Source organism: Lethenteron reissneri, chromosome 17, assembly GCF_015708825.2.
Source record: "Lethenteron reissneri isolate LAM-NWPU_2019-01 chromosome 17, ASM1570882v1, whole genome shotgun sequence".
Lineage (NCBI taxonomy): Eukaryota > Metazoa > Chordata > Hyperoartia > Petromyzontiformes > Petromyzontidae > Lethenteron > Lethenteron reissneri.
The window spans coordinates 5,871,540-6,015,718 of record NC_083795.1 but is presented as its reverse complement, the minus strand read 5'-3'; the positions used below and the strand labels follow the sequence as shown (position 1 = coordinate 6,015,718).

The 144,179-nt window shown below is 47.9% G+C and overlaps 5 protein-coding genes across 6 annotated transcripts; 2 read left to right on the top strand and 3 right to left on the bottom strand.

Moving 5' to 3' along the window:
* The first annotated feature begins 23,400 nt into the window (after window positions 1-23,400).
* On the top strand, window positions 23,401-56,024 carry LOC133343388 (T-cell leukemia homeobox protein 1-like). Its single transcript, XM_061552969.1, has 3 exons — window positions 23,401-24,575; window positions 29,033-29,270; window positions 54,585-56,024. Exons 1-3 carry the CDS (start codon window positions 23,927-23,929, stop codon window positions 54,805-54,807), a joined length of 1,110 nt encoding a protein of 369 aa, XP_061408953.1. The 5' UTR covers window positions 23,401-23,926; the 3' UTR covers window positions 54,808-56,024.
* Window positions 56,025-92,705: 36,681 nt separating this feature from the next.
* Window positions 92,706-96,198, top strand: PAIP2B (poly(A) binding protein interacting protein 2B). Its single transcript, XM_061552983.1, has 3 exons — window positions 92,706-93,059; window positions 93,667-93,855; window positions 94,585-96,198. The coding sequence occupies exons 1-3, from the start codon at window positions 92,706-92,708 to the stop codon at window positions 94,639-94,641; spliced, it is 600 nt and encodes a 199-aa protein (XP_061408967.1). The 3' UTR covers window positions 94,642-96,198.
* A 196-nt stretch (window positions 96,199-96,394) lies between these two features.
* NAGK (N-acetylglucosamine kinase) lies at window positions 96,395-111,789 on the bottom strand. 2 transcript variants are annotated; one of them, XM_061552970.1, is made up of 10 exons: window positions 111,684-111,789; window positions 108,058-108,142; window positions 106,270-106,368; window positions 105,246-105,387; window positions 104,624-104,734; window positions 103,689-103,801; window positions 102,676-102,763; window positions 100,222-100,319; window positions 99,045-99,123; window positions 96,395-96,898 (listed from the first exon to the last, which is right to left on the bottom strand). In XM_061552970.1, exons 1-10 carry the CDS (start codon window positions 111,713-111,715, stop codon window positions 96,687-96,689), a joined length of 1,059 nt encoding a protein of 352 aa, XP_061408954.1. In that variant the 5' UTR covers window positions 111,716-111,789; the 3' UTR covers window positions 96,395-96,686. The 2 variants fall into 2 exon arrangements, with proteins under 2 accessions (XP_061408954.1, XP_061408955.1); XM_061552971.1 differs by lacking the exon at window positions 111,684-111,789 and adding an exon at window positions 108,937-109,006.
* Window positions 111,790-119,551: 7,762 nt separating this feature from the next.
* On the bottom strand, window positions 119,552-132,811 carry LOC133343377 (phosphatidylinositol 4-kinase type 2-alpha-like). Its single transcript, XM_061552951.1, has 9 exons — window positions 131,625-132,811; window positions 126,000-126,200; window positions 125,582-125,713; window positions 124,823-124,976; window positions 123,951-124,006; window positions 123,345-123,444; window positions 122,766-122,899; window positions 121,747-121,806; window positions 119,552-121,150 (listed from the first exon to the last, which is right to left on the bottom strand). Exons 1-9 carry the CDS (start codon window positions 132,381-132,383, stop codon window positions 121,001-121,003), a joined length of 1,746 nt encoding a protein of 581 aa, XP_061408935.1. The 5' UTR covers window positions 132,384-132,811; the 3' UTR covers window positions 119,552-121,000.
* A 3,942-nt stretch (window positions 132,812-136,753) lies between these two features.
* LOC133343396 (zona pellucida sperm-binding protein 4-like) lies at window positions 136,754-142,410 on the bottom strand. Its single transcript, XM_061552981.1, has 6 exons — window positions 142,357-142,410; window positions 140,872-141,055; window positions 140,314-140,461; window positions 139,705-139,783; window positions 138,200-138,301; window positions 136,754-137,773 (listed from the first exon to the last, which is right to left on the bottom strand). The coding sequence occupies exons 1-6, from the start codon at window positions 142,385-142,387 to the stop codon at window positions 137,574-137,576; spliced, it is 744 nt and encodes a 247-aa protein (XP_061408965.1). The 5' UTR covers window positions 142,388-142,410; the 3' UTR covers window positions 136,754-137,573.
* Window positions 142,411-144,179: the final 1,769 nt, after the last annotated feature.

The following is a 144,179-nucleotide window of genomic DNA, read 5'->3' as shown; positions in this document are numbered from 1 at the left end:
TAGGCTGGCCTGCCTACGATCCATCCTGGGTTTAACCAGGCTGGATTGTGTGAGGAGCTCACAAATCCTTGAAAGATCTGGGCAAAGTCCCATCAGTGAGCTCCTCCGGCAGGCAAGGCTGCGTTGGCTGGGTCATGTAGCCCGCATGCCCAGCCACCGCATGCCTAAACAGCTTTTGTTCGGCCGGATCGAGGGGGCTAGACGGGCGCGGCACGGGCTGGAGAAGAGATGGAGTGATGTGGTACAGGAGGACGTGGAGCTGAGTGGACTTGCCGATGACTGGTACCAGCGGTGTCAAGATCGGCCTCAGTGGAGGAGGCTCGTGAAGGACGCTACTGGGCAGTTGGAGGCAGTCGCCCTCCAACAACAACGGAGGGCGGAGGAGCGACGCTCACAACAACGAGCGGAGCGCCGGGTGGCTAAAGCACAGCAAGTTGGCACAGTAGGGGGCACAGGTGGTGCATCAGCCAGTCATCTCGGTCATCTCGGTCAGTCGACCAGTGGCACCTGGGTCTGCCCCGTGACCTCCTGCCAGCGGGCTTTCGACACTTCACGTGGCCTCAAGGTGCACTTGGCCTGGCACAAGCATCGTGGTGACGTCACCGCCACTTAGTGGCGAATGGCGGTTGTTGTTGTTGTGTACACTGTGTGTACACTGTGTGTACACTGTGTGTGCCTGTGTGTGCCTGTGTGTGCCTGTGTGTGTGCGTGCTGCTGTCTAGCAGCACTTGCCCGAGCAGCCTGTGTAGGCTATACGGCGAGGGTGGATCTTTGCGAAAGTGTGTTTGTGTTTATTCCGAGCAGTGCGCTCCGGGCTATGTGGATGGGGCTCGGGGCGACAGTGCAGAGAGAGAGCGAGCCCAGATGGGAGCGAGAGAGAGAGAGCGAGAGAGCCTCGCTTTTATGAACGCGGCCCCAAATCACCGTCTACTGTGATATATTATTGAGGAGGTACAATAAGGACAATACCAATATAAATATGTGCGCGGGGGGCATGTGTACGTCTAATGATACGTCGCGCGACATCATACGAGCATCTGCGTGTGGCGAGCGGGTGCACAGGGGAAACGGACTCGTAGTGGTTGGTGAATGCACTAAGCTCTCAGCCTCGCCACCTGAGTTCGACGTCCGTCCGCGGTTTAAAATGAGTGGCGAATGATAACTGACTCGATCCTCTTTGGTTCTTTCGGTAAAGTCACGTATAAAGATAAAATATTAAATAGCATAATAGGATGATGTTATTTAATTTATTATTTTATCTTTATACGTGACTTTACCGAAAGAACCAAAGAGTAATTCCTGCAGTCACAAAAGCTCCAAATTAAGATTGACTCGATCCTGACCACCGACCTACTCATACCCCCGTCACGCAACCTGCACCCATCGGCGTGGTGAAGTATGGTCAAACAGCCCAACCCCGCCCCCCCCCCAAGATCGACACGGCGCATGTGTGCTTTCATTCAGCAGTGTGTTGACAAAGGGTTGTAAACTATTATTATGACTATTATGAAGGCCTATTAAAAACATGTTTTAAGGCTTTTGTTCCGTGTCAATCAAACTTGATTGGGGCTGTACGTATCACTGCCTCTTCATCAAGCTTTGTTTGGGAGTAATAGCCTTAATCCTAGATTTTAAAATAAATACGTTATTTGGTTCTCACTTTTGTTTTATTTGACAATGATGACAGCGACACTTCATTGTTGTGAACACGGTTCCACCGCAAAGTTTTACGTCGCTATTCCAGCTATTGCGACAACTTAAATTCACGTGGAGCTTTCGTTGAATAGCCACAGTAGATAGCAGTGTACAACTGCAAACGTTGCGTTTTGTAAAAAAACAACGTCAATTTTCAAATGCTGTTGTTGGCTAAAATATGTTTGTTAAAACGTGTTTCAATATATATCTTTTAGCAAATGAAAAAAAAAACACGGATAAATTGGCCGAACATCTCAGGCAGGACCCTCTTGAAACAAGACTCATCATGCTCCATGAGTGGTCTCTTGAGTGAAGCGGTCGAATTATTTAACAACTTTGAAATCTAGTAATTTAATATCACACGCTAAAGAGTCCAGTTCCTGATTTCACCGTTTCGAACTCCTCCACGTACATTTTACTCGACTCGGTCCGTTAGTTTGACAAAGGAATTTAGTCGCTTTGTCGGTCGTCGTCACTGACTGCAAATCTCCAAGCGACTGCTCTCATCCCGCACCTCCGATTAGCGCACGGTTGGTTACGTACGGCGCGAAAGAAGTGTCAGCGTACATCAACATTTCTCACCGCGACGCCGACGTTACCCACAATCATCTTTCCGTCCCAGAATGCACTTGTCACCTACTGCTGCGTACAACTTACCCCATTATAATGTTGCAATGTGCTTTAGCCTTATTGTGGTTTCCTACATATCTCTATCTGTGTGTGGGCCGACGCTGTTTCATCACTCGTGGTTTTGCTGCTGTTGTTGGAACACACATTTATTATTTGAACGAGCTTGAACTTGTCGTGTTTGGAGAGCCTCGGAGCGCATTGATTGGGGTTGATGATTGTCATGCTAATCATGGTGACTGTGATAATGGTGACTAAGTGTCTCTTCGACTAGAGTGGACAGACGCTTTCAGATCATAGGCGAGTCTCTTTTTAAAAAAAACTTCGTATGAATTGAGACGTGTGTTTGCGTTGAGGATGATTGCTTACGAGTTGCTGTGTCACAGAACGATACAAGCCCCTTTATGTCAATCCACTGCTGGATGAGGGCCTCGCCATGCCGTGTGGGACTTCGCGGGAGGTGGGGTAATTTTACCATACTTCACCACGCCGAGTCGATTTGCAGGATAATTTCACAGAAAGTGACACCACCTCCGCCCGCTTCCTACCCAGATCCCGCATGGAAGTCTCAAACACGCTCAACCCACGTGACTCTCAGGCAGCGGCCAGTTGAAGTTTTCAAAACACAGCGGGTCCCGACAAAAAAAAATATATAACAAAACAACGTCTTTAGAGACCACGACGACAAAAGCATCTCACGTATCGCTTGGGTACGGCATAGGGTTTGTCCCATGCAAGCTGAGTGACTCGTCACTGGTACCACATCATCATCATCACGATCATCAGTGGACCGCAATACCTTGCTGATCTCATCAGGGAGCATAAACCATCACGCAAACTCCGCTGATACTCGCAGCGAAATTTTTGGCTGGCCATCGGACAAAGACGGTCACAGATGCGCTTCTGCGGCCGTCTGGAACGCTCTTCCCACCGATAATAGGAAGCCACTGGAGTTATGCACTTTGAAATCTAGGTTTGAAAACTAATTTAGTTAGAATTCCTTTTTGTGTTTAGTTTGCTGTCCTTCCCCCGCACCTCCGATTAGCACGGTTGACTATATACGGTGCAAAAGAAGTTCAATAAAGACAAAGATTCCCCCTGTAGCCTTAACAGACTGTTGTGGAAAGTGTTGTTAGCGAGCACCGATGAAGGCCGGCACAGCACACGAGTGGCTGGGTGGCCAACACCACGCCAGGCCGCCTTTGTCTCCCTCGTGGCGATGTTTACACATGGCACAGGGTAATCATTTGAGGCCGGGTCGACCTAGGAGGGGGGTGGGCCAAGACCGGTTCAGACAATCTTCACCTGTGTTGTGACCGTGAGTGGGAATCGAACTCGGGTCGCCGGGTATCGTAGCGCAGCGTAGCGCTAACCGCTGCGCCACCGCTCCCCTCAATTAGGGTCACTCACAGCAGCAGCAGCAACAAACAGCCGCTCCCCTACTGCCAAAAATAACTTGGCAGGACTCTTATGAACGTGAGTCTTGAGACTCGGTGAGCCTTTCCCAGGATACACTAAACGTGATCAATAAAAATCGTACTAATCACCATGATGATGTCATCGCAATCATCAACTAAAATTACTAAATTTCGATTTAAAGCTTTCGTGACTGCAGGGATTCATCTTCTTGGTTCTTTCGGTAAAGTCACGTAGAAGGGAAGTAATAAAATAGTAAAAATAAAACATAATAAAATATTTTTCACGACGTTTCGGCCGTCCTCACCTGAGGACGGCTGCTTGCGTTGTGGCCGAAACGTCGTGAGAATTATTTTATTATGTTTTATTTTTATTATTGTATTACTTCCCTTCTACGTGATTTTACCGATAGAACCAAGAAGATAAAATTACTAATTTGTTGATATTGCTCGTTTTACCACTATTTAATTTTGAGGTTAGTGTGTTCTCAGTTGCTTAAATAAAAAGACGCACACGCATTTAATGATCATTGTTAACATTCTCTAACATGCTATATTATAGTATAAGAGTGTAGGTCTATGTGTGTAGGTTAACATATTATATCATACGTGATTTTGTTTTCATCAGCAAACTATGAAGCAGAAAACATTATTTATATATTATGCAGGCCTTAACGTGCTGTTTTTATGTATAAATAAATAATAGTTTCCGATGTTTTAATAGTCTGCGTAAAACTATAAAATAGTATTTATTTACCAAACATTGCACAATCCAGTACATGTGTTGATATATTTGCATGTTCGCACTGCGCAAGCAATCCAAGATCACCAGGCCGACCTTAAACAGATTTGTTTTTCTCAAACAAATGAGCGTGGAGTCCGCTACCATCTCCCGTTTACAACTCGTTAAAGCCAGCAAGAGAAATTCCACATTCTTATAGCGGGTGCTCGTTGTTTTCATAAGGCAAACGACTGTGTAATTATTTTAATAATTTGGTACTGTACTTATTTTTGACCACACAAACAGGGATGCAGGATTGAGTGCACCCCCGATCCGATGATAAACAAAAATCCAGCAGCACATAGACAAAAACAATAATTATGGTTATGATCTTTCCACCGCTGGGTGAAGGGCCTCTTCCATGCCGTGGCCATCTCTCACAAGCCAGACGACTCGACACGCTGTCCAGCTGCTGTGCATTCAATGATTCCGTCGCTCCATCTCCACGGTGGGCGTTCGTTCTCGTTCGGCTGCCACTCGGTCGTGAGTCTCGACCACCGGGGCGTCATCATCTCCTCCTCTCGTGACGCGTCCTGCCCAATCGCACTTACCCTCCTCAACAGTCGATATGATGCCTCTATCTTGCGTTTGCTCTCTAATCCATATAGATGTCAACGGAAATCGTCTGCAGTACAAGGCGCCCCGTGGCTGTGGAAAATGCGGTAAGTGCTCGTGTGAATGGCTCAGTGGGGGGGGGGGGAGTTCCCATGTTCAAGCTTCAGACTTTAACCAAGCCCGCCCCCCTCCCTCGCCTCCCAGGCACCCAGCACTCCCTTCCCCCCTCCTCTGCCCCTCTGATTCCACAGCGTGATCGACGCGTGATGCTCTTTGTGAGAGCTGACAATGATATTGCATACGCCCCCTGTGTCAGATATATCCCCGTAGTCGTGCGGGCCTACAGGCAGTGCGTACAATCGGTGTATGGAACATTACAGGCGGTAAAACAGTCGACAGAATATCGAAGCTCAAACGATTCAAAACTGTTCTATTTTATTTTACCAGGTAAGCCCCACTGAGTTATACAGCTGTTTTTTTAGAAGCGACCGGGCCACAAATGACAGCTCAACGAAGTTTGTTTACCGTCACGTGGAAATGTTATAGCAGCCACATACTCTAAACGCGTGTTTCTAAATGTGGAGGGGGGAAAAACCGGAGGACCCGGAGACAAATCCACGCGACCACGGGGAGAACACGCAAACTCCAATTATGCAGCAGGCGGCAGGCGTACTGGATCGAACCCACGACCTCCTGTATACCTGGCGAGGTAGTTAGCATCTCGCCACCGTAATACAGACAGGGAAGGTGGCGTTGGGGTAACACGTGTGCCTCGCAGCACAGAGGGCCCGTGTTGAATTCCCATCTCGGGTGCCTTTCCGTGTGGAGTTTGTATGTTCGCCTCGGTCCTGCACGGATTTCCTCCGGGTTCTCCGCTTTCCTCCCATCGCTGAAGAAAAAATAACAAACAATAACTGGCATTACTACGAATTACTCAAGTTGAATTACACAATAGCAGCAGTAGCAGCGCCCTCTACTCATGTCAGAACTTGGCAGGACCCTCCTGAAAGATTCGTGAGACTCAGTGAGGCTGTCGTGGGTAAACAAGCATTGTGTAAGAATAGGTCGTACGTAAGGTTCTACACTCAGATAATAAAGGCAGCGAACGAAAGCCTACAGGCAGCACATACAGAGAGTACATCAACTCAGTACATAACATATCCAAGGAAGTACATATAGTCTCTACGTAAATTACTACACGCAGTACAAAAAGGTAGTGACATACAGGACACCAGACAGCACATAAATGCAGTCTATAAAATGCGGCGTTTTTTTATTCTATTCTATTTAAGATTTATATAGTGCCCTTACCAGGGCATTATACGGATGAAATGCGCCTTGCAAATGTAAATAATCATTATTATAAATTCGGAACACTGCGGCCTATGGACAGTACATATTCAGCAGGCGTAAAATGAAGACCTACGGGCAATACATGAAGGCCGGTACATAACTAATAACGCGCAGACATAACACCCGTCGCTCACGCACGCGGCGGCAATTGACGGGTGCAGGTAAGTGTGAAACGGATACTGTTTGTTGGAGGCGTTATGGTATTTTAAGACATTTACACGCATCGAATACGACACGCATTTTTTTTTCAATTACACCACGAACATTTCACAACACGAACGGTACATATATTTACAATGTATAGGGTTTTTTTTAGTCAGTAGGTAAAATGTGTGTCGCAAGTCCTCCTCCACCCGACACAGCTCATTAATAAAGTCGGCCACGTGCTCAAGCGTGCCGATGTATTACCGCTTCAGCAGCACCACCGCTCTGACACAATTGCTACATCGGTCACTTAATTGGCTGTGTCGGGTGGATGAGGGTTGACGACACAGATTTCACTTCAGCGATCTCACCCAAAAATCAATCACGAATCGCGAATTCCAACGTGTTAAACGTGCATGGAGACATGTACACGCATGACTCACGTTGCCTACATGACAGACGTGTTTCATAACAGGCACTACTTACCTGTGTATTTCATGCACACATTACACGTGAATCATTACGTTCAACGCATACATTGTATGACCGTACACACGTGTGCGTACAGAATACGCACATACGCATGCGATGGTGTCGTAAGATAGCAGTGTGAGCTCATGTATGTAATTTGAACTTCGTATGTTAAACTTCTTTCGCACCGTACGTAGCCAACCACGATAATCGGAGGCGCTATGTATGTATGTTTTTAAAACAAAACTGTATTTTGCACTGGAACTAATAATTAGTGCGTACATTTCTACACTAAAAAAAATCATGGCAGTGCATGGAGGCCTACAGGCGCATATACCGACAGCACATGAACTCATTCCAGCAAGGTCTACAGGCTATATACTTTCGGTAAAGTCACGTAGGTAAAAAATGAAATTTAAATTAATAAAAAATAAAAAAAATAAAATCACGACGTTTCGGAGGAAACACAAGCTTCCGTCTTCAGGTGAAACTGTCACAGCAAAAAATCTGTATCATTGATACAGTTTCACCTGAAGACGGAAGCTTGTGTCGCCTCCGAAACGTCGTGATTTTATTGTTTTTATTTTGTATTCATTTTAATTTCATTTTTTACCTACGTGACTTTACCGAAAGAACTAACAGTATGAATCATTGCAGTCACGAAAGCTTCAAATCTAGAATCTACAGGCTTTGATGTGATCCTGAAAGACCTGGCACGTTTTACAAAATAACAATTACCGAATCAACAGACGTTGGTCAGTTTCACCGAGTCAAAATAAAATAAACATGATTTGGTACATCGTTGGACTATGGGAGCCTCTGAACCAATGTTTAGCCTCCTATCACAGGGTGCAGAGGCTGTGATGCATTATGTATTTTACTTTTTTTTCCATTTAAAGCTTTCGTGACTGCAGGGATTCATCTTCTTGGTTCTTTCGGTAAAGTCACGTAGAAGGGAAATAATAAAATGATAAAAATAAAACATAATAAAATACAATTCTCACGACGTTTCGGCCACAACGCAAGCAGCCGTCCTCAGGTGAAGAACAGGTCTGTCGGAAAGACAGCGTCTTTGCTTTTTTTACGTAGTGAGACGGACCATGGCTTATTCTGTTTTATTGCACAAATGAACCACGACTAGCATGGATCATAATACATTTATAACACACACATATATATGTGTGTGTCTTATGTATATATGCGCGTTACAAAAAACGCGCACAACCGATGGACGTATTTGTCGGCTTCCTTTACACCTCCCCACCGCTTCAGCAACAACGCATTGACCAGCGCGGCCAAGTATGACCACGACTGCCCCACGATCGACGCGGCGTGGAGGGAAGTCCATCCAAGCAGTGGATTTACAAAGGGCAGCACGTTTATTATCATAATAACGATTTTTTTCGTGTTGTTGCTAGGCACGTTTGAGAACTTTATTGCATGGTAGGAATAATAAAAAAAATACGTGAAGCCGATATCATTCACAAACAAACAAAAAACTAATAATGTGTTTCCTCTTAATTTGGAGCTTTCGTGACTGCAGAAATTACTCTTTGGTTCTTTCGGTAAAGTCACGTATAAAGATAAAATAATAGTATGCTATTATTTAATTTATTATTTTATCTTTATACGTGACTTTACCGAAAGAACCAAAGATTAATGTGTTTCTTGTTCTCCCCTTCACCAACTCGCAATGACCAGCGCAGTGAAGTATGGTCAAACAATCCCGTCGAGTGACACAGAGGACTGTGTTTCTAGGATTATTGCGCCTGGCACGAGGTCTCCCGAACTCAAGCATCGCTTAAACGCTACTATGCTGGCTTGGAGTAGAGTGTAACGGCGTAAGGCACTACCACTAGAGTGCAATGTACGCGTATCTATAATAATCCGGTATTCCTATGAACTGCAATATTATAAACAGACGCACATACGCATAATGAGGACAAAATAAGTCGAGATCGATGTAGCTTCGCCAAAATAATTCCCGCAATAGCATTCTGGACCATCCCAGGTATAACAATGTATCATGATCATATTCTTAGGTTTTTTTCGGTAAAGTCACGTAGGTAAAATTTTTTTTCAATTAATAAAAGTAAAATGAAAAAAAACTTGATGCAGCAATCATGCTGTGACGGTTCCACCTGAAGATGGAAGCTTGTGTTGCCTCCGAAACGTCGTGATTTTTATTTTATTTTTATTTAACTTTTATTAATTTAAATTTTTTACCTACGTGACTTTACCGAAAAAACCTAAGAATATGAATCATTGCAGTCACGAAAGCTTCAAATCTGTATCATTATCACCAAACGTGACCGTTTCTAAATTAAATGGTAATCTGCACGTTGGAGAAAATAAAGACTCAAGCAACGGGAAATTGCTGTTCTTTGCCTCTGGGTTTACACGGTCACAACCTCGGGTTGTCCGTAGCCACCGCGGAGAGCGAGCGCTCACCTCTATAAATAAACCAACGGGAAGCCGAGGGCACGTCTCATAAACACACACAACAAAGACAAAGATCCCCCGTATCGCCATTAACAGACTGTTGGGACAAGTGCTGATCGCGAGTGCCTATGAAGTCCGGCACGGCACACTGACGGGTGGCCGTGGTCAGCTTCACGCCCGATGTTCACTCATCGCAGCAGGTACTGTCCTCGTTCGAGGCTGAGTTGACCCAGGGGAGGCCCATGACTGGCTCAGATCATCTTCACTGGTATTGATAGCCGTGAGCGGGAATCGAACACGGGTCGCCGGGTTCGTAGCGCTCCCCACATAAACACACACACACATTTACAATATATATAGGCCATGACATTTCAATGGCGGTTGTCCTATGGGCAGACTGCGCCCGTCTAAGGAATGTGGAATTTCTTCTACCACCTGCTTAGTAGGTGGAGGTTCATGGGAAATGCATTCTCAGCGTCGGCTTGGAGGTGTCTTCATCCAGCAGTGGAAGATTCGTGGCTGATGATCATGATGATGGCAACCCTGTACACTTGCAGGCATCCACACACCCTGTCACACAGAACGTCAATTTACTGTACTCGGAATTTTTGCCGAATAGTTGAGGGTTTATTTGTCGCTAACGTTGCAAAACGAACTTGCATGCCCATGGCCGTACAGACACGGCAAAGTAATAATTTACAACTGACACATATTTACACAATACTGACAATGTGAGTATATTTTATATCATCTGTATCTTTTTTTTTACAAACATCACATTAAAGATGTAATTTACAAAATATACACGCGTTTTGTTTTATATATAGGTGACCATACTTCACCACGGTGGTGCTCAATCCAGCTGTAGGATTCACACGAAGGGATTTACAATCGCGCGCTAGTTGTACATTGTCATATCTCTCACACAAATACCATTGAATTCTGCAGCGAGGTGAAAGCAAAATGACGAATTATAATTAATTTGCTGCGCTGCGTAGAGAGAGAGAGAGACGCTGTGCGAGTGCGCGCGATGCGAGGTGGCGATAATTCTGTTGTATTTATGCTGTAGCGGATGAGCTGTCATTGCCATGGGCTTGTTCTGCAGGTATCGAGCCGTGTTGAGAGGGCCTCAGAATACCCATTACGTCGGGGTACACGCGGGCCACGCATCGCGCTTAATAATTCGAGTCGCGTTCGCATTTACGCATCCCTCTTCCTCTGTCTCGTCTCTCCCGTCTCTCCGGTCTCTCTCTCTCTCTCCCTCTCTCGTGTCTCGCTCCTTATCTCTCTCAGCCTCGTGCGTTCGTCTGTTCGTCCCTTCCCTCGCGTTTTTATTTAAAATTTTTTTTTACAAATCGCAATTAGGAAGGAGCCCTCTGGGCCGGCTGATGGAGCCGGCGCCAGCGCTGTTCCCCGAAGGTTGATAAGTCAAGGGCTGGGCAGGTAAAGTCAGCAACTTAATCCGCCCTGTACGTGTGTGGGAGGGTAGGGGCGGGGTGGCGGGCAGAGAGGGGGAGGGGGAGGGATGGGGATGGGGGCGATCGAGGAGCGGATGGGGAGGGGTGCGGAGCGCATTGGGTAGGGGTGGTGGGAGGGGATGCGCAGGATGGGATGGGATTGTAAGGAAGCCCTGCGAGGGATGTGCTGCTGCTGCTGCTGGACGGGGGTTTGCTCTGCCGGTTGCTGGAGGATGGAGGGAGTCGGGGTTTGGGGTAAAGAGGAACGGGGCGGTGGATTGTGAAGGTGGTGAGGCTATTGGGGAGGCGCAGTGAGCATGGTTGGTGAGAGGCAGGGAAGAGGGGGGTGTTCCTGAAAGGAGGGAGGGGTATCTGCTGCGTCTCCCCCAAGGATGTCCCCTATACACCACTGGCAGCCAGACCCGCGGCCCGCGTGTACATGGCCGAACTATTATTCGGCTATTCACCAATCCGTGTCACCGCTGACACTGATCTCAAAGGGTACACCGCGGAAGCGCCTATCGACAGAGAGACGCATTTACAGCTCGGCATTTGAGAGAGCTTGCGCGCTGTCGTTATTTCGCAGCGTGTACTGGTACAGATTATTTGTCAATCCACTGCTGGATGAGGGCCTCCTCCACACACGCCGCGCAGCTGGTGACGGCTATTTGGCCACACGTCCCCACGCCGGTTGGTGAAATCGGCCGCAAATTTATTTCGATAGACGTGGACGGTGGGAACACATATATGCGTACAGTACAACCGTGTATTTCGCTGCACTGCCCTCTGCCGCCCGCCGCACTGGCCCCGCAAGCCCTCCGACCAGCAAACAGCGCGCGCGTGTCTGTGGCACGGGTCTGTGGCACGGGTCTCTAGCACGGGTCTGTGGCACGGATCTGTAGCACGGGTCTGTAGCACGTGTCTGTAGCACGGGTTTGTAGCACGGGTTTGTGGCACGGGTCTGTAGCACGGGTCTGTAGCACGGGTTTGTGGCGCGGGTCTGTAGCACTGGTCTGTAGCACGGTCTGTAGCACGGGTCTGTGGCACGGGTCTGTAGCACGGGTCTGTAGCACGGGTTTGTGGCGCGGGTCTGTAGCACTGGTCTGTAGCACGGTCTGTAGCACGGGTCTGTAGCACGTGTCTGTAGCACCGGTGGACTGCGCCCGTGCCAAACGAGGCTCACTCCCCCTGCTGAGCTTGCGAGGTCTGGCGAGACGCTGGAGCTCCTCGATCCGGGTGAATTACCTCCACCCCCCATCCCCCACCCCCTTGCAAAATCATCATCGTACGTTCGCTTGCTGGGCAAAGATTCGAGCGTCGAACCGCGTGGCGCAGTCGGCGCGCGCGCCTCGGTGGCTGCCGCGCGTTTCCCGGAGAGCTCACGGCAGGCACCGGGACAGACGACGAGTCGGGCGTTCGTTGGGCAATTAATCACGGTAAATGATTGCTGGTAGATTATATTATTATAATTTTTTATGTCTGAGTTGTGGTCGCAGGGACGTTTATTAGAAAAAAAATTGTTTTTTTTGGGTGGTTAAAAATGGAGGGCCTCCGTTAAAACCCACCACCACCAACAACAACCAATCCAACCAACCACGACCATCGCCGAACAACATTAATCCGATGAAGTCATGCGCACGGAATTGCCTTCGTTTTTTGTTTCCGACGCAGCGGAATAATGTTTCTACGGAATCGATAAAGGAAACAGCGCTGTTGCATTCATCACGAACTCATCCTCCTCCTCGTCCGCTTCTTGTCGCCACTTATTAGAGTCGCGGAGAACGCCGCTCGCTCGCCCACTCCGCAACCACCAACACCACCACCTCCACCACAACCACCACCACCACCTCCACCACCTCCACCACAACCACCACATCCACCACAACCTCCACCACCGCCGCCGCCTCCTCCACCACCTCCACCACCACCTCCACCACCACCTCCTCCACCACCTCCTCCACCACCACTATCACCACCTCCACCTACTTTTCCTGGGCGGTGGGGTGAGGATGATCAGCCTCAAAATGAGTGCGTGGTGTGGTGTGGAGTAAACGTCGCCAACTGGGAAGACAAAGGCGGTCGGGCGTGGTACTGGCCTTCAAAGATGCTCGCTAACAGCACTTTCTCCAACAGCCTGTTGAGGCTATATAGGGGCGGATATTTGTTTTGATGTGGATAATGAAATTGAGGATAGAGAACAATCGATGAAAATTATATAATCAATGATTTTGCGGGATAATATTAATGATAGTTTGATAAGGATATTCAAATGATGATAATGAGAATACGATTATTACATGAATAATTATAATATGATAGTTGATTATTGTAACAATTATAAGAACATTATAATGATATGCATATACAATTAGGAGGATTATCGGATGGTGATGATGAAAGGATAATTATGTTAGATTTCTAAAAGTTATAATGATGTGGCTTTACGTCTTTAATTTATTAATAAATGAGGACGAAAATGATACGGAGATGGTAGATTGCAGCAAAATGGGCTCTAAATGTAATTATTCAAACGCATCTGACCAGCAAAATTAATATCAAATTTCGTAACTATATATGTACAGAATTTACAATAAATACGATGCGTATCTAAACGTGTACAGTATTACATCGTGGTGTATTCAAGGAGATGACATCGCATTTTAAGATACGTTAACAACATACCTATCTCCATCAATGCACAGTACAAATATACACGTGTGTGCGCGTGTGTGGGATGGCGCGTAGCGGTAGTCTTTGTGTGTGTACATTTAAATGTACACACGCATATGGTACCGTTGCAGGTTAACACACAGTGTACGTGCCGATCACTCGTACACAAATGTTACGCGTCAATCGATCCCAATGCAGGACCATCCTGAAAAAAATATCGATATAAAATATCGACGATGCTCAGTGACGTGTCTCTGACGTATCATCAGCTTGAACATCGTTGTTTATTATTTGTTACACACGTACGTGTCAGAGTGTGTGTGTGTTTGTGGATCACCGCACAGATGCCGTGATCTCCCTGCCCACGTAGGCGTCGAGGAAGTTACCATACCCCCGGCTCGCCAGGAGAAGGCAGTACGACAAGTCGACTAATCGCCATCTCTTTCCATCTGTACGGGGATTAGAGTGTTGCCCCCCCCCCCCCATGCGTAAAGCGTGGATGTATCTCTGGGTGCTCCGGCTTGCTCCCACGTGTTATAATAAACACAACTCGTTATTACCTGGGCTAAAAAAAAATTCTTAAAATATAAACAAAACCTTAATGTGGCAAGATCCTCCCTCAAATAAATAATCATACGACTCGACTCCGAGTAGTTCTCCTGGATTCATAAATAACTCAGCAAATACTTGTGACGCGTTCGGTGTGAGCGTGTCGTGGTTTGACTGTGCATATTCCCCGTGTGTGAAACGTGGTACCTGCTGTGTTTGCTAAATGGCATCGTTACCCATTGTAAAACCAGAGAGAGACTCGCAAAGCGCTTTGCACGCAGCGAATTCGTCACAATTGCTGGCTTCGTGGCATCCCAATATCATAACAATGGCACGCGCACATTGCATTGTTTTGCATCGTTCGTTATAGGGTAAAGTGTCTAATCGTGCACTGGCATACCGTGTTGGCCATGGTGGGGGTTGGGGTGGGGGTGTTGACCATACTTCGCCGTACTGGTCAGTGCCCGCTTGGTGAAGCGGGCACTGATTGATCTTAGCCATTGCCATGCAACAATCGAACTTCCGACGATGCGTGGTGCAGCTCTTCATCGAGCAGTGGATTGTACAATGGGTCCGTACATCACATCACCACTCCGATTACACTGGTCAACACACTTTTTCTGGCATAAGGTATTCCAACGGTTTTAAGGTAATTTTGGGGTGCTGATTCCAAATCTGGCATCAGTTTTTGTCTATCACATTAGGTTTTTGAGATATCAAATATTGCATTTTCAATAAAAACTGCAGAGGAAAAGTATTAAATCAATGTGGATATCTACATAAAATGATATTATAAACACACTATCCTAAAAATACAGCACCATATTTTAACACTAAAGCAGTCACTGACTCGCAACAACCTGCAATCATAAGTGACAGAGTTAATTTCGGGTAAAATCAATAAAAATGGGGTTTGCCGATAGCATAAAAATGAGATGTGATAGAGCAAATCTGAGATCAAATTTGGAATCAGCACCCTGAAATTAGTCTAAAACAGCTGCAAAAGTCCAGGCCAGAAAAAAATGTTTTTTTTTTGTTGACCAGCGTTATCATCGTCGTCGTCGTTATGTCCAGATTTCTGAACCTTCACGGGGCGGGGCGAGTTCACGCGGCGGGTTCATTGAGTCCAGTCTCTCTCATCGAGTCCCCCTCAATCATCTCACCCCTCCCACCCTACCACCCTACCAGATCCTCCACCGTCCATCCCCCACTGCCGCCAACCTCCCCCTCTTTCTCTCTCGTGGGGGGGAAAAAAGCCTCGGGTGTCTGCGCGTCCTCGGCTAATGACTGCTGCAGACGAACAGATTCGATTGATACTTAATTAGATCATCATCCATATTCCAATGGCGAGCACATTTGCTCCTGTTAACAGCAGAGATCATTCAATTTGGGAGGGGAGGGGATGGGGAGGGAGGAGGGAGGGGGAGCAGGGGAGGGAGGGGAGGAGATGGGGAGGGGAGGGAGGGGATGGGGAGGGAGGGAGGGAGGGAGGGAGGGGAGGGAGTCCATGTGTGTCTGGCCACCCACCCGCTTGTGATCCGTTGCCGGCCTTCATAGGTGCTTGCTAACAGCACCGGCCCCTCCAGTCTTTGAAGGCTATACGGGGAATATTTGTCTCTGTGTGTTTTTGTCGTTGCGGGGAGCGGTGGCTTAGTGGTTAGTGCACTGCGCTATGAACAACATATAACGGATAACAAACAATAGTGGTGATTCTCAGAATCGGTCCGGGGCCTGCCCTATGAATTTATGGTGAACTTCTTTCGCACCGTACGTAGCCAACCGTACTAATCAGAGGTGCCCTCGCTCTCGACCTCAGCTTTACGTGACTACTTGGTGAGACGTAAAACACATCAACACGGTAGAGAGACAAAGGCGGCCGGGCGTGGCGCTCGTCGCCACACCACTCCCTCTTTTTGCAGGTTCGGCCTTAATAGGTGCTCGCTGACAGCTCTTTCCCCAACAAACGGTACAGTCTCTTGAAGCCTATACGGGGGATCTTTGCCTTTTTATTTTCTAATATCTATTTTAAACATCTCCCACCCACCTACTCGTCCACCCACACACCCTCTCTTCGTTGGTGTATTTGTGACCGTCTGCATGGCCTTAATGACAGCTGTGTTGTTGTTGTTGGTGATATACTGATGATGGAAAGTGAAACGCACGTACAATATTAATTTCGAGCACGCATAATGTTTCATTACGTGTGCCCGCGTGTGTGTCCGCGTGTGCCCGAATAGAGCAACACCGAGTGATATACATAGCAGGCGAATTTACACGCCAAACGGGCGCACATCTTCATTAGGAGAGATATGCTAAACCGAATCGCAATAACCCTCGTGTGTAATGCGTGATGTCGATTTGATCAAGGACACAATGCGGATTTATATAGCGGCGTCTGAATGCGAAGGCATCCCAGACTGTGTACAGGAGCAGTGGGATTTATTTATCGTGAGATGGAGGGAGGGAGAGTGAGTGGCTCTTGAGCCTGGACTTGAATGTGGGCAGGGAGCCGACAGCACGAACGGCGGGAGGAATGGAGGCCCTTGTTTGACGTTGAGAAAAAACAAACCTGAACGCATTCATCAATAACACTGCCTTCCAATGAGTTTATAAATATAGAATACACGACTTTTCGGGCTATGGCCCTCCTTCATAGCACATACATGGCACGTACACATTACTGTGCTACGAAGAAGGGCTATTGCCCCGAAACGTCGTTTGTTACATACGTATTCTTTTAAGGCCACACGCTGTCCTTTTTGACGAATATGTTAAGTGTGTCTGTTTGTTTTGTTAATTGTGTTTGTGTACCACCACCAACGCAGAAGCATCACCAAAATAACGTCTTACTTACTGCTGGCTTACCATAAACGGAAACACGTGATCGTGTCGGTCTTAATTATAATTTGTCACGATCAAAATAAAAAAAAACTACATTTATGATTTCACATGGAGTCTTTATTTCGTCGGCTCCCTAACCACACCTCTGATTGAAAGCTTAGCTGTGGTGAAAAGTGATGTTAGCGAGCACCTATTACGTCTGAGCGTGACACACGGCGAGGGAGCGATGTAGGCAGCACTTAACCTGGCCGTCTGGTAAGGCCGACACCACAAACAGCAGTTCCTCATTTCATGCTCAGTCAACCTAGAGGGGGGGAGGGAGGTTAGTCCAGATTCAGATGCCATTGGTCAATTGCGCGCGTGGCCTAGAATCGCACCCGAGTCGCGATCGTGTGCGACCCACCACGCCACCACTCACCGTATATACGAGCATACCTTATATATACACACACACAATTACACACATATGTATGATATATAATCATTGGTGTGCAATAAATAAGGTGCATTGCCCGAAACGTCGCCTATTTTTTCAATTTTTATTTTAAGGCCGCAGTGGTATTTACGAATATGTTGAGGATTCGCGATTGTGCGCCACTGCCAACAGCAGCATCACCACGAAATAATTGGTATGATACCCCGACAATGGCAGATGTGTAATAGGTAATGCTGCTCTAGAAAGGTTAGAGAGCTGTAATTCGACAACACGAGTCGACTCTATGCTCGTCGAACATAAACAAAGCAAGCGTATTGTCTTCCCCCGTCTTGGCCCCCAAAAAGTTGCAGCCGTGAAGATGATTGGTGGTGTCCGCTCGCGCAGAAGACTTAACAGCTACTCGACATTGTTTCCAGTCTCGTGTTAAAGTCGACACACGTACAGCACACGCTCCATATACACACACGAACAACAATAACCAAAAACAAATACATTACACCGACGCAATATATGTTGTCAATGCCAATCGTTGTCAACTATTTACCCGGAACAGCGTACATGAGTCTAGAGAGACTGTTTTTGTTTCTGTCAGCAGGCTCCTGCTATCGGGATTAACCCACCACCCCAATCACAGTCGCAGTATCCTCATTAAATTACTTTCGTGTGGAGTGTGACGTTCGGGCCGATGGAAAGCGCGGCGAGCGGTCACGAGTACAGTGACACGCGCACGCGCGCGCCCGTGACACGAGCAGCAAAAAAAAAATCAACGTCCGTTTGTTTGACAGCATGCAGGCTGGGCTTATCGTCGAACGTTCGCCGAACGTTACGTTCGCCGAACGTCTGAGTGAAGGAGACCCACTTTAAGAAGGGGTTTTTTTTGTTTTTTGTTGCACAATTATTATATTTATATCTATCTTTCTTTCTCTCTCGGACTTAATAAAGAAATGTGAACGCGATTTAGATTTGGCAAAGTTCCAACCAATCAAATATCTCGCTGTCAGTTTCCCAACGAAGTCTGTATCGCCCTGAGTCGCTCAGAGCCTCATGAGAGCCACGCGTCTCTATGTGATGCGTGCATCAGGCTTAATGTGTATTCCTTAGAAGCCGTGCTGGAGGGTTGTCACTCGAAACGTTAGTTTCATTCCTCCTATTGTGTTTTTTTTATGTTCAAGTGAACATGTGTTGATGTTGTTATCGTTATTGAAGATGATTACTTAAAATATATCTGTAGACTTTCACGACCAATACGATGAAGCATCCTTGGTTTATTTTGGGTTAGATCAATGTTTAACTATAATCCTCCACCATCAGACAGTGCCAATGAAATGAAGTTGTCACGCAAGAAACGGTTTCGATGCCTTTCACCATTCCTCCTCCTACTTTGCTGATAAACCGAACCATTTTTGCATATTTGCCCACGTGACAACTTGCTTTGATTGGCCGTCAGATGGTGGAGGGTTATTAGTTAAACAACTGCATTATATTTCGATTTAAAGCGTTCGTGACTGCAGGGATTAATCTTTTAGGTTTTTTCGGTAAAGTCACGTAGAAGGGAAATAATAAAATAATAAGAATAAAACATAACAAAATAAAAATTCTCACGACGTTTCGGCCACAACACAAGCAGCCGTCCTCGGATGAAGAAACAGAAACACGGGACCAGAACCCAAAATAAAGATTTATGAAGATGATTGTGTTGCGTATATCTGTAAAATAATTTATTTCCAATCATCTTTCTACACGTACACAGTCAATAGTGTGTGTGTGTGTGTGTGACCATATACGTTAAATATAACCTCCAATGTAAAAGACTATTATTATTATTGACCATTTCATATTGTGTCGGTACAATGGTCGATACGTGAGTGCGGTAATCGTGTTGTTTGTAACACATGCGTTAAATACATACCTGTACAACGCACACATGTAAATGAATCATCACTACTATATTATTTTAAACACGCAGGAACACATATACGAATACATCGGTACAAACTCACTAAAAATATCGTATGCTGATATTTCGGTAAATATCTCGAGCAAAAAATATTAATTTGCACATCTTTCCTAACCCACTGCTGAATTAATGCCTATTGAGAGTACAGTAATAAAACGAATACAGTACTACATTCATTACCTGCTCAGGTATTGTTTACATATTTATACAGAATATAAATCTCTCTTTAAACTGCACTTTGACAACGTCACGTAAACGTTTGTCGGGGAGCTAACAGACGACCCAGGCCCAATTTCAGAGCAATTTACTATCAAAGATCAGCTCGGATTTGCAAGATTCAGACTGAATCTCGAAGCTACATGAAGATATAAACGAGCCTCTATAAATAATAATAATAATCGCGATTATTATTACGTCCAGCCCCTGTGCTAATCCACTGCTGGATGGAAGCATCCCCGAATCCGTGAGAGTTGTTCTTTTACGAATAAAAAAAACTTATATTTTAGTTTTACCAGGAAAGGCCCACTGAGCTATGCAACTCGTTTTTCAGAAGCGACTTAGCCACAAATGATAGCTCAACGAAGCGGTTTATCACGTGGACATTTATAGCGGCCAAATCATCTAAACGCGTGTTGATTCTAAATGTGGAAGGGGAAAAACCGGAGGACCCGAGAAAAAAAATCCACGCGACCACGGGGAGAACACACAAACTCCAAATATACAGCAGGCGGCAGGGTCGGGATCGAACCCACTACCTCCTGTATACCTGGCGAGGTAGTTAACATCTCGCCATACTTCACCACGTTGGTTTAGTTAGTTCATGCGGGCTAGTGAAGTCCCGCACGACAGGTTCAGCCGTGGCCAAGAATCAAAGTTTTGTGACCGGCACGCAGTGCGCTAATCACTGCACCACCGCTCCCCGCTACGCTTTAAATACGTACCGGATACACTAACAATGTTATTAGCTTATTTTACGCACAGACTGGTGTACAGCATCGTTTTCGCCTACCGGTATGCATATCTTAAGGTTATTTATATACAGACAACAGCAAATATCCCCCGTATTGCCAAAGCAGACTGTTGGGGAGAGTAATTGCTAGCGAGCACCTATCGAAGCAAAATGGCACTGAAGGGGGTGGGTGGCCAGGACCACGCCCGGCCGCCTTTGTCTCCCCTATAGCCGCGATGTTTACACACCGCGGCAGGTACTCATTTAAGGCTGAGTCGACCTAGGGGAGGCCCAGGACCGGTTCAGATAATCGTCACTGGTGTTGGCCGTGAGCGGGAATCGACTGCGGGTCGCCAGGTTGGTCGTGCAGCGCGTTAACCGCTACACTGCCGCTCTGCACATTATTTACATACATACACACATACATATATATAAAGATAAAGATTCCCCGTATAGCCTTAACAGACTGTAGGGGCAAGTGCTGTTAGCGAGCACCTATGAAGGCCGGAACGGTACACGAGGGGGTGGGTGGCCAGCACCACGCCCGACCGCCTTTATCTCCCCAGTGGCGATGTTTACACACCACACCAGGTACTCATTTCAGGCTGAGTCGACCTAGGGGATGCCCAGGACCGGTTCAGATAATCGTCACTGGTGTTGGCCGTGAGCGGGAATCGAACCCGGATCGCTAGGTTCATAGCGCAGCGCGCTAACCGCTACACTACCGCTCCCCACAACACATATATATACATACACACACGCACAGAGACATATATACGTGCAGCATTACGTGCGTTTCCACACATAGAGGGTATACAGTGCATATGGTGAGAGTTAGAAAGGTTCACTGATGACTGATGCTGTGCTGCTTGACTTCATAGAGCATCAAACCCCTGACCCCAACCACCACCACCACCACCACCGCCACCCGTCAATCCGCAGCCCGTAACCCCAGTAGCGCGCCCAGAGTCGGGGATGGACACTCGGATTCCGCAGTCGACGTCGCTCCATGCGAGTATGCACGTTGCACGTGTATGTGATTGAACTACGTTGAACTTCTTTCGCACCGTACGTAGCCAACCGTGCCCATCGGAGGGTGCGTGGGGAAGGACAGCGAACTGAACACAACAAGAACGGCTCTAAAGAGGAAATTAGCGCCTTCCTAATATCGGCAGGAGAAGAGCGTTCCGGAGGGCTGAGGAAACGCACCTGAACTTTACACAGCAACGAACGCGACGTGTGGACATTATCTATGCATTTACAGTATACACATTTTACATTTAAAAGTAATTTTTGATTTGGTTGATCTCAAAATGAGTTCGAACAACGTATGTGCATTTCTGGGGTTAGATAAGTCTTACACGCGGCTCTTTTTGAGTCGGCAGCGAGTGTGCGTAGGTGAATGTGTGCGTGTGTGCGCGTAGGTGAGTGTGTGTGCGTGTGTGTAGGTGAGTGTGTGCGCGTGTGTGTGTAGGGGCGTGTGTGCGTGTGTGTGCGTAGCTGAGTGTGTGCGTGTGTGTGCGTAGGTGAGTATGTGCGTGCGTAGGTGAGTGTGTGTAGGTGAGTGTGTGCGTGTGTGTGCGTGTGTGTGCGTAGGTGAGTGTGTGCGTGTGTGTGCGTAGGTGCGTGTGTGCGTGTGTGTGCGTAGCTGAGTGTGTGCGTGTGTGTAGGTGAGTGTGTGCGTGTGTGTGTGTAGGTGAGTGTGTGCGTATGTGTGCGTGTGTGTGCGTAGGTGAGTGTGTGCGTGTGTGTGCGTATGTGAGTGTGTGCGTGTGTAGGTGCATGTGTGTGCGTGTGTGTGTGTACACACGAGTGAGTACGTGTGTGCACACACACGAGTGAGTGTGTGTGCACACACGAGTACACTCGTGTGAAATGTTCACGGGTGAGTGTCTACGTGCGAGTGCTTGTGAGTGGCCCAGCGTGTGTAATTATGAGCGACTGCGTGTTGTGAATGAGCGTGTATGAGCGAGTAGGTGAGAGTGTGTGTATGCGAGTATGTATTTGTGAATGTGTGTGTGTGAGCACGTGTATATGCGAGTTGCGTTAGTGTAGGTCGACTCAGCCTAAAATATGTACCTGGTGCGGTGTGTAAACATCGCCACTGGGGAGACAAAAGCGGTCGGGCGTGGTGCTGGCCACCCACCTCCTCGTGTGCCGTGCCGGCCTTCATGGGTGCTCGCTAACAGCACTTGCCCAAATTACCTGTCAATGCTATACGGAGGAGCTTTGTCTTTGCACATGAATGTGTATATCAGTCGGCGCGTGAACTTGAGTGAGGCTATTAGTAGGAAAGTGTGTGTGTGTGAGAGAATGAATGAAAGCAAATCCGCGATTGAGTTAGCACGCGAGACTGTGAGCGCGTGTGTAACGCAAAGACAAAAGACCCCCCCCCCCATTATAGCTTTAACAGACTGTTGGGGCAAGTGCTGTTTAGCGAGCATCTACGAAGGCCGGTAACGGCGCATACATTGCACACACGCACAGACACACTCGATACACCATCGCATTTCCCAAAAAAAGGCATTCGCAGTTCACCGACGACAATTCTTCACGCGAGACGCAGCGAGGAGTCACCTGGGAGTGAACACAAACAGGCGGGCAGACCGCGCAGCGGAGGCGGCGGTGGCATCGACTGAAAATCATCGCAACACCGCGCGTCTGAGCCCGGGCATTGTTCGTCCCCCCCCCCCGCACCACCACCGCACTTCACGAACGAGACGCGAAAATCACCCGCGTCGTGCATGATGCACATCGCGCGAGGAGGACTCGAGCCAGGGCAACGGGGCCCGCGCACAGCGCGAGAACAGAACCCAAACCACCACCCCCCAACACCCCCGCCAGCCTTCCCTCCCTCCCTCCTAACCTCTACCCGCAACCCTCCTCATCCTCCCAATCAACCCCTCCCACCTCGTCACCAATCCTCCCAATCAACCCCGGCCTAAACCAACAACCCTCCCTCTCCCTCCCTCCCTCCTATTAGTTCGCCCCCCCCCGCCGCCCTCCTCCCCCCAACTCCCGCACCCGAACCCCCCGCCCCCGGGCCAATGATGGCTCCTGAAGGGCGCTTTGCTTTACGCACTCGCGTTCGGCATCCGAGTGCGGACACCGGAGCCGAGGCGCCGCGCTCACTTCGCGCTCCTCCTCCTACTCCTTCTCTCGATTCGTTTGCCGCTGCTCCTTCGTTCTTGTCTTCTTCTTCTTCGTCGTCTTCCTCCTCCTCTGACTGATGCGCGCCTTCTCGTCGTGCGGGGCATCGATCCTCATCAGGCGCATCCGTCTCGTCCGCTGTTGCACTTCAACGCGGCGAAGAGAGGATTCGGACTGACGGAAGACGAATTCGCAGTCTAACTCTCGATAGCGGCAGTCGTAGCAGCAGCGGTAGTCGCGGCAGTCGTGATCGGACGCGGAGCGGCCGAAGAAATCGCGAGCAGGCACGAATCCTACCGGGTCGGCTCGCCCTTCCTGGGGTCTCGCGCGCGGTTGCGCGCTCACACGCAGGCGGAGCCGCAGGCATACAGGCGAGACTCACGAGCAGACGCGCAGGCAAACGCACACGAGTCGGACAAGGCAGTCGGGCAGACATGGACCACACGGGCGGCAACCCCGTGGTTGCACAGACGCATCACCACGGGGGCGGACATGAACCCATCAGCTTCGGAATCGACCAGATCCTCAACAGCAGCGACCAGGGCGGCTACCTGATGGCCGGAGGCCGCCTCTCCGACTCGGACTACCACCTCCAAGGCAGCGGGGCTTACAGCGCCTGCATGGGCCCTCCCTACAACGGCTACGGCGGAGGAGGTGGAGGAGGCGGAGGAGGAGGAGGCGGTGGGATCTCGGGGAGCTGCGGAGGCGCCGGTGCGGGCGGAGGAGCAGGCGGCGGCGGGGGAGTGCCTCCCTGCGGCGTGCCCACGTTCACGGGATCCTACAATGTCAACATGAGCATGAATGTGAACATGGCGGCAGCGGCTGCTGCGGCGGCTGCGGCCGCGGCTGCCGGCGGCCCTCACGGCTGCTCGGGCGGTGGTGCCGGGATGATGGGGCCCGGCGGGGTGATCCGCGTGCCCGCGCACAGACCCATGCCGCCCCCCGGGGTGCACGGACCCTCGATGGGCGCGGGCATGGCCCCCATGCCCGGGGTGACTCCCATGAGCAACATGAGCAATCTGAACGCGATGAGTTTCCCGTGGATGGAGAGCAGCAGACGCTTCGCCAAGGACCGGCTGACAGGTGATTCTGCCAACCGAGCTGCTAAAGTGTCTACGTGCCGGGCAGCGTAGTAAATCTTCATCGTTATTAGCATGATCTGCATCATCATCATAATTAGAGCAGTGCATCTGTACATTGCCACCATGTTTTATTTGTAATGGTTCTTTTGTTTTGAAAGGCAAGGCAGACGTTGGAGGCTGGGTGGTTGTGTGGGATGAACGCGCGTGGGTGTTTGTGAGAGCTGTGTATGCATGCGTGACATTAATTTGCATCCAGTGTGATTGGCTACGAACACTGTTGATTGGTAATATTCACACTAATGCACTCGGGTAGAGGCCTCACCACTGAGTCTCACGAAAACCAACGTGAGCTGCGTCATGACGTAAGTTTTTAGTCGTCATTAATGTATAATTTAATTAGAATATCGAATTTTATAGGCGTCGTCCTCGCTTAATTAACGCGTGTTATGCAAATTGTGTTCATTGATGAGTTCCAATCCACGAGGCCGAACAACGAGTTGCTCGGACGGGCTTTACGCAAATGAATTCATTTGTATTTAGCCAACAGACAAATACATTGCACGGGATTATCCCAGGTGCCGTACGCGGTGTGGGTCTTAAGACCACGCAGAAGCGTAAATTGTAGAGCGACTTAATAAGGAGCCGCTCACTATATTAATACGGAGCGGTGTAGCCCGCGCATCGTAAAATAAAATCCATGCATTTTTAATGACGACGAATATAACCCTTGGACGCGTACATATGTTTGTATTTACGCGAGCTTTATTGATACGAGCATTGCGCGTAATACAATGTTAGATTTTTGCGTGCAATTCGTGTTAACTATTTCATTATAGGGCCCTAATATTTAGCGTGACCGGCGTGGTGAAGTATGGTCAAATACACATCACAAACCCAACGTGGTAAAGTATGGTCAATTAAACCCTACCGTCGATTGGCGAAAGCGCTGTGCGTATAAACACCATAGATGCAGCGGCTGCAATGTAATACGTTTATTGTGCAAGGTGTAAATAGTTAAACGCAAAACGGAATAATGCGTCGAAGGCATTCCACCAGGCACACATTACGCGCAATGTTATAGAAAACAGGATTTTTTAAAAATTTGGTTAATAAATCACTGCGTAATGCCGAGTAATCCACGAAATTATTATTCTTATTTTGTATTGCGACAATGTTCTTATTAATTTTGGAAAATTGACGTAAACTCGAACGAGTGGGAACACTCAATCTGCACCACACGTATCAACACAAATCCATATCTCTTGCTCAACACACGTGGCCGTGAAGATGCCCGTGTCGTACTAACTAACCACAGTACTAACGAACATTTTTTTTTATCTAGCTGAGCTAAATGGCTTTTATTTCAGAAGCGACCCTGGCACAAATTATACAACTCTGTACACAACTCACATTCACTGCGGCTACATTGTACACGGCACCTAACCAGCACGTCACTTTGGAAAAGTCGTCTGCATATACACAATTATCACACAGAAAGACAGATCCCCCGTATAGCCTTCACATACTATTGGGGCAAGTACTGTTAGCGAGCACCTAGAAAGGCGGACACTGCATAAGCGGAGGAGGATGGCCAGCACCAAGCTCGGCCGCCTTTGTCTCCCTAGTGGCGGTGTTCTTATTTGAGGGGGAGTTGACACACAGATCATCATCATCATCAGCCATGGGTCGATCCAATACTGGATGAAAGCCTCACCAAAGCCGTCGCCACGGCTCACGATGCTGTAATGTAACAAAGACAAAGTTCCCCGTGTAGCCCACACAAGTTTACGGGGCAAGTACGGTTAGTGAGTACGTGTATCGGCGCCTGTGAAGGCCGGCACGGCGCACGAGGGGGTGGTGAGGTTATCAGTACCCCCCCCCCCCACGCGCTAAGACAAGTTCGGTTCAATTGTTAAGTATTGCAATGAATACATTCCACTACTATTGACTGCAGTATTGTAGACAGCTTTTTAATGGTAGGTATATATATATACTGCGTGTATACTATGTGTATGTATATATACAAAGACAAAGATTCCCCACCATAGCCTCAACAGACGAGGAGCGAGAGCTTCTATGAAGGCCGAGACGGCACACGAGGGGGTAGGTGGCCAGCACCAAGCCCGGCCGCCTTTGTCTCCCTCGTGGCGATGTTTTACTACACTCACAGCACCATAGCACACACCTGCCAGCATTTAGGCCTAACACGATGTACAATCTCCACTTGGACGTTGAATAGCGTTGCTTGCTGTCTGCAGTCGTGTGTTCCGTGTTTATTCATTATTATTAAGGCCGCTCGCCACGACACTTTTGCGCTCACCTCTATTTAGAACGGTTGGCTACGAACGGTGCGAAAGAAGTTCAACAAAACATACGTAAACCGTCGACCAATTACTCGTGCCCACGTTCAACATATTTTATCGGGCACTCGAGGGGCATATTCTTTTTCTTTCCCCGTAACGTAAGGGAGAGGAGGCAATCGCTTAATTATTGGCCCGCGTATCGGCTCGACTCTTCGCCACTGGTACACGTTGTGCCGTCGGCAGCAAACGCAAGCAGCGTGGCGCATCCATGCGACGAAGGCGACACCAGAGGGGCCGTGATACGCACGAGAATAACAACTCGCGCTTGTAATTTAGCAAAGGAGAGCGCATATTGATGCGGGGATGCGGCCTATGTAATAACTATGGCGCGCAATGAAATCGATGCTGCTTTTAACATTTAGAGAGGTTGCGTTTTATAAACAAAAAGTAAACTGCACGGGAATGTTTTTACACGATGGGATTTATGTGTGTGCGGTGGTGGTGGTGGTGGTGTGGTTAGGTGCTCGCTTGCAGCACTTGCCCCAAATAGTATGTTGAGGCTATACGGGGAATCTTTTTTCTTACGTTTGTAGAGCGGTTATCGCGCTGCGTTACGAACCCCGGCGACTCGAGTTCGATTCCTGCTCACGGCCAACACCAATAACGGTTATCTGGACCTGTCCTGAGCCTCCCCTAACTCGACTCGGCCTCAAATGACCGCCTGGTGCGGTGCGTAAAACACAAGCATTGGGGAGACAAAGGCGGCCGTGCCATGGTGCTGGCCACCTTACCCCCTCGTACGTGGAGCTGGCCTTCAGAGGTGTTCGCTGACAACTTTTGCACCAAAGCTCTGTTCAGGCTACACGGGGGGTCTTTGTGCATTGTTATTTACGTTTGAACAAAACAGCCAGGCCTACTAATATGTGTAAAGTCTGTGTGTGTGTGTCTGTGCAATTGGCACAGCGTACACAGGAGTACCACTGGGGTAGGATTTTGTGTGTACATGTAAGGAAAGGGGCAACTAAAGTCAAGCCGAGCCCAGTCGTAGTCATGCTTAATACATTTATTGTATATCCATTGACACACAACCAGTTGCAGGCTTTGCCCACTTTCCATCACACTCCACTTCAGGCGAATTGCTTGGCACGCTGACCGTGGCGATGGTTGGTGGTGTATTTGTAAGTGTTTAGCACGCGAGACTTGACGCAATGTAGAACTGCAGACTCGTCCCTGGCGCTACGAGTGCAACAAATCAATCTCCCGATGGAAACATATTGGAGGCGCCGAATAAAAAACAAAATGATTTTACGATGTTTCACCCCACCACCCCGTCCTCGTTCCGAGCGTACAACTCCACAACACATTCTTGCCGAACGACAAACGTTATGACCGCTTCCCGAACGTCACTATCATTTAAATGGGTCACCTCTCCCGTCAGTCACGGCCATCAACTGGCCATTATGTAACCTCGACACGGGCAGCAGCAGCAGCAGCAGCCGCAGCGGCAGCAGCGTTCGGCTGTCTACGACGCGCGCGCGGGACCCGACGGCTCGCCGTTTCGCACGCGTTCGACCGCCGACGAAAACGAAGTTGGGCCGTTCTCGGTCATTGCTGCACCTCGGTCGCTCGTCGAGACGAGCTGCGTGCAAACACGTCCTCGTGTCACAGTTTAATTAGTCAATTGACCGACAATTATCCGGCGCCGCTTGAATAACAAACAGCCCTGGGCCGCTGTGCGCCTGGTCCCTCCGCCTGCAGTTGATGTCGCGTTTTTAACCGTCGCTGCTCAACGATTCTACGACGCTTTACCGCGTGAATGAATCCCCTTTCGTTTCGCCGGTCCCCCCCTCCCCCAACCCTTTCACGGCCTTGCCTTTTGTCCTGCTTCTCCTGGTCCCAACGCCCACGTCCTTCGAATGCCCTTCCTCGATCCTCTCCCCATCTTTCCCCGGTCCTTCCTCCGTCCTTCCTTTGTTCTTCCTCGCGTTCCCCCCGCCGCCCCCCGCTCCCCGCCGCGATTATTTCCGAGACGCAAACCACCTCGGCGCTTCTCCTCCGCGTTCGAAGAGGGACACCTCCATAACCCGACGTCCTCTCCCTTCTCTCTCCTGCTCACCCCCACCCCCCTCCTCCTTCTCCTCGACCACCACGACAGCCGCCCTGGCTCCCTTCACCGTCCAGCGGCGCATCGGCCACCCGTACCAGAACCGCACGCCACCCAAGCGCAAGAAGCCCCGCACGTCGTTCACTCGGCTGCAGATCTGCGAGCTGGAGAAGCGCTTCCATCGACAGAAGTACCTCGCGTCCGCGGAGCGCGCAGCCCTCGCCAAGGCGCTCAAGATGACGGACGCCCAGGTCAAGACGTGGTTCCAGAACCGGCGCACCAAGTGGAGGTGAGGTGGCGTGGGTGGGTTGTGTGGCGTGTGTGTGTGCATGCTATAGTCGGCGGGGGGGGGGGTGCTACAGCCGTGATTACAGGGTTGAGTGTTGGAGGCTATAGCGCTGAGGGTCTCAGCTGTAGTGGTACGGACGGGTACGGGCTCCCATCAAAGTGCAGTTCGACCACGGGCCTAATTCTCACCTTGATCGGTCGTCATTGAAATACCTTCAATTGGTCACGTGTGTGCACGCGCATGATGATTGCTACACGCGTTCCAAGTGACGTCGCGGGCGGGCGTTTATTGAAGTTCAGTTGTGAATATTGTACGCGTGTTGCATGCATGTTAACATGCGTGTGCATGTGTCCCGTCCGTTGTGACGGAGAGAGTGCGGATTCTAATTACGATAGAGAGATCGTGTGTGTGTGTTTACATGTCTTTGTGTACGTGTGTGTACATGTACCGCGCCGGCCTCTCCATAGGTGCTACTCGCTAGCAGCACCTGCCCCAACAGTCTGTTAAGGCTACACGAGGGGTCTTTGTCTTTGTACACGTGTAGCCCACCTGACGTGAAGAGCGTTGCTGCAAATTGATAAACGGCCACCCCCCCCCCCAGCTCCCTACCTGCACACGAGAGACGTGTTTACCAATCATCAGGCGCGTGCAGCGTGTAACGACTTAGATTTGCATTCGAACGAAGAACATTGATAGGTTTGGATAGACCGACCGTGGTGGGTCGCGAGCAGCAGGCCACGTGCACGAGTTGGCCAGTCGGCACTCGAAAACCCCGACAAACCCGGGCGTGGACCTCCCCTCGGTGAACTCGGTCGAAAATCACATCCCGCTGTCGCATTGGGAAGAAAACATGTTTACAAAAAAAACCCTAAAAAGAAAACAAATTCGCCCGGGCGTGTTGACTGCTGGCTCCTGACGCTTCCCTCCAGTTCATTGGCAGCGCTAATAGGCGCTCCCCAACGACACGTAGCCACAACAGTTTGTTCAGCCTTTGTGTGTCCGCTTTTTAGCGCGTGTGATGCTGTCGCGCGCGAGTCCTCTGATGAAAGTGGAAGTATTGAAGGCGATGTCCATTCAGGATCGCGCGCGCGCGCGCGCGTGTGTCTGTGTGTGTGTCTGTGTGTGTCTGTGTGTGTTCGCACGTGTATTTTTGACCGTGATATGTTGAGACTATGAATTCTGAATCTGATTTCGGCGGAGACAGACATGTGTGTTGATCTGAAGGCGCGTCTGTGTATGTATCTGCGTGTGTGTATGTATATGTGTGGCCGTGTATGTCGGTGTGTGTGGTACATTGAGACGCGCGCGCCCAGGTGGACATTGACAACAATGCCTCGGCGATGTTGGATTCGATTGTGAGGGAGGATAGGGAGAGAGCGGGGGGGTAGATTACTGGCGGCATGATATTTCCCGCACCTCCGATTAGCACGGTTGGCTAAGTCCGGTGCGAAATAAGTTCAACGTACATACGTCCACATTTCTGTGAAGCTCTCTGCGCGTGCGTATGCGCATCCCCATGACCACACACGCTTCAATTAACTACCCCCCCCACCACCACCCCCCTCTCTCTCGTTGTTTCATGAAAGCATTATCTTTAGCGCACAAAGCTGCAATGTGGAGGAGATCAGAAGACTTCGTTCCCATGCCGTAGCCGAACGTCATCGGAGAATTCCACGCAGACCCGCGTGTTTACCGGTCGACAAAACTCCCCCCCCCCCTCGTGTGGCCACGATAAAACACGGGGGGGGGGGGTCATGCCCGAGCGTATCCATCCGTGCCGCGTGCACCGTCGGCTATTGGCGATATGATGTCTACCTGTAGGAAAAAAAATAGCCTTGCAGCTAATCGGGATTCCTCCAGCTTAAGTCGATATTCCGATTCTGATATTCGTGACGGTCGTCGTTTGAGTCGAGGTTGGCGATGACGACGCTTCATTCAATCAATGTTCGGGAATTTATAAAATAGTAGCAGCCAGGACCGATAATTGCTTATTTATATTTGCCGAAGGGGTTCGCTGTTGACGTGGTATTATTTCTGGAACCAATCAAGATCCGGTACGAACGAGAAAAATTATCGATTTAATTTTTTGTTAGTTATTAGCATAGGCAAAATATGCTTTGCTCTAATGTCACGATTTCTAGCACTTCTGGAACATCGGTAGAATGTACATCAGCCGCTCAGCCACGGTCGTCTATAGAGCATTAGATAATACACAGCAATGATTGCAGGCGTCGAGTGAATTGAGAGCACCGCACAAAGACAAATATCCACCACACAGATTGTTGGGGAAAGTGCTGTTAGCGATCACCTATTGAGACCGTCTGCAACGGAGGAGTGATGTGACCACGCCCGCCCTCATGTCTTTAGATTTCACGTCCGGTGCTTATTTGAGGCTGAGTCGACCTTGTGTTGGCCCCCGAACCGGTTCATATAATCGTCACTGATGTTGGTGGCTTTGAGCGGCAATCGAACTCGGGTGGCTGGGTTAGTAACGCACTGCGCCACCGCTCCCCACTATATATATAACAAAGACAAAGATCCCCCGTGTAGCCTTAATAGACTGTTGGGGAAAGGGCAGTTAGGGAGCACCGTTGAATACCGACACGGCACAACAGTGTGTTACAGGCTACACGGGGGGGGGGGGACTTGTTGTCTTTGTGTGTGCGTGTACACGCATCGGCTGCGTTGCGCGCTGTTTATTCGCGGTTGCTCCGTTTAATGGGGAATCGAATCTCGCTTCGTGAAACAGCCCGCAGCGCCGCGTCAATGATCTAAATGACCTCTCGCCTCTGATGAGATCATTTTCGTGTCAAGTGCGTGGCGATTCCCCCCCTACCCCTTCCACCTCCTCCTCTTCAAACACCACGCTACCGTTTTTGGCGCAGGTGGTTTATATGGTTTATTTTTTTTTCCTGGGCTAGGGGCAGGGTTGATGGCGTTTGTTGAAGGCGTGAGCGGCGTTTGTGTTTCTATGGATTGATTCTCTAATGAAGAGGTGGAGGGAAGTTGTGTGGCGTGACAATTCGTGCGCACGGTGTTGGGAAGAACCCTGACGCATTAGAACGGTGGTGGTGGTGGTGGCGATCCGTGCGTAAGAGGTTGTGTGAAGAGGTTGTGTAGCGATAAGTGCGCTGTGCTACAACCACGGCGACCCGAGTTCGATTCCCGCTTCACGGCCAACACCTGTTGACCATTATCTGCACCGGTCCTGGGCGTCCCCTAGGTCGACTCGGCCTCAAATGAGTAACCTGGTGCGTGGTAGAAACATCGCCACTAGGAAGACAAAGGCGGCCGGGCGAGGTGCAGGCCGCCCACCACCTCGTGTGACGTGCCGACCTTCATAGGTGCTCGCCAACAGCACTGGCCCCCATAGTCTGTTAAGGCTACACGGGGGATCTTTGTTGGTGTGTGAGATGTAAGAATGTGTTGGAGTATAGGTCGTGCTCTAGCAGATACACTTTCGTCTGGCGTCATACACGATTTTTCACGGTTGGCTACGTACGGTGCGATAGAAATTCAACATACATCCATACATATATGATAACAATGTGATTTACAGCTTGAGTGTTTTTTTTATAATTGTATTTTTTCATCTGAAAAGGAAACAATACGGAAATGGTGTAATCGAACCATACACTACGTATATATATATTTTATAGACAGACGAATTCCCTGCAGCAGACCACATGCACAGACATATTCATGTACACATACGGAGGGTGATGCAAATATTTTATTCGAGGTATAATTACTAAAAATATATAACCAAGCTAATATTTAACTCTTGGTGAACGCGAGTTGATTCAAAATTTACTAAATTACACGGTGAGCTCGAGTGGCAAAGTTCGCGACCAATATTAAATCGATTAAACACTTTTTTGTTAATTGTACGTTAATATTTGTGCATGCCTTTCACATTGCCGTGACCGTTTTGTTCACCTACCTTCTATAGTATCCACCCCACACACGGGTATATGTGTACTAGCGGCAGGAGGAACAATGTTTAAAGAAGGGGCAGAGGGGTGGTGAGATTGTCTAGTGGTTACGTTCGGCGTGCAGTTATTTTTATTACCGTATTACTTAGTCGTGTATAATTGTTTATAGATTTGTTTTATTTAATTTAGGCCATTTCGATGACTACGTCAATATGCAATGCCCTGTCTTAGTCTTACAAAGGCCCAGCGGAATGGTGATTGGAAATTCAAAAAGACCCTCCCGGTATCTGTCGATGGTAGAGAAACCTTTCCTAAATGCTTCTCACTCACGTGATTGGTTGCCCCCCCCCCATATATTTCGTCAGTTGTATTCGCAATAATTTTGCTCAACAATTATTTATGATGTACGCGCGGTCGCAGCTAGGCCGATGGGTTTTGTATAGTTGTACCTGCAATTTGTTTTGCCCGTTTGTAAGTATTCACTCAATGATGGGGGGCTTTTTCAGCTTGACTCGCATGGCGCAGAAGACACGATGTTCAAATATACTTTTTTAAAGGGGCAGGTTTTTTTCCAGAGAAATTCATTCGCTGCCCTGTATTATAATAAACATGCACAAGATGGCACATATATACACACATATACGTATGCACGCACACAACATCTTCCACCCACGTACATTATGAACGCGAATGTAAAACAGATGTACATACTTGTATTGCATATACTTCTACAGGTGCAGCCCCTTTGCCAATCCACTGCTGGATGAAGGCCTCCCCACCACATGCTGGTCGTGGGAGTTATTTGACCATACTTCACCATGCTGGTCAGTGAGGGTTGGTGAAGGCGGGGAGCGTTGACGTGGGAGTGGGGTGTGCGGAGGTGCACATCCTACAGTACGTCTGTCTATTGCCCATGCTTTCAAGTAGCGAGCTGATGATACGTTAATAAAAAATAATGATATAAAAAAAATATTAAGAATGTGCTTTCGTCTTTCTGGCAATACAACAGGTGTTAAGATTCTAGATTTGAAGCTTTCGTGACTGCAAGGATTCATACTCTTTGTTTTTTTCGGTAAAGTCTATTACCGAAAAAACCAAAGAATATAGGTGTTAAGATGTTCAAATACCAAATAGATACATTTTGCAAGGTATCACGTGTGCATTAGCCACACGTACTTGTGGAAAAACATGGTAACAAACATGCTCTGAATTTCGATTTAAAGCTTTCGTGACTGCAGCGATTAATATTCTTGGTTCTTTCGGTAAAGTCACGTAGAAGGGAAGTAATACAATTATATAAATAAAACATGATAAACATTCTCACGACGTTTCGATTGCAACACAAGCAATCATCATCAGGTGTGAAAACTACAGCAAGAACATTTTCAGCTAAATTTTTCAGCTAAAATTTTCTTGCCGTAGTTTTCACACCTGATGATGATTGCTTGTGTTGCAATGGTCGTGAGAATTTGTATTATGTTTTATTTTTATTATTTTATTATTTCCCTTCTACGCGACTTTGCCGAAAGAACCAAAAACACGCTCTGCTAATACGTGGCATCGTCTTTGAAACGGATTGGCCGACACCAGAGACATCTTGGCCTTGTCTCACCACCAGTGTCAGATCGGAGAACGCCAAAAGGCGAACAGCACAAAGACAGTGCAACGTATCAGAGCATTGACAGCTCGGGTTGAGCAGTTCTATATGTTCTCATCATTTTGATACCGGCACAAAAGGTTCCCATAGATAACAACAACAATAATAATAATGATATGCAGCGGCAGATTTGGAAGAGACCAACGGCTCCTGAGGGTGGGGGGGTGGATCTCAGTGTTGTGTGAAGCCTGGTGGGGGGGGGGGCTATGAGGAGGAGGTGGGGGGGCTGTGAGGAGGTGGGGGGGAGGGGCTGTGAGGAAGCGGTGGGGGGGGGGGGGGCTGTGAGGAGGTGGGGGGGAGGGGCTGTGAGGAGGTGGGGGGGAGGGGCTGTGAGGAGGTGGGGGGCTTGCTGTGAGGAAGCGGTGGGGGGGGCTGTGAGGAGGTGGGGGGGGCTGTGAGGAGGTGGGGGGGGGTGGATCTCAGTGTTGTGTGAAGCGTGGTGGGGGGGGGGGCTGTGAGGAGGTGGGGGGGGGCTGTGAGGAAGCGGTGGGGGGGGGGCTGTGAGGAGGTGGGGGGGGGGGGCTGTGAGGAAGCGGTGGGGGGAGCTGTGAGGAGGTGGGGGGGCTGTGAGGATGCAGTGGGGGGGGGCTGTGAGGAGGTGGGGGGGGGCTGTGATGAAGCGGTGGAGGGGGGGGGCTGTGAGGATGCAGTGGGGGGGGGCTGTGAGGAGGTGGGGGGAGGGGCTGTGAGGAGGTGGGGGGCTTGCTGTGAGGAAGCGGTGGGGGGGGCTGTGAGGAGGTGGGGGGGGCTGTGAGGAGGTGGGGGGGGGTGGATCTCAGTGTTGTGTGAAGCGTGGTGGGGGGGGGGCTGTGAGGAGGTGGGGGGGGGGCTGTGAGGAAGCGGTGGGGGGGGGCTGTGAGGAGGTGGGGGGGGGGGGCTGTGAGGAAGCGGTGGGGGGAGCTGTGAGGAGGTGGGGGGGCTGTGAGGATGCAGTGGGGGGGGGCTGTGAGGAGGTGGGGGGGGGGGGGCTGTGATGAAGCGGTGGGGGGGAGCTGTGAGGAGGTGGGGGGGGCTGTGAGGATGCGGTGGTGAGGGCTGTGAGGAGGTGGGGGGGGGCTTAGGGGGATGTGAAGGGGGGTGGCAGGTAGCCATAATTTGTCTAATGGCGCGCTGCATTAATAATGCAGCCACGCTATGTTGTCGACATCTGGTAACTGCAATATCGATTTATAAAATATACATAAAAAATAAAAGCGACTGCGCGAGATGAAGCATATGTTTTATTAAATGCGCGTTTTAATATATAATGAGAGGCGCGAGGCGCCAAATTAATATTTATCGATGAGAGACGACACGTATCTCTAATTACGCTGAGGAAATTAAAGGCGTTTAGCCCGTAACACGCTCTCACTTGTGCGTCTCATCATCATCATAATAATAATAAAATGTAGAACGGCGGTTCAGCTCATTAATCTGGTTTTGCAACCGGGGCCTGGCGTGCCGGAAGCTGTTGCACGCATGATGGGCAAGGCAGCGCGTCTCTTATAAGGCAACGCAGTTGCATGCAACCGAATTGATACGTGGACGTCTCTTGCGACTGGTTTGCCGGTCAGAAGTTGCGCCAACCGGTTGCTTACAGTTAGCGACAAGGCCACCCTGCTGATTTTTTTGCGTCGATCCGCTCAGCGATTTTGTTTGCCTCGACCTTCCTCCTCGGCATCGTCTCTGGATCATACGGATAGCCAACATCACCATCACCACCACCATCACCACAATCACCACCAACACCACCTCCATCACCACCACAATCACCATCACCACCAACACCACAATCACCAACACCACCAACACCACCAACACCACCATCACCACCACTATCACCACCATCGCCATCATCACCACCATCGCCATCACCACCATCATCACCACCACCACCATCACCACCACAATCACCATCACCATCATCACCACCATCATCACCATCACCACCACCATCACCACCATCACCACCACAATCACCATCACCACCATCACCATCACCACCACTACACCGTGCACCCGGGAACATCCTCAGAAACGCACAAAATGAGAACACGCACGAAGGCTACTTTCTGTTTTAAAATGCCGTGTTTTTTTGTTAAATGCGCGTACAAAGACACGTGAATGTAGTTTTAAATAAAAGTATCGTTTTAAAAAAATTGCATTAAATACCGTTACCCCGTGGTCGTCCTGTCTACGGCCACGATCACAGCTTTGTCCGGGTCTGGCGTGTTTACTCTTCGCGTGGACCGCGTTAACGGTGGCGCATCCGCACAAATAACAAACAACTCAAGTCCATTCATCAATAACATTGAGGCTGATCGTAAATGTGACGTGCTGACGTTTTTGTTGCTGTCTCGTGCGTCTCCATGGCCAAGACATTATTTGCAAGAATCGCAAATACAGACGCCACGTCGTGCCGTACGTTCTCGTACGGCAGCGATATCGGAATTAGCATCACGTGGAATCCTCATGAGCAATACGTATGCGCACACACGCACACATATATACTTGCACTAAGACAATGCGTTGCTGCGTCAGCGAATGTTCGTCAGTTTAACCCTTTCGTCCATGTATGCACCGCACAGGAAACGCATGGAGTGTAGACATGCGTGTTTATGTATCTTATATATGTGTCTACACACGCGGTACAGAATGTAATAATACCGAGCAGCATTGCGTGCGGTATGCGGTCAATTTCACGGTAGCGGAATTACAACTTGGTGCAAAACATCAAGGCCACCGCGAAAGTGAACAGAAGCGTTATCTGGGTCTCTGCTAGTTTCTACGGGTTCCTGCACCGCGGCGGTTGTTACAATGTACGAGTGCTCATTTCATCACCGTGTCTACTATGGCCTGCATTGAGCTTGTAATTCCGTTGCCGTGGAATGGCGCACGTGTTTATTTTTTTGTGTCGTGTACGTATGTGCCGCGAACTTCTTTCGCACCGTACGTAGCCCAACCGTGCTAATCGGAGGCGCGGGGGAATGGTAACAAACGCATCACATTAAAGCAGCTGTCTGGGTGGGGCAGTGGTGTGGGTGGGCAGTGGTGTGGGTGGGGCAGTGGTAGTGCGGTGGCGAGCGAACTGTGCTACGAACCCGGCGACTCGAGGTTCAATTTACCGATCATTGGCAATAAGCGGAGAATATTTGCACCGGTCACGGGTTTCCCCCTGGTCGACTCAGCCTTAAAAAATAGACAAAGGCGGCAGGGGGGTGGTGTTGGCCACCAACCCCTCCCTCCCTCGTGTGCCGTTCCGGCCTTCATAGGCGCTCGCTAACAGCACTTGCCCAAAACAGTCTGTTAGATAATGTACGGGGCGGGTCGTTGTCTTTGTGCAAACGTACGAACATTTCCTATTCCCCGAGAAGGATAATTGGCCGAAACGTCGTGATGTTATTTTCCTCATCCCGAATATTTACGCACAAATAATGGCAGATCCCTCGTCTGCTCTCGTGCACATAATAAGACCGGCACGGCACCCGGGAGGGGGTGATGTGTCGAGCACCACGGCCGTCCGGACACCTTTGTATCCCCAGTTAGATACTCGTGTCAAGGCCGAGCTGATCGCAGGGGATGCCCAGTCCACGTTAATATTCCACTTGAACCACCCACGTTGTTTATGATCGGGGATCGAACCCACATCGTCGGGATCGTGAATGTCACGGTCTATAAAACCCTCACGCCACCGCTCTCCCAACTCGCTGCGCACAGGCGATGCCACAACCACTGCGCTTGTGCCAGGCCAAGTGCACTTGGAGACATCGTGGGATGTGTGAGCTCTCGCACAGGACAGACCCAGATGTCACGGGTTAAATGTATAGATGCACCTCCCCCATCATTTGCACTGAGCACCGTGTCAACTTGCTGCTTACACGCGTGCGCGTATGGGGAACGGTGATGTAGTAGTTGGCGCACTGCACGACTGAACCCCGCGGTCTCGGTGAGATTCCCGACTCCGTCAATCCCTGGCTCCTGATATCAGAGCCGGGCCTGGGTCTCCCGTAATTTGGCTCCATCTTAAAAAAAAAACACCTGGTGCGGAGTGAAAAACATCGCCACGTTGGAGAGACAAAGGCGGCCGAGCGTGATGCAACTACCCCCTCGTGCGCGCCCTGTAGACCGTTATAGGCATCACGCACTTGACCCATGAAAAACTACACATGGAAGTGGGCGGGGGGGAAATCGTTGTAGACACATTAACATGTGTCTGTGAAAGGGTGTGAGCGCGAAACGTAAATGCGTCCCCCCGTCCCCACTTCGCCCGCTGATTCTATTCATGGCGACGCCTCCTCTGCTCGTGCGCGGGCCGAGTGCGTTCGCTGTTAGCGCCTCGACTCGCGGCGCGCTGAGTGACGCGGAAACTAAAGGGGCCCGCACGGGTACCCCCCCAACCACCACCTCTATACCCCCACCCTCATCCCACTACTCTCACCCCCACCGCCTCCACAACCAATGACCACCACAACCCAAAGACAAAGATCCCCCCCCCCCGTAGAGCCTTGTAACAACAGGCTGTTGGGACCAAGTGCTGTTAGCGAGTAGCTATGAATGCACGGCACACGAGGGGTGGTGGTGGTGGTGGTTGGTTGGGTGGTCAGCGCCACTAATCTCACTCCTTCAACCGCCCCGACTCCCACCTTACCCATTCACTACCCCCCCCCCCAACATCGCCACCACCCCCCACATGCAACCCACTACCCCCCCCCCCCATACCCTCTTCTGCACCCTCCCCCCCAGCACCCGGGCGCAAATAGCAGAGAGCGACACGCAATGTCAACGAGTCCGTCTCTGTCTCTGTACATGACACGCACGGCCCTTTCGTCGATCCACTGCTGGGTGAGGGCCTCCCCACGCCGTGCGGAGGTATCGTGGGAGTTGTTTTGACAGGGCTGGTTGCTGAATGCGTGAAGCGTACGCGCGTGGGTGCATAGCAAGTACAGTACAACAATGGATCTTGCATGCCCCTGTGCCTCTGCTTGGCTTCCATGACCCGCAGAGGTCGGGCGCATTGATGGGTGATTCAGGTCATTGGCAAGTCTCGGGGTTTTTGTTTTTATTTCTCGACAACGCGCGTTCGCAGTGACGCGCAAGCACAATTAAGAGCGCGAGACTCAACACATTTGTCAAAGTCACTAACGACGAGAAGCAGAGGGAGTCGGCGGCGTTTTGGGGCAACGGCCCTTCCGCATTGCACGTCCACGATTTGTAAATTATTGATGTGCTTCCATCGCGCACGCTATGTTGCGTGTTGTTTTTCTGTCTTTCGTTTTACGGTCGAAGACAAAGATCCCCCGTATAGCCTTGAACAGACTGTTGGGGCAAGTGCTGTTAGCGAGCACCTATGGAGGCCGGAACGGTACACACTAGGGGGTGGGTGACCAGCACCGCGCCCGGCCGCCTTTGTCTCTCCAGTCTCGATGTTTACACATCGCACCAGATACTAATTTGAGACTGAGTCGACCTAGGGGAGGCCCAGAACCGGTACAGACATTCGTCGCAGGTGTTGTCCCGTGAGGGGGGAATCGAACCGGGGTCGCCAGGTTCGTAGCGCAGCGCGCAAACCACTACACTACCGCGCCCCACACGTGCAGGTTCAATACCCTGTCCAGGAATTGATCGATTGTCTGAAAATGGAGAATTGCGAGAAGTGTCGTAACTTACTTATGGGGTACGTTGATCTATTGTTGTGTTGCGTCGGGGTTTTTGTTGTCGACTATTGTTAATGTGCGTGAGCGATCTTGATCGCGCTCCGATTGAAGTGGCTCGTGTGTTGTAACTGCTGCGGTAGCATTTACTCTCGGGGCGTGTGGATAGTGTTAAAGGGTCGGTTACATCATCGACGTCTTCATTGCAACATTATTTCCTTGCAAAAAAAAATGACTCGCCTCGTTTACGATGTACAGTCTAGACTGTGTTCATGTGTACTGTTCGGGTACACGTGTGTGGGTAGTTAGAGTCATCAATCGGTGCTGTGGACAAATTGTGGATAAAAATGTTTAAATTAACGTCCACACCTCTGTTGTAGGCCATGCGCCTAGAACTCTTTCACAAAAAATATAATTCCGCAGCATTTGAAGCAAATCTCTTGACGTAGCTTAGCCGATATCAATAAACACAACTTGATTCTGCTTTCATTCGGGTGGCGAACACACAACGGGCGATTCTCGTGCTTGCGAACGTCAGCACTGGCGAGACAAAGGCGGCCGGGCGTGGTTGCTGGCCACCCACCCCCTTCATGTGCCGTGCCGGTCTTCATCGGTGCTCGCCAACAGCACTGGTCCCCAACAGTCTGCTGTTAAAGGCTGTACGGGGGATTTGTTTTTGTCTGTGTGGCCCTTTGGTGGAGGTGTACACTCGCAATGTTGAGACGTTAACATTGAACTGGCTCCTGCAGAAGCAATGCGTGCACGAACTTTCCGCGTCGACCAACTTGCTCCCCATTCAATTACAAATTTAACGCGTGCCACGCTGCACGCGTCCGATGATTGTTAAACACGTCTCGCGCGTCGTGCTAAGAAGCAATGGACGCTGTCTGCGCGAATGGAGCCTGTTCGAGTTCAGATTGAGATCTCATTGTGCGGGGAGGGGGGAGGGGATACGCTGCACAGGGAGTCTAATTTAATCCCTTGCACCAGAGCCCGTGTCACAAGCACGCTCTCGATGCTACCGCGTGGTGTGTACGGGAAGACACAACCAGACATCCACTGACGCTGATCCCCTAACCCTCTACACACGGGTAGACAGAACGCCTCTCACACCCTCATTTGATAAATTGTCACGAATCATATCAAACAACCGATATTTTTGCGACTCGTTTGGCACGCTATTGTTTTTATTGCGTCTTGTGTTCGATGTGTATCTGTCTCGTGCCACGAGTGCTTGCCACAAATGGAATCACAATACCTCTCCCTGATCCTGTCAAGGAGCATAAACCATCACGCCAGCTTCGGTCATCTTCACAGCAGCGGCTTTTGGCGAACCATCGAACAAAGACGATCGTCGCATCGCACGCTTTTCAGATTCTCTTCTACGGCCGTCTGGAACGCTCTCCCTTCCGATATTAGGAAGTCGCCGGAGCTATGCACTTTTAAATCGTCTCGATTGAAACCTAGTTTCTTTAGAACTGCTTTTTTTTGTTTAGTTTCTTGTACTTCCACCGCACCTCCGATCAGCATGGCTGGCTACGTACGGTGCGAAAGAAGTTCAACCTTACGTACGCGAGCGCAAACGGTGGCGTGATCAGCATATATCAGCCACTTGCGTGACAATGGGTGGATGGTTGCCCGCGCGATGAAGTTGCACGGCTCTTGAGCCTGAGGAGTCGATATTCGTCGATGAACCGAAGGCAGCGTTAAATCCCTCACAAGTAAATTACATTACGCACGAATGCACGCACGCGCACACGCGCACGTGTATGGATATCGAACGCTTTAAAACAGTGGTAAAAAAACAACCAACCTATCATGATAATTATAAACTAACGAGTAAAATTACTTTCGTCATGCGATATTGCCAATTAAAATCCTATAGCGACGATTGCAAGTCCTATAGGGATAGTTATGATAACAATATACTTGTACAGGGTGCAATACGGATTGAAAGATTTAGTGGCAGTGACGAATGCATCGGAAGATGTTGTAATATGGCCCTACGGTCGGCAGATGTGTTACAAGATATGTCTGTATGCACCGCATCATCATCATCATCATCAGCCCTGCTGGATGAAAGACTCTAGGAATATCATTAATACAGCCATCGATTGTATTCATCACCACGTAAACAATGTTGAGCTCACCAGGCTGTGAGTCTTTGCTAAGGACTGCAACGCATTCAGTCAGTATCGCTCATGACACTCCACGACATCACGCACTGTGTACGCCCTACTAAGCTTGTTATGCAACGTTACCGTATACGATGTGTGCATAAAAAGAAATCTACCATTAGCTCAGTGCTACTATTTTTAGCTTCTCGTTCTCAAAAAAAAGAAACCCGCTCTTGACCTCCCGTCCCACACGTGAGTGTCATAAATACATCATGCGTGCATTCACACAAAGACAAAGAGCCCCCGTATAGCCTTAGCATACTGTTGGGGCAATTGCTGTGAGCGAGTAGCACCTATGAAGGCCACCACGGTACACGAGGGGGTGGATGTCCAACACCACGCCCGGCCGCCTTTGTCTCCCAAATTGCGATGTTTACACACCACACCAGATACTCATTTGAGGTTGAGTCGACCTAGAGGAGGCCCAGGAACCATTCAGATAAATCGTCACTGGTGTTGGGCCGTGAGTGGAAATCGAACTTGGGTCGCCGGGTTCGTAGCGCAGTGCGCTAACCACTGCACTAACGCTTCCCATAGCATACGCAGACACACTCACGCACAGCACCACGCCCGGCCGCCTTTGTCTCTCTAGTGGCGACACTAACACATCGCACCGTATGGGGGAGGCCAATGGCAAGTTGTGATATACCGCTTACCGCTAATATTAACCGTGGCTGGGAATCGAACTCAGTTTTCCCAGCTTGTAGAGCAATGTGCTCACCACATGTACAAAGACAAATATCCCCCGTATAGCCTGAACAGACTGTTGAGGCAAGTGTTGCTAGCGAGCACCTATGAAGGCCATGTATACACGCATGCATGCGCACACACACTATCAGTACGGATAAGATGCCTACAAAGTGGTGCTTATTGTTACAGATATAGAGGGAATGTTAACGTAGTGCTTAAACCACAGCGCGAGCTCTCCCCAACCCAACTGCTACCCATAAAGGCACTTGGTCATACACACACAGACAAAGATCCCCCGTATAGCCTTTGAAACAGACTTGGGGAAAGTGCTGTTTGTGAGCATCGGCACGGCACATGAGGAAGGGGTGGGTGGCCAGCTCCACGCCCGGCCGCCTTTGTCTCACTCATGCTGATGTGTACACACCGTACCAAGTACTAATTTGATGCTGAGCCTACCTAGGGGATGCCCAGAACCGGTGCAAACATTCGCAACTCTTATCGCTCGTGAGCGGGAATTGAACTCGGTTCGCCGGATTCGTAGCGCAGTGCGCTAACCACTAACACCACCGCTCTCCATTCACACACTCGTGTGTATATATACACACAGACCCACACACGACAAGCGTGCACAAAGGATAGAGCGCAGACACAACGACGCAGCTTAATACAGAGGGGATGTTCGATCGCTTTGTCTGCATCTTTCCCTGTTTACCCGCTCTCTAGGCCATCAAAGACAAAGATCCCCCGTGTAGCCTGTAACAGACTGTTGGGGCAAGTGCTGATAGCAAGCACCTATGAAGGCCGGAACGGCACACGAGGGGGGTGGGTGGCCAGCACAATGCACCAGGTACTCATTTGAGGCCGAGTCGACATAGGGGAGGCCCAGGGCCGATTCACTGATGTTGGTCTTGAGCGGCACGCGAACTGGGTTCGCGCTAAACCCTACAACTACCGCTCCCCACCACCACGATCACCACCACCACCATCATCATCAGCATCCTTCCCTCCTCCGTTTCGTTCCCTGCGCTCGTTCAAAGGCTCCTCGTCTGCGTTTTGACACTGCACGGGGGGGCCCCCTCCCGCACCCCCCCCCTCGGAGCGCCGCGCCAGCCAGTGGCGACGGTCGTGCTCAGACTAAACAAGCGCACGAGCGGTCCGCATGCCTGCGCGGATTAGCGGGTCAACCGCGTTTATGGAGTCACCACAACAGCGGGAGCGACTGCTTTGAAACACCGGACAGAGTCCGCGCTGCACGCGAGGGCGCACGCATGAACAAAAAAGACAAAGACCTCCCCCCCACTCCCACCCCCCACCCCCCACCCCGTATAGCGTTCACATACTTTAGGGGCAAGTGCTGTTAGCGAGCGCCAATGAAGGTCCGGCACGGCGCACGAGGATAGGGGTGAGTGGCCAGCACCACGCCCGACCGCCTTCGCTTCCCCAATACGCGCGTGTGTTTGTGCACACCGCACCAAGTGCTCACTCAAGGGGCCGGATCGACAGCGGGCAAGACACGGGGCCGGTTTCAAACGTCTCAAATTTTGTTGGTCGCAAGCGAATTCGCAGCGCGGCGCAGCGCGTTAACCGCTGCGCCGCCACTCCCCCCCCCCTACCAGACACGCGCGCGATGGCCCTCCGTACATAAAGCACCACGAGTGCGTCAGGAGTCGCGCTCTAACCCGTGGCATTGCGTGAGCAGTGAGGAACGCGGCGGGGGGGGGGCAGTCGTCTGGTGCCTGCACCCAGCGCCGCCGCCGCCGCCGCCGAGTTCCGAGTCCTGGCGACGCGTTCCGAGCGCGCGCCACTGGACGCGGCGACGATGATGACGACGACGACGTTTTTAACCAGCAGCAGCGGAGCGGCGCGTCCCCGGCAAAAGTGTGTGTGTGTGTGCGTGTGTGTGTGTGTGTGTGTGTGCGTGCGTGTGTGCGTGTGTGTGTGTGTGTGTGTGCGTGTGTGTGTGCGTGCGTGTGTGTGTGTGCGTGTGTGTGGGGAGCGGTAGTGTAGCGGTTAGCGCGCTGCGCTATGAACCCGGCGACCCGGGTTCGATTTACGCTCACGGCCAACACCGGTGACGATTATCTGAACCGGTCCTGGGCCTCCCCTAGATCGACTCAGCCTCAAATGAGTACCTGGTGTGGCGTGTAAACATCGCTACTGGGGATACAAAGACGGCTGGGCGTGGTGTTGGCCACCCACTCCCTCGTGTACCGTTCCGGCCTTCATCGCTGCTCGCTAACAGCACTTGCCTCCAACAGTCTGCTAAGGCTATACGGGGGATCTTTGTCTTGGCGTTGTGTGCGTTGTGGGGAACAGTGGCGCAGTGATTAGCGCAGCGCGCTACGAACTCGGCAAGCCCCGGGTTCGATTTAACGCTCGCGATCCAATAGCAGTGGCGAATACTTGAACCGATCCTGGGCCTCCCCTAGGTCGGACTCGGTCTTAAATGAGTATCTGATGCGCTGTGTAAAAGCCATAACTGGGAAGACAAAGGCGTCCGTGTGTGGTATTGGCCACCCATTCGTGTGCAGTGCCAGCCTTCATCGGTGCTGGCTAACAGCATTTGCCACAACCGTCTGCGAGTGATATTTGTGGAATGTCTTTGTTGTTTGTGTATTAATGCGTGGCGAGTGTCTGGTGCGGAGTGTCAACGTCGGCATTGGGGGGGGGGGGGGGGACAAATACGATCGGGCGTGCCCTTGGCCACGATAACTCCCGTACACTGTGTCGGCATAAACGTATATGTTGCACTTCTTCCGCATGTATTCGCTAACATCGCTCGACACCGAGAGTGTGGTAACGTACACACGGGGCACTTTTGCCTTCGTACGCGTGTGCCGATGTTCAACTAAGAACCCGGGGGTATGGTGAGGGTGTGAGGGGCCGAGCGGTGGTGCAGTGGTTAGCGCACCGCGCTACAAAATCGATTTCACCCCAAGTTCGTTTCGCGGCCGCCACGAACGGCCAACATCGGTGACGAGCGACATCAGAGCCTAGCCCCGAACCTCCGCTTGGTGGATGCGGTCTTAAAGTGTGGGGGGGGGGGTGGAAAGACAAAGGCGGCGAGGGATGTAGTGACGGCCACGTCACGACATCGACCTCCGTTACCGACGTCCTGAACGTTGGCTTCACTGCCACAGCGCGTGTCCCCCCCCCCCCCCGCAGTCTGGGCGAGTGGGCGGTGATGGAGCCAAGTCCGTGTCAGCGCCTGCCACTCGTTCCCCGTGGTGGTTTAGGTCACGTGCGCTGCTCTCGTCGGAGTTTACGATCACAAACGCTCGCATGTAACTAAGCAGTGCCGTAGCTCGGAACGGCGTTTGCAGTATATGTTCCTCGATATATGTAAGTGATGTGTGTGGCAGTTTTGTATGGCTTTTGTATGTATATGTTTTTTAATTCGTAATGATCGTGCTGTTGATGACATTGTTCATGCTTTGTTCGACGCATTTATTAATTCAAAGTATTTCGTGACGCGGCTGCTGTTTTGGCAGCGGTGCACAGATACAAACAACACGAGCTTCAACGCATTTGTCAATAACGCCGCGGCTTTAAAAAAGGAAACGTTTTTAACAGGCGACCTCCAAGTCAATGGCCATTCTTCATTTGATTCATGTGCTAGGAAAATGTTCATTGCCCGAAACGTCGCCTATTAAATATTTCACCTTTTTGAGGCCACAGTGTTATTGACGGATATGTGATAAGTTATATATATATTAATTCAAGTGTATCGATGTCTAGACATGTCTTAATTCGCTATAACCTGTTGAAAATATTTGTTTTAGTTTTACCAAGGATAAACGGACATTCAGGCTCCCGATTCAATCGCACGGTCTTACCTGTGCGATTGAATCCTCGTGTAAGCAATTAAGACTTGGGAGAGAGAGAGATAAAATTGACCCCATAAATTCGATCAACGTATCTTAGCTTTGCGTTAATCAGCGCCTGCCATTGCCCCAACCTCTGGGTCGGCAATGTACGGCTCCTGGGTCGCACGCGGCTCTTTAAGGACTGCTTCCTGGCGGTTACTTATCAGGGACCGCCGTCTCGTGTCACCACGTGCGTCGTTGCGGCTCTTGAAATGTTGAGTGGGGGGGGGGTTGTTGTTACCGAATAAAAAAAAATGGTTCTTCTCGTTAATTTTGATGCCCAACCCATTCGCCCACATGCCCCGCCTCCTGCTACCCCCCCCCCCAAACCCCACTCTACCCCCCAAACCCACTCTACCCCCCCTCCCTTAACTCTCTACCCCCCCCTCCGCGACGCATTCCACCCAAGTCAAAATTTCATCCATTCGCGCCGTGACGTCAGCACGCGCTCCCACTTAACGGTCACGTGAACTGTGTGGAGCTGTGGGTTCACGTGTTGGACTTTGACACACGTACTTAAAAGTATGGACACACACACCCTGACACATACAAAGACAAAGATCCCCCGTATAGCCTTAACCAGACTGTTGAGACTAGATCTGTTAGCGAGTAGCACCGATGATAGGCCGGAACGGTACACGTCCGGCCGCCTTTGTCTCCCCAGTGACGATGCTTACATACCACAACAGATACCGATGTGAGGGGGGAGTGCACACACACGCGCGCACACGTTTACACAAATATTTACTCAGGCACGCAATGCAGTGCCGTAGAAGACAGTCCTTTACGCAGGGGCATGAGTTGACCACGACTTATTGTATGAATCCCACGCCGATTAGTAGAACGAGTACCTGGTGCGGTGTGTAAACACCGCCACTGGGGAGACAAAGGCGGTCGGGCGTGGTGCTGGCCACCCAACCCTATCGTGTACCGTTCTGGCCTTCATAGGTGCTCTCGCTAACAGCACTTGCGCCAAAAGTTTGGGGGGTCATTTTTTTGTTTTGGATGACGAATGTGTGGGAGCGGTGGCGCAGTGTTTCGGCAACCGTGTGTGATTACACTGTGGAACACAATTTTTGTTCCTGGGTAGTAAGTGTTATTTATTGTATTGCTTATGCCTAAAAAGTATAGAAAATGTCTATTATTCCCCACAAGCTTTGCTTTTGTGACCTGGACTTTGTGAACGAAAGACACAAATGCACACGTTTTCTCATTGAAAATAGGTACATTTCAAAATATCATTGTCCTGATCACAAAAGCAAAGTTTGTCGGGAATAATAGCCATTTTCTGTACTTTGGAGGCATGAACAATTAGGAAACAACACTTACTACCCAGGGACAATTTTGTTGTTGTTGTTACACATTGTATTATACATGTACGGCATTCCAGTCCACGGCTAACATCAGTGGCAAGTGGTATCAGAATGTGTCCACGATGTCGGTTGAGTCTGAAATGAAGAACCTGCTGCGTGGTGTAAAACATATACATCAACACCGGGAAGACAAAGGTGACCGGGCGAGGTGGCTGCCACACCCACTCCATCGTGCATGGTTCAGACATTAATAGGTGCTCGCTAACAGCGCACTTACCGCAAACGTTGTCACGACAGAACGAGAGGGCGGGTAGGGGGAACGTTCGCTCTTTGTGTATTGCTAACGAGAAGAAAAGTCGAAGATCATTCGGCGAATGAGTAGCGGGGTCTCTTGAAACGACCGCGTGGAGATCTGTGAATCTACTTGATATCTGTTGGGGAAATAACGAGCTTGGGAGCTCATCGGATTCCTCCAGTATGAACAAACATTCTGATGACTACTGCCCGCTGGCCACGTGCGCAGTCTTGGCCGCCACGACGTGTCGTGCATTCTCTGTGAAAAACTGGCAAACCAAATCGCGAGATTATCTCCCAGATATTTATTGACTTTAGCGTCACACTCCCAAGGGGAAGCGAGTTTACACCACCGTACTTGATTTCAACTGATGATGGGGGGATCGTATATATATGCAGTAATGCAGAAATTATTTTTTTCAGTTTATAGCACGAGACCGAATGCAACGTAGAACAAGTGGGTTCGTGTAGCTTTCTCTACGAGTGAAACCCATCACTCTCTCGGGCGGTGTATTGTTTCTTCGGGGGTAGGGGAGTAGTAGGGGGGGTGGGTACGCAACATCTGAGATGCGTTGTTTAGTTATCAGCACAAACACGGATATTTGTGGTGTCGAGTTACCAGCTCCGCAAGCCCGCCTAGGACACCCATTCGAACTTGACCCCCCTCCCCGTCTCTACGTCGCAGAATCAGAACATGTGTTTACACTGGAGGAATCCGACGGACTCCGAAGCTCTTTTCCACAGACGTATAACATGCGAACTACATGTACAGGCATTTGTGAATCCACTGCTGGATGAAGCAGCCCCTCCAAAAAAAAATCTTACTTGAACGTGTTGGTTATGGATGTTGAACTTCTTTCGCACCGTACGTAGCTAACCGTGCCAATCGGAGGTGCGGGTTAGGTGTGGATTGGTGCGGGGTGGAGGGGGGGGGAGGTAGGCGAACCAAGACCGATTTGAGACGTGACGCGCCACTGATGTTTCCCCCGTGGCTGGGAACGGAACTCTGTGGGTTCATCGAGCCCCAGTGCTCGATGCGCTAAGCAGCACGGTGCCACCACGACACCCAGTCACGTCCGAACCCGCACCTTCGTCAACACGCATTGACCGGGGCGGTGAAGTATGGTCTAACAACCTCCTCCTCCCTTCCCCCACCACTTAAGATTCCACACAGCGTCGTTGGGAGGCCCTCATCCAGCAGTGGATTGACAGGGCGCCTCCGATTAGCGCTGCAGGTCACGTACGGTGCGATGGAAGTTGAACGTGCACGTCCACGTGGTTTGGTGCACACGTTACGAAGACTGTGTGTGTGTGTGTCCCCTGCTCGTGTGCAATGGCCGTAGTTGTTTTGGGGGAAAGTGAAGGGGCGGGGGAAGGAGGATCGAAGAAGGGGAGGGGGCCGGGGGGGGAGCTAATCAATCACCCTCTCTACCCCGTGCAACGACTCCAAATATTTACAGTCGTAACGGCCAATACAAAGACACTTTTGCTTTCTTAATGTACACACTCACTTGGGCCATCTTTCGCGAGTGGACACTGCGAGCGTCCATCATGCTCCAAGTGAGGGGATGCATTCGTGAGTGTCAGTGTGTGTCTGTCCGCGTGTCCTATGGGGAGCGGTGGTGCAGTGGTTAGCGCACTGCACTACGAACCCGGCGACCCAAGTTCGATTCCCACTCACGGCCCAACACCAGTGACGATGATCTGAATGGATCCTGGGCTTCCCCTAGGTCGACTCAACCTCAAATGAGTATCTGGTATGGTTTGTAAACATCGCCATTGGGGAGACAAAGGCGGCCGGGCGTGGTGTTGGACATCCACCCCCTCGTGTGCCGAGCCGGCCTTCATAGGTGCTCGCTAACAGCACTTGCCCCAACAGTCTGTTCAGGCTACACGGGGGATATTTTGTCTGCATATCCCCTCACCCCCACACCGAATCATCCCAGTGCGGCCCCGCGAATTGAACAATGGCCAAGAGTGATCATCATCATCATCACGATCCAATCGTGAGTCCGGCTATCGAGTGTACAGGCGGTGCAACTGCACCGGCGACAACCACGACGCTGTGTGCGCGCCATCTGAATTTGGATTATTTCGACGTTGTATTGTAGTCGCTTGCTTCTTGTTCTGCGTCAAATTTTGTTTCTTATTAACATTCTTGTTGTCGTTGCTGCAATGGCATCGCTACACCATTTGGCTTCTAATCTACAGGGTGGTGCAGATGTCATGTGACCCCCGTCCCCCACAATGAATTGACCCCGAACATATATTCTGTTTTAAATAAACCTTACTTTACATATATGATACGTTTTAGAGAATTAAATGGGGGAGGGGGGGGGGTGCTCAGAATACATCTGGACCAACCTGTATATGTAATTTGTGTACAAATCGAGAAACATGCATTAGGGGTATTCCTACAAACTCGATTAAATTGATGCACGCGCACGTCGCGTGCCTCCTTTACAACCGAGGTCAATCGATGCGGCTTATTCCGAGTGCACGAGCCGCCACGAGCTACAGAGCCTGGGAGGGCAGCAGCACGCACCCAGCCGATGTGATAGTGCCAACAGATAGTGAACTATCTGTAGGCTGCGGTTACATATAAAGTGACTTTGAAATACAACGATTAAAGGGAAGGTTAATTTAGATCAATATTCTAAAAAGCAATGTAATTAGTAGTAGGTTTTTACCCTATTAAACTGGTACAAAACTGACACCTTTATTCAAGGCATCATGTTTGCAATAACCACAACACAAGTAGTCAAAAAAGCAAACAAAAACAAGCAACTCTGATAATGATAATAATATGCACTGTCCTTGAAGTTGATTGGTCCACACCCGAGACGGCTTTCTTTAGAGCCTAGTCCCCAATGGGGATCAGAGTTGTTTCTTTTAGTTTGTTTTTTTGACTACTTGTGTTGTGGTTATTGCAAACATGATGCCTTGAATAAAGGTGTCAGTTTTGTACCAGTTTAAAAGGGTAAAAACCTACTACTATATTTTGCCACTGTTAAAAGAGATCTCATAAAGCAATGTAATTGTTAATAATGTAACATTTCAAAATGGAAATGCATATAACTATTTCATTGTTCGTGAGTTAATGAATTTAGTACCAATAGTGCGTATATGAGGGATGCATTGCTATTGATTGAAATGGGTCAAAATACAAATCGATGTGTTGTGGATCACTTTGGTATAAATAGCAGAGAAGGTGGTTGGTTAATGAATCACCACGTGAGTGAACACGCTAATTTTGCATATCACGTCATAGAGTACTGGTACAGACTTGACATCGAATGCACATGATGTAAATGCTGCGTAAAGTGCTACATGATAGAGAGAAAACTTTCCCGAGTCCCTAAAAGGCTTCGTCTTTTCTCGTGTGCCTATTTACTCATTAAAATACGAATTAACTCAAACGCGTCCCACGTAACGCGCAATTAACGCCGTCTGCGATAACGGAGCCGATTGAAGTTAAGATTGAGATCTCGGCGTGCGCGTGCAGCAGACAAAGTTAATTGTTTCTCGCGTCACGTGGGACATGTTGAACAATCATCGGGCGCGTGCAGCGTCAGAACGACTGGATTTGCATTTAAATGGCGAGTATGTAAATTGGTGGATGTCACGTGATGGTGGGTCCCCATCACTGGAGTTTTTGAATCGCTGCTCTTGATGTTGAGAGCACCGCTGCGTGTTATCGAGGACTCTCTCCTGGCATGGGTAGCGAACTGCTATAAAACTCTGCGATCCCAAGATCGATGAGGAATATCGGGAACCGTTAATGGGCTTTCCCTAGGTCGACTCAGCCTTAAAACGAGTATCTGGACATCTGTGAAAAAGAGATTCGAGGCTCCTCGGATTCCTCCAGTCTAAATAAATATTCTGATTCTGGTAAAAGATTGTATAATGCACATCAGCATTAGGGAGACGTAGGTACGCACCCCTCGTGTGCCGTGATAGGTGCTCGCTAACAACACTTGCCCCAACAGTCTGGTAAAGGCTATACGGGGGATCTTTGTATTTGTCTTAAAGTAGTGGCATTGTGGAGAGGGCTATATAGGCCCACTACATATTTTAGAAACGCAAAGTATCTCAACTAGGTTCACTAAACACGTGACTGTGAAACCGCTGTACAATCTACACATGTGTGTACGTGTGTATATAAAACTATACACCTACAACATCACACAGAAGGCCTATTGTTCACCCAGCATGTTTTGACTCCCTTCGTCCGTGATGTCTCGATCTATAACACAGACCACACACAGACATCATTCTAATCAGAATATTTATTTATACTGTAGGAATCCGATGAGCTATAAATAAATACATATTCTGATTCTAATGCGCGCGACTACAGACATATATTACGTTCTCAAACATATTTTCTGGATTAAGTGCTATTTATTCGGTTGAACATTTTTTGTTAGATCGATTACAAGGATACGATAAAATAGATATTGGGTCAACACGGAGAGCAAAGTCAACCTAGGGGGCGGGGGTCTGGCGGGAACTGGTGTGGGGGGCCCCATTGAATTACTAGAATCACGGGGGGCCCATGGCAACCACGCTGGAGTTTTGTGGAAACCCCACGCATTTCGCACATGGATGTTGTGTGTCTGTGTGTGCGTGTCTGTGTGTGCGTGTAGTGTAGCGGTTAGCGCGCTGCACTACCAACCCGGCCACCCGGGTTCGATTCCCGCTCACGGCCAACAACCGGTCCCGGCCCTCCCCTAGGTCGACTCAGCCTCAAATGAGTACCTGGTGCGGTGTAAACATTGCCACTAGGGAGACAAAGGCGGTCGGGCGTGGTGCTGGCCACCCACCCCCTCGTGTACCGTTCCGGCCTTCATAGGTGCTCGCTAAACAGCACTTGCCCCGACAGTCTGTTAAGGCTATACGGGGGGTCTTTGTCTGTGTGTGCGTGTAGTGTAGCGGTTAGCGCGCTACGCTACGAACCCGGCCACCCGGGTTCGATTCCCGCTCACGGCCACCAACCAGTGACGATTATCTGAACCGGTCCTGGGCCTCCCTTAAGTCGACTCGGTCCTCAAATGAGTACCTGGTGTGGTGCGTTAACATCACCACTGGGGAGACAAAGGCGGCCGGGCGTGGGGCTGGCCCACCCACCCCCTCGCGTGTCGTGGCGGCTTTAATAAGTGCTCGCTAACAGCAACCTGTTGCAGGCTATACGGAGCGGTCTTTGTGCTGGCACGTGTCTCCTTGACGCTCGTGCTTATCTACCTGATGTGTATTTAAGTTGTTCATGTGCAGTACATATATATACTGTACACTGAGTGGGCAGCGGAGGACACCGCTGCAAAAATCCATTGTTGTAGGGGTCGTCCGACGCGCATGCACACCGTTTTATTATTATCATCGTCAGGGCTTAATTTCCCACTAGATATGATACGGAGCACTGCTAAGAATGGCTTGGGGTAGTGATTATGGGCGTAAGGCACTACCACTAAAGTACACGGTATGCCTAATCACAATGAATCCTCTGACATTGCACCCGTTGTATTTCGACAATCCAAATGAACACGTGTGTGTGTGTCGTTATCACGAGAGCACGCACTAAGGCGAGTTTGATGTGCCGTGGCAAAAGCCCCCAAAACAAATATATATTTCCCGGAACGGCGTTCCGAACTGTTGCGGCTAAAAAAAAAAAACACGAAATCACTGGGTTACTGTGATGACCGCCGGGCCCATTAGCAGTGCGGTGCAATGCAATGCGTTCCGCTCTTCGCAGGCGGCAGACGGCGGAGGAGCGCGAAGCGGAGCGGCAACAGGCGAACCGCATCATGATGCAGCTGCAACAGGAAGCCTTTCAGAAGAGCCTCAGCCAGCCCGTCAACCCGGACCCGCTGTGCCTGCACAACGCGTCGCTCTACGCCCTGCAGAACCTCCAGCCCTGGGCAGAGGAGAGCCCCGGCAAGATCACGTCCGTCTCGTCAGTCGCCTCCGTGGTCTAGACGTGGGCCCCGGAGTCGTCCTGAGCAAGGCGGGGGGAGAGGGGGGCAGTGTAAGGAAGGTTGGAGGTGTGGGGAGGATGGGGCCCGGCCGGCTGGCTGCAGTCGCCGAGAGAGACAAAGACGGCGAGCGAACCATCTGTAGAAAGAGGAGCGACTGGGATTGTCAACAGCGCTTGTTGATGTTGTGGCTGGGAGGTGGGGGGGGTAGCCTGCTGATGACAAGCGCAGACAAAGGCGCAATCGGTGCGCGGCTGTGCGTGTCGCGCACGAGGCTACGCGTGGACTTGCAATCAGCTTGGAGGGACTTGCGCGTCAGGCATGGGCCAACGTCAAGATGAGCAGCCGGGGCGGGCTGCGCGTGTGCCCGTGCCGCGCTCTGAGGGGGGGGGGGGGTTGTGTAGGACACGACGGGCTGAGCAGTGGACGTCTCTGCCTCTTGCTCCCTCATCTCCTCCCTTCTCTGCCCCACAAGCGAATTGAGCACTTAATGACGACTTCTCGAAGCGCCTCGACCACGGCGACCCGTGGCGCCACGTGCCGCTTGCATCATCAGCAGCATCATCAGCAGCATCAGCAGCAGCAAGCAAGCGATGTGTTGGGACAGGCGACGGCAGCTGATGTCACCAGACTGCCCTTGCAGTGACACGTGCAGTAGGCCCATCAGCGGCTTGTGTGTTGTTTTATTTAAGTTTTATGGAAAAAAAGTCCGGTTTATGATTTTTTTTCTGGGACTGTTTTGGAGAGGGGGTGGGGGGGGGAGATGAAGGTTCAAGGAGGCAACGGAAGTAAGTTAACTCTTGCGGTGTTGAGGTGGTCTCTCTCGTCAAACTGTTTGGACGGGGGGACAGAAACGACGCGACAAGGAATTTGATTAGGTGTAATTATATATAAATACTGTATTATAAATTGTGGACGCTACGAAGTCGGCAAACAATGAATTTGCAGAGGCTGGGACCTCAAAAAATGACATGTACAGCTTCCTACAAAAGAACTATACTTTTGTACGTGTTGAAAATGACTTAGGAACCACGTATATGGCAATGACAATATATATTAAAATATATATTTAAACAGACCCCCCCCGCCTCCCCCCGCGATATGTCGGTATTATATAAATACTGTATGAAGAACCACGGCAAGTAAATAAATAATTGATTTTATATAGGCTGTATCTGTGCACATGTAAAGAACGTGGGTTTTGCTCGTTAGGCGTGAAGTGGGGGTGACACTGCAGGGGTGTGCGGGAGGGTGGGGGCCGTAGGGGGGGCATGGGGGGTCAAGGGGGGGGGGTGGTCAAGGGGGTGGTCAAGGGGGGGGGCTGTTAGTTCACATTGGAGTAAACGATCTCAACACCACGCGTGTCAAGGAGGCGGTGTGAGACGTTGACTTGAGAACGCGGCAATAATGCACGTGTGTGTGAGTGTGTGTGTGTGTGCACGCGCGTGTTCGTCTGTGCGTGTGTGCACACAAAGACACGTGGAGAGCGGTGGCGGCAATGGCAATGATTGGCGCAACGACCCGAGTTCAATTGACGCTCACGACCGGTTAAACACAGTGGCGTCTATCTGAGCCCGGTCCCGGGCCTCGGCTAGGTCGACTCCGCCTTAAACGAGGACTTGCTGCGGTGTTTTAACATCAGCGCCTGGGGAGACGAAGGCTGGCCGGGCGCCCCCATCGTGTGCCGTGTCCACGACTTAAGATGCTCGCTATAGCAGCACGTGCTCCAACACAGCCCGTTGAAGGCGCGACACGAGGGATCTCTGCGTTTTCGTGAGTCCGTGCGCACTGTGGAGAGTGGTGGCCGTAGTGCCCAGCGCACAGCGCTCGACAAGACCACGGCCAAGCATCGGTGACGAATCTCTAAACCGGTCTTGAGCATTCCCCTTTGGTCGACTCGGTGTTAAATCACTTAGGGGCCATCCATTTAGTACGTACGCATGGAGGGGGGAGGGGGGGTTAACCCAATGCGTACGCTTGCGTATGGGGGGTCTACTGACAATGTATAGGAAATCGGGGGGGGGGGGGTGAAGCCTCGACAATAATTTGTCTATATTGTTGGCCTTCAAATGAGTTAGATAGTCCGGCGGTGGACTATGTTTGTTTAAATACGTTAATATTGTTAATCCTTGATCATTTCTGCGTGGATTAAATACAAGCCGTTCTATAGGATTCGGGGGGAGGGGGGGGGGCGTCAGGCTGTACGTACGCAGGTTGGGGGGGAGGTGTAAAAAGTACACGTGCGTACAGGGAGGGGTCAAGTTTTGACAGATTTTTGCATACCTACTAAATGGATGGCCCCTTAGCTGTCACCGTGTGTAAACAGCAGCGCTGTGGGGGGTGACAGAGGCGGGCGACTGGCCGTGGTGCCGGCCACACCACCCACCTCGTGCGCCGTGCTGCGGCCTTCATTGGGTGCTTCACGGAACTTTGCCCCCCCCCCGAGAGCTTGTGTCGGCTATAAGGTGGCAACCCTTTGTCTTTGCGTACACACGCACGCGCACGCACGCGCACGCACGCGCACGCACGCACGCGCACACACACACACACCGCGCCTTTCCTAAACGCATGCGGCATGATTGCTTTTGTGTGTGTGTGTCGCGTCCAGCTATCTCTTGACGAGGTGGAGACAGCGGGAATCTGTTACGGGGAGGAGAGAGAACAAAAATAAAGTGATGTGGGAGGAGGAGGGGGATATGACGGGAAGGGTTCGAGGTGGGGGTGGAGGGGGGGTAGTCGTCTTATCGTCGGGTTAATTGACGAGAGGAAGGGGTCGCTGATGTGGAGAGCTCTGAGGAAAGGCAGTCGTGGGGGCCGGGGTCGAACGGCGAGGCGCTTGGGAATCGGGAAAGGTGCGGAGTTCAGTCCACGCCGCCCCCCACCCCCCGAAACGTCGAACCTCTCCATGTCGTACCGCGTATCGCAGCTGCCGTCAAACATTTTGTCGGGGCGATATCCCGTCCAGATGTGTCGGTGTGCGTCTGTCTGTGTGCAGTGGGGGTTGTCGCTCACTGCGCTACGATCCAGGGCGATCTAGAATATAATTAATGGTTACGATGGTTCACACCAAAAATAAATGGTATTCGTAACTTGCTGGGCTAGAGCCTCCTCGAGGTGAACTCGGCCAAAAATTCAGTGCAAGGTGCCCGGCCGTGTGTTAACAACGTCTGTGCATGTGTGTGGAACTTCTTTCGCACCGTACGTAGCCACTCGTGCTAATCGGGGGGGTGCGGGGGGGGGGGAAGGACAACAAACTAGACACACACAAACACCACGGCATACGATGGAAGACAAAGGCGGCCGGTCGTTCTGCGGGACCTCGTATGTGCCGTGATGCCCTTAATAGGTGCTCGCTAACAGCACTTGCCCCCAGCATTCTAATACGGCTGAACGGGGACGTCCGTCGTTTGTGCGGTGTGTATATTCTGAAGTTGCGGCTCCAAACGTCTCCAGACCTAATTTCGTATACCCGTGTCAGTATACAATGTGCACTTAAGAGCCTTATCTGTGAATAGCTCCTTTTCTAAGAGATCCGATTGTCTTTGCAAATAAAACACTGCTCTGACTCAACAACACAGCTCTCTGAATTACATTCATGCGCTCGATAATTACTGGTGCATGATTTTGTGTGTGTGTGTGTATAGATGGAGTGTGAGGAGCGTCGTTAATATTACACGTTCACAAGTGAGATATTTAGCGCGCTGCGCTGAGAACCCCGGGACCCCCGGTTCGGCCAACATCAGTAAAAGATACCTCTCCCTTAGGTCGACTTGGCCTTAAATGAGTACCAGGTGTGGTGTGTTAATAATAAACATCACAACCGGGGTGCCCGCGAACAGCACTTGTCCCAGCAGTCTGTTAAGGCTACACGGGGGATCTTTGTCTTCAATATGCGTGTTGCATATTCTACCCGTAGAGGTAAGAGACACCGCGCACATCACCAGCATCGACTGCGACACGGCGGACCACAAATGGAGGCCGAGACGGCGCAGTTTCTGGTGCGGTGTGAAAAACATCAACACTGGGGAGACAAAGACGGCAGGGCGAGGTTTTAGCCCACGACACTTCCCGTGGTGACCCGTGTGCCAGCATTCTTTCTTAGGCTCTTGCTAACAGAACGTGACCCAACAGTCCACGCATGCTCTGTTAAGGGATCCATCTATGCTCTTTGGTTCTTTCGGTAAAGTCGCGTACGTAGAGAAAATAATATTAGATCGCGACGTTTCGATCGCAACACAAGCAACCGTCATCAGGTGTGAAACAAACACTGCAGGACTGCTGTTTGTTCCACACCTGATGACGGCTGTTTGTGTTGCGATCGAAACGTCGTGATCTATTATTTTTTTTCTACCTACGTGACTTTACCGAAAGAACCAAAGAGTATGATGGAGACCTGCAGTCACGAAAGCTTAAAATCAAGATATATTAGGTCTCTTTGTCCTGTATATACATAGAAAAAACGCTTTAATGTGGACATGCACTTAAAGTTTGGGCCCATTTCACACGTCGCTTTGTCTGCGCATGATGTCCACCACTGCTACAGGAGAAGGTGGGTTCCTTTAACAGTTTTCTCAAACTTCGGAGGGTGTTCAAGGCGCAATTATCTCGATTGTATGTACGACGCTCTGTGTGGTGCACACAAGGCATATACATATGCGTGTGTGTATATATATACATGGGTGTGTATTACACGTGGTGAGTTCATAAACACGGTAACACGTACGTTTTTTCTTAAACATTCATTTCAAGTACTTATGTGTTCGCAGCAATAGATGAAGGCATCATCCAGCAGTGGATTGAAAACCTAAAGGGGTGGACATGTACATCAACTGGACGCGGTTACGTGTGTTTCACAGCAGCGCGTGCAGTGTACAAACTATATATGTACATAGTACACACAAAAAGTTGTCGTTGCGCTCAGTAAGGAATTGCACATTTGCACTTTTGGAGATAGTAAGGAATGCACACGACTGTACGTGAGTGTACTGCGTGCTCGCTGTTAGTGCCATAGTAACCATTGAACGGGTGTGCGGGCAGAGGCCTAATTAGAGACACGTGCCCCAGATGTGTCATTGCTCGCTGTGAGAGTGCGAGAAGGACTTAAGGTTTACAATGCTCATCTAGTCCAGAACAGGTCTCAAACATCATAGCCCCAGGGATGTACCCATGCATATGTGTGAGCTGCGTGGATCAGCTCGGGACGATGTAGACATGCGTTATAAAAAAATACATCACATCACAATGTGATGTATGTGTAATAATGACATGCTTATGTCTACCTTGTGGAATGTATTGTTGAGTATATACCTAAGCACAGCGAAATCCCATGGGCCAATGCATATTAATATAGTGCACGTATGTAATATATTAAATAAAGGTTTTTTTTATCCCCCCCCCCCAACCCCTTACACCACTGATCATATTCCATCATTTGCAAATGTCAACATCTGGTTTCGTGTAACTTTATGTGAATACTTAATATCATTATCACATATTTTAAATCGCTCCTCCATTTATATACCATAGGCAGTGTGGGGGTCGTGGTGGCTCGGTGACATCGCAACAACTGCGCCATGAATCAGATGGATCGAGTGAAATTCCCGGCCATAACTTCAGTGGCGATGTTCCTTCATGAGAACCTTTCCTTCCCACCCCTTCTACTTCCACTTCTTCACCATCCCGCATTGACCGGCGTGGTGAAGAATGGTCAAACAACCCTGACGACGTGGTGACGCCGTCATTCGGCAGTGGCTTGACAAAATACTACCTTTTTTGTTTTAGTATATCTGGTCTGATACTGGTTAGACTAGGCCATGAATAAGGCTGTCTCTGGTGTAGGGCAGTTTCGAAGACAATTTATCTATTATTAGAGCGTGTTTGTTTGCGTGTTCACAAGTGCGTGTGGTTAATGCAGATTTGATTTCTTGCAAAATCTATTTGGTGTTTGAACATCTTAGCACCTCCTGTTTTATTGCCAGAAAGGATAAAGCATTATTATTATTTATCATACTTTGATATTGACAACAAAAGTTCCCATGATAATAGTCATATTTACCGTACAAACAAAAAAGCAATGTACATACATTTCGAGGGTTGAATATACAATGCATCGAAGCAATTGCCAACACAAGAACATCATGCGTTCAGATTTGTCTTGAGGCTCGCACACAATGACCACTTTCTCCGTCTCCGCACGCATGCCTGTACCTGCTGAAGCCACAGAAGACATCGCTTTCTCTACCCACGCCTGCAAGAAGGATCTGCGATGATTTATTTTGCTTGTGAGCCAGACGCTTACCTTTGTTGACACGTGCAATATGCACTGCGGTGTTATGAGTTTGCAGTGTGGTGCGTATGTAGCAAGACCCCGAATCTCTCCCTCTCTCTCTCTCATACCTTCCAGCAACATTTCATGTAAGTATATACAGCACAACAACCAGAAAGCAATAATAAATTGCGATGGTATATAGGGTTGAACAGACCTTGTTATATAACAATCGTCGCATACGTCTTGCAATATGGCTGCGCTGTATTGCACAATGTAAAGGTGCACAACTATTGATACGTGCATATATACGTGTGTACACTTATTTTGAATGTTAATAAAATGAATACTGGCCCTTTGCAACGCATTGTGGGTGAAATAGTCGGCCACAATACCCTCTGATAGAGGAGTGGCTCTCTAGGGCCCCCTCTAGCGAGGCCCTTCCACCAGCAGGTGCGTGAATACGCACGTGCAGAGCTGCGCTTTTGCATTTTACTCTTCACATATCCATGAGCTACAGAAGTATGCATCCATTTATTGGATTATACATTCGTTGGCCCTGAAGGTGAACATTGTGCTATGACACTGTATATTCATTGCGCGAAACCATCAACTCTGATTCGCAATAGGCCTAAAAAATGGGGTCTTGTATATACTTTACGCGTGTATATAAATAATGAATACAGAAGAAAAAAATAAGCAATGAAAAAAATGTAATGTATAACCTTGTACATACGCTGCTGAGATAGAAATAAAAAGACCTGCAAAAAAAATCGAACTCGATAAATAGCAAAAGAAAACATCAACATAAAGTACAAAACAACAACTAAAGAATTACGAGATACTTAACTATGAACGCCACGTGCTCGCATCTGCCACGCTTCTAATTCACAAATCCGCTGTGCGCATGGCACGTGTGTGGAACTTCTTTCGCGACCGCACGTAGCCAACCGCGCCAAATCGGAGGTGCGGTTATAGCAGCGTGCGGCACAATCGTTCTTCGCGACAACTGTAACCGAGTTATGTTGTTGTTTAAACACAACCACGAACGAGTCGAACACGAGTTTATCCGAAGCTCGACAGCCCTAACGTCCCCGAGCAAGCGGCGCCCAAGGACGAGCGAGCTGTGGGTTTCTACCCCGCACTCCCCCCACCACCCCCCCGTGTGTGACACGCAAGAGACCAATAAGTTTGGGGTCTCCCAGAGGAGAAGGAGGACCCCTGTGAAAACCATTGTCGCGTCTTGTTATTGTTGTCAGCCGCGCTAAATCGCGCAAGCGGACAAGCCGGCGTGCACGCTGCGGCAGCGGCAGCTGAGTTGTTTTCGTTTCAGCAATCACTGACCGTGCATGGGAAAAAGTCAGGTCCCCTGGCAATAAGAAAGATGGATTGGCGCTCAACGTGTATATATATACCGGGCCCCACGTCTGCTTTTCGTCCAGCTCTTATCTGTGGCCTTCGAGCGCTCCAGCCACATCGGTGAACATTAACAACCGATGCTGCTGCTGCTGCATGTGTACGCGCGTGTGTCTACGTGTGTGTGTGTGTGTGGTGCAGCGGTTAGCGCGCTGCGCTACGAACCTGGTCGCCCGAGTTGAATTCCCGCTCGCGATCAACACCAGCGACGATTATCTGAACCGGCCCTGGGCTTTCCCTGTTGCAAACAAAGACACCCCCCTCCCGATAAGCTTAAATAGACTGTACTCTTAGTTTTTTCGGTAAAGTCACGTAGGTAAAAAATGAAATTAAAATTAATAAAAATCACGACGTTTCGGAGGCAACACAAGCTTCCGTCTTCAGGTGAAACCGTCACAGCAAAATATCTGTATCTAGTGATACAGATATCAAGTGATACGGATATTTTTTTTCATTTTTTACCTACGTGACTTTACCGAAAAAACTAAGAGTATGAATCCTTGCAGTCACGAAAGCTTCAAGTCTAGAATTAAATAGACTGTTGCGGCAAGTGCTCTTTGCGAGCACCGATGAAGCGCCGACGCGCCCTGACGGCTTTGCCTCCCGAGTAGGCAACTTTTACACATCGCACCAAGGTGCACGCACTCATTTGAGGCCGAGTCGACCTAGGGGATGCCCAGGAACCAGGTTCGAAAACAAAATATGAAAGTTACACAACTCATCAGTAATGTACACACATTCGGCAGCATTGATTTCAAGACACGCAAACTCTGCACCGGTTTCGATATTCAGTGACTCATCAGCGGTCAGGCTCGCTTGAATCGACGATGAGCGTCAATACGTTGCATCATCAACCCCGCTGCTTAGGCCACGTGTTGCACGGTGAGTGTGCACCACGCGCGCGCGCGTAGATAACATAATAATAACACCAATGATCGTTTATCCGTGTAAATCCACTGCTGGATGAGTGCCTCTCCACCCTGTGTTGGTTATGGAGAGGCAGTGCCGGATTATCGTAATCGCAAAATTAGCAACATATGCTACGGGCCCACACTTTCAAGGGCCCCGCGCTAAATGTTTTCAAGCTATCAATTCCGATTCAGTGATTTTGCACTTGCTCTATTACTATAGCACTATACTGCCTTCAACTTTCATGAACGACTAGGTGTTTCAGGTTAGCGATTTGTCGCATTATCTGGCGGTATAGCAAATTAAAAAATACAATTACTTTACTATGCAAGTTAAAAATGTGTTTTAATATTTATGTGTTTTCTTTTATATTTAGGGCCCCTTTATAACATAGGCTACAGGCCCCGCACTAGCTTAATCCGGCACTGTAGAGAGGGGTTGTTTGACCATACTTCACCAGGCTGGTCACTGCGGTTTGGTGAAGCGGAGCTGCGTGGCTCATGTGCAGACTTCGCTCGCCACTGATGTCAGCGTTGGCCGGGGGATCAAACACAGACCAGCGGGTTCGTAGCGGCAGTTTTCCTCTGCGCAGCCAATTAACCAATGCAATCCAATACACAACGTACCCACCCTAAGTAACATTGGCCATAGACTTTACTTGCGGACTAATGAAAACGGCACCGTACGTTAATTTAAACACTTACGCGAAGGCTCTATCGCCCGGAGGGGTGGAGACCTGTATGATAATTAACTGGGATGCGTTCGCCGTTTCGCAATCTAACGCGCTTGCGTGAATCACATGGACGCGCTTTTTTGTTTGATTGTTTAAAATTATCACCCGCAGTGCCGTGCCTCGTTCGTCTCTCACGCATCAGAGGATGTGCCGCGTTCTATTTATTATTTTGACGGTCTCTTGTTAATCCACTGCTGGATGAATGTCTCCCTAAGCCGTGTCACGGTCACGGCTGGAGGGGGGGGGCAGCGGGAGAGGGGGGTGTTGGATGCCCATATTTCACCCACGTCGTTGAATGCGGGTTATAGCACCGCAGATATGTTGCGTACCATATATTTTACACAGGGGGGCCAGCGTTCATATTTTAAGTTCCGACTTTTAAAAATATATAGCCTTCTTCTAATTAGCGTTGTTCCTTTCTGGCTCTTATCTCGCCACGCGGTTCTTTCTTTATTGTCATGATTATCATCTTTTTTCCTTTTCACGCACGGCGCCTTAAGACATTCTTTCGAAATGCGACTACTGAGTGCAATGTACTAATATTATTATTATGACTCTTACTACGTGTAGTTGTCCAGGTGCGTGGAGTGTGTGTGGACACGGCTCAGTGCGCGGGATGGACACGTAGCGGTAAAGAGTCGACGAGAGAATTGAAGGGGGGGAAAAAAACGCAGCGACACGGAGAGAGATGTTAGCGCCTGTGCATCCTTGCAACAGTTACAGTCTCAACTCGCTGCAACAGTCGCAAAGCCGTGCTGCGAGATGGAGGTTGTCATAACTAATGACACACGTATATATACGCCTTGTCGAAATGTCTTGAGGTCGCTTGTACGCATAGCGTGTTCCCGTAAAAGATATGCGTTTGAAAAAAAAAATGCAGTGTTCAACATAAAAAAAGAGCCCACATGTTTCCCCCTGTTCAGATGAGTGGAGGCCAGCCCTGGCTGGAGTAGTGGTGGAATATCCACAGTTACATGGCGGGGGCATGTACGTCCATATTGTTACCACGGTGGACTTGATCACCAGCACGTTGGCCAAATGTAAATTGCTACAGAAAGTCAGCGAATATCCACAATAGAGGTTTTTTGGGCTAGATCGCGTAAATATAAATGTGTCGTTAAACTCGCCACCACCCGACAAGCAATTAGTATGTTTCGTCACGTAAAAAAAAAACCCACGCCAATTCGTCACGAGCACAGCACACCGCTTGTGTGTTGGAGAGTAAGCATACCAGTTAGGGGGACTTGCAAGCCGGACGGATCGCGGGTTCGATCTCCGGACGCGGCAGTGAAATCAATGGACGAGGTTTCTTGAATCGCGCCACCTCTGGCCCCTATAAACGGGTGACACCGCCGTTTAGAAACTTGTGTTTAGGTTGTATGGCTTCTATACAATTTTACGTGATAAGCCACTTCGTTCAGCTATCATTTGTGGCCAGGCCGCTTCTGAAACAGACGCTAAGAGCACAGTGGGCTTTACCAGGTATCGTGAAAAAAAATTTGTTTTCGTTTTATTTTCATTGTTTTAGTGATTTTCTTACCTTTCTTATACTTTGAACTCTCATCGTGTTTTTGTATAGTTTGTTGTAATTTTCTGACCCGCCCCTACTGGACATCTGTGCCAAAAAGCGTCATAGCTCATTGGATTCCTTCAGTATAAATACATATTCTAATTCCGTTTGATCGATTGGTGGATCGAGCGTGTGCTGGAGTAAAGTGTGCGGTACTCCCACCTCTCACGAGACTCGTCTGGCCAGCCGTGGAAGAGGAGGTCAAAAATACCATCGAAAAAGAGGCGTTCTGCAGCTCTCTCTGGCGAAAGGACCTTCTGCCAGCAGTGACGTGAACAAGACATTTCAGGGCTGCACCTTTATCCGTTTTGTTATTTTAATAAGGTCCCGTAATGCTGAGAACAGGTGCGGTTATAACGCGCGGGTGACTCATTCAGCGCTCACGGTTCAAGCAGCGACCACGGCCTCCGCCGTCACTTCGTTCCCGTAGAGGATAAGGGTGGAGGGGTAATGGGTTTATTTGTATTCGAACACGCAGCCCTATAGCGGTATATACTATTAAACCAAATTGAGGAAATTGTCGCTTGAGGGAAGTTAATATATCGACGGGCGTTTGGGGGGAGCAATGAAATAGGGTAGTACTTTAGCTAAAATTGCAATACCATGTTTTGCTATTTGTGCTTTTAAAGTGACACCACAAAAATAAACCCCAATAACAAAACAGCAGAACACGGCGACGTGGCAATGGCAGTGTTACACAAACGCTCCGCTGGTTTGTGATGTGATCAGCTGTTGGTGACATCGGTAATTTTAATTACGTGTACGCACAACTTCACATCGCTTACTTTCTCAAGCGATATTTATTTTCTTCCGGCAACGCTGCTAAGCTCGTGTAAGGAACTACCGCTCAAGTACAATGCACGCAATACCTAAATATAATGATACGTAATAATAAATAATCCTATAATTCGAGATGAGGGTGGCACGGCCAACATCATTCTCGGAACTGCGTTCCGGACTGCTCCGGCTTAAACTCCGCACGGCCTATTCATCATCAATTGACATATCTTCTTGGTGCCAATTTAACCAAACCTTCAGATAGATGTCCACCGATGAGAGAGTCTGCTATTTTGCACTATATTAGGCTGACGTTTGCACACATAACGTGTACATGTTATGGTATTGACATTGGTGTTGGTGGTTGCAACCTGCGTATTTAAAGTCGCCGTTTTCTCGGTATGTGTGTTTTTAATATTCTGGGCCGGTGAAAGTGTTTGACATTTTCCCGCGACAGAATGTATGCACGTGTATGTAGGTATTCGTCACGTCAATAATGAGACGTTTGTGGGGCCTTAAGGATGAAACCACTGACATGTCGAGAGAGATTATATAACTTGGGTTATTACTACATACGCACAGGAGAGTCAAAGCTCCTCCGTATCGCCTAAACAGACTTTTGAGCCAAGTGATGTTAGCGAGCACCTGTGGAGTTCGGCCCGGTCGCCCTTGTCTTCCTCGTGTTCACACACCAGCTTCGGAGAATCGTCACTGGTGTTGGTCGTGAGCGGGAATTGAATTAAGGTCACCGGGGGCTTTAGCACAGAGCGCTAACCACGACACTACCACTCCCCCACTCACAATAAAACACGTATAAACAAACTCACACATAAACGTTTAAGAATGGTGAATGAAAACACATAACACAAAAATACATACATTGAGATATATGGATGAAATGCGCCTTACAAATTTTTATTATAATAATTTTAAATACACCTATAGGACAGTGACCTCATTTCGGCTATACACTGTCCCTATAATTATATTTGTTACAGAAATTAAATCTGTAAATGACGATGAGAATTGCCATCATTACAGAATAGCAGTGCAAGCCGGAAAAAAAACAGGTTTCAAACGACACACCCCCAGTCAAGCCGAGAGTATCTTATATTTATAATAGGTAGGGCTTCTAAAGGGTCGTACATAATCAAATAGGGATGATCAATGCGTCTCAGTCTTGTTCTCAATAGTTGATGAGATGTTATCGCCTCTCGGTGGGAAATTAATTACCCGACATCACCCTCTTGATTTTGGAGAAAATGCGAATAAAATTGCGCTGCGAGTGTTGTGTCAGATTGAGCACAGGCTGGAGAGAGAAACGGCAAAAAACCTTACACGGGCAGCTGAACATATGCCACCACCGTGTTCTCAGGATAATAAGACTCTTCGTAAAGTTAGACGCCCTTCAAACAAACGTGTGTACCTTGTCTGTCAACTCATACAAAACAATAAATATATCTGATCACGCACAGAAGAACACCTACCGGATTATAAGCCGCAACCAACCAATCTTTCCTTGAAAATAATACTGAACAAATTACGTCTTTTTTGTATGTATGTAGAACTTGTTTCGCACCGTACGTAGCCAACTGTGCTAAACGGAGGTGCGATTATATACATACTGCGGTGGGGGGGAGTATTATTCAAGGCGACCTTAAGGACAATTTCCGCGACTAAGCCTGTTGACCAAACACTTTTTGGAAGTCGCCGACACTCTAGAAACCGCGTGCTGCAAGTTCGTTAACCCCTGTGACGTCAATACGTGGGATGATGGGTTCTTTAACCCCCCCGTGGGCACCACGGTGGCGAGATGTTAACTACCTCACCTGGTATACAGGAGGTCTTGGGTTCCATCCCGACCCTGACGCCTGCTGCTGCATATTGGGAGTTTGCGTGTCTCTCTCTCCGCGTTCGCGTGGAATTTTTCTTCGGGTCCCTCCGCATTTAGAGAATCAACGTCACGCGTTCAGAGTATTTTGCTGCTGTAACTTTCCACATGATAAGCCACTTCGTCAAGCTATCATTTGTCGTCAGGTCGCTTCTGAAAAAGAGCTACATAGCTCAGTGGGCCTTACCTGCTGAAATAAAAATAGTTGTTTATTTAGTGAGCAAATGATCCCTAGCAGGCGTTTCATCGTCACTTTATGTCGCTTTATTTGCCGACTGAGCGTCCGCGTTTGTTAAAATACACCGATGTAAAAACAGAAACCTCACTCAAACAAAAATTACCGTACGTCGGTCATCGTCCGATACGTCGGCGCTGAGCCTGCAGTTCATTCAGGCTCTCCACAGACCAGCCGCGTAGCCCCAAACAAAGGGGGGGAGGGAGGTGGAGCCCCCTGCAATAATTATTTGCCTGTGCGCGTCACTGCGAGCGGAAGAGCCTCCCATTAGCGGAAGCTCTGGGGAGCCCGTCGAGCGGATGTATCCCTTGGCCTACTCTTTCCACGCGGCTTGGACCAGACGTCTTGGAAGGTGTTGGAATACCCACACTGCACTCCACCACACGCGACCTGGAGATTGGCTAAAGCGCCGGGGAGGATAAGTAATGATGCCCCCAATCGTTTCATCTTCGAGTACACGTCATTAGCATTTCTAGTAGTAGTTTATTATTATAAGAACGGTGGTCTTACTGCCGCGAAGAGGAAGGGAATGCCTCGACGTTTCGGCCGAGTGGCCTTATTCGAGCAAAGTCACTGGAGGAAGAGGCAGCAGCGGCGGCGGCGGCAACGTTTTACAGCACCCCTCTCGCGCAGGGTGCCGGTGAGGAGACATATCGTGTTTATAAAAACACGCTTTTACGCAGCAGTCGTCAGTTCCGCGGCAAGTGATGCTGTGATTAACGCGACCGCATCTCAACTGTCCTCGTTCTTTGGTTCTTGCGGTAAAGTCACGTCGGTATAAAATAAATGAAATCACGACGTCTCGGGCCCAACACAAGTGGCCCGTCATCAGGTGGAAACAACCCCAGCAAAAAACAACTGTCCTCCCCAATTCTCGTGTGCGTTTAAATGGATAATTTATCCCCTTAACACGCCTATGGTGACTGTAGGCTGCCCATTTTACAAACGCACTCGCGAACGCCTTTAATAATAGTGAATAGGAGTAGGAAGAATCCGTGGGTTACATGCACACAACACACGCGCTGTGATGTGTCCATGGTTTACTGGTTCTATTGTTTTGCGTGTGGCAATGTGGTTCAGGAGCTAAATGCCAATATCCATGTCTGCCACTGGCCACGACAAGAGGGCTTTAGGAGAGAGAGAGAGAGTCCTTGTCGTTTTGCTATTCCTTTTCCATTGAAGGAGCGCATATTACAGCGGGTTACCGTGTAGTTTTGGACTGGTGTGGACTCGAGTCATGTGACTTGGACTCGAGTCAGACTCGAGTCATGAATTTGATGACTTCAGACTCGACTTGGACTTGCATAACAATGACTTTGTCCCACCTCTGAGGTGTGGACTCGAGTCATGTGACTTGGACTCGAGTCAGACTCGAGTCATGAATTTGATGACTTCAGACTCGACTTGGACTTGCATAACAATGACTTTGTCCCACCTCTGGTTTTGGTTGCTTGACCACAATCGCACTACTGCGGATTTGTCTTTAATTCTCCATTCACGAAGGAGACGAGCGCATCGCCCTGTTGATGTTCTGATGCGGTTGATGGTGACACCGGTTTCTGCGAGGAATGTCAAAGCCAGGATATGCGATGATATCGGGGTCTCGAATGAGGTGTTAATTCTGGACGTCCGCGTTGTCCCTCCACTCTGTTCGGTTTATTTGCAACACTTGAAACTTTCATTACGCGTGGGATGTTCCGATCACCATCGGTTATTAAGATTCACGAAAATCAATTCGTCGAATCGCTTTTGTCAGACTCGACATTTGCTGATTTTCTGTAAATAATATACAAATTATATCCTAATGCCCACGTAATCAAGCTTCTGGAGCAAAGAAGACAATGCAAAGGAGACGGAACGACAACGGGACGGAAAAAAACCATTCATTTATTAAATCGCGTCAATTAATTGAATCGTCGGAGTGAGTTAATTGAATCGCCACACTCCAGAGTTGCCTTGTCCGTGTCTTCAGTTGGCCGTCCGAGGGACAGATGTGACCCGCTCAGCCTCCTAAAGTGGCCCGCTGAGCTCCAGCCCGTCGAGAGATAAACGAGATACCGACGAGTGAAATGAAAGTGAGAGATAAGCAGAGCAGAGATGAGAGAGCTGGAGAGAAGAACTACAGATGAACGCACACCACGCACACACATCTTATGATGTCACGGTGTCGTGGTGACGTCACCGCGCGTGCACACGTGAAGACGATATATTTGAGAAATTCGCCCACTATGTATTGCTATTGAAGTATAATTTACTACGATATTGCGTGTACCAAACCACAGAATGCGCTAACGTGCCGCATCTAGCCGGACCCACACGCAACTCCTTTCGTGCGAACATCCATAATTCTCAAACCACATCAATGGGGGGGGCGGGGGGCATACAAGTGTGGACCCATGCATTTATGCAATATAAATTCCATCATACACTCAAATAAATATAATAATAATTGTGTATGTGCTCCTACTCTCGCCACCTTCACCAAACCCATATTGACCAGCGTGGTGAAGTAAAGTTACATAAGCAGCTGCACGACCTGTGCATGGCCTAGGGAGGGGGGGGGGGCTGCGGGGGAAGTCAAGAAGTGGGGGGGGGGGGGAGGTTGGCACTCATCCAGCAGTGGATTGACAAAGGGGCTTTATATGTATACAATGCTCAGGTGGATGTTGGGTGTTGGCGTCATTTAAATCGTCACGGCGGCAAGCGCGACTCCACGGCGCCTCCGACGGGCACGGCTGGGCAACGCGCCGGTGCGAAATGGGGTCAGCAAACACGCGTACACGGTAAACATCTGTGTGGTCCGCCGAGGTTTGTGAAGATTTCGAGAGTGACCTTCACCTCCGCCGGTTAAAGACTAGATTGGGTTTTGAGGTTGTTCTTGTTTTTCCCCGTCTCCGTTGCCACGCTCGAGTTTGTATTCGTTCTCGTTTGTTTTTCTCTCCGTCTCGTCTTACGCATTTGTGTTCGCCCCCCTCGCCCCCCCGTCGGCCCAAAATGTAACATTAGCACGAAATTTGCGGCTGGAATTTGCATACAAGGTAAATTGATAATCAAATTTTATTTATTTTTTAACCTGACATAACATGGATACCACACCGCGTTATGGGGTATAACTAATAATGTCGACTCGATAGGCTATTGAAAACAAATGTAGCTTTTTTAATTTTTACGCAAGCTATGGTTTTAAGGTGTTTTTTTCAAAATATAATGACTGCCCAGTTACGTGTAGATGCTGCACGTGTGTGCAGAGACAGATGATTTACAAAACAGAGTGTGTTCCGTACTGGTAATGTACGCACATACTTGTAGCCACAACACACGCATTATATGTGACGTGGCGAATACAGCTTCTGGTCAACATTAGTCGTACATTTACTGATATCGCCACGGCTCGACTAGTGTTTGTTTTAAGTTTCAACAGTTTCTTCGTTGTGGTTGATCGCAGTTGGGAGATTTTTTTGTTTTTACTGCGGCATATATGTTAACCGTAGCAAGGAAACTCATCGTTTTGGTGCATTTTTTTCTTAAACATTTTTATTATTCCATGAATTATGTTCTGTTATGCTTATTTTTTATAGGACATCCACGTTTGGAGATGGAGCGATGAAATGAGCTCGTGTGCAGGCTCGAGAAGGATCGTTTTTACATTGTTGGACCGTGACAGATGGCGACGGTTTAGGGTGGTCTTCATCCAGCCGATAATGATATGAACATATATGCATTGACTTTTCAGTGTCACTAGACGACATACAATGTGTGCTTATGTATTAGGCCTACTTTACATAGACACGTTTACATATGCGTGGAACGCGTTTGAGAGTGCGTATCACCGAACGACATGTCGCAATGAATCCAGCTCCCGCATAGAGCCGATGCTGGGTGGATTGTTTTATCGCAGGATCGTAAGCGATGGCGGTAGACTTCATCCAGCAGTGGATTGACCATGGCTAATGATGATGGTATATGTGCGTGCATCTCTCCGTGATATGCGTGGGTGTGCACAATGCGGTTTGGAGGAGGCAGTGAATTCGAGATTTACACACGCGGCGGAGAAATATTTGTTAGTGTGAACTGCTCCGTTGATGGCTTTGCTCGTCACGCAAGCGGCAAACATTATAGATTTTAAACATCATCAACGACAAAATTGCGATACCGCGTCGGGCAGTGGTGCACACGCACGCATAACAAGACTGACCTAAAGATAAACTATTGATATACAATAGGAGACGTTTCGGACAACGGGCCTTATTCATAGCAGTACATTTTAAAGCAAGCCGCGTCGCGTCAATTCTGCACGGGTTAAAACTTGAAAAATATACACAGCTCCTTACCAATCCATTGACAGATGAAGGCTTACCCACCCCGCGTCGACCATGGGGTTGTTTGGCCATACTTCCCCATGCTCGTCAGTACGGGTTTTGGTGAAGTTGGGGTTATGTCAAGGACCGTTCAGACATCAATCGCCACTAATTTTCTCCGTGGCTTACATCAATGCATTTATTTTGAGTGCGTGTCCAGGGCCAGGCATCGAACCTAGACGGAGGCGCTCTTAGTGCACTCACATAGATTAACACAGACTGGGTTCAATGACTTTCATAAACATTGCCAATGTCATAGCAGAACATTACCCCAACCCACCCCCAAGACCAAGTTACTGCATTAGGCATATTCGCAATGTAAACATTGTGAGCGTGATTTAACGTATAATGATTTAAATTGACACAAACTATTTCTAGCATCACTGCTGCTGTTGATGCTACCCTCATTATCCGGATTATAAGACGCTCTGGAAAGTAATACGCACGCCAGACTTGTACCCAGTCTCAATAACCGTATACAGACGCGATCAAACAAAAGACAAAGATCCCCCGTATAGCCTGTAACAGACTGTTGGGGCAAGTGCTGTTAGCGAGCACCTATGAAGGCGGTACACGAGGGGGTGGGTGGCCAGAACCACGCCCGACCGCCTTTGTCTCCGTAGTGGCTATGTTCACACACCGCGCTAGGTACTTATTTGAGGCCCAGGACCAGTTCTGATCATCGTCACCGGTGTTCGCCGTGAGCGCGAATAGAACCCGGGTGGCCGGGTTCGTAGGGCAGCGCGCTAACAGTTCCACACGCGCACACCTAGCGGGTTTTAAGACGCATCCTAAACGTGTGCTTTTGTAATACAGTGGGGAGAGGGGGGGGACGGTGCGTCTTATAATCCGGACAATACGAAGCTATCAAAAGGCAACATCACACGTTATTAGATGTCGACGCGAGGAAGGAAGCCAAGCACTCACTTTGTTCGATCATAAGACGCGCACCCAAACCTTCACTTTTGAAATACTAGTCCTTTGGACGTGACCGACCGTCCTAGCCGCCAAAACTTTTTTTTTAAATAATTATTTACTATAACAGTGTGGGGCGTCATATCGTCCGGATAATAAGCCGCAACGATATCGTCATCATCATCATATACACGATGGAAACTCAAGAAGCCCTACAGACACAACGCGTTTGGCGAGCGTGCGTGAGAGTGGCAGTTTGGGTAACTCGCCCATTGCCTTCTGCCCGGCTATTGACTGAATAAGACAATTCCAATACGGGCACGTCTATATGATTAGCGGGGGGGGGGGGGGATGCAGACATGAATGAGGGGGAGGAGAAGGAGGAGATGGGGGGGGGGGGGTATCAAATGTACCAATGCACTCGAAATGTAAGGAGCTGTACGAGGAATATGTGTAATTATCATAATCTTGCCGTCAAGTGCCTTCACAGAATTTGCAGATTTTTTTTTGCAAAAGGAAACTGCGAGACGCATTAAAGGCGTCAAGCGTTTTCTTAAGGCTGCGTTTAGAAATGTGTGCATGTGTGAAAGTGACAGACACGTTCCTTCGGAGTGGACAGCGCATTCGTGCACGACAGACAAATATGCACGACAGACAAAGAATCCCTGGTGGGCAGTGTGGAAACTGTTATTCCTACCTGTATTAGTATATCCCTATGATCTGTGTACGAGTGTCGGCTATAGTAGGTGGTGAATGAGTATACTAAGACTACTATTTTATTTACAACTACCACTATTTTATTTTACCAGGTAAGGCCCATTGAAATGATAGCTCTTTTTTTAGACGAGACCTGGCCACAAATGATAGCTCAAGGAAGTGGATTATCATGTGGAAATGAAAAAAAAAATCTGAACGCGTGTTGATTCTAAATGTTGAGAAGAAACGGAGGACTCTGGGGAAAATCCACGCGACCACGGGGAGATACCTTATATTTAGATATAAGGTGTCAGGGTCGGGATCGGGATCGAACCCGCGACCTCCTGCATAACAGGTGAGATAAATAACATCTCGCCACCGCGGCACCCCGAAATGTATTCGCTTCTCAGTAATTGTATGCACCCTTGGAGCACAATAATAATAATATCATCATCGGTAAGAATGTGTGCTTATGCGTGTACCGTATTGTACGTCTGGCTGCATGTACTTTTGAGTATGTATGTGTGTGTGTGTGTTCGAATGTGTGCGTGTGTGCTTCTGAATGCGAACACTATATGTACTTTCGAGTGTACGTCTGTCTGCACGCGTGTATATTTGTTTCTATATATACACTCCCGAATAAGGTGATGTACTGTTGAGTTGTACGCTTGCGTGCGTGCGTACGTATATATGTATACATTTGACTGTACACACAGTATAGCCCTATGCACTTTTTAGTGTGTGTGTCGATGTGTAGGTGCCGGGGAGACAACAGAGGCCGGTCACCCATCCACGTGTGCGCCGTATTGACATTCATAGGTGCTCGCTGAGAAAACTTGTCCCAAAGGTGTCTTGATCCTATTGAGGGGATCTTTGTCTTTGTGCGGTAGTGTAGCATTGTAAGTGTTGCAAAAGCAACAGATATTGTAACAGACAACAACGCTCAACGCGGTCGTCAATTACATCGTAGTTGCAAAAGGAAACTATACAAGGTGACGTTTCGGGCAATAACCCTTCTCCACTGCACGTAAACAGAGAGACCGGCGAGTTGGAGACTGCCATGTAAAGAAGGTCCATTTAAAAGTCGACTGCTACCCGTATTTTTTTTTATTTTCAGTCAGTATAATTGAGGAATGGCTTTAGTTATTATTAGAGAATGTTTCTGTAACTGTACTAGTCATACAACAAAGGGATCGATAGGTCCGTGGTTTATCTTTGAGAACTATCCATGTGTTTATAATATGCAGGGTTCTAGACGAGTGCTCACCTTTGTCGCGACAAATATCTGCCTGTGTACACCTGTACAAGTGTACGCGTGACTTTTATTCATTTAAAAAAGGAATTACAATGTGTGGAATGTGCTATGTGTTTGTATGCAATTGATTGGACAAAATATAATAAGCCTAATATAGAATATATAATGGTATGCATATACAGTACTGTACAGAACAGAATGGTCATGTTTTAAACACAAAGACAAAGATCCCCCGTAAAGTCTTTATATACTTTTAGGGCAAGTGATGTTAGCAAGCCCTTTATTAAGGCCGGAACAGCACACGAGGGGATGGGTGACCAGCACCAAGCACCACGCCCGGCCGCTTTAGTCTCCCCAGTCGCGACGTTTCCACACCGCACCAGGTACTCATTTGAGGCTGAGTCGACTTAGGAGATGCCCAGGAGCGCTTCTGATAATTGTCGCGAGTGGTGGCCGTGAGCGGGAATCGATCTCGGGTATTGTAGCTGTTAGCGCAGCGTAGCGCTAACAGCTACAATACCGCTCCCCAATGTTTAACACACGCGTACATCCACGCGTAAACACACCAAATAATACAAACACACACACAAATATTACTGTGTACGCGCACGCACACATACAAGCACACGTAGATATTCATCACACACACCGTAGACTCAACATGTATAACATCTATATATGTAAACCACGTGTGTATGTAGATGTGCACTCATGCGAGTCGCGTACATCTCACTCAACCACAGGCACTGGTGTTCTGCAATTGCCGTTGCAGTCCGCCCACGGCACTGCTGGTACACACACGTGTGTTGTTGCTGTGTCACGCGTGTTGTTGTTGTGCCACGCGTGTTGTTGCTGTGCCACGCGTGTTGTTGTTGTGCCACGCGTGTTGTTGCTGTGCCACGCGTGTTGTTGCTGTGCCACGCGTGTTGTTGCTGTGCCACGTGTGTTGTGCCACGCGTGTTGTTGTTGTGCCACGCGTGTTGTTGCTGTGCCACGCGTGTTGTTGCTGTGCCACGCGTGTTGTTGCTGTGCCACGCGTGTTGTTGCTGTGCCACGCGTGTTGTTGTGCCACGCGTGTCGCTGTGCCACGTGTGTTGTTGCTGTGCCACGCGTGTTGTTGCTGTGCCACGCGTGTTGTTGCTGTGCCACGCGTGTTGTTGTTGTGCCACGCGTGTTGTTGCTGTGCCACGCGTGTTGTTGCTGTGCCACGCGTGTTGTTGCTGTGCCACGCGTGTTGTTGCTGTGCCACGCGTGTTGTTGCTGTGCCACGCGTGTTGTTGCTGTGCCACGCGTGTTGTTGCTGTGCCACGCGTGTTGTTGCTGTGCCACGCGTGTTGTTGCTGTGCCACGCGTGTTGTTGCTGTGCCACGCGTGTTGTTGTTGTGCCACGCGTGTTGTTGTTGTGCCACGCGTGTTGTTGTGCCACGTGGGTAACTTGACGTGGCGCCGCTCCGTGAGTGTGCAGGAGAGGCGCGGGGTGAGCGGACATTTCTACGGACTAGACTCCTGCAAGTCCGGATGTGGGAAGGAAAGGCGAAGAAGGGATGATGATGATGATGAGGGTGGTGGTGGTGGTGATGATGATGATGAATTCCCCCCTCTTTACACACCGCATGTATAGAAACGATATTTCGTCTTCACACTCGCACCCGTTCCCAACCAACCCAACCTCCTCTACGAGCCTCTCTCCCCATCTCCGACCTCGCCTCCCAACCTCATCACGACCCCCACCCAGCTCCTCCCAGCGAGCGCAACCCTGCACCCGCCCAGCGACTTAAGGTTGGCGACGGAATGTCGGTGTCTATACTCGTGCCGAGACGAGGAAGAGATGGGATGGCGGTGGTGGGGGCTGGCTGTGGCGGTCTTGGGGTTTGCGGGGAGGTGATGGAAGAGAGGGTGGATGATTGTGATGGTGGGGGTCCATTCGACCCTGTTAAGGAAGGGGTGGGTTAGGGAAGGGATGGGGGCGCTGGGAGACCGCAGGGGGTTAACCAAGAGCGGGGAGCTATTGGACGGGGTGTGTGGTGTGCGCACAGGCCGGCGTGAAAACAAAGATTTTCGTGGGGGGTCAGATTACTGCGAGGGGCGACGGTCTACACTGGACCTGGCGCCTTCCGCGCCCTATCTTCATCACCTGAAACCGCCGGCCCCGTTTTGTTGTTGCTGAAGTGATGCTGTGGGGGGGGGGGGGGGGGGGGGAGGGGGAAGGCGAGAAAGCGCATCCATTTGATATATTAACGGACAGAATGTATTCATCCCGTCTCGCTAGGGGCACGCGGACAATAGCTGTTGGCTGATTAATGGTCTTAGATGATTAAATGAAATGTCAGTTTAAAAAAAAAATGTGTTATGTAGAATGTGTGTTTTTTTTTTATTAGTTACACATTGTGCGCTATAAGGCAGGGACAATTTATGTTCATAATAAGGTTATGTACAGGGCATTTGTAAGAATGATTTATGTTTTTGCAAACATACATGTGCCGTGCCTACACTCATTTGTGTGTGCGTCTTTTACACGTATAATTGCCTTTAAGGTGTCGTCTATGATTACTTTAACCCGTTTAAAATCTAGATAATGGGCGGAGAGGTGCATGCTTGGAAATATACCGAGAAACAGGAAGATACGTACAAGAGGACGTGAGTATTCAAGTCAGAGATATAATCGTGAATTCTGAAAATTGGCCTTGGACAGGACACGTCTCTAAGCAGGGATGATGTATGAACTGGATGTAGAACTTCTTTCGTACCGTCCGTAGTAGCCAACCGTGCTAATCGGAGGTGCAGGGGAAGGACAACAAACCAAACACAAAAAGCAATTTTAAAGAGATGAGATGGGCGACTATCGAGACTAATAACCGCAGAGTGGAAGCCAGAGGATGGAACACATCTAAGAGTACGTCCATCGTGTAGATGGCACGATTACATCAGCTTCGTGTGCAGTGGCTGCGTGGATTGTTACATCGTTCAAGGCCTTTGCGAGATGGACCACATCTTGGGTAGCTTCGTCCAGCAGTGGAGAGATCATTGCTGCTGCCGCTGCTGGTGATGGAATGGGTCTGGGGAGCAGCGCTTCAGCCGTAGTTAGCGCAATGCTCTGGGTGAACCTGGTCACCTGAATTTCTAATCTCACGGCTAACATCAGTGACGAGTGATATCTGAGCCGATCAATCCTATAAAATAGTGCTTAATAATCGATTATATTTTTTAACATTCGTGTATATTTGTAAAGATAACAAATTGACCTTACTTTCGAGATCATACACTAGGCATGCACTGTTATATATATATATGCACGCATGTATGTGTAGTGACGCACTCAGAGACACTAGGAGTAGAAGACACTCTATTAACAGCCTTCACAGGTTACACAGGTAACTACAGCTCCCAGTCAGGACAGCTTACAGACTGCCTGACTGACGACGCCGAGATGGTGACGACGGCGACGAAGACTTCCAGCAGCCCGACGGGATCCCACTCGGCCACGGTTCCCTTCTAGAACCTACTAGCGAGTTCCCGGGCTGACCTCACGTGCCCCCCTCTATCACATTTGCCCCTACGTCCCTCTCTCTGACTTATCACGTGACCTGCTGACAGTCAGGGCTGCCGCAACTGCAGATCCCCTTCTCTGCCAGCAAGCCACGCTATGCTACGTTGTGACCCATTCCATATCACTACACATGGAGGCGTGTGTGGGGAGCAGTCGGTGGCCATCCATTGAGTAGGTACGCATTAGTCTGTCGAAACTTGTCCCCTCCCCCCTCTCCCTGTACACACGCATACTCTTTACACCTCCCGTACGTACGCTTGACGCACCCCCCCCCCCCCCGAATCTTATAGAACGGCCGATATTTAATCCACGCAGAAACGATCAAGGATTAATACTATTAACGTGTTTAGGCAAACAGATAGTCCACCGTCGGACTATCTAACTCATTTGAAGGCCAATGTAGACAAATTGTTATCGAGGCTTCACCCCCCCCCCCCCGTTTCCTATGCGTACGTACATTGTCAGTAGACCCCCCCATACGCAAGCGTACGCATTTGGGTTAACCACCCCCACCTCCTCCTCCATGCGCAACGTACGTAATGGATGGCCCCTAGTGCAGTGATGAGTGCACTGCGCTACGAACATGGCTACCCGAGTTGAGTGGCGAATATTTGAACCGTTCCTGCGCCTTCCCTAGGTCGAGGCAGCCTTAATAATCAGTATTCGGTGCGTTGTGTAAACATAAAGCACTGTGGCAAAGGCAGAAGGGTGTGGTGTTGGCCACCCATCTCCTCGTAGGCCGTGCCGGCTTTCATAGATGCTCGCTAAAGAGCACTTGCCCCAACAGTCTGTTTACAGCTATACGGGGTGGTCTTTGTCAGCGTGTAGAGGGTCGAGTGATGCGTGTGGGGTAGAGAAACATCGAGTACAAGTCAAGAAATTATCGGACGTATTAGGTCACGTGTAAAGACAGGAACCACGAATACATTCGCCGACCTGGACATAATTTTCAAAGATGTTTTTCGTGCCAACCGCTAGTGACGCAAGGTTTCCGTATAAAATGTTTATCATGTGGTAAGCACCACCCATGACCTCTCCGCAGCTGGATGAAAGGCTCCCCCAAAGGGTCGCCAGCTTCGTTGTCTTGAGCGCGTTCCCCTCCCTTTGACTGTAGCTCCGTGGCTCATCTCGCCATCCCTTCTTGGCCATGACGTTTCCTCGCTCAAAGCCCCAGCGATCTTTTTGTTGACAGTCACGACCAGGGGTCGTCAACCTGCGGCTCTTTAAGTGACTGCTTCGTGACCGTCACTTATGAAGGACTCACCGTCTCGTATTCACCACCACAGTGCATTGCGGCTCTTGAAATATTGAGTTTTTTTTACCGAATTCGAACAAAAATGGCTCTTCTTGTAATTTGGGTTGCCGACTCCTGGTCACGACGATGTCTTCAATTCGCGAGTATTCTTGTGAGTCACGTTTTTTTTTCTGTATACTTCAAAGCGCTATGTTATTTACACTTACAAAATGTACATGTTTACGTGTATACAGTTTAGGAAAAAATAAAGGAGCAATTGTTTTTTTAGAAAGAAAATGAAAAAAGTGATTTCCTGCTCACGTGACCATTGAGGCTGTGTTCAATCTGCTGTTTACAGCCTTGCGAAGCCAGTCGTGGAAGTTCCACATTTACATAAAGTGGTACCAATTGTATCGACCCAACGAGAGAATATGAATTCGCAAACCTTTAGATTGCAAGACGCTCGCTCGCCCGGGTGACCGATTTACAAAAACGTGCAGTGTCGAGCTACGGAACTAGAAACCCGCACGTACATCGGGACGGAGCATATGATACGTGAGAGCAAACAGCACAACGCGACACATCACACCTGATTTCTGTCGTAATGAAACCAGTAGTAATGACAATAGAATCAATGTAATTACAATCGGGCACTGATATGGTATACGGATACAACGATGCAACACGCAAGGTGATTCATCAAGGATTTTTTTATTGTATTCAGGAGTGATCACGTGGGCTATCGTGAAATAACTGTTGCCACCAACATCCATTGTATTCTGCACTGCATGCTATTAAGTAATTGCGTAATCGTTAAATAAATGAAAACATTACAGCATAGGCTTTAACAATAAATGTTAAACAATGTACAAAACATTTTTACAAGGCACCGGACCCCGCCCTTCGCTTCCCACTCGCAACCCCCCAAAACGGTCTTATACGATATTAAACAAAACGCAGGCTGCAATAATTACGACGTCATATATATCTATCTATTAAGAGGAGATTGCACATATATACAATAGTTTAGGACGAAACTTTGGGAAATGAATATGTAGACATAACTATGTCTCCAAAGGACGCGTGGTTGCTGCTGGTTGATAATGCAACATATTTGTCGATGTCTCTCCACTGCTGTTACGAGAGCTTTTGCGGGTCGGGGCGGATTAATGACCATACTTCACCACGCTGGTCCGTTTCGGGTCGCTGAATGCGAGCAGCGCAGACCACATGGGAGCATAGAATCACAGTCCAGGGTTTGGTTTTCTTTCGCCCCCCTTCCGCTGACCAACGCCTCTTTGCGTAATCCGTCTTTCGGCGGCTATTTGCGACAAGTTCCAGTGCTTGGTGGTCACCCCCCATCCAAGGGATATCCACGCTCATCCTCCTGCGTCGCTTCAGATTGGTAATAAGCGTGTTACATTAACCACACAACAACGAGTTTCGTAAAATAAATATGAAATCGGCGAACGTGCTTGGGAGTGGACCGCATTGGGCCGTATCAAGTGTCCACTGTCCGATCATGATAATCAATGATGAGAATGGCTTAATGCATTTCCTCGCGAGATGATGATGATGATGATGATGCGAATCTCTACCCGATGCGCCCTTACAACACTATGCACAGCTATTTTGATGTAACCATTACCTTGACGTTACGATGGTATTGCCATGGCATTCCCATGCCGACCATCGGAACATTGAATATCGCACTCCGCCGTGTGAACCCTCCCACATGAGTTCGCTTCCCAGCCACGACTCTCACGTCCGTGGCGAGTGACATCAGAACTCGTCCTGCTCCCAACACCCCCCCACCCACATCCCTCCACTTCACAAACCGGCAACTGACCAGCGTGGTGAAGTATGGCCATACAACAACCCCCATGACCAGCACGGCGTGGGGGAGGACTTCATGCAGCCGTGTGTATTGACAAAAGGATTTTGTCTTTATGGCGACAGTAGAGAGCAATCACAATAGTAATTTCCTTGCATTTTAATTATCTCTCGCAATGGCTTTTTTCCCTGTAATAATTTCCTCGTCTATCGATTTTAATACAACGTCTAATGCGGCGATATTGATGTCAGCTTAAGCTGTTGTAGATGAATAATAATAACGGACTCGACTATATGATTGCCTTTAAATAATTGCGCGGTTCCCGTAGAACACGTCGTTAAGGATTGTCTGTAGGGAAGGGAAACGTGACGAGTGATTGAGATGGTGGATTGGGTGGAAGGATGCGTCGATTGTTAACGTCGATTGTGAACGCCGATTCGTATGATCACGCGTGGCATGCATGTGATCGCGTGTCTAGGAACGCACTTGTGTTAAGAGTCATATCCGAACCTGTTCTTTGGTTGTCCCCTCACACCCACACCGCATTGACCAGCGCGGTGAAGTATGGTTAAGAGGTTAATCAAAAAAAATATGGCCAGTCGATGTCAAATTGTTATTTTTAATAATAAAAACGTTTTAAAATGAACCGAATAGTGCATCTTTCTATTGCTTAAAACATTACTTTTTTAAAAATACCGTTCTGATGATACCTTGCTATTTTTGTCCTTACGTGTTATAATATTTTACATTTAGACAATATTTTAGCATATTGTAGTCAAATCTGTTATAATTTTGTGAAGGTACGAGTAAATATAAACGCATGTTATAAAATGTTTAGGTCATTTTTTGTAAATGTTACCTTTTTTGTTTTCTATTTACGTGACTTTACCGAAAGAACCAAGAATATTCTTACAATAATTAATTCTTTGTTGCTTCTTGAAGCTAAACAATTAAAATTTTTACGTTAAATTAAACGCATATATTGCATTTTTTTAAACCGCATATTTGTTCGAGCAAATAAGAACAATTTATAGCCTTTTTCATATTTAAAATGTTTTGGCATTACATTTTTACAGCTTTTAACAACATGCATATCAACGTTAACTACATTTGCTCCAAAAGCAGAATCTGTGAAGTATATACACGACATATAATACATCTAACGTTCTATACTGTCGTGTCTACTATATAGACTTCCACATTGCGTCTCTTGCGAGTCTTTCCCGAAGATCAACTCACCACTCGTCTTCCACACTCACCCATTACGATGACGATCCAACTCACCCTGTTATTACTACTACTTCTGCTTCTCGAGCAATAGTATTATTATCATGAACATGATCACATCGTCGACCGAACTACAAATATTTACTCACGCACCTCCGATTATCACGGTTAGTTACGTACGGTGCGGAATAAATTCAAAATACGCACCACATACATTCGCAAATATGCCATCATCCATGTCCACCGTTCCCAAGTTTTCTCTTATTACCGACAGTAAACATACACCCGAAGCCCACCCGACACAGCAGCATTCTTTTGTCCGTTCTAACACAGCGAAAACCTCACCAGCATCGTCATCATTAGCAAACAGCCATGCTCGCTCAACTGTTGAATGAAGACCTCCTCGAGTGGACACCGTCGCTCAGTAAGAGTCAACTCCGAGAAAGGTAAAACACAATCACCTGGCGTTTACCTGCACTCTGGCGAACACACGCACGGACTCGTCTCACGCACGCCACGAACACACGGTGACCCTAAAAAGGAAGGGCGGAGGAGGTCGGGGGAAGGAGGTTAGATGGAGGAGGGTAACACCCCCCCCCCCCAAGCAGGATTTCGAGACGGCTTTGATGAGGCTTGGCTCACGCGGCCACAGTAACCCGCGCTGCTCGTGTGCCCGTCTGTCTGTCCGTGTTGAAAAAGGGGGCAGGGAAATTGGATTGATGCGAGGCGAGCACAAAGACGCACGCGCGCGCGCGTTCGCTGCTGCTGCTGGTTCGCAGATGTGATGCTGCCATCTGCAGGCCACATTTGAAAACTGACAGTGGGTAATGAACACGTGGAAGGAAAACTATTCGATGGATATTTGTCTGAAGGCACCCCACAACCTGGTCAAACTAGAAAGAGGTACGGCGAACTTGTAACAACACACAGCAACCCTGTGGTATAGTAATTTGACTGAATTTTCAACGATATATACCACATATTATGATGGTCGTTATTCAAACACGTATCATCAGTCATGATAAATCCACGATCTCGCGGTGCAATAATCCACGTGCACACGGGCTCATTTTATCGCTCCAACTCCACGATCGACGTATTACCCGACGCGTTGGGTCGGTTGGAATCATCCCCACAGCCCGTCTGCATATAGACACGACTATTGACAGACGAGTGAATTGCAGTCGGCGCACGGCACCACGAGCATTATTAGAACGTTGACCTCTGTTGAGTACCCGAAGCAGCGTCCTCTTGTGTTGGCTTTTGTTTGCTAACTTTGCCTTTTACAATAGCGCCCGATGAATTTCGCAATTGTGAGTTTGATTTCAAACTTGTTTTCTTTTATTCAGTTATTTTCTCAATGGTTTTATGGGTGGGTGCTCGTTCGCAACACTTTTACAGCTTTTAACACTCTTGCTAACGGATAGTTTGTCTTCAATACACCTGCATATTCGACACATTTTTACTGCGGTTGGTTTAATTGGTGGTGATGCCTGATTCTTTTCTTTGTCATCTTTTTTGCCGTTAGTAACTGATGAAAAAAGAAGGGGGAAAATCAGCAAAAGGAGCACATAAAACAATATACAAAGTATGTAGTAACTGAGAAAAATAAAAATAATTGATCATTCACAAAGATCTACACTATGGGGACCTCATTTGCCAGTAAAAATATGATAATTGGTTCTTTACCCTTCTATCTGGCAACAAAACTGACACCTTTTTGTTGCCAGATAGAAGGGTAAAGAACCAATTATCATTCACAAAGATGTTTGAGGCTTGGGAAATACATTTGCCAATTATTCTGCGACTGCTTACACCAGTGTTCTTCACACATTTTCAGAGGGGGGCCACTTTCGCCGATAAGACATCACCAGTGTGAGGGCCGCCACACATTTGACACCATTGGGTTTGACAACATGATGGGGGTGTTTCCACATTTGTGTATTGAAGGGTGGAGGGGGGGAATGTCAGGAAGCGCACAAAAGTCCACCAGCGGCCGCCAGTAGCCCGTGGGCCTTGCAATGAAGACTACGGGTGAAGAACAGTTCTGTCGACAGACCTGTTCTTCACCTGAGGACGGCTGCTTGCGTTGTGGCCGACACGTCGTGAGAATTGTATTATTTTATTATGTTTTATTTTTATTATTTTATTATCTCCCTTCTACGTGACTTTACCGAAAGAACCAAGAAGATTAATCCCTGCAGTCACGAAAGCTTTAAATCGAAATTTAAGACCACGGGGTTTATACAGTATTCATTGCGGGTAAGAAAAGTAGCCTTGGGTAGGAGACGCCACACGGTGAAATCTGATGGTCGGTGGTAGAGATGCACAACGGAGCGGCAGTCAAATGAGGGAACTCAGCGGAGAGCACGTCGATTGTGGAGATGAAGCCATGGGGTCAGCTCGTGCACAGCAGCTCCATGGACTATTGCGTCTCAGGACCGTGAGAGATGGTGGCGACGTGAATCATTCGTCGAGCAGTGGATAGATCATGACTGATATGTTCTATACTTTGATGATACCTTTCATATACTTTGCACTACAATAGTTTTTATTGTTCCTTGTTTTGACGTTGTGACCCGCCCCTACTGGACATCTGTGAAAATGAGCTTCATATCTCATCGGATTCTGCCCGTATAAATACACAGTATTCTGATTTTGATATTGATGTAGCCTGCGCAGATTTACATGGTAATGATAATTTAATTGATGAATGCTGCCACCTGGCGGATGTGAGTGTCATCGCGGGCTGTAACAGAATCAGAATTACTTGTTTCTGGATGAATACGATGAGCTATAAAGCTTTTTTTGTACAAATATCCAGCAGTTTTTCACAATGTCCAGTCGCAATCATCACATTGGTATCTATTAAATCCCACTATCGATTAGTAACTATGCGGTTTCCTGCTCAAACGAGTGCAGCATCTCTTATTTCGAGCCACGACTCAGTGGAAATTCCACACTGCTATGACGGGACATTAGTTACGAGTTAATAACATTAAATGTTGTTTACATTTCGAACCGGTAAAAGTCTAAAGTGAGTAACGATAAATAATCAATACTTTCCGTCCTTGTGTCAAGCTACTGCTGGATAAAGGTATCTCCATGAGTTTCGATCTTGGGGGTTGTCAGACCATGCTTGATTAAGCTGGGCAGTGCGCGTTGGTGAATGGGTGGCCTCGGATAGTATGTATCTTGAACTTCTTTCGCACCGTGTACAGCAAACGGTGCTAATTGGAGGTGCGTGTTAAGGACAACAAACGAAATACAACAAGAAGCAGTTCTAAAGAAATTAGTTTTCAAGGATCGGTTCAGATAGCACTCACCACAATGGTGTCATCCATAGCCGGGAATCAAACCGAACTCGCAGGGTTCATAGGGCAGTTGTGACCACTGCGCTAACCGCTGCGCCACCGCTCGTCCCGCCGCCACCAATGTATTCGGTGCAAATAACTCAGTGCGGGGAGGAATAAAAAAAAAACTCGGAAATATCTGCAGAAATCGATTAAGCTGAGTAAGCAAAGTTGACCGGCGATCACTCTTTAGCAGTTCGGACAACTGCTGCAGATTGTGACGTTACTCATAGTCGCTCTTTAAAGGCCATGGCAGACAGAGAACGCAAATCGAACATGATTGCGAACTTTGTGGGATATTGCATAATGCACAGCTTCTGCATACAGCACTGACGTATGATAAATTGTTTCCACTGTTAAATGCACATTTTTATTCATTCATAGCGCGTGTTACACACATCGATATAACAATTTTACACACGTCTTTTTTTTTTATCGCGTATAACAATTCAAGTAATTTGCTCCTGACATTTAGATGTTATCGTTAGTTTTACTCTTAGCTCATAGCCATTCCTGTATGTTCTCACGAATGCTCCTGATTCAAGGAGGCACTTAACTCGCAAGCGCTCTCTCCGTGACCTTGCAGTCGTTGACCCTGAATCCCAACCTCCTTCACTCGTGAAATCGATCCCAGTTCGTCGTGGACAACTTTAGATTCACGGGGTATTTTAAATGTCACGTTAATCTCCAGAGCTTCACTCTGTATCTCTAAAAAAAGGGATTATTTGACAGCGACGTGATAGTCAAAACATTAAATGTATTACGCACAGTACCAAATAAATAAAAAACAATTATAGAAAGGTAGTTTAGTTTAACACGTAAGCTTTCGCGACCAATATTATTCATAATCAACGTTTTTGGGTTTAGCTCGCGTTATTTCTAAATGTGTCGTAACCCTCCACCACCCGACACGGCCAATCAGTAAAAAAGTGTCACGTTGACAAAAGACAAATAGTTCACTGCTTTAGCCCACCGGTGTGTTGAAGCGTGAAACCACAACAATTTACAATTTGAGTACGACGTTTCGCTGGTAATTGCATCCAGCATCATCGGGCAATTGGCCAGAATGGTGAGGCTCTGCTCTATATAAGAACGGGAGACACAGCAGAGCCTCACCATTCTGGCGAATTGCCCGATGATGCTGGATGCAATTACCAGCGAAACGTCGTACTCAAATTGTAAATGTTGTGGTTTCACGCTTCAACACACCGGTGGGCTAAAGCAGTGAACTATTTGTCTTTTGTCAACGTGACACTTTTTGACTGATTGGCCGTGTCGGGTGGTGGAGGGTTACGACACATTTATAAATAACGCGATCTAAACCCAAAATCGTTGATTATGAAAGGTAGTTTAGATGTCCTTGACACGTCATGAGAAAACTAGAGCTATAAACACAGGATATATATGTATCAAACAAGCATGCTTCTTTAGTGTTTTGCGAATGTGCACTCCTATCGAGTTTCTTGTACTGTGTATTGTTGTAACGTTCTGACCCGCTCCTACAGGACATCAATGAACAAAGAGCTTTACGGATCATCGGATTCCTCCAGTCGAAATACATATCCTGATTCTGACATACAAATGAGCTTAAGTCATAACCATCCCCTGTGCAAGAATTAATAATAATCGATTCTTAACGAACGCTCTACTCTGTCCACGTGACCACTTCCCACTCGCATTTAGATTTCGCACCACGGATAAACCCGCGCTCCCCAACCCCCCCCCTCAACCACCCAATGGGACTTTGCAACCCCGCTTTTGCATTTCCCAACACGGATAAACCTCCCTCTGAAGGTCTCCAGCCGAGGTGGGGGTGGGGGTGGTGGGGTGGTGGGGGTAGTGGGGGGTAGGGCGTCGTGCCCGTCACGTGCCACGCTTCCACCCAATCGCAGCGCGCCGCCTTCGACAAGCCTCCCAGCGTGACGTCACGCCTCGCGAGCCGCGCATGCGCCGTAGCGACCCTAAAGGCCTCGCCACGCACAGCCAAAGCCACCGCCACCACCGCCACCCGAGACGCGAGCAGCGCCGGCACTCGGCCTCGGGAACGCAGACATCGCCTCGCTCGCTCGCTCCTCGGGCTCGCCCTGCGCTCGCCGCCCTCTGCAATCGGTAGGAAGGCCCGCGCGCCGCTCGAGAGCTACCACCCCCCCCCCGCCGCCAGCCAGCGTGTAAACAACGGGGGGTGTTGGTGGGGTGCGGCCTTGCGGGAGCGCCTCGTTCAGGCGAGCCCCATTGCATTGCAGCACTTGGAAGAGTTTTTTTTGTTTGTTTGTTGGTCGCTGCTGTTTCGTCGAGTTGTGTTCGTCGCGCGTTGGGGTCGAGCGCCGTGTGGCCGTCTCGTGAAGAGCGTGGTAACAAGCGTTGAGAGAGCGAGAGAGGTCGAGCGAGCGAGCGAGTGACAGGTGGCGGGGCCTGTAAAATCGGGGCTTTGCACGTGCGGGATGGGGGGGTCAATTGTGGAAATGCTGGCGCGAGTTTACGACTCGGCGTCGGCACGAAACGTCGCAGCGATTGGCGTGTACACCGGCATTCACGGGGGCACTGGTTGACCGCGGTGAAAGTGAGACTTGCTCGTTGCCATCGTGCTTGCCAACCCCCACACCGCTAGGCCCACTCTGTGTGTTAATCACTAACACGCATTGCCACTCGGCGTAATTGTCTGAACGGTTTGGCTTTTAGAGTATTAGCATGACTTTCTCGTTCACACACGCATCGTGTTTACCACGCCTGCCGTTGATACAACTTGTTAATATGACTGAAATATTTACACTAATCGCCAACTAGCATGCTCTTTTTCGCAGTCGTAGCTGTCGAAATCATGAACTTTTATCGCTCCTCCCGTCAACCAGAGATGAGTAGGAGGTCGCTCATTTTCCTCTGCTGCCCTCAGAGTCTGGAATCCCATTGCCCAATAAGAGCTTATTGGCTCACAGGGTATTCAAACTGATCCGTGCAGGCGATTTCAGCCTCTGTTCAAGTCCACCAGACTCGGATATCTTTCTTTTTTCCGCGCAAAAAAATGCGCCCGCCGTTTTTGTAAACCGTCCATTAATGTTTGCCATGCATTGAAGCGAAAATAGGAATTATTGGGCATGTGTGACAATAATTATACTAATTCGTGGTAATGATAATTGTCAACGCATGTCCATTACCATAATCACTTATCAGGTATGTTAGACTTTGCACGTGGCAGTTAAATCATTCGAATTCATTGTTCGTCCTCTGGGGACCGTGCCCTCATCTTGGGAATGTGGAGTTTCTGCTACTGGCTGACACCGGCACTTAACATAATTGAAGACGCTTTGGACCAGATTTATACGCTGGCAAACGTTTAATGGTTGTAGTTGTCTTCACAATGCGGCGAATCTGTTATTTCATAGACATCGAAATCTGTTCATAAGTCTACCAATGCAGAGAGCGTTTGGCTTTTGGAGCGGGAAAAGTTTATGCTTTTCCTTCTTGTGGGTCAAATTTCTTGTTTAAAACGTCCAGCCGCTCCTACCCGTGTGTGGGTTGTGTCCACATCGGTTGGCAGCAAGAGCATGTTGGGGAGCAGGCGTGAAACCAGGGAGGAGGGAGTTGTGGTCCCGAGGTGCTGCAGGCCATATGGTTGTGTAAACAACAGTGGCTGCCGATTAATGTTAGGCTGTAAATGGTGTATAATGTACAGCCTGTAATCAATCAAATGTTGGATGAAGGCTTTATCACAACCTTTAGTCATGATAGTTTGACCATGTTCACGATGGTCAGTGTGGGTTGGTGGGCCGGGGTGCCCATGAATAGGTCGGATATCACTCTCCATCGCTGGTGTTGGCTGTCTCATACATTAAATTCATGTCGCCTGGGTTCATCGCTTAGTGCACTAACCACTACCCCCCCACCCTACGCTGAAACGTATCAAGTGATAAATACACGTGTAGTGTTTATGTAATGCTGGGAGACCTTTTAACAAAACAACTCCTTTCCTAAGGGGGGCAGAGTTTTCAACGAGGCCGCACCCTGGCACAAAATGTGGCACCTATAAATCAAACATTAAAAAAAATATATTTAACCAGGTAAGGCCCACTGCTATATAGCTTTTTTCCAAAAGCGACCTGGCCACAAATTATATCTCAAAGAAGAAGTGGCTTATGTGGACATTTTTAGCAGCCAAATACTCAGAACCGCATGTTTCTAAATGTGGAGTGGAAAAACCGGAGGAGCCGGAGAAAAATCCGCTCGACCACGGGGGAGAACATGCAAATTCCAAATATACAAGCGTCAGCGTCCGGATCGAACCTATGACCTCCTGTACACCAGGCGAGGTAGTTCAGATCTTGTCACCGTAGCGCGCCTGTCAGGGTGAAACTGTTCTCTCTGCTGCCTGTTAGCGCGCGTGCGCGTTGGGGGCGGGGTATATGTTCGTATGTTGCCTCGGTAATTTTACACGCGGCTGCAGTCTGGAGCAGGTGTGCAAGCAGAGGCGGTGGCGGTATTTTTAACAAATGATCTCAATGCCATTGGGACTATAAAAGGCAACCCTTCAGCTCAATGAAAATATGGAGGGTCATTTTAACAGGTCGGTATGCAATGCTGAGGAATATGTTTTATTATTGATATTATTGTACATTAATTTCATGCTGAACTAAACTGCAGGTTACGTGGTGGGCATGATTGTGTAAAAAAAAAATATACATCTGCTTTAACGTAGGTGTTGGTGACTATAAATGTTAGAGTCGTTGATTTGGCAATGGTTAATGTTTGCCTATGTATTTTGAACTTTTGAGCCGTACGTAGCCAACTCGAGCCAAACGTAACTTTTTTTAATCTTAAGGTATCACTTAGCACTGCAGTGCCATAGCGACACAAACAAGATTTTAAATAGTGTGTCTACTTAGTGTGTCTACTTAGAACATACTGTTTAAACCGGGCTAGTGCAATATACCATTTTTACATTTAATGTGTGAGTATAATATTAAGCATTAGTTAAAAGTATCAAAGCTACACTTTTATTGGATAAGATTATATCTGTAAAGTCTATGACCAAATCACCTGGAATACACCAAATCTCATTAGATATTGGACACTTTGCGGGCGTGAGCCTGGATAGTGCTTGGATGAGTGACCATCATGCACAAACAGATTGCCGTAGGCTTTTGGATGGCTTGCATGGTAAGTAGGAGTTATACTAAAGTTATATGCTCTCCACTTGCCAGTGTGGTGAAGTATGGTCTAGTAATCCCCCACTACCTGCACAAGGGTGGGGATGCCCTCATTCAAGTGGCAAATGTATTGTACAATATTACAATTCAGGTCCATAGAATATTGAGATTCCATTAAGATTTAACAAAGAAATAAAATGAGGTAGAATAACTCAATTAAAAGTAAAAATGTACAAGATTAAATTAATTACAATTACTCTTTTTTTTTTAAATCACTCCAAAGGTTCCATTACACATTCTATGAATGAATAGATGTTTGAAAATATTCAATAAAAACGTAGTTATTTTAATATTGTTCTGAAATTAAAAAATCACACTTCCGATTAGAACGGTTGGCTACGTACGGCGTGAAAGAAGTTCAACACACATGCGTACAAACACTAGTCGTGAAATAAAACTGCAAATGCCATACCTTCATTTCTTCTCGCAACTGATTGAGCGCTGCCACTCCATTGTCTCCGCAGGCTTGGTGTGGCGAGCGTGTGATGATGAAGACTCCTGGTTCCGGCCGCCCCTCCGCTGGCCCCCCTTCGCCGGGCAACATCCCATCAGTCCCTGGTTCGGCCATGCAGCAGGGTGCCACAAACAATGGCAGCAGCGGTAGCAGGAACGGCCCTCCGATGCAGATGCCGCCTCAGCCGATGCCCCCGCACCACCAACACCATCACCACCACCACCCCCACAATTACCCGGGGCATCTGCATCACTTCCAGCACATCCCACCATCTCACCACATGCACCTCCAGCACCCGCAGCAGCACGGCGGCGGGGGCCCTGGGGACGAGAACCCGTTCGCCGACTTCATGTGGATGGAAAACGAGGAGGATTACAACAGACAGGTGCTTGGGCCCGTTCTGTACTGCACGTGCACCTAGAGCGCGCAAAAACAGGCGCAGACCCAGAAAGGCATCTTGACTGAAATCGCACTGCTGAAGCAAATGCAATGGTGTAAATTGAAAGGGGCCGTCAGTTTAAAGAAATTTTTTTTTTACGAGCTATAATATCAAAATTGTGATGCGCTCCCCCTGCTCTTCACTAACCAGACACTGGCCAGCGTTGAAGTATGGCCAATATCCCCTTAGCTGTACGTCCATTGACAAAATGGCTGTAGATGTAAACATCTGATATGTGCCCAAACACGATGGATATTTCTTTATGAAACTCCCTGCAGCAGAGGAGCTCCACGCCTTAAGTTAATTATTCCGCAATTTTTTTTCCAAGATTGTACAAGTGCAAAAATTGTATTACCATTACCACCTAGTGAACCCACTGAATTATGAAAAATTCAACTGGCATTGAAGCAGTCCATGACATATCAACTAAAGCCATTTGCTGGCTAACAAATTTGGACATAGACATACAGGTTCCTATTGATCCAATCATATACAAGAAGATTGCAACAACTCAATGAATGAAGGTAAACATACTTTCCCCATGTGCGCACAGGTAGAGCAGGAGCTGTGGGAGGAGGAGTTCCTGGAGCGTTGCTTCCAGGAGATGCTGGACGAGGAGGAGAGTGAATGGTTCATCCCGTCACGTGACCTTCCACGCCAGGCGGCCGCTGAGGCAGCAGCGCAGCTCAACGGTCTGAGCCTGGGCGATGGGCCAGCCAGCTCTGCTGCCCCCGCGCAACCGGTGAGCATGCAGACTTGGGTGGTGGTGGGGGCAAGGAGGAGAGGGTGGCAGTGCCCTGCGCACACTCGTGTGATCTGACATTGCCTTGCTGCTTTCAGCTCGTGAGCTTGTCTGTGATCTCTACCGCAAACAGCCACGTTCGCCACAAAGCTGTAGTGTGGGTTTGTGGAAATGTGCAAGCCGATGTTTGTTTTTACAAGGTCGATTTGAGCACAAAGAGGCAGTCATTGGTAGGGAAGTGATTGCACGCTGTTAAAGTGACAGCATGCGTAGAGTGATTTGGATACGTCTGTTTACATTTGGTACAGTTAAAAGTTGCAAAAGTTGTCATTGCTTGGGCGAATTTTCGTTTGTGGATGAGAATTAGTTCATGGAGGTGCTGCTTTTCAAACATTTATGCAGGTCAACAGAGGCTAGACATAAATAATTAACGAATTTGAAACCTAAGAAAATATAATATTCTGCAATAGGTTGCTAAACGTATAACGAAAAACAGATGGTGGAATTGTAACATTTTTGTATGCAATGTCAACTTATCCTCTGCCAAATGCCATATCACTGGATCTCCTGGATGAACATTCACATGCACAAATTCAAAACATTTTGCATATGTTTAACTGAATAGCTTGTATAAGTGCCCACCTTGTTACCGCAAGTAGTTTGTTTATAGCCAGTTAAATTGAGATGTGTGCAAGTGATCTGACACGGTCTCCTGTCTACCTGTTGCAGGTTTCCAGCAGCCTGAACCCCAATGCCAAGGAGTTTGTCCCAGGAATGAAGTACTAGTACGCTTTCAAGGCAGTTGCGAATGTGGGGCCAGTATGTTAGAAAGCTCTTGACCGACAAAACTGGGTTCGGCTGAAGGGCAGGGCCTTGTCAGACTTTGCACCCAAGTTTGACCGTGAAGCTGCAGGTAAAATGAAAAAGTGTTTAGTGACGGTGTGCATCTCCTGGATTGATTTTGTCCATCGGGATTTGGCGACATAAAGGTGCAGCATTTTGGAATTAGGACATTTATCGTTGGCTTGCCTTGAAGCAAAAGTGCAAAGTTAATCTTGTTTGAGCAAGTTTCTAAGATGTTTCATGAGACATAGGATTGCAATTAAGAAAAAAAGTGCATCAAATTGCCGAGTTTAAGTTGTCCTTTTGTTTTCCCCCCCCAAACCAAACACTGTAACAAGGTACTGATACTGGCAACTGTACAGTAACTGGTCTTGGATCAGTGTTGAAACATCTGTAAATATTTGTCTAAAGAAGCAGTGGTTTCCTACTTTCCAAGCAAGTTTTGAGTAATGTGTCAATTTACTCTTCAGCAAACCCGTACCCTCTTTTCTAATCTGCCTAAATAATCTGTAAATGCACAAGATCTGTGAGGAGGAACACATTGGTTTGCATTTGGCACTTGCATTTAAATACAACACAGTGAGGGAGCTCGACTTGGAGTTTGATATGTTTCTATTCATCTCATCTGATTAGATTTTAATGTAACAGCAGTGAGCTACAACGTTAATTTTGAACAATTTCTAAGTCTGCATTCATGGAACAGTATTTGCAAGCATGTTCAAGCCATGGTCAGTATTTCCTGACTTCCTGTCTGGAATAAAAATATATATCCCTTGTGCATTGGTTTTGCACTAACTGCCAAATGAATGTAGAAGCATTTCTTTTACGCATTTCCAGTTTTTTTTATGGCGGTGCTTTTTTAAAAATAGGTTCGGAAAGATGAACTCATTTACAAAATAATCAACCAGGCTCTAAGGTGTGTTGACACCTTTTCGTCATTCATCCTGTCCAATGAAATGGTAATTTTTCTACTAGTGGTGCTCAATCTTTACTTTTTAAGACTGATGCATTTTACAACAGTCAATAAAAAATGAACACTAACATATGAACCCATTGCATATCTTTAATTGCAAGGACAGGAAACTGCTGCTCTTGATTTAAGCCCTTGCTTTTCTTTAAAGACTAAAACTTTTCAAAGAAATTTTGCTGCGGCTTTGTGTAAAAAAGAAACGAAATACAAAAAAAATTTCAAAAAGTTAAAATTGTAAAAATAAAAAAACTATTTAAAAAAGTGTCCAACTCGCAGCACGGTTGGCAAAGTTTTTGTTCCTGTCGTCTACGTACCAGTTCTTTTTCCCGCAAACCAAAATTTAGTTTTTGTTCAGCAGACTATAAAATTGTTGGCTGGATACTTCAGTTGCTGTAGGTTTTCTACCCAAAAAAAAGAGCCAGGGTAGCATTAAGTGTTTACTCGCAACACTTCTCCTTATCTGGCTGCTTGTTCTGGCAATTTGTAAACATGTTTGAGCTTTGTAATAAATGGTGGCGTCACCAAACAACTGGAGTGTTGACTCGTGCCCCCTTTGAAATTTGTAATGCTACTTTTACAAATATTGTTTTTCATGTTCATAGCAGAACTCCGTGCCTCCAATTTAGTTTTTAAACAATTTGGCTATGCCCACTGATGAATTGTAATGCATGATACACACTCCTTGCCAGCTGTTGTAAATTGTAAACACGTAAACAAAATCAGAAATTACAAGCTATGAAAATTGCTTTTATTTTCTTCAATTAAAGTTTCAATTGTGCTTCATTTTACAAAACATCCTTAAGACGCTGCAAGATATTGGTGCAAGTGACACTGTACAAAATAATGCTGCTCTATACTCTGCTCTTGGATTCCCAGCCCTGTGACCAAATCCCAAGACATCACCTAAATGTGTCTGAGTAGTGTCTCAATGGTGCAATTGCTTTTAACTAAACCTCAAGGGGGAGTGGCTGAGTGAGGTGGACAGTGGAAGATTGGGCACAGTCGCCCCCTTTGCCTGTTACTGGTCGCTGGTCCTGCTGCCTTGGAAAGTGTGTGTGAAAAAGACACTGGTGTTGGTGGCGCAGTCGAGAGGGAGGCTTGTGCCAGCGTGCTGGGCTCCCAGGCGTGCACCTCCCACGGCTGACGATCGCATCAGGGTGAGCAGTGAGATGCGGCTGAGGCGTCGGCCGACAGCGGAGGACTGCGCTTCCTCCAGGACCGACAGGAAACCTGCCGTTGCATGGTAACGATGCCGGAAGGAAGCCAGCCGGTGGAGAAGAACAATTTTTAATTTCCACATCCATAATGTGGAATTTGTAAGCTATTGGGCATTCAAGACTAGTGCATTGGAATACTGCATGAACACACCGCCTCAATACACGAGCGATTATGTTAATAGAAAAACCTGATTTGGTAAAAAATAAAAATCGATGAAGGGGCAGCGTGGTTTGGGCTTCTTTGCTTGTGGCGTCTCGCCTACATCTTCACCTGAAGTTTTTGTTGCTATTGCTGGAGTGGGCAGGACACGTTGAGTGCCGTATACAGCACATTGCCTTTCTAAATAAAAGTCTCGGCGTGGCTTGGAGCCTTTGCCTATTTTTTTTCCCCCCCGCTCTGCGATGACCCTGTACTTGTACGCAAATGTAACTTTATCGCAGCAGCAGTTGAGTTGTCCCAGGTCTCGAGCATCCTAGGAAAGGTCAATTGAGCTGACAAGTTTAATTACCTTTGTGCTGTACATCTACAGGTGTGCGGAGTAAGCTGCTTCAAAGGTGAGAGTCGTCACTTCAGTCTTAAATGCATTGCTTTTGTTGAGAACAAGTTTAATACTGGAAGGAACCTCCTGGTTACACCAGCCCACAGGGGATTATTGTGTCCGTCGTGCAGGGTAGGGAGGGGTGGGGCTGGGTGGGGAGGGGCTGGTCACCCCGTGGTGCCCTTATAAAACTCAACGTTTAACCTACTCACACCATAACGTTTTTGGGTTTAGATCGCGTTATTTATAAATGTGTCGTAACCCTCCACCACCCGACACGGCCAATCAGTAAAAAAGTGTCACGTTGACAAAAGACAAATTGGTTCACTGCTTTAGCCCACCGGTGTGTTGAAGCGCGAAACCACAACATTTACAATTTGAGTACGACGTTAAACTACTCACCAGCTTGTGCCCTCGGCCATATTTGCGGAATACACCACGCCGCCGTTGACCCTGGCCATTGACTGAGCAACCCAACGTTCCTACCAGCTCCCTCCGCAGGAATGTGTTCTAACAGGGATGGTTCTCATTCCTGTAGCCAATTCTGCACAATTCCTAACAATGATTTTTGTTTTCCCTTTGATCACCGATTTATATTGTAAACACAGGGGAAAAGACTGAATACAACTGACCATTGGGTGTTAAGCAGCCTCTAGATTTCCAAAATCTGCATGTTAGCCTCTTGGGCTTCCCCGAGTACTTTTGGCAACTATTTAAAGGCTTGTTGCCAAGGTGTCCATAGAGGATGGTTAAGATAGCAATGCCCACTGCTGTGGATAGTGTTTGGTCTTGACACATCGACTGGCAGGAATATCTAATATGGCAGTGTTTTTTTTTTATTTAAAGCTTTCGTGACTGCAGGGATTCATATTCTTGGTTCTTTCGGTAAAGTCACGTAGAAGGGAAATACAAATATAAAACAAAATTATCACGACGTTTTGACTGCAATACAAGCAATCCTCATCAGGTGTGAAATCCAAATTTTCTTTCTGTGGATTTCACACCTGATGATGATTGCTTGTGTTGCAGTCGAAACGTAAGAATTTTTATTGTTTTATATTTGTATTTTATTATTTCCCTTCTCCGTGACTTTACCGAAAGAACCAAGAATATGGCAGTGTTTGTGCAGTGTAACACTTGCTGGCATGCTCGTCTCCCCAAAAGCGTATACTGATATACCGCCACAATTCGAACCATCCCTCCGATTTGTAGTTGATTTTTTACCGCACCGTTGTGTTCAGATAGTGCTGTTGGGTTCTTTCTGATATCCCGACTGAGTGGATGATAGTGTAGTCGCGCTATCGTGAGCGTCTGGACGCAGTCACCTCTCGACACGCCGGTCTGGTTGTGATTTTGCATTTTTTAAGGTGGGGTGAGGAAAACCAAGTCTCAATTTTGCAGGTCTCTTAGTCGGTCGCAACATTCCCCTTGGCTGTGCGTTCAGTGTTTTTCTAAATAACATTTTCCATTTGTTAATTTACTATTGTGTCTGCTCTGCCACTGTAGTAATAGCCAGTGTAACGTGGTGGTGTTCGTCAGTGTAACAGCTGAGAGGGGGGTGGCTAGCACTTACAAAAATATAACATTCATGCGGTCAGTGCTTGTGGAAAAAGGACGAACCTTCCTTCATCAAGTCCCAGCTTTTCCACACGGAGCCCACACACACGACAGGCAGACCCAGGTCACCTGTGAGTAGAGTCTGGTGAGCAGAAAGGTGCGGACTGGAGTTACGTTGTCCTGCTGGCATCATCGTTATTGCTGTTTTAATTGTGACGGTCATGATCCATATGCCAAAAAAAATGCTTGCTGGAAATGCATCTGCTGCTATCGGTAATCACTTGCAGATGTTTAAATCAACACATTTAAAACGTATTGCCTTTGAGAATAATACAGTAGTGTTTGATTATAAACAACTAGGACATAGGCTGCTATTAATAACCAATTTTCCATTACAGCAGGACCTTTTCAAAAGGGGTAAATCCCACGATGTATCATCATAACTGGGGCATTTATAAATAATGCAGATCTGTCTGGAGCAGTGAGAGAGTAGAACATTTGAGGGCTGAGAGCACACAAACGTTGGAAGAAATGGCAATAAAAAGTGCGGCTATGTATTGTACTGCGCTTCAACCTGTTGCTGATCAAGCTTGAACAGTGATGCCATTAATCCTCCAACAAGCCCTCCAGAGAATGCAAGGCAGAGAGACGGGGAGGACAGGTGCACGATACCACCACCACTGCAGCCCATTTGTGCCACTCGCAATTACCGCTGGATGTGGTGTCAATGTGAATGTACACCACTCGATTTTAGTGCATGATTTGAGTAGATTTAGCTTCTCGATCAGCATTTGTTGCACTCGCAGACCATGGTATATAGTACCACTTCATAACTGGCATTGTACCGTACTTATACTGCCTTTGACCAAACCACATGGAATGCACCTGATTTTGTCAGATCTTGAAAGCTGTGGGGCTACACTGAGCAGCAACAGGCAGTGCAGAACAATCCATTGTACTGGACTTGTATGCCCCCCCTACCTTCAACCTGCACGGTTAAGTATGGTCAAACAACCCCTACCCCACAACCTGCGTGTCGTGGGAAGACCCTCATCCAGCAGTGGACTAACGGCGCTTTGCGTGTACAAATACACATTCATAATCACGTGTGTTCTTACAGGTCATGGAAGTTGCCAAAAAAGCTCCCTGGAATCCCAACGTTCATTTCGGGACTGTACCGTGCTTTGTCACCAGCAGTCACTTCAGTGACATTTGGCATGGAGCGGTGTGGTATTCATACCTCGGATGCCTTGGGCAGAACAGCAATGATGTGCTGAGCCAGCAATCTTCCTGCCTGGTGGAACACGTGCCGACACAAGGGGTCTCCCTCCTGGGCTCCTAAAAACACGTAACCACGTGCCCAGGTCATGTTGAAGCACAAAGACTCCCCTGTTTAGTCTTTAACAGAGACATGGGGCAAATTATGTTAGTGAGCACCTATGAAGGCCGGCATGGCGTGGCGCAAGAGGGGGTGGGTGACCAACACCACGCCGGGCCGCCTTTGTCTCCGCAGTGGTGGTGTTTATGCGCACGAGGTACTCATTTAAGTTTGAGTCGACCTAGGGGAAGCCCAGGAACCGGTTCACGCATTCACCAATGTTATTGGTCGTGAGCGGGAAATTAACTTGGGTCACCAGGTTCGTAGTGCAATGCCCTGACCACTGCACTACCGCTCCCAATATAATATAAATCACACACATATACACAAGGGTATGGCAAAGACTAAACAGCAGCTTGTGATCAGGGCTAGATTAAGTTTGACCGGGAGCACAGGGCCAGCATCATCGTTGAGAAGGGCCAAAATTTGTATAATCACTTCCCTTGACTGATTTACCATCACCCATGCCCGATGCTAAACACTCTTAGTTTAGTTGCCATTAAGGTAAACAAAAACAATAAAACCCTGGCTAGCTGGATTTTACATTTAACCGAACCAGGGGGGATAAATCATAATAATAGCAACACAGGGCCAACACGCCCAGCAGATGGCTCTCCACTTGCAGATCCGTGCAGCCCCTGCAGCAGAGAGTCGCAATCGGGTACCTCCCAATAGCCGTACCCTACCCGATACCCGGCCGGGTACGGGTAGCCGGGTATCGGGTAGGGCCGGGTACGGGTAAGGAATCAAAACCCATTTGCGACCCTGGTGCGGCCGGGTACGGGTAAGGAATTAAAACCCATTTGCGACCTCTGCTCTGCAGCCCTTTCTCTCCTGCTTTGTTCTGACTCATTGTTTGTGTCTTTCGGTTTTCGTCTTTTTGTTGTGTTACCACCACTTCGGTTTTTCTTTTTTGCCTTTCGTGGTGTATCTCACTCGGTGTGCCTGTCCATCGTTGGGTTTTACATCTCCGGGAGAAATCCACATGCAGCTCAAATGTGAGTACAGCGCTGCACACACACTGTACAGTATTACTTCATGTTGTCATACAGGTACATCTCCAGGTGGATCAACAAGTTATTTTTCACACGTTTAACACGTGTGTAATTCTTTACGGTGTTGTTTATGTGCTAGTATATTTAGATTAATGATTGATAGGGTTAATTGTTGAAGCAGCTAGGCCGACTTATCAGCTGATCAGACCAGCGTTCCCCTCTAACTCTCTAAGTCCAGTTAGCTGAGGTTTTACTACATGCGAATTAATACGCTAAATCAAAGTAAGAACTAATACAACTATTTTAACTTGTAGCTGTTCGTAACACACAAGGACGCTATGGGGTTAATCACCACATGACAGTACAGTATAGGCTTTCTCGCAGTGCCACAGTATTTAATTTAATCAATTTTCGCACCTCCAATTAGCACGGTTGGCTACGTACGGTGCGAAAGAAGTTCAACAAACATACAACAATTAAAACGCAGTGTATAATGGGCAGGCTTCAAATTATGAAGCTCTGGGTTGTGGGCTCTGATTCTAAGTTAATCCGGGTCTGTTGAGATGAAAGCAAACTCATCAAAGGATGTGCATATTAAAAGTGAATCATTGCCTTTTGTGTATGGTTCCTCTTCACTTGCACGTTGCATTGTGTACTCACATACTCTGGGGGTGTTCTACAATGTGCCGACATGATCGAGATTAAATTAAAAGTGATACACACCAAAATAATAGCCATGTGGATAACGTTGAGCTATTGTACCACTGTTGACATTCAATTTTCTTGAATATCAATTTACAAACAAAAGTTTATACTTCCATATTAACAATAACATTCAAAATATACGTATAACATTGCATTCATTTCTCTAGAGATGTCCTGCAAACAATGCATCAATGAAAATTTTAACAACATTTCTATGTAGTAATAGGTTTTTACCCTTTCAACTGGTACAAAAACTGACACCTTTATACAAGGCATCATGTTTGCAATAACCACAACACAAGCAGTCAAAATGCAAACAAAAATAAACAACTCTGATGATAATGATATGCACTGTCCTTGAAGTTGATTGGTCCACACCCGAGACAGCTTTTCTTAGAGCCTCCATTGGTGTTGGACCAGATGACGCCAAAAGGCGTACCTTGTATAAAGGTGTCAGTTTTTGTATCAGTTGAAAGGGTAAAAACCTATTACTATATTTTGGCACTGGTAAAGGAGATGTCTCATAACATTTCTATGCTGAAACAGGCAACAATTAAGGTTTCATAAAAAGCACACAAAACACTTAAGCAGCACCAGTAATGCGCATCTCACTTGCCTTCGGAGAGCTTTTTGCAAAACCCAGCGAACTTGGACTTGTCGAAGCTTCGGTAGAGGTGGGTGAGGAGGCCCATGCGGCCTTCGACCTGCGAGGGCAATCGCAAGCGAAGCCCAAATGCGGCTCTTGAATCCGCACGGCAACTGCACGGCGCAACCTCTACACTACGGGCACCGCGACCTTCACTCTCGAACAGGGCTCTTGAACTATAATTTCTAGTGGGCCTCAAAACATGCGTGCGTTGGCAGGGCACATGTATGTTGAACTTCTTTCACACCGTACGTGGCCAACTGCTTATCGGAGGTGCGATGGCCCATGGCACCATGTGACATCACGTCATAGCATCGTGATGTCACGATGTCTACTCATGTGACCGCTAATGTGTACGTCTTGTCTACAACACTTTCTTGTCGGTCATAAAATTACGTAATAATACTTTACAGACATCTGGCAATCCAATGTTGGATATAAAGAGCTCAGCCATTTTCATTACAGGGGACCATACAACATATAACGATGCAATGCCCGATCCACAAATATGAAGGAGACATCGCGGCGATACACTCCGCTGCTCCTGGCATGGTTGTCTGGTTTAACCACCTGAATGTGAAATTGCATCTGTTGCTCTGCATTTACATCAGCCATACGAGGGACAAATATTATGCGGGTTGTTTGACCATACTTCAGAGGAGGGGGAACGGGGGCCAGGACTGGGTAAGGTATTACTCGCCACTGATAGTAGTCGTGGCCAGGAACCAAACACGGATTATCGGGTTCATAGCGCGGCCTTACCACCTCGCATATCTCTACGTTTATCTTTCATCTCACCAGTGTCTCTGTGCCTTCTCGAGCCATATCTCTCGGCAGGCCGTAACTCAACGGGCCACTCCCTGAGTGGCCCAAAGACTTCCAATTAAAGAACCCTGTTGGAGGTGATCATAAACATACATATGCTTTAATTATTACAAGACGTTCTTAATCGGGAGAGGGCTTAGGCAGCGGAATTGACTTACTTCAAAATACTCGCACATTGCCTTCTTGACGAACTCGATGTCGTGAGGCATTTCGACCAGCCCGTCCATGGCATCAAACACAGACTTGATAGCCAGATGTGAGATCCAGTACGCTACCGCAGAGGGACGGCACAGGCACGACTCGCATCAAGTGTGTCCACGGTGGCTATCAGTTGGGTTACGCATGTTATCGTTCAATTGAAAAGCCCAAGGAATATTGCTGAGTGTATAAGTGAGCTGCGTCTAAATAGGCTGCAGGGAACTGGAGAATGTGTGTGTGTGTAATTCAGGGTGTGTAATGCTGCGGTTCATGTACTTTGATAAGGATCCTGCTGTCAAACAATGTAAAGGCTCCCCCTAAAGATGTGTTCTTAGGAATATCACAACTGTCTAGGGCAATGTTGTTGAAATATAGTCATCATGAATCCCACAAGGTTTACCTCTTCATTTATACCAATCTTCTCTATTTGCATGCAAATTAGGACACTGCACACTGCACGCACCGGATGGTTGGTACCATATGGGGGTCACAAGGACTAGAGTTGAGAAACACTGGTTCTAGGAAGTTTCCGTAAAGGCTTCCCTGACCAGAATGTCCAGACCATGCTCTCTGTTGCTGTGTGATAGTACTTTTACTCACGTAGAATTTGGACCCTGGGGTCACAATCATATTATTTATAGACCGTAGGGTTCAGCACGATGACTCTCAGCCCTGGGTCTGAATTAGGGTAAGAACTCTGACCCCGTGGGGGTCACAATCAGAGAACTAGGCTAGAGAGCTAAACTACCACAGCAAGGGTGGTGGGTGGTTAAAATAATTTTCGGTATTCTAACCCTTGGATCAGAGTTCTACAGGGGTCAAAATATTATCCTTCATTAGCCCAGCGGTAGGGCTGGAGTGTGGCGGTGGGGGCGAAGAGAAGGGAGGCGCTCACCAGAGCCCTCATCGCCCATCATGTGACCCCAGCCGCCGCAGTTATGGGAGGAGCCGTCCGGGTTGAGCAGCGTGCAGTTGGAGCCCGTTCCAGAGATCAGCACCACCCCTCCTGTGGGGCACAGCAGTGAACCATCCTGCCACTGTTAAGTCACCAGTCATATGACATTATCATCATCAGCCATAATTAATCTACTCCACTCCTGGATGAAGGCCTCCCCCCCAAGCTGTTGCCATTTCCGAGCACCTGCACATGAGCTATTTTCGTTGCTCCATTCCTAATGTACCCAGTGACACTTCCCCTCCTTTGGCCGCCACTACATTTGGATGTTTGGCCAATTCCATGAATGAGTGTTTTGTGTGAGGGAGGAAACGGGAGTACCTGGAGAAGTCTCACGCATACGAGGGTGGAAACACTCAAGGTTCCGCAAAAATAAAACAAAACATTGCGCTGCTGCCATCTGCTGGTCACCTCGCAGCCCAATGGCGAGTCGTTTGGGAATTTCTTGTGTCTGATACTTTCACATTGTTTCTAACAATTGAACGCCTGATGCTGGGTAAGATGGGTGCACATGGGGATAGATTGGGACACTCGGGAGACAAGGGGACACGAAGTGTCTCACCGTTGTCAGAGGCTGTGGCGATCGCCCCCTGGGTGTCCGTGCTGATGATGAAGCTCTCACTCAGTGCCGGAAACCTCGCCTTTATTTCCAACAACATCTTCTCTTTCGCTTCCGGTTGCTCGCCACCACTCAGCGACAGACCCTGGCAGAGAAGCACAATCGCAAACAATTACAGCACCATGCCAGCCTCCTAGCAGTTACAAATACTGTAATAATGATTACAGTCCTTTGTCAATCCAGGTTTCCCCCATCAATTTCGGCAATGGAGTTATTGGACCATACTACACCATGCTGGTCCGTGTGGGTTGGTGAAGAGGGGCATCCAGGACCAGTTTGGAAATCACTTGCCATTGATGTTAGTCATGGATCGTAATCAAACTTAGTTCACCAGATTCACAGTGTAGTGTGCTAACTACTTCAGACTTATCACCATCATCATTGACCATTGCTGGATAAAGGGCTCCCCAAGCTGTTGCCATCTCTTACGGTCATGCGATGTACAAAAGCATCTTTTCTACAATATTAGACAGTAATCAACTAAAGTCAAATGACCCTCAGCCAACTTGTGAACTTGACCTCGCAAGAGTGCGTGTGCAGTATGCCGTTAAGAGGTAACATGCAGAGAGTTCTATCACTCACGCACCTTAATATTAGGTCTGTAACAATGATTCCCTCTGAATAACTGAATTTCCACGATTGAATATATGTCTACTGTCGTGAATGTAGCACCTCTCGTGGTTGTAGAATTCATGCGACGCAATTACATACAGCGTATAAAATTATACGTGATAGCTCTTGGCCAATTGACTGCTAGATGAAGGTTTCCCAATACCATATTGGTCATGGATGTTACCTTACCATGCCTCACCATGCTGCTCAGTGGCATTGATTAATGTAGGGGGTTCCTAGGACTGATTCAGATATCAGTAGCCACTAATGTTAGCCGTGGCCTGGAATCAAACTCAGGTCGCTGGGTTCAGAGTACAGTGCGCTCAAGCAGAGCGGCCATGGGGCGGTGGCTCACCACAGCATGCAGTCGGTCACTGGGCCCCATCCCAGCTTTCACCTTGGCCTCTGTAAGCATTGTGTTGATGGCCTCCAAGCACTGATCCACACCGACGAGCTGGGAGCACAGGCACACACGGGCCCCAAGTTATCACACCCGCAGATTCAAGAGGGCATCAGGGCTGCAGAGTGTGTGTGTGTATATATATGTTGAGCTTCTTGAGCACCGTATGTAGCCAACCGAAGGTGTGGGGGAAGGACAACATATTAAGCAGCTAAAAAAATGCGTTGTCAATCTATATTTAAAAGTGCATAGCTCCAGTGGCTTTCTAATATCGGAAGAGTGTTCCAGACGACCGCAGAAGCGCATCTGAAAGTACGCGATGCAGTGGCCGTCTTTGTTCGATGGCCGACCAAGAGCCACTGCAAGGATGACCGGAGTGATGGGGTGGGTGGGGGGCAGCTAGAAGTGTTCCCTGGGATGAGGGGCTTCAGAGGGCCTCATCTAACATTTTTACGAGGAACCCCAAAATAATTTGGCGACAACTGTAGGACACTGCATTATGGGTACAGTGACACAGGTTGGTGGTCGAACAACACATTGAAGGATATCTTAAAGGCATGGGGACATGGAATTCAGATTATACCACTGCACGAATAACCCAGTCATCAGGGAAACACAATGTCTGGTCAATATTAGCACGATCTCTCTTGAAATGTGAATTCCTTGGAAACAAGAGCATGACACAACCTGATAATCACGAAACTTATCCTAAGTGACCCTTGGGCTTTGATAGTTGAAAAATGTTCTCAAAACAGCAGGGTTGGTAAGATATACATAAGAGAATTTCGTTACTGAACCAAACATTCGTACATTGCTCTTTGAATGCCATAACCATGGAATGGCGTATATGCTGATGTGTCCCGAGACTACATGTTTAAATCTGTTTGCTTGATGATGCAAGAGAATTACTGTCTTGCACCTTGAACCTTTACACAAGTTTAGGTGTACCCATGCATGTGACCTGCAAACAGTCTTCTTTTAAATGTATTTTTCCCTGCATGTGATCCCTATTGTCCAGGGGGCATGATGTCTTGAGATGAAAAAATCCACTCGGATCTCTCGCACAGCACCTCAAACCTTTACGTTAGAGAATGGCCAACAGAAGTGGATATCACAGAACTCATACTGAGAACTCTTTCAAGTGACTGTTGTGGGCCACATAGTAGTATGGGGCAGAACTGTTCTTGGAGCTGGAAGTAGCCAAATTAAATACACAACCAAATATACTACGCAGGGTTGTTCGTCCAGTCATTGATTAGGACCATCAACTAACTCGCACTTGCGAACCTGGTTTAACCACGGGTGGTTGCTTGGATTCGAACCCAGGATCTCAGTGGTGCCAGCTCAGTGCCCTGATCTTTGAGCCACCCACCATCTCTATCCTACCAACAGTATCCCACACACACAGGCTCCTTACGTTCGTGCAGTGGCAGGGTGGCACACGCCTGAGATCGAGCACTTTGGAAGCAAGGGCTGTTTGAACATTTCGATTTGTGAATCTGCCTTATCCGCTGGACTGCAAGACTGACAAAATGCGGTACAACAAATTATTTGATCCTTTGTGGAACTTGGAGTGTTACTCCCTCATATGAATCGGGTTTCCCCATGTACCCCATTGTACTTGAATATGAAGCCAAACACTCGTAAATGGAATTGGCCAAACATATTATCCTGAAAAGTGTCTTGAGACTCAAGTGAGGCTGTCATAGATACATAACTGGTAATGCAAATTATTATATTTACCCAGTGATTTGTGGATGGTCCATCTGTCTCTGCCAAAACTTTTCCGTCTTCTGCAACGATGACAGCCTTGGAGTGCGTCCCACCGCTGAGAATACAGACGGACACAGAGAAGAGCATGTCACGCCACATACACGACACGTTGTGATTACAATGATCACACTTCACGATTGGTGCCTCCGATTAGCACGGTTGGCTACGTACGGTGCGAAAGAATGTCAACATACATGCATACATAATCAGCCATGAAGGCCTCCCCAAGCCATCACCATCTCCCAAGGCCTTGCGATGTAACGAATCCATCTAGCTCTTGTACATGAGCTCATTTCATCACTCCATCTCTACGTTGGACGTGTTCTCGGGATGCTTTGTCTTTCGCCCTAGGCTGTCGTCAGGCAACCACCGACCATCATCCCTCCTAATGACGTGTTTTGCCAAAGTCCACTTATCTTACCAGTACATATAACATCTCTTACTTGCGTATGTTCTATAAAACATTAGACTCACTGTAATTCCAAGCGTCTTTTCATACTCTTAAGTTTTTGCATAAAGTATAAATAAACATAAAAAAGCAGCATACCAATTTAGCTAAAGAATACATTTTCTAATCGGTGTATATTACCTGCTATCATGAAGTACTGCAGCAAAATCCATTATTGTACCATACTTCTATGCTACAATGTCCATGCTCCCCGCTTTGACCAACCCGTATCGATCGACGAGACGAAGTACGGTCAAACAACCTCCACCACGCCCGCATTGCCGAGCAATGGATTGACAAAGGGCCCAGCACAGCAAGCACATGTACACATCACCCGCTTATGACATGGATCAGAAACATGGACACTGACGGACACGACACTTAACAAGACGGGAGCTTACCGCCGCAGAGGTTAGCAGTCGTGTGCGGAACACCCTGGAACACCCTGACCCACTGTCACACGGGCGACGCTTCGGGTAAGTGACGCAAGGCTTACGACAATACCACTTGTTTGCGAAAAGCAAAAAAGTGAACCGAAAGCGATCGACGGAAAAAAACCTTCTGATCCGGCACCACCCTCCCCACCCCACACCCCTTGAACCACGTTGACAACTCGCTACACAAATCGATGTCAACCCCCTTGATGGTGATGGGGAGTTATTGACCATACTTCACCGCGGGGACGCTTCCGCGGGCAAAAAAAAAACCGGTTCGCAGCACGAGCCTTGCGTACTTAAAGAGGTCGCAAGTTCGATTATTCTACCGCGGTTATTGACGCAAATGAGCAACGTTCATACCCCCCCACCCCCCACGACTCTGTCCACGCTGCAGTGTAGAATGGGGGGCGCCGGATAGTCGATGGACAACTGGTCGCGTGTGTTGGTGGCAAAGTGTGGGTACACTTGAACAGCGTCTGGAAGAGTACGGGATAGCCCAGGAACGTTCCAGAAGGTCCCCATGTAGCTCCCGTCTCAAGGGAGGCCCTTGCGCTGGCAGTGACGTGGGGCGAGCGGTTGCAGGGTTGCGCCTTTAGGGTTTTTTTTTTAATCCTTTATATTAACTTCACCACGCTGATCAGTGCGGGTTGGTGAATGTGGGGAGTATAACACAGTGGTTTTTCTAGCCACAGTACAATGGAGTTTGCTTCACTACGCTCTGCTGTCCACCAGGTACCCGGTAGAAAGAAAAAAAACATCCGCTGGGCCAAACGTTGTTGGCACGTCGCTTGACACCGTTGTGGACCCCAATGTCCCATGTTATATTGGGAAGCCACTAAAACCGCAATTTCTATTATTGCGTATGGGCAACGTGTTCCGGAGTGAAATGCCAATGTCAGGGGTGCTGCTGCTGTTACAGAGTTCGTGTAACTTCGCCACTCCTCGTGCGTCGTTGACGGTGTTGTTTGTGTCAAGGGTGGCACAGTCGGGTTTTTTACAATCGGGTTCAATTGTTAAATCCTTTATATTAAGTTCACTTGCTTGCTTGCTTAGGACCGTGCAAATCTTTCGGTCGTTTTTTAACCCACTTCCCGTGATCCAATCGAGCTGACATTTTCCACACAGACTCGTTGTGCGTGACAATGAATGTTCGTGAAAAAATTTTTCCAAAATTTTACACTTTTTAAGACAAAAATATTATATTTAATTACCAATTGCTTAATGCTGCCATGCAATCATCTGACCCATAGGTGGCAGCCATCTCAAGCCAGAGGACGAGATGACTCTAGCCGCCACGCATATAAAGGATTTATAGTGAAAAACGTTGTTTTTACGGGTTATACTTGTCTTTTTATATTAAACCCGATCATATGAGATTGGGAGAAATCCGGTTTAATTGGTTCTAATTGCAGAACCGCACTTCGCCAACTTCTCAACGATGGGCTTCATCCATTCCAAGCTAAGGAACTCACTGGCACCCACGATTGTGGAGGAGAAGCTCGTGTTCATCAAGACCAACCTGCCCGCCGCATTCTACGACTAGCCCGTGCCCGACGGCCCCCCGAGTACGATAGCAGCACCGACGAGGAAGCAGCCTAAGCCTTGGATCAGAGTTTCGTATTCATTAAACCAGGTTTTAATTCCACGAAATAGTTTTTATTTATTTAAAGCTTTTGTGACTGCAGGGATTCATATTCTTGGTTCTTTCGGTAAAGTCACGGAGAAGGGAAATAATAAAATACAAATATAAAACAATAAAAATTCTCACGTTTCGACTGCAACACAAGCAATCATCATCAGGTGTGAAATCCACAGCAAGAAAATTGAGAAAATTCTTGCTGTGGATTTCACACCTGAATTTTTTTTTTCACATTTACAAATATAAAACAATAAAAATTATCACGACGTTTCGACTGCAACACAAGCAATCATCATCAGGTGTGAAATCCACAGCAAGAATTTTCTCAATGTGGATTCTGATGTGGATTTCACACCTGATGATGATTGCTTGTGTTGCAGTCGAAACGTGATAATTTTTATTGTTTTATATTTGTACTTTATTATTTCCCTTCTACGTGACTTTACCGAAAGAACCAAGAATATGATGTTGTTTGTGGTGAGTTCCGCCCACCGAATCGCTCACCGCCCAGGCTGAGACGCGTGACCATGGACGAGCTTGGTCACATTCCGGGTGAACCGGTCAATGAATGTGATGGTCGCAGCTTGTTATTATCAACCCCACGGTGATCTCGTCAAGGAGGATAACGCAGCACGCGAACTCACACAACCCCCCCCCCACCACCCACCACCCAGCATCATCACGGCAGCGGATTGTGGCTATCATCGAACAATGATGATGTCGCGCTGCGCTCTCAGACGCGCTGCTACTGCGGCCGTCTGGAACGCTCTTTTACAAATCGTCTAGAGTGTAAACGCGTTTCTTTATAACTTATTTTAGGTGTGTTTAGTTTGTAGTCCTTCCCCCGCAGTTGCCGCATCTCCGATTAGCACGGTTAGCTACGTACGGTGCGAAAGAAGTTCAACGTACACACACCAATGCCACCAGCGAGAAGTGTTTTGAGTATACGGGACCGTAAACCTTCACACTGTACACGTGCCATGTGAAACGTGGCAGCCAGAGATGTATACATACACACACGCGCACTGTACCCACAGCGACACGTGCCGAGGGAGAATGACAGTCGACTCACCCCTCCACTCCTCCGTACATCCTTCTCACCATCGCTCCTTCACTCGTCCGTACTCACCACCACCAACTCACTACCACCAACTCGCCGCTGCCGTAGCCACGTGACCCGCGATCAGCTGATTCCGTCCACGTGCGGCATCGTTGGAGAACGCCCACGTGGGGGTACCATGTGCGTCTTGCGGCCCTCTCTCGCGCCGGCTCAGTCGGTCGATTTTGCATTGCGTGTAGTCGTCCCGTGCGGTGTGTGTGTGTGAAGCCCGTTTTCTTTGTTGTGCAGGTAAATTGAGTTGTTCAGGTCCATGCGGCGTACGGACGTTTCAATGCGGTCAAAATGTTTTTGGTTTGTCTATTTGTGTTTCTCCCTTGTGATGGTACTTTGTAGGATGAACGTTGAGATACATAAGGTGCACCACGGGGGTTGTGACTAGGCCTAGGCAAGGTAAGGTAAAAGTTAAAAATAACGAGCCTATCTTTACCCTACCTTTTACCTTACCACAATACAATCACTCTACCCTTTAGCAGGTAAGGTAAATGTAAAAAGCAATGAATCTACCTTTTACCCTACCTTTTACCCTTAACCCATACAAATTACCTGATTACAGGGTAATTACTAGGGAACTACACATGAACAAGGTTTATAACAGTAAATGCTAGGTAGAGCGCTTTATACATATAGAATACTCCCGATGATTCCAATTTTACACGCTTGTATCCTCAAACCTTGTAATTAAATTTTTAACCACTTCCTAATGTGGTATCGACTGCAAACTTGGTATACTTATGTCATACTGATGACAACACTATATTCTATCATAATATATATATATTTTTAAACATCCTTTTTTTACATGTTATGTTTCGGCTTGAGTCTAATCGTCCACGCCTAACTAACGTTGGCTGTAATTGGCCACGGTCCCTTACGTTATGGCAAGCTTCGGGGACACTTCCTGGAGTCGTGGAGTTCTGCCATTACTAGTACAGTTAAATAAAGCGTGTTTTTAAGAACATTTATTTTAATATTACTTATTAAATGGAGGCCACGGACTGCGCCACGGAGCTTTTAGCGGTAAACAATGCACCGTATTTACCGGGTAATACTTTGCACTACCTTTATCCTACCGGGTAATTCTTCCAAGCTACCTTTACCCTGTACCCTTTACCTTACCCCTTGGCACGTCGACACCTTTACCCTTTTACCCGGTAAAAAGGGTAAATTACCTTACCTTGCCGAGACCTAGTTGTGACTAATCAGGTCTGAATTGGTTTGTAATAAGGTAGGGCACCGATAAGGGGTTGACACGTATATAGTGGTGAGTGTACTAGTGGTGACTAGTAGTGGTGATTGTATATTTGTGTTTCTCCCTTATGATAATGCTTTGTAGGCTGAACGTTGAGATGCATGTATAAGGGCACGGGGTGTGAGTAATACGGTCTGAATTGGTCTATGTAATAAGGTAGGGCTCTGGTAACGGGGTTGACAGGTATGGTATTGCTATGTACCACCTTTGATGACTTTTTGAATGTGGAATTGCACACGTACAACGATATAGGTGCCTTTTGCTACGTCCAATTTAGAACGTCACAATGCTCTCAATGTGCACTTTAGAATGTCAATGCCTTTGTGCAATTGTATATGTACAATGGTCACTGCCTTTTCAATTGACAACGCACAATCTCAATGCAATTTGCAATGTACAATCTCGATGCTTTTTCAATGCACAATTTACTAAGTGCCTTTTCATCATTTTTTTATTACTGTATAGTTAAATGTGTGTCGTACACCCTCCTTCAGCCAACACAGCCAATTAATAAAGTATGACGGTTTCAGCACACCGGTGCGTTGGAAAGCAATTGTTAAATCTTGCGATAGTGCTGTCCGGTGTGCATTCCGAAGCAGCAATACATTGGCACGTTTGTTTATACCCGTCACAACGGTATGAATTGTCTGTTTCAGGTGGAGGAAGCAGAATGTACGGCACACATTTTACTGACACGATCTGACCCAACAATCAATTATACACTGGTCAACACCCTTTTTCTGGCATAAGGTATTCCAACGGTTTTAAGGTAATTTTGGGGTGCTGATTCCAAAGATGGCATCAGTTTTTGTCTATCGCATCAAGTTTTTGAAATATCAAATATTGCATTTTCAATAAAAACTGCAGAAGAAAAATATTAAATAAATGTGGATATCTACATAAAATTATATTATAAACACACTATCCTAAAAATACAGCACCATATTTTAACACTAAAGCAGTCACTGACTCGCAACAACTTTATTTCGGGTAAAATCAATGAAAATGGGGTATGCCGATAGCATAAAAATGAGATAGAGCAAATCTGAGATCAGATTTGGAATCAGCACCCTGAAATTAGTCTAAAACAGCTGCAAAAGTCCAGGCCAGAAAAAAATGATTTTTTTTGTTGACCACTGTTATGTATAGGCGGCCAAGGATCGGCTATCGACATAACAAGACGAGACAATTTTTTTCGAATTCGGTAAAACAAACTCAACATTTCAAGACCCGCAATGCACGCGGTGAATACGAGACGGGCCCCTTAATGAGTATTCGTCACAAAGCGGTCCTTAAAGAGGCGCACGCGGCTCCTGATCCGCAGGTTTTGCGGACCCCTGGTATCGGCCAAGCCCCCTCGACATCAGGGTTCTTCATCGCAAGGCCTCTGGGCCACTGGCGTCCTCTGGTGACCCCTGGTGACCTGCAGTGCGGCCCTTGATGTGCACCCCCCCCCCCCCCCCCCCGACAAGACACAACACGTGAAAACACCCCTCGCAAGTGGTGTGGCGGCCCTCACACTGAAAGTGGGCCACCTCTGAAAATTTGTGAAGAACACTGCTCGTGTGTCGGATTGATTGATCGATCGATGTAGGCGCTTTCCATAGCGCGTTCTCGTGGAGGCCAATTCCGCCAGCCGTGTCGCGAGCAATAAGCTGCATGGTTGCTCCTTTACATTGCAATATACGAGTAGAGTATCACATTCAACATTGTATTCACTCTGTGCGCTATTCTGCAGGCAGCTGTCTCGTGCGGTTTTGCTTTGTGCGCCCCTCCTCCCTTTTTTTAGAAAGCATAAAACGAGAGAAACCTGTAATCCTATAGGAATTGTATTTCCTCATGTAACTCTTTGGGGCAGTCCGTATTCACGATGGTAAGTCTGATGGGCATTTCATTTCTCTGTCATTTTTTTAGTCTGTCCATCTGATTTTACCCACAAACTGGTTTTTAAATGCGTGAATTGGTGACGAACACCATTTTATTACTTAAAAATTGCAGTTTTAATGCCATTTTTGAACCAAACAGCACCCTTGGTAGCTGGATGCTACTGGTTTCCCTTAAACTTTATTGCTGGATTTAGTTGCAGTTTTGCGTTAAAACCACTGCTTACAGCTTCAATGTGGAAAACCTGGTTTAAAATAATGTATTTGTCGAAAAACTCTGCTTTTAGTTTAGGAGGGGTTTCAATGAAAGAGCGCCCCTAGTGGTGTAAGAGCGCTCCCTAGTGGTCAAAATTTGATGGAGTTGCGCAATAAAGAAATCAAGGTTTTGTTTCTACTACTTCTTACCAGCTTTGTGTTCCTTTACTCAGGGCTGCACATCTCCAGGTTTCTTTGTCGTCGTGCCTTTTTTTGAAGGTCCCTTCCCGTTCTCCACCAACCAAGGGTGTCTCAATTCTTATCCCCTCCTGCTTTGCAGAACATTTCTTAGACACCAGTCCACAGTTTATATTCATTCACTTGCCGTTGCCAGGATTTGAACCATCCCGTTTTCAGACCCTGAGGTTCTTGAGGTTGTCTCTCATTGCTCTGAGCCACCCTGTCCTCATCACAAACTCATGGGGCTTAACGTGGTGTCGAGGCTGCAATGTTCGAATGTAGCTGTGTAAACAACACGCGTTGACGTCATTACGCACTTTTAAAATAAATGCAAAAAAAGAAACGTGGGATTTGAATCCCGGTCTTTCATGCTTTACAGAAGGCCAAACTATCCGCTACACCACATAGCCTGTTTGAGTGCAACACATGCTCTGGTTGTTAAATCATTGCGTTGTTCAATGTTACTGTTTTTCAAATGTATTTGGGTTTTTTGTACGAAATAAAAAAAATGTTTCACTTTAATACTTGTGATGGGCTTTGACTTGCAAAAAATATAATGCATGAATAAAAAAGCTTAATTTGAATCCCTTACTCTGTGACTCGCAGCCCCACGTGCCCTCCACTCGGCTATCGAGAAGTGGGGATTTGGTGTGGGTCTCCCGACCACGAAGCTGCCACGGCAGTGAACCTGGTGCCGAAGAGTTTCCTGACACCCGTTGAAGCACTCTCCACAGAAACACTCTCCTCACTCGGGGAAATCTGGTGTGGGCAGCGGATGGACGCAAATCTCACCACGAGTTTTCTCCACGGTGGCGAGATGTTAACTTCCTTGCCCTGGAATGAGTTTAGATCCCAACCTTGACGGCTGTATATTTGGAGTTCTCCCCGTGGTCGCGTGGATTTTTTTCCGGGTCCTCCGGTTTTCCCCTCCACATTTAGAATCAACAATGTGCATTTAAAAGTATTTGGCTGCTATGCATTTTCACATTAGCTACTTCGTTGAGCTATCATTTGTGGCCGGGTCGCTTCTGAAAAAGAGCTACATAGCTCAGTGGGCCTTACTTGCTAATATAAAATTAGTTCCTAGTTCCCTCTCACAGACTCCAGATTGTCATCAAATCGCTTTTATTATTGTATCGTTCGTATATGCTCTGCTAAAGCGCCCAGGGTACATTGTGCGCAGCAGATGGCAGTACATCACTAGTAGAGCGAGCCTGTCATCCAACACTGTAAAGGCGAGGGTTGGCATATCACACAAACAAAAACTCCCCCTGAGTATTGAGTATGCCATTCCCTGGCTTGCCAGCAGAGGTGGTAGAGCAAAATGTGCACACAACCGGTTTCATCTGTACGAAATACACATGCAAACACTGATTAAATGGCCCATAATTATTTAATATATGGAGGACCATAGCTTGGGCAATGGTTAGCACTGGACCATTGCGTGGCTGCCTTCCCACTTGCCTGCAATTCCTCCGAATTATCTTTTCTCTACAAATGAGCGAATATTGTGCACTTTACAAGTTTAAATGTATTCTTTTCCATCAGTGTACAGTCCTGGTGTGATGAAACTTTGACAACTCAAAGTCCTATTCAGCCCCCATGAAGGAAAAGGTTCCTCACTCGTATAGAATGCAACTCTACGGGGTCAATTCACTCTGTATGTTGAACTTCTTTTGCAACGTACGTATCCAACCCATGCAAATCGGATGTGTGGGGGAAGGACAAACTAAACACAAAAAGTAGTTCTAAAGAAACTAGTTTTCAGTCGAGGTTTAAAAGTGCATCGCTCCAGTAGCTTCCTCATATCGGAAGAGCATTCCAGACGGCCGTATAAGGGCATCTGAAAGCGCGCGATGCAGTGAGCGTCTTTGTTCGACGGTTCGCCAAAATCCGCTGCTGTGAGAATGACCGGAGTTCACGTGATCGTTTATGTTCTTTGACATCAGCAATGTATTATTGCTCATTTATGGCAAGCACTTTGTGTGTAATGAGTGCGACCTTTTCATGTATTCGTTCGGCAACCAGAAGGCAATGCAGCTCAGCGCGTGCGTTAAGTGAGGCCAGCTCAGCTGTCACGTTTTTATTGACGGACGCTATGGAAGCGCGCAACACACGACGACGACGGCGGTGGGTCATCAAGGGCAGCTCGAAACTCGACCGTGCGTCCCGCGGCCCGTGCAGGGTGGTGGGAGGCAGGCAGGCAAGGGGTAGCTCGCGTCATTCACAACGCGGATATTCAACTGCATTCGACGGGGTATTCCATCGCCACATTGAACCACGGTGCGACGTGGCTCATCGTTAAAACAAAACCCTCGTAAACTGCAGTCACTAATTAACCGAGCTCTTTCGGACAATACAGTAGTAGTAATAAAGACAACAGCAAAAAAAAGGTCATCCTAAGCAAAGGTCGTACACCATTCACGTAAGCAGAGGACTCGGTGCCATAAGCGTTCATTTGCCTAACTCAACGGATGCAAAAAAAAATACAATTCAAGCAATATCTTTAGAGGAACAAATGCCATATTGTCGGCACATTTGAAGTTACATTTTCACATCTCTTGAATGTTAAGATATTTAAAGCTGAAATGTTTCTGCCCTAACTTCATTTTATTATGTAGCTGCCCTACCCAATGGCCAAAGGTTTTTAGTTAATAAATGAGTGGTTACAAATCAAGGCTGCTGTTTTATTCAAATGTTGATTGGGGTTTTTTTTTTGGTCACTTTTTTGCAATACCATGATTTGTTTCTGCTTTTTCGTTCCATTTTCACGTCCCCCCCCCCGCTCACCATCAGCCTGCATTGAACATTAGCACATAATTTGTATGTAATTAGAACGATTGGTAATTGACTGACGCATGGATCTTTTCACGATTTGCTGAGTGCAGAGGTTCTCCAACCCGTGAGTCAGCACCCTCCCCCAGCCCCCAGTGGGGCATGAACGCCTCTCAGTGTGGGGTGTTGTGCAGGCTGCGGCATGGATACGGGGCTGGAATCATTTCAGTTGCGCAAACAGAACCTCTGGGGAACGTCAGCCCCGCATTGCAGACAACATAATACTGCGCAACACTAAATAATTGTGGGGACGTTGGGGAAACCAGTGTTCTTGATTGGGGGGGGCTGTCATGCCATAGGCCGAGAACCTCTGGCTTAGTGTAACATGATGAAATTGTGTCTCATTACCAAATATCTGTGAACATCCTTCCTGCGTGACTAAAACACTGCGGCAACCAATATTTTTTTCTACCGTCATTTCCAAAAACATAAAAAAGAAAAAAAACACGAATCACAAATGTTTTTCAGTTTTTTGTTTGAACGTTTGAATGTCCTTGCGATTAATAACATAACATCTCGAAGCAGGGCTGTTTCTTAAAACGCACACAAGGGGACATGTAGTTGAACTCAATATAGCAGCGCCTGTGTTGAACATGGCCGATAAGAGGAACTCAAAACTGTAGCTCACATTTGCCACACTTGTACAGATTTTTTTTTAACCAGCCCTCAACGATGCAATTAATACAGGCAAACAAAATAAGTTTATAATAAATGTTGACTGTGCATACATGTAAACATGTAATCAGTAATACTAATTGCAAATACAAGGCCACACTGAGAAACACCGTGTGTGGCAAACTTAGACTTGGTAAAATGTAAATTAACTTTTGTCTTGTTACAAAATAAGCTCACCTCCCAATGCCAATCTCAAGTGTCCACAAGAAGAATCTGTCGACACCTATCAGTAATTTGTTACGAATCGTTACAGCGGCGCAGGCTATCATCCCGTTGCCAATGATACATTTGTTCACGTATTCCAATGACATTTTACACGCGGTGGGACAATCTTCTGGAGAGCAGTATCAGCTTCATGCCGTTCTCCTCACATTTCAGCAGGGGGATTTTGGAGAATAGAACTTGAAATGCATGATGGAATCAAGGGATACAGCAACTCGACTGATGAGGTTGATGAGTGCAGGACAGTTACAGACGATAACATTCCCAACACACAGCTCAAGCCTTACACTTCTACATTTCTTGCCGAGCGTTATCACGCTCTAAGATGCGTTTGGTTGTCCTGCAAATGTGGACTGTGCTGGACGTCCAATCAGTGCAGTGGCACAAACCCAGAATTCTATCGCACGTGGACCTTTTAAATGAATCACCCTTGACACACATTTATATTATTATGACTAAATAATTTAAATATTTGCATTGAATCAAACAAAAACTTGCGGAAACAAAAAACAATACTAGTACCAGGCACACATACTGGGGGTCTGTATTCAACATTGTTTAAAATCAAGTGCAATACAAAACTATTTGTCTTTTGTCTTGCCGAAGGCCGGATAGCCTGGCATACATTCTATAGGTCTGCCAATCGGTGAACAGAAAAGAAAATGTCTTTTCACTGGCAAAACTGCAGGCCACCGAAGTGTAATATTCAAGGACTCCAAAGAAACATGTGCATTTAAGAGTAACTATAAATCAATAAGTGGTGCTGTCGCGAAAGTGCCAATGACAGATGCAGTCGGCACAACAGATTATTCAGTAGGAATTGCAAAAACGTAATTTTTTACATTTTCAAACACTTCTCAATACTAACCGTCCATGCTACACTCGCCAAATCCATATGCGTGGTGACCACATGAATGTTATTTTAAGGTATGCATTTGGTAAAGAAAAAAGTGAAGCCGATTGTCTGACAAAGCCAACAGAGACAGAGAGTGGGAGGATTTCCCTATGGCCATTTGTGCTGCTAGTTTACCCAGAAAAGACTCACCGAGTCTCAATTCTTTTCAGGATGGTCCTGCCAAGCTTTCGCAGTCGTGGGCTGTATTGCTGCTGTGTGATACTAATTGAGTATTGTACATGTAATTTACAGCTTTGGCATGTTTGACCAATACCAGTTCCATTGTGTAGTATTTTAGCCACTGGAGGAAAATCAGAGAACAGGGGGAGAACATAAAAAAAACTCAACATACAAAGGTGCACAAGTCAAGAAACGAACCCAGGCCCTTCTCGCTGTGAGGCACACTGTACCACCCTGCCACCCAAACTCCCTGCTGCCGAGTCCAGACTCAAGACCTTCAGCTTCTGCTCTAGGACTGACTGCCTCTCTTTTTTACCAAGATATTGTGATTGCTGCTGACCTTAAACATAAATCTTCATTTCTGGTGGTCCCCGTGATGTGAATGACTTCTACTTTGCACGGAATCTTGACACGCAGTCATATTTAGATGCTCGATAGATCCAAATTGCATCAGTATCCTACTGAATTGCTGTAAGGATTTCAGACTATTTATCCTCATCATTAACAAAACCTGGATACCCCAGCCCTGCACCAGCTGCTGCTAAGCGCTCGTATTCACCGGGATTGGTGCCACAACTGTGCGGTCCTCAGGATGAGCCACGCTCTTTCCGCACGCACGAGAATTAAACCTGGCGCGATCATTCTCCAGGACAAATTTACCCGGAGAGCAGGGGCATCCCTCCACTAACGGGCTCCACCTAATAACGATGCCGCCTGGCAAGGTGCAGTCGTGCGCGCCACACGGCACTTTAGCTTGCGTTGGGAATGCATAGGCAAGAAGGATGATGCTTCTGTGGCATCCGTGCCATTAGTTGGGGGGGGGGGGAGGGCAGAAGGAGAGGGCATGGAGGAGCAGTGGCGGCAGATAACGTGCGTCGTGATGGGACAGCTGCGGTCACCAGGATGAGAAGAAGGGCTTGCTGCGGATGATCTGGATGAAGCTGGTGCTTCGTGAGCGAGAGGCCGACTCCACGACAATGTGTGGCATGTTGACAAGGTCCAGGGGCGTCTTGCCTTCGTGCAGCGCTCGCTCCAGGTTCATGATCTGTTGCATGCGCAAGGCGACAATGCGTTTGTGAATACAATGATAATTGAAAATCGATACTATTGCGATATGAGTATTGGGAGTGTTATGTCTGATTATATTATCAATGGTTTTGCTCTAAAAATGTAATGTTGTTGTATTGTGGACACTAGACTACTCGTTATGCAACATCACATCCCTATATAAACGATATACACACCACAGAGCTTGCTTTTTTCACATACTGGTGAATGTAGCGTACACTAGTGGCGGCAGTGGTGAAGTAAACCCAAAACATACAAGACATACAAAGCATCGATTCTTACACATTGAATTCGAGAAAGTGGTACAACAAACGTGGACTAATATCTGTCCAATCTATACAGGATAGAGTGCTGCACCCTTGCACGCGTGAGTTTTCGCCAGGTGCTCAGGGGTGTTCTCCCACATGTATAAACACTCAATAATTGGCTGAAAACGCGATCATATATGCGCCTGTGTGTTTGCGGATAGCAGAGCGTAGTGTGTGATGCAGTTGCATGCATTATGCTACGAAAAACTAAATATTATTATTGCTACTTTGAGAGATTACAAAACGATTCATGAACAGCACCTACCTGGCCTCTCATGACTGACATCTGCTTATCGAAGGTGTGTTTATCAAAGCCTTTGTCATCCTGCAAAATGAACAAGTCTGTGGTTAGATCATAACAAACGGAACTTGCGTAGAGGTTGCCTTTTAACAACATAATTTTAAGCTGTAATTGCAGGAATTTTAAATTTCATGAGACCGATAAAACAAAAATGCGCACGATATTTTACTCTATTTAATCTCAAGATACTTTTTGAAGAAAATTACAACAAATGTAACGTCACATGTGCATGTTTAAGTCTATGGTAACTTCCGTGGTAGAGGAATCGCAGCACGGGACACAAACAAAGACAAATACGAAGATCCCCCATATAGCCTTTAAGGACTGTTGGGGCAAGTGCTGTTAGCGAGCACCTGTTAGCAGCACGGGACAAACAACCTGCAATGGAACGCAACTGTCACTTGAGCTTTTAGAGTTTCTAAATATTCACATGCAGCAGGTTAGTGCTGTTAACAAATGACACCTTTTCTTCACCGCACCTAATACCCCTGCTTTTGTCTTGCAATTCCATCGCTAACTGGTAGCAAGCTTTAACTGTTTTACTTTCACTTTTGTGCCATACTCATTGAGAAGTAAATTATTTGGACACTGATGATGGGAATCTTAGAGTTTTAAGTGTTTCGCATGAGAGTAAATCATTGTAGGCCTCTATACTGGCCCTGCTCCGAGTAAAGCCTTAATATTTCAAGAGGCTCCAATTATTTGGTTAATGGATTTTTCAGATTATAAGTATAGGTGTGACTATATTTGTACCAAATATCAGCTTTTTAGCCAACTAAAATATTATTATACTTCATGTCAGACACTCAGTAAGCCACAATCATATTTTTTATGACCAGAAATTTGATAGCGTAATAGAAGATCTTGGCCTAACTAGCACCATTGCTGGCTGCATAGCCCTTATAAAACATCACAAGCATTTACATCAGTCCGTCGTGATTGTCTATGTTGCCTGAGACACGTACAGCCTTTCCATAACCAACCTTGCACAGGTCAAAGAGATCGTGGCAGAGGTCCTGCACAAAGCTCGTGTCCTCCAGCTTTGGCAGCACCAAGTCCCGGATCTCTTGTGAGAACTGCACCTTGGCCTGGGGCAGCCAAGCCCAGTAAAACGGATCTGCGGCGATAACAGACACCATCAACAACATTACGTGGGCTCTTTGTTGGCAATCCACTGCTGGGTGAGGGCTTCCTCACACCGTTTCGGTCGTGCGAGTTATTTAACCTTAATTCACCACCGCTGGTCAGTGCAGCATTAAACAGGGAACGTATCCGAGAGGAGGTCCACGAAAGAGGTGAAGCAATGAAATCAATTCACGTGCAAGGGACAGGTGGGACCGCTACATTGCAGGACTGTTATCGATGGTGACAACTTGCGGGGGGGTGGGCGGGGCAGGTGGCTCCATCTCGCAGTGGATAGATCGTGGCCGATGATAGTGAATGCAACATACACATTTTAATGTTAGCGTCAATGCATTGTTACATGCGTAGTTTGCGACGCGAGAAGCAACAGCAGCTCAAGTGCAGCCTGTCAGGGGCTAAGCGCGAACGCTCGTACTCACAAGCTCTCCACGAGTCCGGGTGCTTGAAAGGGAATGCCAAGCCATTGTCAATAGCAGCGATCTTTATTATAGGCTCCTTCACCATCAGCCAGTCCGAGTCCTGTAATGAGACAGGCGGAGCTAGGAACCAACTACTACCAACTCATCGATCAAGGATGTGCAGATGAGACAATTCTTTAAGACAATTAGCTATGTTGCCGCTGCAAAATTCAGGGTGCAAATGAGTTAAGCCTAGGGGTCTTCCACAATAAAGGCCAATATTAGCAACATGACATCCTGGTAGACAATTCCGATGGACTGAGTAATTATGATGTGTGACGATTTTTTGAAGTGCTAGAGTGCTGAAATTTGGCACACACATAGGCCCGGAGGGTTGATTGGGTTCACTCATGGGGCAGGATCAGTCTACAATTCTACATTAAGATCACCATTATCAGTGAATCATACCACCCACCTCCCGTTGAATATCTCACAGTCCAATAGAAAATGCAATCCTCTGGAATATGACCCTAAAATTCAATAGGTGTGCGAACCACGCTACCGTGCAGTGTGTGTGACATGTGCTGGCAATGTTGATGATGATGGTCCAGTGGCGTGGCCACTCACGCGGTTGTCAGAGACGGGGCAGTCGTACTTAATGAGCCAGTTGTCGTTGCCTCTGTCTGGAAAAAAGAGAATCAGACGGCAGTTTAAATACATTGCAAAAGTTAATTTATTTACTACAGCTGGAGATAATAGTCAAGCCCTTTGTTAACATAGGAAAGCTTCACTGAGTCTCAGATGTATTTTACAGGAGGGTGCTCCATTAGGATATTTAACAAATTCTGTTAAACAATTGTTAAGCATGTTTGAGGAAACTGGAGTACCTGGAGAAAACCCACTCTATATGAGGGGACAGATCGATGAAATACATCATTGTTATAAACAGCCCAAGTCTATAACACCTTGCGTCTGAGAATAAAGTACTTTATTCTCCACTCCTTGCTTTCACCAATCCACAGTGAATGAAGTGGATAAAGTACAGTCACATAACCCAAACGATTGACATTGAGTGGGGTTGCACTCATACAGCAGTGGATTGACAAAAGGGCTGTACACGAACCATAAATATTGTCGCTTCCCATTCACATCGGGTGGATGCCAATCAACACTCCGATTTCACACCTCCGATTAGCACGGTTGGCTATGTAAGGCGCGAAAGAAGTTCAACATAATACATACATCACTGAATTGAACTTGAATACAGGAACAAAATGATCATGCAAAAGTGGAGTGACTCGGTGACCAGGTAATGGCTGATAATAATTAACTTTACTCTTACGTGTGACGTGCCACCCGCAACTTTTCCCAGTCACGAACAAAAGGGTTGCTATCCGCCCTCCGTGCGGAGCGACTAGTTGATGAAAAACACCAACGCGGCCATAATGCGGTAAGCAACGCTCTCCGGATCGACGCCGTGAGCTGCCACGTTCGCGCACCTGTGTTGCGTATGATGTAGTCGAGGACCACGAGCCTTTCGAACTGCAGCTGGAATTGCTTGCGCGTGTTCTCAGGCAGTGGCTCTGTCTCGAACCTCCGCAGCCAGAAGTCGGCGTCCTTATAGCCTTCCACGAAGAGCTGAAGCGAGCCCACCTGCCGTGTGCAGTGTCCCGAAGCGAATCCTTACATTACAACAGCATCGGCATCGTCACCATTTAGAATCTACACCGAGTTTCCCATACAGGGAGACTCGAGGTGCCGTGGCAGTTCTAGCTAAGGGGACCCCCACCCCATCCCTGGGTGGGAGCTGCCTCTGTGTAAGGTAAACACAGCACCAGCCTGCAAAGTTGAGCCCTTAGTCTGCCAGTAGGTGGGAACATTTTGTTGCATGGTTGTTCCCAATTAAGTAAATTGTGAGTAATTGGTCAAATTTGACTGCTGGCTTCCAAACCACAGTGGCTTCATACAGCAACAAAAAGCTATTGCTCTTTTGAATTTAAGTTGTATGAGACTGGTGAAGAAATGCAGAACATGTCCAAGAGGTCAACCACTGGCAAGGTGGAGTGACGAGATGTGCAGGAGCAAGATGGATTTTGGCATCGCAGGGCCATCAATCAATGATGGCGACGTGAGGCCTTTGTCGAGTAGTGGAGATCATTGCTGCTGCTGCTGATGATGAATTTTCTAATGTGTGACATGCCAGCAGCAACTCTTTCCCGGTCATTAACACAGGCAGCCGTCTGCCTAAAAGCGTTTACCTTGGGCGGCAATCCCACCCTCCGAAACATGCGCCCGACGGATGGCATCTTCTCCATGGTGAACTTCTTTCCCTGAGACTTGCAGCGGTCGATTGGCCCGTAGTAAAACGTCTTGCACGCCAGGTGCACCACCTGTTGGGCAACATCAAGCGCCGGCACGGTGTGCGACGTGTTTTATATTCAATGCGCGTACAACACTGGAGAGCCAAGAAAGAATGCTCGTTAATGTCAAAGTCACTCCGAAATAAAACGCGAGCCCTTCGTCAATTATAGAAGATCAGAGGTGTATATTTTGTCCTTAACAGTCAGTAATGTACAAAGTCATTTAATTTATAACCTAACTTATTTATCCATAACAGTCTCATTGAGTCTTAAGACTCCCTTTTCAAGAGGAATTCCTGGACTTAACCAACTCTACCTTGGTTTTGGGGACCACGTTCAGGTCAAGCTTCTGGTCCAGGAGGCTGGCGCCAGCCTCGGAGAGGTAGCCGTGGTTGGGCACCAGGCAGCCACGGCCAAAGCAGCATGGGCAGCAGTTTTTATGAACCCACTTGGTCCACTTGGGGTTCAGGTGTCCATACGGTTCCTCATCCTTAGGCTTGAACACCCCAACCACTTTCTGGTGATGCACAGGACACAACCCTCAGATTAGCACAGTTGGCTACGCACGATGAAAAAGAGGTTCAAAATACATACATACAATCCACAAATGGCAAATGAGATTCGCCTGAAGAATAAACTTGATATCTCATGTTGAATAAAGGCACGAGCCTTGGTGTGTTTTTATTATAGATGCGCGACTTGGAGAAGCCATCAGACATGCCTGGTTTAATTGTAAAAATGAAGTGTGGCTTTTCACTGCATGGCACCACATTCCATGTCCACACAACATTTTTCCACAAAAATCTAATAACTTTGGAACGGTTTTTGCACATTTAGTTATCAATGCTTTCACATACATTGCCTTCAGTAAAACATGTTTTAGAGTTCAATAAACGAGAAGAAAAAACCTCAAATTATTCGTCAATAACACTGCCTTAAAAGAAAAAAAAGAGTAATGTGACATTTCGGGCAATGGCTCTTCTTCATAGTACACAAATATTAAAATGTAAAGTGATCGTTACCCTACAGTGTTTCAAATTGCACATAATTAGGTGACAAAGCTGTACATGTTATATTGCGTAAACCACTGTATCAAGATACTGAAATTAACTTTTTCATAATTTGAAAATAAAATGAGTCTTCAGCTTTGTTTAAAAGCATCCAATTGAAATATTTATTCATTGTACACTTTCAATTAATTTATTTAGACATGCTGCCTATATATGGAGCACATTCATCACAGTGGTTTGCACGGAGAGCATCCTAAATCTGTGGCTGCCTTGAGGCTATCACAAGCTACCGTTAAAATTGTTCATGCAAAAAATAGCTTTATATATAAAAAGCACAGTATTCTGCAATGGTTTAGTGTTTATATTTGTTTGGCCGTAGAAGTCACTCAAAATGAGATCATACATAGCAATCATCGCCCCCCTACTGCCAGACTAATGCCCGATTGCTGGCCAGGTGCTATTTGTTAACGCCGGCACAGGGGAAGCTGCCGCTGGGGGTGTCCTTTAAAATGTGTTGAAATAAGATGCGACGTACAGCACTCTGAGATTTCTCGCCACACAGGGCGCGATATCAATGTCAAATCATGATTGTGACTTGAATCGGCGTAAATGTTCACATGCTAAGTTTGGCTGAAAACATTAATATAAATGCACATCTTTGTGTTGCGGATTGTGTAGTGGTGTGAGATGTAGTTTGCATGAATGACGCTTTATAAAAACGGATTATTTTTACAATACATATCTATCTGTACTGTACACTCACGTTTCCACCAACTGTTAATTTATTATCATTCCATTTCTATTTCTGTGACAAAACAACTTTAAATTCCAGTGGATGTGAGCATCGCTTGCAATCCAGCATCTATCGGCCATCCCGAAGCTTAGCAGATAGACTGATTCTATCCAATTACAAAGGTACTGGCAGCATTAAGTAAATGGAAAAAATGGATTTCTACACTTTGACACTTGTAACCAGACAAAACATATTTGTAAACGCCATTAAAGCGGCTTGAGTTGGTTATCGCCAAGGTTAAAAGATGACCGGGTACCTGAATCATTCTCTGCGTCATCAACTTCGACTACTGTAGAACAACTACACTTTCGCCATTCACACTGAGTCAAGAAAAAAACACTGTGCTTGGACAGCTTAAACATTTACAAATTAGGAATATATATGTAGAATTACATCGAGCTGCAGCACAGACTTTACACACATTAGGTACGCAAGTGAGGAAGCATATCATCTTCGTTCGTAAAGATTGCACACTTTCATCCTGCTTTATTGAAAGGTGGCCATTCTGTTATTGACATACTTTGCTCGAACTGTGTTGAGTTTCAAGTCCATTCTACAATCAGGAAAAACTAGAAATTCTAGGTTTGCATGAGTGTTTTGCAGAGATAGTTTAACATGGAGGCTTTTGCGACCAATTTCATCCATAGTAGGCTTTTTGGGTTAGATCGCGTACATATAAAGGTGTCGTTAAACCCGCCACCAACCGACAGAGCCAATTCATAAGGTTTGTCACGTAAACAAAACAAGCCAATTCATTACTAGTACAGCACACCAGTGTGTTGGAAACAAATCCACAACATTTACAAGATTGTAAACGTTGTGGATTGTAAATGTTGTTGCTTTGCTCTCCAAACAGTTTTCTCAGGAGTCAGGACCCTCGAGTGTAAGGTATGATCTCCAAATGGAAGTTAGTCAACTGCTCTGCTGCCCTCTCTCTGCTCTGAAGTAGGACCATTGACCAAAATAGTTTCAGTACTGTATACATTTTGTTGTTGTACAAGGCAGTGTTAATGATGAATGTGTTCAGTTCTCTAGGTTTATTGTTGTCCACCAATTTCAACGCAGTTCCTTAATGTTTTGTTTAATGCAAAAGTGGTTTGTGGCAGTATTGTGCACGCATATCAATAATCACATTTCTTTGAGATATAAACCAGCATTGCTTCACAGGATAAACGTACTACAACCAAATGTGTCGTGAATAATTCACAAACCACGGAGTTCTAACACTCTTAAATGTAAATCCCCATTGCATCGTACCAAAACATCTATCAGCAATCATTTGTAAAATACAGTGCAGTGGATCTGACTGCACCCACTGCAGCATATAAACGTCTGTGCTCGAGGGCATCTTATAATCACCTTAAACAACAAACAGTTTCAAGAATTATCCCACAATCACAGAATATACTGCTGATGAGACTTAATTCCAGCCACATTTGAAAACAAGAATAATATTTTAAAAAATAAACAAAACCTCCATACTCTTTGGTTCTTTCGGTAAAGTCACGTGGGTATAAAATAAAATAAATCACGACGTTTCGGGCGCAACACAAGCGTCCATCATCAGGTGGGAAAGCGTGGTCTGCTGCTGAGGCAGACTGTTCATGTGTGATTGTGAAGGTGCATGCTATGGTTGCTGCCGTGCCTCGTGATAGCATACTTAGCACCGGTTCCTGCCATTGATTCGCTGGGGTGTATTAACTCTGGCTTGATGCATCTCCGTGCCAGATTGATGTGGTGACATTGCTTTAGGCCTTGAGAAGCTGCACAACCCTCCTTTACTTGAAGTCGCTTGCATCCACTCAGCCAATATTCCCACATCAGCTAGTCAGGACTGTGTGTAACCCGTGCAAGCCTACAGATGCAATTCTCTTGATGTTTTAAAGCAATTCTCCACGCCTTACTCGTTGACCAACATTCATTTTACAGCACAATTTCGTAGCTTTATTGCTCAAGTTTTCTGAATTATTAACTAATTTTTATTTCTGCATTGCAGCAGTCAAAAGTACAAGTCGGCAAGTAAGTTAATGTGCTGTACTTCATCATTAATGTTGGAATGCTCATTGTGCCTTAGTTGTAAAGCCTTGTGGGTAATCTTTAACAAAAACAATATTGGCTCATTCATCTCTTTACATGAAATAGTGTATTCCATCGGCCAATGATGGACTTTCCAGACCAATATTATTCGGCATTTATCTAAACAAGCTAACTGCTGATGACACCCAAAGTGTCAAAACAAGTGCTGAGCCAGTCTTGTTTAACAATTCACCGTACTGTAACTGCTGGGCTGCTCGGATGTATTCACAGCAGCACTCCATCTACATAAAAAGCAATATCAGCAAGTGTATGGAAACTGCTTTTGCCTTCTCGCGGGGCATTGAGTCATAAAATAAACAGACCTCCATTTGTCTCGCCATCAAAAAAAAAGATTACATCAACTCTCAGTTGATCAAACTTTGGACCCACAAAATGTCATCACCAAAGTTGGGCTACAGACACACGTACATGGACAGAAGGGGCTGATACAATATATAACTTGTCTGCCGTTGTACATTCCTCATGTTTTTGTCTCACAAACTACACCACAACACCCACAGCACAAGACAACATGTGACATATACAAATACACATGGCACCACAAAGTGTACACAATCGCAGACACGGCATCGTACATACACAATGCATGACACCACGCTCACATGACACACACGGCCCTTTCGTCAATCCACTGCTGGATGAGATCCGTGTTCGTCCTTACCAGGATGTTCAATGCGAGTTTGGTGAAGGCAGTGAACATAGGTCGCGGGCACATGGTACAGTACAATAATTGGCTGTTTTCCACTGCTTCGTTCTGGCCACAGCGAGGTTCCACAGCAGCCTATAATACACACTCGGTAAACAAGAAACTTTGGGCCAACGTTGGTACATGCCAAAGTTGGCCCAACATTGCATGTTTACTGGGTACGTGGTTAACATGTTGTTTTCCTCCGATGCCCTATATGTACACTTAACCGCAACTTTCCATTAAACCTTAGCTTCTACCCTTGGTGCTAATTAGTCAACCCATCAATCACTGTGATCTCTATCCGAGTTTGCGACCTCTCTCAGCCGGGGGACAAAATAATTGGGCCGAAAATTGGTCTTGAATGCTTTGACAAATGGATTAACGCCACAATTGTCGCGTTGCTCATATCCAGATCGAAATCTTCACAAGCCACGTCCGTGTAACGTGACACATGGCATGATACTACGCATCACGTACACTAAAGCACGATACACATGACACACATATTGCACACAACACGCGTGGCACAGCACACAGACAACGAAGACGACACGTACGTGACAAATACCACACACACACACGCCACTAAACACGACACACCAACCATTCCCACGATTGAACATGTGACAACACACATCACACACAAACCCAACACCCACACATGACCACACACACTGCGTAACTCACCGCACAACACGACAAACACCACATACAGTACTTGGATGAAATGACGCAACTCCACTGACCCACACGTCTATACGTGCCATACATACTGTGGCACAGTACGACACAAACAGGCCATACACTGCACATATGGCAAAGACAAACCCAGCATACAGCCTGTAACAAGACTGTTGGGGCAAGTGCTGTTAGCGAGCACCTATGAAGGCCGGCACGAAGGGGGGTGGGTGGCCACAGCCCCACACCCGGCCGCCTTTGTCTCCCCAGTGGCGATGTTGACCACACACCTCTACACCAGGTACGACAGACACAATAACAAAGATCCCCCGTGTAGCCTATAACAAGACTTTTGGAGCAAGTGCTGTTAGCGAGCACCTATGAAGGCCGGCACGGCACACGTGGATGGGGGGATGGAGATGTTGGGTGGCCCACAGCCCCACGCCCGTCCGCCTTTGTCTCCCCAGTGGCAATGTTGACCACACACCTCTACACCAGGCACGACAGACACAATAACAAAGATCCCCGTGTAGCCTGTAACAAGACTTTTGGGGCAAGTGCTGTTAGCCACACGAGGATGGGGGGATGGAGATGTTGGGTGGCCCACAGCCCCACGCCCGTCCACCTTTGTCTCCCCAGTAGCGATGTTGACCACCACACACACCCCACCCTCACCCCACTGATGTCCTTGACGAAGTAGCTGCCGCTGGAGCCCTGCAGGATCCTCTCGGGGTAGACGCCGGCGTCCACGGCCGCCTGCACGTCGCTCATCACCCTGGTGAAGTCGGCGTCGTGCGGGAACACGTTGAGGCGGCGCTGGGGCGACAGCAGCGGCTGCCGCTCCCCGTCGGCACCGCAGTCGGGCTCGACGACGAGACGCCGCACGGGGAATCCCGGTGGGTGGTGGTGGTGAAAGTTGTTGTGGTTGTCGTGATCTGGTTGGAAGTGGACGTCGTCTTCTTCGTCGTCGTCTTGGTCGTGGTGGTCGTCGTGGCTGTGACCGTGGAGTTCATCGTACTCGTGTTTGTGCTGCTGGTGATGATGATGTTGTTGTTGTTGTTCAGGTTGATGTTCATCGTAGTCGTGTTTCTGCTGGTGATGTTGTTGTTGTTGTTCAGGTTGATGATGTTGTTGTTGTTGATGTTGTTGTTGTTGATGGTCGTGATGCTCTGTCGGATGATCGCCCTGGTGAAGTTGATGATCTTGGAGTTGCTGCTGGTCGTATGGTTGTTGTTGTTGTTGACGATCTGGTTGTTGCTGCTGCTGGTGATCGTGTTGTTGGTGTTGTTGTCCATCGTGTTGTTGTTGTTGTTCATTACCATGCGGCTGTTGTAGATGGTCACGATCGTCCTTAGAAGAAAGTCTTTCATCCCAGCCATGGTCTGTGTCGAGCGACGGTTCCCGCTCCACGCCGACATCACCGGCTTCGTCCATGGTCCCTCTTGGCTACGATGTCGTAGAAAATCGCCTTCTTCTCGCTGCTGATGATGATGATGTTGTTGATGATGTTGTTGATAATGTTGTTGACAATCCCTCCGTGGCCTAGGCTGCTCCGTCCGGCTGCTAGTTTCGCTTTGGGAGGCCGCAGGAGACTTCACAATCCGCTTAGCCCCACAAACCCACACGGTGCCGTTCTACTCCCCCCCCCCCTACCCCGATCGCACGTTCCACTTGCATCGACATCTACCAAGACAACATCGTCAACAGCGGCATTCTAACAGGCAGCTTTACTGGGACAATCAAACCTTATACCCCACGAACACCCGACTATACAACAATATCTCGGTGTGTGTGTGTATATCTCTGTGCGTGATAACAACTGCGCGCACCAACACAGCGGCAGGCGAAGCGAGCGGTGTGACCCGCCCCCACCCGCACTCGCCCCGCCCCCACCCGCACTCGCCCCGCCCCCACCCGCACTCGCCCCGCCCCCACCCGCACTCGCCCCGCCCCCACCCGCACTCGCCCCGCCCCCACCCGCACTCGCCCCGCCCCCACCCGCCATCGCCCCGCCCCACCCACCATCGCCCCGCCCTCGCCCCGCCCCCACCAGCCCTCGCCCCGCCCCCACCCACCATCGCCCCGCCCCCACCCACCATCGCCCCGCCCCCACCCGCTCTCGCCCCGCCCCCACCCGCTCTCGCCCCGCCCCCACCCCGCCCCCTGCAGCAAACCCGCGCCTCGCGTCGCCACTTCCGCTCGCCGCTCAGAGGCTGGCGGCGATCAGCTGACGCGATCAGCTGACGCCATCAGCTGACGCGCCGCGCGTCACGTGTCGTCGGCCGCACGGGGGCGGGGGAAGCGTCGGGCAAGTCACGTGGGACTCCGTGGGGGGGGCGGGGTGGGCGGTGCAGCGGTCAAAGTTCAAAGTTCATTTTTTAGGCATAGCCCTGTGAGCCATTCGGCTCTTGAATCGGGTGCAACCGCAACAAACAAAAAACAAAAACATGAACAAAAACAGTGCCCCCCAGCTGATCTCATGGCGTCCCCCAGTGGCCCCCCCCCCGTGACCACCCCCCCCCCCACAGCGTCCCCCAGTGCCCCCCCCCCAGTGACCCCCCCCCCACAGCGTCCCCCAGTGCCCCCCCCCAGCATCCCCCACAGCGCTCCCCCACAGCGCCCCCCACAGCGCCCCCCACAGCGCCCCCCCCCCAACGTACCCACGGTGTATAACAATTCTATATTTATTTAAAGTTGCGCATTTTGATGTGACGTCACATTTCTCACCCCCCCCCCCCTCGTCACATCGTCACAAATGTCTGACCCCCCCCTTCTCCCCTAGGTGCGTGACGTCATTTATGAACGGCCCCAAAGCGATTTTTCTGGTCACCGGTGAACAGAACCGCGTCAACCAGTACGGCTTAGCCCGTCGTGTTCTGGTTCAGGGAAATTGAGGAAATTCAGCTTTCAGGTCCATGGACAGCCGCTTCAGTCCGGGCAACAAAACACGTCTATTTGTTTGCGATTCTCCCTCGTGATGGGACTTTGTAGGATGAACGTTGAGATGATTTATAAGGGCACAAAATAACCAATCAGGTCCGAATTGGTCTGTAATAAGGGAGGCACCGACAAGGGGTTGAAAGATATGGGTCAATAAAATTTTGGTCACCGGTAATTCACAACCACGCCATGGTTATTTGGAGCAAATTGGCACGAGACAAAGTGGGAACGAATGACGAAATGTGCATCGGCTACCGACAAACCATCTGCCCCCATGGATCGTGATGATAATGATAAAGAATTCAAAGCCACAGTTGCCTCCGCCTTATCGTGTGGATGATGTTGATGTGGAGCAAGATCTGTAATTTTATATCGAGGTCGTGGAGCCAGAATATGAATATTTATTCACACTGGAGGAATCCAATGCGCGATGAAGCTCGTGTTCACAGATGTCCAGTAGCCATATCCCGCAACCCTCTGATTAGCACGGTGGGCTACGTACGGTGCAAAACACATTCCTGCGGAGGGAGCTGGTAGGAACGTCGGGATGCTCGGTCAATGGCCTGCAGGGTCAACGGCGGCGTGGTGTATTCCGCAAATATGCCCGACTGTGAGCGCGGGCACAAGCCGGCGTGAGTAGGTTAAACGTTGAGTTGTATAAGGGCACCACGGGGTGACCAGCCCCTCCCCTCCCCACCCAGCCCCTCCCCTCCCCACCCAGCCCCTCCCCTCCCCACCCAGCCCCTCCCCTCCCCACCCAGCCCCTCCCCTCCCCACCCAGCCCCTCCCCTCCCCACCCAGCCCCTCCCCTCCCCACCCAGCCCCTCCCCTCCCCACCCAGCCCCTCCCCTCCCCACCCAGCCCCTCCCCTCCCCACCCAGCCCCTCCCCTCCCCACCCAGCCCCTCCCCTCCCCACCCAGCCCCTCCCCTCCCCACCCAGCCCCTCCCCTCCCCACCCAGCCCCTCCCCTCCCCACCCAGCCCCTCCCCTCCCCACCCAGCCCCTCCCCTCCCCACCCAGCCCCTCCCCTCCCCACCCAGCCCCTCCCCTCCCCACCCAGCCCCTCCCTCCCCACCCAGCCCCTCCCCTCCCCACCCAGCCCCTCCCCTCCCCACCCAGCCCCTCCCCTCCCCACCCAGCCCCTCCCCACCAGCCCCTCCCCACCCAGCCCCTCCCCACCCAGCCCCTCCCCACCCAGCCCCTCCCCACCCAGCCTCTCCCCACCCAGCCCCTCCCCACCCAGCCCCTCCCCACACGACGGACACAATAATCCCCTGTGGGCTGGTGTAACCTGACGGTTCCTACCAGTACAAGTTCAACAACATATGTACAGATGATTGCATCAGGGGTAGCGGTGTGGCGTCGCTATGCCTCCGTATCGATCTGTCTATTGGTCCGAGTGTATGGGTCTCGGTGTGAACCTTTACAGGTCTTAATTTCGCCGATGTTGTCGAGATGTTGAACGTCTTTCACACCGTACGTCGATGTGGAGCAACGGCTCTAATTTTACATCGAGGTGGTAGAGCCAGAGGATTGCGTCTGGAGTAGTGGAGTGATGCATCACTGCTGCAATTCCTCCCCCTTGGCGTTTGTGAATGTTCTCATGGTCTCTTCTGGATGCCGACCATCAAATACTGTATCCGCCGATGCCATGCTTTGTGCGGCTTGCAGTTTCGGGTTGCTGCCCATAAACTACCCGGAAGGAAATTTCTGCGTAGTCGGGTCATTTTTACGAGGTGGTTGTGCCCTCTTGCGAAATCCATTCGGCTTGGCAAGCAGAAGACTTGAAAATTGCATCGTTGAAGGCCACGTGCGCGAGTACAATAATGGCCTTGCGCGACTCCAAGCCGTGGCCGTGAACGCGATTGAGATCCACACAAATCGTACCCATGTGGCTTAAATGCCGTGTTGGCAGTGCTGTATAGATAACCCAATTCGTCAAGAACACGGCCTCAAAGGAAAACTGTATAATAGATGACGTTTCATAAAATTGTCTGGTTATTTCCAGAAACGTCACAGTTCCTTTGAAGGCAGTGTTTTTTGTGACATGATGGGCCATTGCCCAAAACCTTATCCGTTATACATTTCCTTTTTTGGTAGCATTTGACAAATTATAAGGGTTCTTAATTACTAGCTTGGTGAAGTATGGTCAAAGAACCCAAACGACCGGCAAGGCCCTCATCCAGCATGTTATAGACAAAAATGGGCTATGCGTCTGCACGTTTTACACGGCTGATGGTTTATTGAAAATGTTTTCTCATTGCTTGTGACAAAACCAACCAGTTGTGCAAGGAGCAAAGTCCGAACAATTAGCACGCGTTTCACACCATGTACTTGAAGCTGCGACTCAAAATGGAGCAATAAAGTCGCGATCGTCTGTCTGGTTGTAATCGTTTGCTAGCCGCCTATTGAGACTGAATTAGAGTCGTTGTTTTTAGTATCAGTAGAGTACTGTTCATCATTTTAGGCTCATTTACCCACAAAATCATCTCCAGGTCTCAAGCCTCATGGTCAGGAGAGCCCGAGCAGTAGACAGCGATGTTGATGCACGTCATCCCAACCGAGGAAATAGCAGGTAATAGGTATCTTTGGCCAATATCGATTGCATTTAAAAATGGGGGGGGGGGGGGGGGTTCCTGTGGGAGGAAACCAGAAAACCTGGAAGAAACCCATGCAAAAGTAGGGGGGAGGGGGGAGAACATACAAGCGTCGCACAGAAAAACCGGAAAAAACTCATGCAAGAACGGGGGGGAGGGGGGGAGACTAAATCCACACGATTCAATGGCTCATGTCTGCGAACGCGGAAAGGAACACCGTCAATGCATCAAACTACATTTGAAGGAGCGATTTTAGGTCAGGTGGTGCATACAGCTACGTTATTTTAATTTGCACCGGTGCCCAATACGTTGTGGGGCATGTTGAGCAATCGGACCCACACAGTAACACTGCTATCTATATTTAAAACACGATTGGTAAACTTGAGACTTTGGCAAGGCCCAAGGACTGGGAGTTTGGGGACCCGGCATTAAGACCATTACACAAGTTGTTTATAGGTTTGTCTGATATGGCAATGAGAAATGCCATATTAAGCGAAATAGTTGGGGAATATAGCCTGCAGCATCCTGTTCGTGTTTATAGATTCAGCTATTTTTGAAACAAAAGTCACCTACCCATATCGACAACAGCATAGTTATATAGGCTTACCTTTGCAGCAGCCCGTTCGATATACGAATTGCACAAGCACACATCAATCTCCAACAGATAGGTTAACACTAATGCAAAAAGGCCAACTTCAGCAAGCCACCAGGGGTGCCATGAGCAATGCACCACGTCAGTGCAGCCAATTATGGATAATGCACATTGGATATTTTCCAGGGTCTCATCGACCCCATTCAAGCATTATTCAAAACAGGGCCCCATGCCCAAAACATTAGCCTATATTTAGCCATTATGAAGCAGCTTTAATGTGGCAATATTTTTAGTTATGCCTGCCATACCACTATTCAGTATTTTTTTTCACATCTTATCTCGCACAGTACACAGTATTACTTTAGTACAATGCCTCATGTGATCCGTTTCGAAATAATTTTAAGTTAAATGCTTTTCCAACGTACAAAAATCATCTTAAATTTTTCTTTTTAAATACATTCATACCAAAGTTTAAAGTTACTATCAAGTTCAAGTCAGTATTCATAACCGCACCACTGTTGGTCTGTATTAACCAGTGACAACATTCGAGATGGTCTCTTCGGTACAAAAAGCCCCCGCTGAGTGCAGCGACGGCGGTAGTACATCACACCAGCGATGACAACGACGACACTGCCAAAGAACACCGTGATGGCAGCGTTGGCCAGGTTGGACCCGTGGTTGCCAACGCTCTCATCTGCAAAGACACACCGCAATACAATCCAGGTCTGGTCTACCGAGCGATAATGCAGTTTTTCCAACCCTCCAGTTTAGATGACCCCCCCCCCACCCAGCAACAGGGTAGCTTTCTGCAATTCATGACTATCGGGTGTGTGCAGTGCGGTGGCAGTTTAAATTACGTACTAATGAAAAAGACTGACACGCACAAAAAGCTCTAGTGTTGGAGGTTGTGAGGACTCGCGTTTGAGAAACAGTGTTAGAAATTCATTCTTTGATGTGTGCCTCTACTGTATTTGGCAAACGTTAGCCTACAAAAGGATTAAATAACTGGCAGGATCAGAGAATAACATCGCGCAAGTCAACGGTTATATGCATTGGCGTTCAAAATCATGCATGCGTGAAATTAACAAAAAGAGATGAACAGAAGGACGTAGCAACTTACGCGCGAGATGTTGAGAACTCTTTTCCTCCTGCACAAGCAGGACCGGTTCATGAGCAGTCACTAGCGACAGGTCCACGTCTCCATCCTTTGTAGTCAAGTGGCCTGTGCAGAGGACGAAGCACTTATCCAATGGAACGTAAAATGTGAAAGAATTCTGCACATCCAATGACTGTCGCCTGGAACGTGCCCAATACCATCAGATCTCGCAAGCTAAGCAGAATTTAACCTGGATGTTGTTTTGAAGGCAACTTAATAAAGCGGTTATAGGTTGCAGGGCTAACACAATGGGCAGTACAACAAAACCCATCATTGTACTATACTTCTACACTTCCTACAGCTGAGCTACCTACCTTCAAACCCGCAAATAACCCCCCCCCCCCCCCACCCAAAATGATGTGTGGGTGCCCTCCATCCAGCAGTGGATTAACACAGGTTTGTACATGGGTAGTGGCATAGTGCTGGCGAAAAAGGGGAACTGCGGTGTACGGCAGTACTCGCGTCAGCACTAACGTCAGCAGGCCATGATGTCTACCAGAGGGGGACATCTCGGGGAAAGGTCACAGAGGGGGCCCATCGGGAAGCCCCAGGAATCCGCTAGTAGGTTGCAGAAGGGGGCCGTGGCCAGGGCGGAGCAAGGCCACGCTGGGAGTACAAGAGGGGACCCTCTGTGGGACCTCGTGGCTGTTGCTGGAAGTGGGATCACCATCGTGCTGCTCAAGTCCATCATCGTCACCATCTCCTCGTCGTCTGTCTTCACCATCCCGGGGCGCTGCTAGTCAGACAGCCTACCAACGGTTCTAAGTACTGCCGTTGACAATAGACAGTCTTAATAATAATAGTGTGTACCCACGTAGGGTGTTGTGTTTTATCCCGATGGTGCTTATTAAATAAAGAAGTGCCTCCAAGTCTTACCGTCTCCGAGTTAAGTCACTGCCACATGTGTGATGACAAGAGTCTGCATGCGGTGTTAGGCGACTAGTGGCCATGGGAGGTAATGCCAGGGGCATACGTTGTGAGTGCGAAGGGACTGGTGGCTACAGGAATGTTCGAGAAGGGAGCATGGTCAGGTGACGGAAGAGGACGGGAGTCTGCCAGTAGAGCGAGCATCCAGAGTCGGCGAGAATGATCGAGAAGGGGGCCGTGGCCTCGTGTTGATATACAAGAGAGATGCGTGGGAGACTGGGGTCCCCCCACCTGATGTCAAGTGAATACGTCTTCAATAAAGTGCCATTAAGAGAAGTGTTAAGTCGTCATTACACATGTACAGGCACCGCCTGTCCAGCAGAAGGGACTCCGATTAGCACGGTTTGCACCGTACGTAACCAACCGTGCTCGTCGACAGTGTGGGGTTTTTGAGAGTCACGCGGTCGAATAAACAGCCAAATTGCATCAGCCAGGCAGATTCGCCCCATTGTTCCCGCCAAATCCAGACATCAGAACGTTTTTGCCCAAAATTCATGGAAGATGGTCAATTTGCAGGACGTGGCCCTTGTCAGCGCACTCACGTTTAAACTTGGAGGAACATCCGGGGACACAGGAGGATTCATCACCCTTGCACACGTAAGCACTGCAGTGAAAGTAGAGCTGCAAAAAACAAACATTCACGAAACGATTAACACCAATACAAATATATTATTACGCTCACAACACTCGTCAGTGATTTCTCCTGTTAATGCAAATCATTGGCAAGTTACGATGCTAAGTGTGCCCTTGGGCTAATGCAACAGAGACAGACAATAGGATAAAACATAAGAAAAATAGATTCTTGAATTGTCATTTCAAAATAAAGAAACATTGAATCGCTTCCAGGAAAGCACGTATGGAAGGGAATGGGGGTGGAGTAAATTACAGGTCTAGGTATATTATATCAACCTTGGGCTATGTGCGCATTAAGCTTCATTTGTGAACCCTGCTGCTGTACCCCAATGTGTTTGGACATCATTTCAAAAAACACTTTTCCCCCTCTCCAATTTATGTATCTCAACAAGCCCAGCTGTGTTCAAAGATAAAATAAATTGAAAGTTAACGTTACCAGTAAGGAGATAATTTTACGTTGAATGATAAAGACGGCACCAAGACGGACACACAAATGAGCTGTTATTGTAAAACCCCACCTCTCCATAGGGCACCATGGCATCCTGTGGACCAGTGAAGACGAAAGTTTTGACTTCAAAGCGCTTGTAGCGCGAAGAGAGGAGTACGCCGGGAAACTCGCTCATTGGGTGCAACACGGTCTGGTAGTCGTCTCCGGAAAATGGGCAGCTGCAAAAGAGAACCACACAATTAGCCATTTAGTACAGCCCCCAGAGGGCACTTGTGAAAACGAAAGTTTCTAAAATAAATGGCATTAGTTATTTTAGATTGTTTTGCCCATCAAAATTACATTCCAATTTTGCCATTGGCACAAGTGTCATGCAGGTTAAGCAACGTTCAATGGGCACTCGGCAGCTAGCGTACGACCCTAGAGGAACATGACGTCGCAGAGCTACTTCTGAAATTTCCGGGAATAGATCTTGGGGTGGTATGGAGGTGGGGGGCAGGATCAGTTCAGATATTATGCTCCACAGATGTTAAAAAAATGTCGCCGGAAAACAAACTTCGGGCCATTCAGGTTCACAGTGCAATGCGCAGAAGCGCAATTGTTGAATAAAACAATTGTCTAAGATTCATACTGGTTGTTCAGGACCCTCCACTGGACGCTGTTGAGGGGGTCCAGTGTCGGCGTGGCCCAGCAGTCCTGCAGCACCAGCACGAGGCTCGGGTCCGGGTGGTCCAGGAGCCGAACCTCCAGGAAGATGGGGTCCCTCAAGAACTTCACGACCGGGAACTGCGAGTAGTAGTCCAGGTACCTTCCATCTGTAAAAACACAATTTAAACCATGAAATCATTTCGCCAGCAAATGGCACGTGATTAAAGTCAATCCAAACTTGACGGAAAAACTAAAATGTCTGTCGAGTACACATCGTTGATACCGAAAGAACCAAGAATATTGTTGATACTATTGAGGGGAGTGGTAGAGTAATAGTTAGTGTGTCGAGCTCACAGCTAACAGCAGTGCCAGTTATCGGAACCAGTCCTGGGCCTCACACCTAGGTTGACTTAGCCTCAAATGAGTACCCGATGCGATATGTAAATATCACCACGAGGGAGACCAAGGCGGCAGTGCGTGGTGCTGCAGTGTCAGCCTTCATTAGGTGCTCGCTAACAGCACTTGCCAACAGTGTGTGAAGGCTATACAGGGGATCCTTGTCCTTGTTGATCCTATTGCACGATGGAATTTACAATTTTAAAAATCTGATACGAGCATAGTAACCAGTGTATGTTGAACTCATTTAACACCATACGTAGACAACTGTGCTAGTCTGGAGGTATGAAAAAAAAAAGTCCTGATGCCAAGAGAACAAACTGAAAGCTATATGGGCATTTACAAATCAGCCCCAAAGCGGCGAGTACCCCGTGCAATCCGTAGCTCCAGGTAAAGAGGGCCTGCCCCGGTCACCGGGCGGGGAGGAGGAAGTGTGGCCACAGCGACTCCCAATTGTAGGTCGTCCTTCCCATGGACTCGGCACTGCAGCACCAGCCTGGACGTGGTTGCACACAGCCCACAAGATCACCTTGGGATACTGTTACGAGACAAACACCACAATGAATTGAACCACCAGAAGTGTAAATAACGTCTCGTTCAATTAAGCTGCTTACACGTTGCGAACAACACCTACATTTCATTACATCGCAAAAGTGAGGGATGGTGACGGTTACGGGATGCCTTCATCAAGCAGTGGGGGATTGACACGGCGAAGAGAAAAAAACCAGTCACACCATGCAGATCTTAATTCAATTATTTAAAACTTTCGTGACTGCAGGAATTAATATTCTTAGTTGTTTCGGTAAAGTCACGTAGATAGAAAATAAAAAAAGAATACATTTTAATTTAAAATGATAAATAGAAAATAATCAAAGCAAAAAAACACACGACGTTTCGATCACAAAACAAGCCATCTCGATTAAGACCACTTATTGGTGAAGACCGCTTGTGTCGCGATCAAAACGTGGGGTTTTTATTGCTTTCATTATTTTTAAATTCTTCTTTTATTTTATTTTTATTTTCTATCCACGCGACTTTACCAAAAGAACCAAGAATATAAGATCTTAGTTACTTGTATGTCGCGGAGTTTGTGATGGCGACATGTCCGTCGACGCACAGCTCGTGGTCGGCGATCAGCTGCGTTTCATAGACGAGCTCCTCCCCAACCCACTTGGCGAGGAGAAGCAAGAGGGGCACACGAGTTAACAGAAGGCTATAAAAAAAACAAGACAATCATATTGTATGATCTAAACACATTTTTTTCCCCCGATTTATTTTAACGTTTTCCCATAATCGTTCAGAGTTTTGTTTAAATCCATCCTCGGTGTTAACATCTCCATCCTTTAAACATATCTTCCCCTTCCGGAGATGGTGGTCACCACCGTCATTCCCCATTGGTAGACATTGACTGCAACGTGCCAGAACGCCATGGTGGGAGTGAAATTTTTAACCGCATAGCAGAAGGAATCCGTGATACATGTAGTGGTGGGTAGTACATATCTCACCCCCTAGATTTCCCAAACATACAATTGCATAAAAGGGTCTGAATTTGTTTAATAATGAATGTATGAAAAATGAAAAACAATCGATTCATAAAATTTACTTTTCGATTTAAAGCTTTCGTGACTGCAGGGATTCATCTTCTTGGTTCTTTCGGTAAAGTCACGTAGAAGGGAAATAATAAAATAATAAAATTAAAACATAATAAAATAATTTTATTTTAAACATAATAAAAAAAGTTGTATTTTATAAAGTTGTATTTTTATTATTTTATTATTTCCCTTCTACGTGACTTTACCGAAAGAACCAAGAAAAAATTTTACTTTAGCATTATTTTCCTTATAACAATGATGATAATAACGGTCGTAGTAACCATAGCGACCTATACCCGAGCTGTTGCTCCACACGAACTCATGGAGAAGTTGAAGACGACAAAGTCGGTGGACGTCACCACGGGTACGCAGCTTTGGCGATCGCCAGGCAGGTGGACGGTGCTCAGGTTCAGCGGCGGCGAGGTCACGTGCCGGGAGACGGCGATTACGAAGCGCCCATCACTCGTACAAACTGGGGGTCCCCCACCCCACGGCAAAGAAACAAACATCGTGGCAACTCGCATTTAGGGAGGGCTACGTGGCTGGTCAATGAATGCAAAACGTAAGAGAGAAAGGGCAGGTGGAAGATCGTGGCAATCACGACTTGGAAACCCGGCGAGCTGAACTCTCGGCCAGGGGCCATTCGTCAGTGACGAGTGAAATCCGACCCCCACTGTGCCAACCTGCACCAAAACCCCCGCACATCCAATTAGCACGGCTTGGCTACGTGCGGCGCGAAAGAAGTTCAACATGCAGACAAACAACACCTTAAGCCACAAGTACAGCACGAGGAGGGGACCCTGCCCGCAGCAAAATAGCAATGGGCTGCGAATTATTAGTAGCCGCCGTTACTATTGTATGTATCTTCATGCATGTGAAAAAAACATTTTCTGCAAATTATTACAGAACTATGAGCGACAGCATTCGTATGCAAGTTTGAGGCAGCTCACCTGGTTCCCCATAAAAGCACGCCTGCTGCACGGGGTCGTAACAGCAGCCCCTCTGCACGCATTCGTCTCGAGTCGCCGGAGCGAATCCGCAGAGGAGCAGTCCGTTCGCAGGCGTGCACGTGGCAGCAGCAGCAGCAGCCCTTCCCGCTGTCGAATAGAAACACAAAACGACCACGGATGTGCGGGGAGTCGTAAGCAACATGGGTGAAGTTTAACACGTAGGCTTTCGCGACCAATGTTATTCATAATCAACGATTTTTGGGTTTAGATCGCGTTTATTTATAAATGTGTCGTAACCCTCCACCACCCGACACGGCCAATCAGTAAAAATGTGTCACGTTGACAAAGACAAA

Coding starts and splice junctions, on each gene's coding strand:
- LOC133343377 (XM_061552951.1), bottom strand. CDS start 132,383: ATGGACGAAGCCGGTGATGTCGGCGTGGAGCGGGAACCGTCGCTCGAC. Junction 124,977..125,581: donor GGGTGGGATTGCCGCCCAAG/GTAAACGCTTTT, acceptor TGCACACGGCAG/GTGGGCTCGCTTCAGCTCTT. Junction 123,445..123,950: donor GCCCCGTCTCTGACAACCGC/GTGAGTGGCCAC, acceptor GTCTCATTACAG/GACTCGGACTGGCTGATGGT.
- PAIP2B (XM_061552983.1), top strand. CDS start 92,706: ATGATGAAGACTCCTGGTTCCGGCCGCCCCTCCGCTGGCCCCCCTTCG. Junction 93,060..93,666: donor AGGAGGATTACAACAGACAG/GTGCTTGGGCCC, acceptor ATGTGCGCACAG/GTAGAGCAGGAGCTGTGGGA. Junction 93,856..94,584: donor CTGCTGCCCCCGCGCAACCG/GTGAGCATGCAG, acceptor TACCTGTTGCAG/GTTTCCAGCAGCCTGAACCC.
- LOC133343388 (XM_061552969.1), top strand. CDS start 23,927: ATGGACCACACGGGCGGCAACCCCGTGGTTGCACAGACGCATCACCAC. Junction 24,576..29,032: donor CGCCAAGGACCGGCTGACAG/GTGATTCTGCCA, acceptor CCACCACGACAG/CCGCCCTGGCTCCCTTCACC. Junction 29,271..54,584: donor AACCGGCGCACCAAGTGGAG/GTGAGGTGGCGT, acceptor CGCTCTTCGCAG/GCGGCAGACGGCGGAGGAGC.
- NAGK (XM_061552970.1), bottom strand. CDS start 111,715: ATGGTGAGAAGGATGTACGGAGGAGTGGAGGG. Junction 106,369..108,057: donor GACCATCCACAAATCACTGG/GTAAATATAATA, acceptor CTGTGCTCCCAG/CTCGTCGGTGTGGATCAGTG. Junction 96,899..99,044: donor CTGGGACTTGATGAAGGAAG/GTTCGTCCTTTT, acceptor ATGCAACGGCAG/GTTTCCTGTCGGTCCTGGAG.
- LOC133343396 (XM_061552981.1), bottom strand. CDS start 142,387: ATGTCGCCATCACAAACTCCGCGACATACAA. Junction 141,056..142,356: donor ACAAACTCCGCGACATACAA/GTAACTAAGATC, acceptor GTGTTTTTACAG/ATGGAAGGTACCTGGACTAC. Junction 138,302..139,704: donor ATGTTCCTCCAAGTTTAAAC/GTGAGTGCGCTG, acceptor TCCTCTGCACAG/GCCACTTGACTACAAAGGAT.